The sequence below is a fragment of the Homarus americanus genome, unplaced genomic scaffold, assembly GCF_018991925.1.
Source record: "Homarus americanus isolate GMGI-L3 unplaced genomic scaffold, GMGI_Hamer_2.0 scaffold56333, whole genome shotgun sequence".
Lineage (NCBI taxonomy): Eukaryota > Metazoa > Arthropoda > Malacostraca > Decapoda > Nephropidae > Homarus > Homarus americanus.
In genome coordinates, this window is record NW_024734940.1 from 11,249,273 (window position 1) to 11,390,532 (window position 141,260).

The 141,260-nt window shown below is 42.6% G+C and overlaps 3 protein-coding genes and 1 long non-coding RNA gene across 10 annotated transcripts; 2 read left to right on the plus strand and 2 right to left on the minus strand.

Annotated features, from left to right (window-relative positions):
- The first annotated feature begins 1,938 nt into the window (after positions 1–1,938).
- LOC121870648 (ATP-binding cassette sub-family F member 2-like) lies at positions 1,939–33,390 on the plus strand. 2 transcript variants are annotated; one of them, XM_042372521.1, is made up of 11 exons: positions 1,939–2,022; positions 5,561–5,672; positions 8,111–8,213; positions 16,825–17,002; positions 19,114–19,331; positions 19,786–20,090; positions 21,284–21,445; positions 21,565–21,729; positions 26,517–26,819; positions 29,955–30,203; positions 30,348–33,390. In XM_042372521.1, the coding sequence occupies exons 2-11, from the start codon at positions 5,574–5,576 to the stop codon at positions 30,474–30,476; spliced, it is 1,911 nt and encodes a 636-aa protein (XP_042228455.1). In that variant the 5' UTR covers positions 1,939–2,022; positions 5,561–5,573; the 3' UTR covers positions 30,477–33,390. The 2 variants fall into 2 exon arrangements, with proteins under 2 accessions (XP_042228455.1, XP_042228456.1); XM_042372522.1 differs by lacking the exons at positions 1,939–2,022; positions 5,561–5,672 and adding an exon at positions 11,932–12,032.
- A 9,552-nt stretch (positions 33,391–42,942) lies between these two features.
- On the plus strand, positions 42,943–102,906 carry LOC121870650. 5 transcript variants are annotated; one of them, XR_006089740.1, is made up of 6 exons: positions 42,943–43,128; positions 73,563–73,701; positions 91,071–91,156; positions 98,606–98,761; positions 98,928–99,077; positions 102,172–102,906. It is a non-coding gene; the product is annotated as an uncharacterized LOC121870650 (long non-coding RNA). The 5 variants fall into 5 exon arrangements; XR_006089741.1 differs by lacking the exon at positions 91,071–91,156 and having other exon boundaries at positions 73,563–73,816; XR_006089739.1 differs by lacking the exon at positions 91,071–91,156.
- LOC121870649 lies at positions 68,330–118,240 on the minus strand. 2 transcript variants are annotated; one of them, XM_042372523.1, is made up of 7 exons: positions 82,211–82,647; positions 80,619–80,948; positions 75,643–76,095; positions 74,001–75,323; positions 73,605–73,796; positions 73,261–73,450; positions 68,330–73,009 (listed from the first exon to the last, which is right to left on the minus strand). In XM_042372523.1, the coding sequence occupies exons 2-7, from the start codon at positions 80,799–80,801 to the stop codon at positions 69,258–69,260; spliced, it is 6,093 nt and encodes a 2,030-aa protein (XP_042228457.1). In that variant the 5' UTR covers positions 80,802–80,948; positions 82,211–82,647; the 3' UTR covers positions 68,330–69,257. The 2 variants fall into 2 exon arrangements, with proteins under 2 accessions (XP_042228457.1, XP_042228459.1); XM_042372525.1 differs by lacking the exons at positions 80,619–80,948; positions 82,211–82,647 and adding an exon at positions 118,134–118,240.
- A 9,753-nt stretch (positions 118,241–127,993) lies between these two features.
- Positions 127,994–139,634, minus strand: LOC121870576 (proline-rich protein 36-like). Its single transcript, XM_042372407.1, has 4 exons — positions 139,562–139,634; positions 137,798–137,940; positions 133,336–133,602; positions 127,994–128,341 (listed from the first exon to the last, which is right to left on the minus strand). Exons 1-4 carry the CDS (start codon positions 139,632–139,634, stop codon positions 127,994–127,996), a joined length of 831 nt encoding a protein of 276 aa, XP_042228341.1.
- Between the last annotated feature and the right edge of the window lie 1,626 nt (positions 139,635–141,260).

Consider the following 141,260-nt stretch of genomic DNA (forward strand, 5'->3'; position numbering starts at 1 on the left):
TGTTTGTTTCATAAATGATATGCCTGACGTTGTACACTCCTCCATACAAATGTTTGCCGATGACGCCAAGTTATTTCGGGAAATTAAGAACCAAGCGGACTGTGAAGAGCTGCAGAAGGACCTCTGTGGGCTCCAGGAATGGTCGAAGGAATGGCTGCTGAGATTCAATGTCACGAAGTGTAAGAGGATGCACCTGGGGCGTACCAACGGTAAGGAGGCGTACCATATGTCCCAACGGGATGAAGAAAATGTACTAGTTGAGACTGTGTGTGAGAAGGACCTAGGTGTGTATGTTGACAATGAGCTGAAGTTCTCGGGCCATTGTGAGAAGAAGGTAAATCAGGCAAATAAATTATTGGGTCTTATAAGAAGGTCGTTCAGATATCTAGACGGTCCGTCCCTCGTGACGATCTTCAGGAGTGAAGTGCTTCCCCATCTGGAGTACTGTCACCCCATCTGGTCCCCGAGATATGCTAGGGACTGTCAGTTGGTTGAAAATGTTCAAAGGAGGGCCACCAAGCTGGTGCCTGCACTTCGGCATCTCAGCTACCCTGCGAGATTGGAGCGCCTGAACTTGCCTAGCTTATACTACAGACGGGCAAGGGGGGACCTAGTTGAGGTTTATAAGCATCTCAGGGGGCACTACTCAGTTGAGTGTCCTTACTTGGAGCTGGCGGACGCTCGCCCCACAAGGGGTCACAGCTCAAGATTGAAGAAGCCGCAAGTCCGGAAAACCGTGAGGGCAAACTTTTTCGGAGTGAGGGTTGTAAACTCTTGGAACAATCTACCAGAAAGTGTTGTGACGGCACCGAGTGTGAGCTCTTTCAAGAGAAGACTTGACCAACACTGGAGCGGGTTCAGGTACATTCAGGAGCCGGTGCATGCCCAGTATTTGCCAACAGTGCGTGACAGAGACGTGACCGATCGCCCGGGCGGCTAGCGAGCCGACCTTTTGGTGAAGAATATAAAGGAAAAGAGTCGTGACCGATCGCCCAAGCGGCTAACAAGCCGATCAGTGGCGAAGAGGATAAAAGTAAAAGTAAGGCTATTGCAGTGTAGGTGCCTCGATGTCTGTGGTTGTATTTGTCTTCATACTCTAGGTGGTTTCTTTGTCTATGGTTTATTATTTTTTCTAGGATTTTGCCAGGTGTTTCGAGGAGTGATATGGGTCTGTAGTCTTCTGCCTGAGTTGGGTTCTTTCCTTGTTTTGGAATGAGTCTTATTTTTGCCATTTTAAATTTGGATGGGAATAATCCGCTTAAGATATCTGTAAGGTGTTTGATCATTGCCTCTGAAGATGTCTTGAATAAAGACGAAAGCTAAGGTACTCCGTTGTTTCCATTTTCCCGTGTGATTTTATCAAGATATATATATATATATATATATATATATATATATATATATATATATATGAGTACAGATCTGTACTCACCCCTGAAGATGTGAATTACACGAAAGCACTTGAGAACTTCGTGTTTTCTTCTTTCCTTGTATATTATATATATATATATATATATATATATATATATATATATATATATATATATATATATATATATATATATATATATATATATATTTGTGTTGTGTTGTGTTGTGTGTGTATGGATTCTTGAGGATTACTGTACTGGTATTCTTTACTAAAACAATCAATCATGGTTGAGACCTGTATTATATTATCAAATTTCCCGCGGTTCCCTGATGAATGGTGACAAAATGTAACCACTCAGTGTGCATAATAATTAAATACGTAATAATATGTGAAAGTATGAGATACTTTTCTATATTTCCTTCTGATAGTATAAGTATTGTTTTTAAGATATATATTATGTTTTTCTTAGAATCCTCAGAAAATGCTATATATTAGATATTATTATACAATGAGTGTTCGTAAATGTTATGCGTATTGCGGGGCTCTTGCTCACCTTTGCTGCCATCTGTCGGCCAAGTTGGAAGTGATACTCCCGACGTTAGCAGTGCACGTGAGGAAGGCTCCTTTGTCGTAACTTGGCTTATTTTAATGTAAGTACGACTCTTTTCCTGTGTTATATTATAAGCAAATGTAGCGTAATAGTCAATTAATAATTTGGTTGAAACTCTATATCATATTTTGCTAGGGTACGGTGATTAACTATGAGAGGGTGAAATTAGGCCATGCGTTGCTAAGTGGCCTAGTCACTGCGGATGTCAGAGCCTTATTTAGTCTTTGTGTAAAGGGACTTCAAGGAAGGTAATGCTTCAGTAAACCATTTTACATTAAATCTGAGGCTTGGTGAATATTTTGACTCGGGTATAAACTGAATGCGTGATGCGAGGAGAGAGCCAATGTGTACCTGGGAAGTTCTTGTATTTGGTAGTGTTGCGTCATAATATTGCCACATAACCTAAAATTTTTGTTCTTTAGCACCATATGGAAGTAGCATGTGTTACATAATAGGGTCACTTACGACCATGGACATTGGTCTTAAAAGTTTTAGTTGGTCTGAATAGTTTTTACTGGTTAATTTAATGGTAGTTCCTTACAATAGTGCAGTACGTAATAATGGCATATTATAATGGTAAATAATACTGTAAGGCTTTTAATAATTAGCTTTACAAATATTTAGTTGTATCATGCGGATGTACATGGCACATGACAAAGATCCTTTTCTATGAATTTCTATTTGTTTACTGTACAGTAGTAGACTGTATTCAGAAGACACATGGCGGGTGAGGAAGGCATCGTGGTTCATAAATTTCTTCCTTTGCATGAAAGAGTTAAAGCGTGTGGGGTAAAGATTCGATTTAGGTCGGCTATATGGAGGACTTCACAGCCTTCCTGTAATTTGTTTTGATGTTTTTATTCGTACTATATTTTCACCAGTAATGAAGGAAACTGTTAGCAGTAGAAAATACTCATGGAATTGCTGGAAATCTTATCTGCAAGATACTAAACAAGAAAATGAAAACAACAATGCACAGAACCTGACCTAGCCAACCTAATCCAACTTCCTTACTGGAGGGCTCTGCCCTCCTAGCATATTAAGCAGTTATCTGCCACATTTTAACACATAAGAATGGAGGAAACTGCAGCGGGCCTATTGGCCCATACTGGGCAGTCCCGTTTACACCCAACCCCTATTGCTCATATAAGTATCCAACCTATGTTTGAAGCTATTCAGCGTATTCGAGTTAATGATGATATTTGGTAACTTGTTCCACTCATCCAGTTACTCTGTTTCCAAACCAGTGTTTACCTATTTCACGCCTAAATCTAAATTTATCTAATTTAAAACCATTGTTACGAGTTCGCTCCTGGTTGGATAGTTTGAGTACCTTTGTAATGTCCCCTTTGTTTAGCCCTGCCTTCCACTTATACACCTCTATCAGGTCGCCCCTCGCTCTACGTCTCTCGAGGGAGTGCAAATTAAGATGCTTTAACCTGTCTCTATACTCAAGGTTCCTAATGCCCGGGATTAGTCTTGTCATTCTCCTCTGAATTCTTTCCAAGGATTCTATATCTATTCTGTAATACGGTGACCAGAACTGAACTGTGTAATCCAGGTGTGGTCTCACAAGCGCAAGATACAGACACTTGCACATCCTGCCGACTAGTCCATGTTGACAGATGAACGCTTAGACACGGTCTTCATCCCCCACAAGTGCAGATAACTTGGGATAAGATCAAAAGATAAAGAACACCGCACATAGGCCGCCATAAGTACGTACAGTACTTAAAATTAAAAAATGGCTAACTTGTCTCTCCCCTTGAGGAAGAACAATAAATATACTGTATATGAACATACAGTTTACTTTCAATCCAATTATACTCCAAAGAAATTTTAAATGTTTCCAAACCCATAATATGGGATTTAAATCCAACTTTACATAGAATAAGTTGAATAATTAATTATGCAAAAAGGAAAAATAGAGGATCTATGCAGATATTAAACACGAAAACCAGGAATGTGAAGCCTATAAAATTGAAAGTACCTGTGATGCTCTTTTGTTACTACTTGTAAATATTTACAAAGACCGGATTCAAAAGGTAGACATTACGTGGTGCCGCAAGAGAATTATCGGCCAAATATTTATGGTAAAAAATTTAATTGTGTAAAAAAAATATAAAACCACACAGGAAAAGGGAATTACTGGGACGTATATGATTTTGGATTTTTTTTTCTTATAAATTCAGACAAGACTTTTTTTCTTTTTCATCTATGACACTTTTGATGCATGATTTTCATTATATATTTGGTTAAGGTGTTAAAAGGGGGCCCACCACTGTGTTTCTCATTTTTTTTTGTTATTATTTATTTATTTATTTATTTATTTTTTTTAGGATTCCTACTAATACCGATGTGTTCATTTTAATATGCAAGTATAGTTTTAGAGATGGGAGAAATAAAGTAGGAGTACAGTTGTGTTGGAGACTAGGACTAATCATTTCTTACAGAAGGTGAAAATAACCAGATAACTCAGACTAACCCGAGTCTTAGGTTATTTTGGGGTCACGTTTGATTGCTTTACGTCATTTAGATGTAGAAATGATTTGGACGTCATTATACATTGGATATAGGGCTTCATCATTAGAGTTGTAATTTTACTGCAGATTTGATTGTTATGGAAGGGTGTATTGCTTCATATTTAGCACCAAGCTTAATAATATTTATCGGATATATACAGTACAGTGGTCCCTCGGTTACGAAATTTCGGTTAACGAATTAGCTCCCATAAGGATTTTCAGTTCGATTAACGAACTAAACTTCGATTAAAGAAAGCCTTACGAGAAACACGTTTTGTTGTGCGCATCAGCTGATCGGCTAGTCCGCCAATACAGTAATCGGTTCTATGTTTATATTCGTTTCCAGTGGAGTAAATATCAAGAAGGTTGTGCTCTTTAATATTTTTGCATTTTTTATATTTAAATTATTAGTCATTCTAAAATGTAGTTAACATATTGATAAAATAGACAATACAGGGAACAGTTTTTGTGCGCCCATCAGCTGATCGAATCACCCACCAGTGCCTCTCAGTTTAACTTTGTTTACAGTGGCGTGAACATCGAGTTTGATCTCTTGAATATTTTTGCATTTTTACATTAAAATTATTGGTCATTCTGAAATTTAGTTAACACATTGATACTATGCAGTGTCGAAATTATTATGAAACACGAAGAAGGCATTAGAACCAATGCACTTTTTAAAGAATTGGCATGTCATCATCAACTGCTTCTACAATCAGCTGTTTGATATGTAAACAAAGCTGCCGGGAATACGACATACACACCTCAATGTAAGTTAAAATACAGTATTCTATTGTTTTTTTATTTATTATTGTACAGTATACTGTAATGTACAGTACTGTATTTTGTTTACATTTAATGTTTTGTTAATTCTATTACTGGTATGTATACTTTTTCTCTTGAGTTGGAACCAATTACCCAATATCCCATTGAAATAATCGATTCGGTTAACGAAATTTTCGGTTGACGAACGACTGTGGAACCAATTGTGTTCGTTGATCGAGGGACCACTGTATTTGTCATGCTTCAAAATTCAAGCAAAAATTTCTTCCACAGATCCAACACCACAATGCCATCAGATGCCAAGAAGAAGAGGGAACAGAAGAAGAGAGATGCAGCAAAGGCTAAACAAGCTGGCAAGAAAACCGAGACAAGGGACGAAAAGGAGGTACAGTATGGATGTTATTTTCACTGCAGGAGTACTTCCTGTGTGTACAGTATTGTACTATACCTTGTAATTTACTCAGTCCAAGTTCATGAATTACCAATTTTTGGTAAGCTGAAAGAATATAATGACCATGAATAAAAATTTGCAGCAAATTTTGTTTAGTGAATCAAAAGTTTAGAATGGGCAGTGAAAGATGCATTCTGTAGTTTGAAATTTAAAGTACTGTATTGTACTACAGTTGTACCTCTCTAGTCCGGCATTCTGTGGTCCGGAAACTCCCGTGGTCCGGAACGATTTTAGTTTGTCCAATAGGTAGATAGGCAGCTTTTTTTTTTTTTATCTGAATTATTATTATTATTACAGGAGTATTAAATTTTTGCCCCTCAGGCCCCAATGTGGGTCAGTGACCTATGCCCGGGTGGGCTAATCCCCTTAAAAAAACAAACAACAAAGCCGCGGTAAATTAAGGTTTGTTTACATCCGGCAGTTCGGCTGCTCTCTCTCTCTCTCTCTCTGCTTGTCTATACAGAGTACAACATTTAACCCTTCAATATATATGAGCAGTAAATAAGTGTTGCTTTCATATTCTTATGTAGAGTAATGACGATATGTTTTCACATGTGCGCACTTACATATGCGCAGTCTCACTTTTTTTTACCATTAATGGTTAGCTACTTATATTGTTCCATTTATTAACATTAAATAACATTACAGGTATTTCAAACAAACATATTAATTTTTTTGCATTAATTTTACTACAGCTAAAATCAGGGTCTTATTTTCTTCAGTTTTATATGTAGAACCAATCAGTCACTGGTTTCGTAAGCTTTAAAATAAACAATGCCAGCAGCTGTCTCGTCTCCTCTAATATTCCACGTATTATTAATAAATTGTATTGTTAATTTTGCACACACACACATTAATTCAATAAAAACAAATTCAGAAACATTGATTAAAATATATATGAACAGAAAATAAGTGTTGCTTTCATATTCTTATGTAAAGTAATGATGATATGTTTTCACGTGTGCGCATGCGCACTTACATACGCGATCTCTCTTTTTTCTTTACCATTATCGTTAGCTACTTCTATTGTTCCATTTATTAACATTAAATAACATTACTTAAAATAACCATATTAATTTTACTACAGCTACAACCAAGGTCTTATTTTCTTCAGTTTTATATGTAGAACCAGTCAGTCTCTGGTTTTGTAATCAACGAAAACAATGCTGTCATTTCCTCGTGTGTTTTAATATTCTACATATTATTAATGAATTGTATTGCTCATTTTGCACACATAAACATTAATTCAATAAAAAAGACATTCAGTAATAAACAATAATGAATCTTTTGTACATAAGAGAAATGGCACTGCTTACAGGATTATGCACGTCGTCTGCACGTTGGCGGGCCGTTCAAACCCGTCGAAATTCAAGTTTCCGCCGTCAAAATTTTCATTTATTTTTTTTGGTGTTCCAATAAAATAAGTTAAGAATTAAAAACTCGCGAAGTTTGAGAAGCTACTATACGACATTTAACCCTTCAATATGTCTTCAAAGAGACCATGATGCAGAGAAAGTGGTGCTAGTGCTTCCAAGCATAAGCACAAGTCACTATCTATCCAGGAAAAGGGTGAATTTCCATGGTCCGGCACCGGTCAGGTCCCGAGGTTGCCGGACTAGAGAGGTACAACCTGTATAATAGTATCTGTACAGTACCAGTAGCTACAGTAATTCGTTTGTAATCTGATGAGGGTAGGTCGTCTAAAAATACAAATACAGCCACTCCACAATTGATCACTTATGTAAAGCAAGTGTTTAATGATATTAATAAAGATAGAATTTTATTATATACCATACACTGGTGAATTTTTAAACAAATATATGGATGAGTAACAGGAAAATAATAAAAAAAATTTGATGTTTATAATATTGACAATGCTGTACTGTACACAGTAATTTAAAAAGAATCACATATTACTTTTATAAGGTATTTGTTAACTTGAAATTCTTGGTATGTCTTATACTGTACTTCAGAGGTAAAAATTTCCGTGCATGCACGGAGGTACAGTATTCCAAGTGTTAACTTCAAAGATTCGGGGATTTGTCATATTTTCCTATGAAGATTAAAACACTGCAACAAAAAATAGCCAAGCTTCACAATTATACAACATGCAGCTAATTGTCACCTTGCTTTGAGATGGTGCAATATATGGAGATGTTCCCAAATACTTGGGTCAGTAGTTATTCAATCGTTACCTGGTTGATATAAAAAGGATAATAGGAGCAGAGAAAGAGCTCCCCAGTGTGGTGTATGTGCCAACAGGTGTGGAACACCTTAAAAGTTTGTAGTGGTCCCAGTATGAGTGAAGAAATATTAGTTATTGCAGAGTTTTAGGAAACCTTCTTATATTTAAAAAATCTTTGTTTTTACAGCCTCAGGAAAATGGGAGTTCAAATAACTCCAAGAAGAACTCTCGTGAAACAACACCAATGACTAACGGCAGCACAAATGGCAATGAAAAACTTAGTGCTGAAGGTCAGTTCTTATTTATTATGCAGATAGATTTTTCCAAACCAAATCCCTCTTAATACAGGATGGCTAGAATTAAAAGCATATACACTTTCTTCATTTGTTATCATTCTTTCCTAATTAATCCATATAAGGCTTCGTTTTGTTGCTTCAGATACACTTTCCTCTTACATACATTATCCATGCTTTGTACATGTACATTAATGTAATCTCAACAGTTTCCGTGTGCATTCTCTCTCTCTCTCTCTGTGTATATATATATATATATTTATATATATATATATATATATATATATATATATATATATATATATATATATATATATATATATATATATATATACACAGGGTGTCCCATAAATTTCCATACATAGGAAAAATAAATTTTATATGAAAGTCCATTTTTATTTATATAATATGCTCTACATGACTACCATTATGTTGAAAACACTCTTCAATGCGTGTCCTCCACTGCTGAAGAACACGTTCAAGCACAGCTGGAGTTATGCTTGTAATGGCGTTGGTGATACGTTGTATGGAAACTTATGGGACACCCTGTATGTGTGTATGTGTGTATATATATTATATATACAGGTATATATATATATATATATATATATATATATATATATATATATATATATATATATATATATATATATATATATATATATATATATATATATATATATATATATATATATATATACATATATATATATATATACCTAATACCTGACCATTGTGGACCTGGTCTCACCCTCCTTGGTTTGTATTTCTCTCTCTAGTCTGTACTCACCCCGGAAGATGTGAATTACACGAAAGCGCTTGGGAACTTCGTGTTTTCTTCTTTCCTTGTGGTTATCAGCATATACCTAGATCACGCGCACCTACAGTGATTTACTTGCATATGTATATGTGTATATATATATATATATATATATATATATATATATATATATATATATATATATATATATATATATATATATATATATATATATATATATATATATATATATATATATATATATATATATCTGTACACATACATTTTGTTGAATCTTCTCTTGTTCTTCACTTACTTTCATATATTTTTTTCCAATTTCCCACTAGGGTAATATAATTTGCAAACAGTAGCACACTTGCCCCTTACTTATATCTATCTTTATTTACCAAACCTGCATCATACTCATTCACTGTTTCTTTCACTTGCTATTCCATCTGCAAAAATATTAAACCAGCACTAACATATTACACATCTTTAGCATAGTCCATCTTTAACTGAAACCATTTTGCCTCTTCCTGACTTATTCTTGCACATATTCAAGGTTGTTAAAAAATGACAGAGCCTTTAAATAAAATAGCAGGATATTTTTTCCTCCTTTTTTCTACAGCATAGTGGTAACATCTGGTGCATTTTGTGGTGAGGGTGGGAGTAGCTAGGTTAGGCAAGTGTTTATCAAAAACCTTGGTACAGTATTTCACTTAACCTACGGAAAAACTTTAGACTACATTCATTTCTTAACTACTGTACAATTCCACGTAACGTGACCCTGCTTATATGCATCTGACCCCCTGAACTGCCCTTATGCTTGGGTCTTGCATGAGCCAACCCACCCAGCATCTCTCACTACCTCAGCGTGTTTATCACTTGTCTGCACTCGGTTGAGAAAATTTGAAATAAAATCATTACAATACTCTAATGTAGCTTAGAAATAAAGAAAATATAATGTAAAGCTTTAAATATGAAAAATGAAGAGTGTGGGTGTGTATGTAAGTAGGTAGTAGGCAGCTACGAAACAGGGAGTTATTTCTGCCTGTGAAGATATTGGAAGCATAATGTGTTGTCTAATGGCAGACCCTGCTGCCATATGGCATCACGAAAATTGTGACCAAGTACCGGGTTGCTGATCTGACTTCCTGCCTCATTTACACACAGTTGCAGGGTCTCAATTGTTTCTCTTACCATTGACAACACATCATACATATATCATTTCTCACTATTGATCTTTTTTCATTATTGCATTTATTTTTGGGTTTTTATATTATTATAATTATTATTATTTTATTTTTTAATTTTGTATTTTTATTAAAAATTTTATTTACTTTGAACTAATTATTATTATTACTGCATTAGTATTAAATCCCCCCCCTCCCTGCCTTGATGTGGGTTAGTGACCTGTGCCCGGGTGGGTTAATCCTGTTTAAAAAATAATTGTGTGGGAAGTACAGTAATATGTATTGAGACAGTGAGCTGTGCATCACCGACTTTTCACCCAGCTACACTCTCCTGCCCACCTATGTAATGTCATGGCATACACACAGCACAGAGTGGCATCATTCACACACATCATTGAGTCAGCCGGCTGACTGTCTGACTGAATTGTTACATCATCCAGAGGATGGTGTGAGTGTTTGTACATTTAAAGTGTTCATATTGTACTGTAGGTTTAATGTTTGTGTGTACATTTAAGGTGTTTGTATAGTATCGTAAACATCTCCCAGGCATTTGTGTTTGTAAAAAAAATTTTTACTGGTTAAATTTACTGCAATCTTGGCCCCTGAGAGGAAAATTAGTGGCACTGCTCATGGTGGTGAGAGTGAGAAAAAGAGAAGATTGCTTACAGTACTGTGAAAAACTTTTGAAGAAAAAAGTCAAGATATTGGACTTACTAAAGAGTGGTGTACAGTATTGAATGTCGGTTACCTTGGTATAAGAAAGGGGTAAATGAATATTTACAGGGGGCCTGAATATCTGCAAATTTACACTTACTCGGGATCCCAGAAACGTATCCCTCACATGCTCTGAGATCCTACTCTGCCTCATACTTTTTTGTATTTCCTGCTTCACTTTTTTTATATAATGCATTTTTTAATCTATAAATACACACACAGATTTTCCTTTTGCCAGAATTTTTTGGCCTTGTACTGAATTGAAATAATTTGATCCACACATCTTCCTTTTCTGAATGGAAACTCCTCATGTAATAGCTCAGGTCTGTTCACAACTACCGTACATTTTCCGAGTACAGTACACTATGCTAAGCTCTTATTCCTCTAATTTTAAGTCATTCATTTGTCCTCCATTATAGAAGGTAACTGTACCTGCTTTCTTCCATTGCATTTGTACCCACCCCTCTGTCATATAATTATGGCTTGTACGGTACTGTACACTTAAGTCATCCAATCTGTTTCTTCCATCTCTCATGCTTTGCATTTCAACAGTTATTCCATCTGCCTATGGTGTCTTACCACTTATAAATGTTTTCACCAACATTACTATTCACTTTCATTTTAGCTTTCAGATTGATTGGTTGGTAGCTAGTAGTTACAATAAGAAAATATATTCAGAGAATCTGGTAATATTTATACCTTTTGGGCTTTCTTTTCTGACCTAATGTACTGTATCTTGTAGTAATATTTCAAGAATTACTAAATAACTGATAACAATACAGTATTGTTTTTCCAGGTATTTGTATACATCATCTTGTCATGCTTTTTCTGCCATTGCCCTCATGCATAACTGCTGATGCAACCTTCACATTTTCCATGTTTCTTTTGCATCGAGTCTGGTGTGAGAATTTCATAACAGAATTTAGAGTTCATCTGTGTGGATACAACACTGTATACTAAGGTTGCTCTACACAAGGAGGCAGCTAGGCTGGCACTGCACTCAATTGCCTTCACTTCCCCAACTGTAAAGTTAGGTACCTATTCACAGCTGGGTGAACTGGGGGTGCCCTAGGCGCGAACCAGTGAGCCTTGGGACGGGAGGCAAGCGCTGTATCCACTCGGCCGCCACACCCCCCTTGGCATGTAAAGGTATATAAATTATCATCGGCTAAAGTGTGTCAACATTTTAGTGGGCATATCTTTGCATAATATGATGGTGAGGAGACCAATTTATCAGGTCCTCTGCCAAAACATTCCAGTCTTCCTTCTTTAATCATTCTATTTTTCCCACTTAACATACAGTATCTAATTTTCTTGTAATTTCCTACTTACATTCTTTGTACGTCTTCTTTTATTTGTGTACTGTATGTTCGTAATAATTGTAATCATTTTACTAATTGTGTTTACATACTTTATTCGAGTACAAGTATTTCATATTTTTCCACTTTTGTAAACAGTACAGTAAAACCCAACTTTTACAGGGTGTTGCATCCTTAAAGATATGGAAAACATATTTATTGGTTAGAGTCAGAATTAGAGTTGATTCGTGACATCAAGAGACCATTTACGACAATAATTATTACTTGACATGATAAAAACATACTGTACAGGACATTTCTAGGTATTAAACAATCTACACGTGATCACTATTAATGTGGAAATTCCTCTTGGCAGGATCTCCCATATTTCAGTACAGTAGTAATGTTGGCTTAACAATTCCTCTATACATCCTCAACTTTTTCTCTTTTGACACAGTTTTCACTTAATATTCTTCTTAATTAATCCATTTTTTCTCCCTTTCTTCGTGATTTAATTATTCCCTATTGTTTCATTAATCAACATATTCACTCTTAGATATTTGAAATGCCTCACTTCCTCCATTCTACTGTATGTTTATTTAGATTGACATTTATTTGTCTCCCCTTGTTTTCCTATTTTCATTACCTTTTTTCATTCATTTTGCACTTACATGAATTTTCTTTAAAAGTTCATCATTGTTGGGGGTATCTGTTTTTCCAACATCGCTTAAGTATTTCTTGATTGTACACACGTATACGACTACTATAGTATTTTTTATATTTGTCTTCTTTTATATCCTTATCAGAGCTTGAAAAGTAATTTAAAGCCATTTCGTATAGAGGGCAGTTTGTATAAAACATTTCCTATCCTGCTGGACTTTGTATATGACTGCTTGTATAAATTGTCAAAGATATAGGTTAGGCCTGTTTAATAATGTTACACTGGGGTCTAAGAGCTCTTGTGTAGTAAGGAGATTTAGCTTGTTAGATTTCTAAAACCCCAATCTTGTGACTGTAATATAAAAAATAAAAGAATGTGAAAATTTGAATATCCATCACAACAGATTCTAAAAGGAGACACTTGATTTGAAGGCACTGAAAGGGGAGAAAGAATCACAGGACTCGTTAGATCCAGTCACAATGTCATACAGCACAGACTTAATCAAAATTTTCTCCAATTTTAAGGGGAGTTTTAACATTTCATGTGATTTTAGGCAGCCACGTGGTGTTGACTGTTGCCAGTCCTAGGGGCTGTTATTATGTTGATATTGTGTTAAGGGGTGCAGCAGTTGAGTGGTTACAACACTTGCTTCCTGACCTATGGGTTGCTATTTCACATCCAGGGGACCTAGGTTCACCTGCCTGTGAATGGGTACCTCACTTCACAATGAGGTGAAGACAGTTGAGTGTAGTACAACTCTCACAAGGTGGACAAGTACTTCTTCATAAAGAGAATGAGAAGGTCACTTTTCCTTACCAATGCATCATCATTCATAAGTGTGGAAAAAAATTTTTTACACCGATTCACATGATGTATACGGGTACAATACTCGTATTCCCTGTACTTCCCCTTATGCATTCTTACATGTCTTGTATTTTCCTACCTGTATGTACAGTCCCCTTCACTCGTGCTTTTATTGGGGGGCATCATATAAACATTCCACAAATCATTGTCTTTGAGATAATTGTTTTAGTTTGATTGCATAGTATGTTTACTATTGCGAATTTCCTACTGTCGAATGTAAGCAAACACGGTGCTGTTACACTGCACAAAACCTGACAACCCCTTGTAAATGCACTAGTGAAGGGGACTGCACATGTATTCCTCCTCCACTTCCTCACTTACAAATACAGTACTTATATTCCTTGTACTTTCCCACTTATATAGCCATGTACTAACCCCACTTGTGTATATGGTACTTTTTAATAGCTTTTCCATAATAATAATTTATTTATGAATTTTATATTATTGATTTATATTTTTTATACAAAGTAATTGTTTGGTAAAAATGGGAAAAGTAAAATATGATAAGTTGATAATAGTATAATGCTAGGAAGAGTGCAAGTGTTGAGTGCGTGAAGAGCCTATGTGAAATTGTCTTTGAAACTGTTTTGTTTCAGCAAGACTTTACTTGTAGATGTGGAATTGGTGTTTCAGAGTAGGGATGAGAAACAAGTATTGAATGAAAATATAACAAGAATTTAGTGAGTCAAAGAGTCTAAATTTTAATGGCTGAGTGTGCACCGAGATGGTATGGGCATTTGGTGTCTGCGATGGTGGAAAAATTGGTTACATTTATGAAAGCGCGACAGTGAAAGCAAACAATGAGGTAGATTATATAGGTGAATTAGTAGGGTCTCGTGGAGTCACCAGATTGAGTTTGAAGAATGGTAATGAGTCATTTGCACTGGAATCGTTATACTCATAATGGAGATAATTTGTTATCAAGTGGATCTAACATGGAGTAAATAGGAATAGGATTGAATCCATAGTTATTCCGTATTTTGCATATGGCAAAAATGAACAAAGTCCTATAATAATTTGTTTGAAAATGGTACATAGGTCATCATAAAATAGAATGGCTCATATTTTATGTACAATAAATAGTTCCTTCTGCCTTCAATCATCCTCTGGGTGACATTGGGTCTGAGCTAGCCACCCAGCTGACTTAAATGTGTGTGGCTATTGTGTGCCACATGCCCTGACATCATATAGCTGTCAATGCAAGGCAGGAACAAAGAGAAACTATTTATTTTAAGCGTACTTTAATATTAACCAAATTTAAAAGATAAAGTAAACTTACAGCAGAGGTGCATGTGCTTAAACTGAAATAGGCCTTTTTTTATTTATTATTATTATTTTTGTCCCCAGGTCCTGATGTGGGTCATTGACTTGTGCCCTGGTGAGCTAATCCCATTAAAAAAATATATATAAAATATAAAAAAGCAATGTTACCAGATGCTCTGTTATCAAACCGCTCACTGCCTCCAAACATACGTTCACCTGTCACACAAAACAAACGCTCGTTATCTTAGTTTTTCTTAAAGTTTTATAAAAAAAATCTTTATTTTAAAGTCACATTCTACTGTGGTATTGAAATTATTTTTCTACAACTTTATAGTTTCTTTACATAGGTAGTAGGCAGCTACCAAACAGGGAGATACTACTGCCTGGAAAGATATTGGAAGCATAATGGTAGACTCTGCATCACGAAAATTTTGACCAAGTCCCAAGTTGCTGATCTGACTTTCTGCCTCATTTACACACAATTACAGGGTCTCAATTATTTATCTTACTATTGACCACACAACATATGTATATTGTTTCTCACTTGATTTTTTTCTCATTTTTTAATTTCTTTATTATTATTATTATTACAGTGTTGTTGTTGTTATTATTATCATCATCATCATCATCACTATAAATTTATTATTTTATTTTCAAATTTTTTTTATTATAAATTTTATTTACTATGAATTACAGTATTATTTTTATTATTATTATTACAACATTTTTAACCCCCCAGGCTCCAATGTGGGTCAGTGACCTGTGCCCGTGTGGGCTAATTCCCGTAAAAAAAAAATGGCAATGTGTATAATCATCTCGCACCTGACTGGTGACATGTGTTATGGAAAGTTACTCTACATATTAGATGCTCTTCACACTATTCATACGTCATTTTTGGTTAGGCATTTAGTAGACTGTCACAAACCACTCGTAAAAATACTGGTGAGAGAGTGATGCATTGTTGTTGGAGCAAAATAATAAATTGTTTTAGACTTTCCTTTTGCAAGTTGACTTCCTGTTAGCATTTTGAACATGTTAATAGATGATGATGATAATAAATTTTGGTAAATAACCACAAAAAGTAGAGAGAGACAAGTACAACACACACAGAAGTCAGCTGTTTGAAACTGACGTATGTGCCACTGTGGCAATACCTACTGTATAGGAAAACAATGTGGCCACCCAAACCCGTGGTTGAAAATAGATTTAACCAGGTTCAAAAACAACCGATTTGTTGGTAAATCCAGTTTCATTGACATCAGATGAAAATGGTCTGGTACCTGTAGCACATGTGAACCTTGCAGCTCTAATTTATATTACCAATGAATGGTTATGAAGCATTGTGAAGGTGTGTGCTTGCAAATAAGCTTTTCTTTTTTCTTTTACTGTTCTAGCCTCCTTTCTATACTGTCTTACACTGCAGTCTTATGGGTTTTTGTAGTTTGATCCACTAAATGCAAAATTAGGAAAGGAATCGAGTTGTTACATCATAAGTGAGAAATATACCTGTATATGATTTGATTCTGTAATTATTTGTACTGTGCCGTAGTTGGTGGATGTGATGTCATCGGGTTAGCAAGCAACAATTTGATTTTGGGGGGAGTAGTGTGCTTTATGTTGAAAACTTGTGGTGGGAGTCACTGGTATAAAATAAAGATTAAGAGTTGGAGTTTTAATTTCCATTTTGTGATAAAATTTTGAATTATCAAAATATTTTAACATCATTAGTTTTCTTATCCAGGTATTAAAAAGGATAATGAGGAAACTGGATAAATGATTGTGTTATGAATAGTTGCATAAGTTATGCTCCTTGTTATTATATAAGTCACTAATGGGTTCCTTTAATTCCTTTCAGAAATTCTGTGTCGGAAACTTGAGGAAGATATGAAAATTGCTAGTGAAGCTCGTTCTTGTACTGGTGTCTTAGGCATCCATCCACGTGCTCGGGATATTAAGATTGACAACTTCTCTATCACTTTCCATGGTTCAGAGATGCTTCAGGACACCAAACTAGAGTTGAATTGTGGTCGACGGTTAGTACTTTGGATTGTTTTCATGAATATATTAATGATTAAAGGAATGGCAGAGCCTATAACTAAGTGTAGCTTGATGGTCCAGGCCTAGTAATCTGGTCATTACATACATAATGCATATAGACTTCATAAAAAACTGAAATGACAACATTTGTAAAGACCGCTTGTATCAAGTTATTGCGGGTGTGCTCATACACGTGTTACAGCGTTTTTTAAATGTTCACCCCATAACATGTTAATATAGTGTAATGTAGCTAAATCCTATGGAATTACACATCCCAGTTTTAAATGGTGTTCTTTTTGTAGATTTTTTTTTTTTTTTTTAACGGGTGGTGTTAAACTGATATTTTTCTAGGTTAGAGGGATATGAATTATATGTTGACTTAGGCGAATAAACTACAGTGTTGTTTTGTTTATTGAATTGTGGATATTATTAGTACAGTCTCTCCTCGACTTACGACAGGGTTCCGTCCTGACGACCAGGTCGTAAGTCGAAAATGCGAAAATAATACATAGAAATTCTAAAATTAAATATGGTACAGTAAACGTAATCAATAATGAAAAATGAATAAAGTGTTACTGTGCACTTACCTTTAATGTAGTCTGCTGGATGCACATGGGGCCTCAATAATTTTTTAATTAAACCTGGAGACTACATTAATTGGATGAAGCAGAGGAGGAGACATGGCTGGGTGGGTCCTCAATTTCGCTTTCTTCAGACAGGCTAACATACTTGCTTGTTGAAGGTATTGGATCATCTTTAGGGAGTGAAGAGGCAGCAGTGGTGGGGCGTGAGGAGACAGTAGTGGGGGACTTCTTAAAATATATGTCCAATTTAGACTGCACAGCTTGCCTTTTCTTTTCATTGTAAATCTCCCTGTTGCAAGCAAGTGCATCTTGGATCAGTCTGTCAACTTTTGTAAAATGCTCAACATTTTGATCCATTTCTTCAAACATTTGCATCCCCTTATTAATAGTAGCAAATGCCTCTGCCTTGTCCTTTAAAATTTTTGATATCGTCGAGTGAGAGAAGTCACCGTCGCGTGAAATGGTTGCTTCCGTTTTTCCATTTTCATATTGCATTATTATTTTCATTTTCATCTCAAAAGTAATTGACTGTCCCCTTTTCTTATCGGCACCACGAGAACTCTCACATTTACGCTTGCCTGCCATTTTAAAGGGAATTAGAAACAAAAATTTTGTCAGTACACAGCGCGATCACTAACACCAACGACGGCCAAACACCAACTGAGCAGGCTACGGCATTTATGCTTTACACCACGAGGCGGCCCAGCCCACGGTGTCGTACGGGACAGAAACGTTTTGGTACTAGAAAATACGTAATTTGAAAAATATTTTATACGGCTATGGCGGTCGTATGTCCGAGTTGTCTTAAGTCGAGTAGGTCGTAAGTCGAGGAGTTCCTGTACTGGGCACGCTGTCAGTGATGGCTAAGCAAGTCATTAGCTATACTGTAATTAGGAATGATGTAAATAAAGGAATTTAGTGTTATGTACAGATACATTTTGTTTGTAGCTAGAAATTATATGTTGTGGAGTTGAGATGGGAAGCTTTAGTTGTATGCTGTACCTCATGGGCCATATCATTACTTCTCCAAGGTTTTGTAATTTAAGGTGATTAAGGTATTGGACCTTCACTAGATTGAGACTTCTGATTTTTAATATACAATAGCTTTGGTTTTTCCATCATATACGGATTTGTGGGGGTGGTTCAGAGGGTCGTAGCCAGTAATCTTGGTCTGATGCCTTGCATATCTTGATGTGAGTTATGAACTGGATACGGCCAGTATGGTATTGTGAGGGAGAGTCTTCAACTTTGAATATAATTTTACGGTGCTCTTAGCAATCAAGATAACTTCATTATTTAAGGAGAAACTTTGGCGAGGTAGAATAGATAAAAAAATTAACTCTGAAAAGATTGTTCTTTATACAATTTATCATGTAATCAAGAATTATCAGCTTTGCTTGGATACATAACAGTAGAAAAATGTTTCTTACTGCACCCTATAACTACTACTCCTATTTCGATAGTTCTGTAGGATATCTTAAGTTGTGATTCTGTGAAGCTTTTAATTGTAATTTATATTTCAGTTATGGGTTAATTGGCACCAATGGTTGTGGGAAATCCACCTTGCTAGCATCTTTAGCCAATAGAGAGGTACCTATCCAGAACCATATAGATATCTTCCATCTGGTCCGTGAAATGCCAGCCTCAGACAAGACAGCACTCCAGTGTGTAAAGGAAGTTGATGAAGAGAGAGTTCGTTTAGAAGCTTTAGCTGAGGATTTAGCATCAAGTGATGATGATGGTAAATATTCCATTATTTTATTATTTCTGTAAATTGTGAACAGGGAAGTTACTTCAACAGAAGACTGTGTATATGCCGATAGGAGTTCTATTAGGTCAACTGTTTCATTAGGTCTAGCTTAAGATTCTTTGTCACCAGCCAGTAACCATTATTTAAATAAATTCAGTCTAGATGTCACGCATCTTATAAATAAAACACCAATGACCAATAAATAAGATTCCTATTCTGTGTGCAACTACCATACTAAACCAAATATATACTGTAATGTCACCAGGGAGGCTCTTCAAATATGCAAGAAGTATACTGTATATGGAGTTTTTTACCCTAAAATATCTGATGTTTGAGTTCACTAGAAAGAATTGAACACCCTCTTTGTCTTAATTGCTATGTTTAGCTTACTCCTTAGATCTTGCACATGAAATATCTAATTATATATATTAATTAATATTTACAGAAGCTCAGGAACAACTCCTGGACATTTATGAACGTCTGGAAGAATTGGGTGCTGACACGGCTGAGGCTAAGGCAGCATTTATCCTCCATGGTCTTGGCTTTACTCATTCTATGATGGAGAAGAAATGCAGAGACTTCTCTGGAGGTTGGAGGATGAGAATTGCTCTGGCTAGGGCTCTCTTCGTCAAGCCTCATCTTCTACTCCTCGATGAACCAACAAACCATCTTGATTTGGATGCTTGTGTATGGCTTGAAGAAGAATTGGCTAAGTATAAACGCATCTTGGTCATCATATCTCATTCACAGGTAAGTTTAGGAATAGACAGTTCCAAGTTAAATGATATGGGAATCTATCTCCCCTCTCCTTCCTTTTATTCCTCGTGTAGATATTCTTATCACTACCAATTTTCTTTTGTTCACTTTAGATGCCCAAACTAAACCTTCCTGACAGCATTAAAGTGTTCCTTTCATGTCAAAAAGAAGTCCAAACTTCAAAATCTATTAATGTTTGATTTACACCACCCGTTTCTCGCCAGATCCTTTGAGCTTTCTACTAAGAAGTCGTAGTGATCATGTAGTAATAGAAGAGCAAACATGCAGTGCTTAAGTTCTGAATATGTCCTACTAGGGCTGTGATGAACATGTAGTACTAGAGCTACAGTGTATGTGTCCTGTGGCTGTGTTGAACATGTACTGTGGTACTAATGTGGTGAATACTTGTATGTAGTAAATCTGTTGAAAGGAATAACTAGTGCTTCTGTTAAAATGAACATGTTGTAATGTGTGGTGCTACTGTTGCTGTCATTGTATTGTAGTGAGCATGTGGCTCTTGGTTTCGTTCGAGTAAATTTAGTTGGACAAGTTTTATTGTTTAGACAGATTATTTATTGTCTTTGTAAAATATTAAAGATATTGAAGGTGGATAATCTCTAATTACCTCTTGGAGTTGAGACCCTGCCTTAGTAGCAAATAGGGCACTAGGAAGCTCGACATATACTGCCTAGTTCCCATTCCTTAAAAATTGGTTGTGATATGAAGGGAATATAATTGTAAAACTTGTTTCAAATTTGACTGATGGCAACTAGGACACCATGCTATCCATTAATCATGGCTAACCCGCACTAGTGTGGAAAATGGCCTGAAAACAGTAATGATACCAATTGTATCTCTTCAGCTAATGAAGCTATTGTTTTTTAACTAAAAATAATAATATTTTGCAAGAACTAAAGTTGAATTTTACTCTTGCAATACTGTACATCCTTATTTGTGTAAGTACACAGATTCAGGCTTAATGTCATAATAAGACAGATGGTACTGTATTTGAATTGTCGTAAAATCATTTTACATTTATATTTATTGTACTGTATCCATATTTTATGTTGTTAAAATAAATCAAGTAACTTGAGATTTTCAGTGTAAAATGAACAAGGGTAGCGGAGTTGTAACCCAAAAGTTATATGTAATGACATTTTTATCATTTCACTATTGTTATTTTACAGGACTTCTTAAATGGTGTATGTTCAAATGTGATACATATGGATAAGAAAAAACTTAAGTATTTTGGTGGTAACTATGATGCCTTTGTGAGAACACGCCTTGAACTGTTGGAAAACCAAATGAAGCAGTACCAATGGGAACAGGATCAGATATCTCACATGAAGGTTAGAAGGCTATTTTTATATAATCATGATTTTGCCTCGTGATATATGAAGTGTATAGATGTTACATACTTTGGCTTGCTTTACAAAATATTGACTTTTACTGGTGTCTCTTTCAACAGAATTATATTGCAAGATTTGGTCATGGTTCAGCAAAGCTGGCCCGTCAAGCTCAGTCCAAGGAAAAAACCTTGGCAAAAATGGTTGCTGGAGGTCTTACAGAAAGAGTATCCAAAGACAAAAGTCTCACTTTCAGCTTCCCAGATTGTGGCACGATTCCCCCACCAGTAAGTCGTATGTCTGTTTTTGGTAACGGCTTTTGCAAGATATGTTTAAATTTTATAATAATATTGAATACAGTACAGGTAGTTCGAACTTAAAAGAATAGTTCATTTTAGAACTCACGGTGAAATTTTCAATAAATACCCAGATAGCTATTTTGCATCTTTTAGTGATAATGTCTGGACAGTTTAGATAAATATAATTTACACATATATTACAGATCGAAGATGCAGAACTTTTTCCCTTTGGTCCCCCTGATTTATAAACACTAATATATTTGATGTAGAACCACAAATTTAAATTCTTATAAACATTGTTACTGTTTAAGTAGCATGTGACAATCTCAATTGAATAACATATAAAAAAAGAAATTTGATCCATTCACTGTCTTTACTTTATTTTAGCTTAGGAATATGACTTATCCATGCAGCATGTGGGTTTGAATTGGTCCAGTATTTCATCATATTTTCTACACAAATATGTTAATTTTTTATTTTGTGAGACTTTCGGGTATAGCATTAGTGTCATTTGTCCTCGGAGCTTGAGTACTGTATTTCAGTTTACTTGTCAGGGCTGCTTTGCAGCTAACAACAATCTCAAACTGGTGAACAAGTTATTCAAAGTGCACAGTTGTTTACTCAAAATGGTAATTACACAATTGAACACAAAAAGTGTACAGTACCATATTCCTTCCCCCTGTTCCTTGGACCACAATGCCTTTAATAAAAAAAATCTTCCATTTTCATATCCCAGCACTGTTGCTCTTAGTAACTCTGAATGTCTCGAGGATACATCCCTGTTCTGTAAATGAACCAAGACATAACTCTGCTCAGTGTTAGAGATCATTTATTTTTAAAACCTTTAAAGTTAAACCATGTAAAGGCCTTTAACTGAATATCTTCAGTGAAAGTATAACTAAGTTAAAGAAAATGTGTACAGTAGGGTCGGGATATACTATAGCAACTTTACATAACGATTTTTTTTTTTTTTTACCGTGGCTACCAAAATTATCGACATTTTCCTATATACAGTCAGTTCTGCTGCAACGCGATAGTTGTGTTCTTGTAAAACCTCGCGTTGTAGAAATTCGCGCAATAGAAATAACAGGGCTTATGGAGAAAATAGGGTTAGGTGCAGATTACTCGAAATCGAAAAAAATTTAGTAGTTAGCCTAACACAAAGGATATCACAGTCTAAATAAATGTTACATTCATATCTAATAATGAAATCATACAGTAAATGTATCACAGTTAATACCACAAAATTTGAGAAATAGTCAGCAAAAATCACTGTGTATGCTTCAAAACAACCCACGTGTTTCAACTGATCGTGTGATGGAAACAGAGAGCGCAGGTGTAAAACGCTGTTAGTCCGCACTGCGAAACATTATTTATATTTATTTTTTTCATACAGTATTTATGGGAACAGCTAAATTTGCAAAAAGAATGATGAAATTTAGAGTCCCTATCAAATAACATGAATCAATTGAATGTGTGATGTTGAACGTGAACTGTAAACATTGCATAACCCCGCGCTTAGCGACAGTACACATAAAACGTTCGAGTGGAATCGCATTACAGCCAACACGCATTCGCTTTTTACAAATATCGTCTTCTATTCATCAATCGCGTTATAGCCAATTTGCGTTGACAAAACACGCGTTGTAGCAGAAATGACTGTATAGGGGAAAAAATCGCGAAGGAATCGGGCAGGAAATATTTCAAATTTATCACTACTACCAAAATTATTGAAATTTTCCAATACAGTATATAGCAATAAATTTATTTACAGTAGACTCACAACTTATGTGGGGTTATGTTCCTGGGACCTCTCAAAGCCAAAAAACAGTATAAAGTCAGAAACACTCAAAAAAATCCCCTAAATAGCCCCCCAAAATTTTTTGCTGTCTTGCAAGGATTTCAGCAATGCAATTTATATTCTGCTAACTTTAGTCTGACATTTTATAAGATGAAAACTTTAAGCCTAAAACCACTTTCAATCTTGCCGGAAGTGGAGGGGGAAGGTGATGTATTATGACAGCTGGCGCCAGCCCCCGGGCAAGGTTACCTAATGGTCCATGTATTTATTTATCTCATATAGGGGGAGTTTACTTTTTCTCATCAAATGTCAATGAATTGACTTAAGAGAAAATAATTAACATTGCTGGAATTCTTGTAAGATAGTGATTAAGTTGAAAATAAACATGCTATAGGTGGCCAATAGACAAAAATTTTAGTAATAATTAGTACATTTTAGTACAAAGGACAAAATTTTTTATCTCTTGTGCAAAATATATGATGTATATACAGGTATTCAAATTATTTGCTGTCTTGCAAGGATAACAGCAATGCAGTTTATATTCTGCAAACGTTAGACGTTGACATTTTATGTCAAGTTTAGTCACATTTATTAGCATTCAGAACCTAACCCTATTTCCCCATGGATTACATGTAATTATGTATCGCGATTTAGTATAGTGTGTAGCGAACATCCTTGGACCCTAGCTCGCGATATATCCCGACCCTACTGCAATAGTATTGCTTGGGATAAACACATGGTTTTCTTCAAGGTTTACTGGTTAGATGGTAGCTTCTTCTCATTTTAAGTTATAGGCAGTTTAAGTTTGATCTTGTTACAGTAAAAACCTCATAATGGACGAGTTGACGGTCGGAATTTTTTTTGTAAGATGGCAGGTCAACGGGTAAAAAAAATGCTTAAATTCACTATGGTAATGATATTTTTAAATAAATTGGACCAAAAAGTGTAAAAAATAAGGGTTAAAGTTGCTAAAAAGTCACGTGAAAGCGAAAAGCTCTGTGGTTAGTTGTGGCGAGCTTCCCAGCAGGAGGCAGCCAGCTGTAGTTGTCCAACCTTCTCGGCTGATCGGCTCTGTAAATATTATTAGATAATTAATTGTGCTTTACTGTGCAACACAGTAATACTATTTTGAATATATAAATATCACTAAGCACATAAACTAATTCAATGACTATTAGCTGCCCATACAAATTTCATAGTATAAACATTCCAAACAATATTGATATTATTTTTGTTTTGGTCATCTGAGGAACCTTAAGGTTCTAACTATGGGATTAAGTACTTTGAACAATAAGACACATTATCTCTACAGGATTTCTATCGCATAAGAAAATATATATATGGTAGGTTAGGTTATGATGAGTTATAAGGTTAGCTTAACATACATCGGTAAGGGGGGGTAGTAACTCAAAACTAGTAATTTCCGATTGAAATGAAGGTCTAAATCGTTCATAACACATCGCAAACCATCAGAAAAAAAAATAAGTGTGTCTAAGTACAGGGATGACCAAAGCTTAAAATTTACCCAATACAGTATAGCCCATCTCGAATCTAAACATCCAAATACTTATGGTAGTTAAAGTAAAATTTTACCAATTAATTAATATAAATGATAATATATCCTGGTTCATTAGTGAATCATCAAAACAATAACAGCACTATGTTGTCGTGTTACCTAGCACCAGGCATTATCAAAACAAAGTCCAGGCAATGTCATTACTTCTAAATTTACTCGTGTCTCCATCTAGTACTGATATACTCTGTAAATGCACTGAAAAAAAAAGAGGAAGTCTACCAGGTAAGAGTACATGACAGCTGAGCTGGTGTGAACATGGGAGTTTCTTATGTCCAAAAGAACATAGGAATGGAGGAAACTGCAGCAGGCCTATTGGCCCATACTGGGCAGTCCCATTTACACCCAACCCCTATTGCTCATATATCCATCCAACCTACGTTTGAACCTGCTCTTCACGGCACATTTCTTCACTTATGAAATGTCCATGGCTTAGACCATAAAAAAAAACCTTAAAACTTACCTGAATGTGACATTTGGGGTCTGAAGAGACCAACCTTTCTACTACCTCCGACTGCAGCAATGAGTTTGAAACTAGTGACGTCATTGCAAATGGTGGCCCTGTTTCTAGAGAAATAAACTTATCTCTACTATTATAGCAAGACTTTAAACTTTTAGTACAAATTATATACTGTACGTATACCGTCTCACTCTACGAACATGACAGAGTGTATTACTTGTGGTTACCCAGAACCGTCAACTTGTCCATTCGTACCCCTCAAATGCGAAATCGCTTGTAATTCATAATGTTTTTTCTGTTATGAAATATACTGTACAGGTATATGACAGATTTAGTACTATTTGGTAAAAAAAATTAAAATTTATAATATAGTAAATTTTGTAATATTTCATAAAATTTCAGATTATGAGACATTTACAAATATATATGATGCACATGTGGTCATGGGATGTGACCGCCCATCTCAGTGTAAACAAGTACTACCGGTATACGCGTTTCAGGTATCATTCTCGTTGGTCAGTCATGGAGTGCACATCTACGGTCTACTGTGCATGCTTTTTCCTCTTGTCTTACCATCATTGCCCAGTGCTTGGGCCATTATATCTTTGAAGCCTATATCTGGTACTGTACTTAGAAACGTTTAAATTTTGATTGGGGCAGATAAAGGATTTTTTTTTTTTTTTTTCGTAAAATCTTATCATTCGTAAGGACTAGAGCCCCTATTATTTTGAATTATCAGATTTTACTGGATAGGAGTTCAAGTAGCAGTATTAAAAGTGAATTTTGTCTTTGTAAACATACAAGTATGTGGTGTGTGTATGTACTGTAGCTGTAGTCTTGAGGTATTTACTGGGTTTGAATTTTTCTTTCATATATTTTTTTATTATATGTAGTGAACTGTGTTTTTAAATATTTTCCTGATATTTTCTTTCTCTGTGCAGGTCATCATGGTCCAAAATGTTAGTTTTCGCTATACCGACTCTTCACCGGTGATCTATAAAAACTTAGAATTTGGTATTGACTTGGACACTCGTTTGGCACTGGTAGGCCCAAATGGTGCAGGGAAGTCAACTCTCCTCAAGCTGCTGTATGGAGAGTTGAATCCTACCTCAGGCATGATACGCAAGAACTCTCACCTCAGGATTGCTCGTTATCACCAGCACCTTCATGAACTCCTCGACTTGGATCTGTCGCCTATAGATTATATGATGGCACAATTCCCCGATCTTAAGGAAAGAGATGAGGTGTGTATCTTTGGAAGATCTTGAAAAGTTTTATCAACCAAACAATTTTGACTTATGGCATAGTTTACTTTTTGTGTTCTGCTAATTTATTTACTAATCCCCCTCCCCCACTTTCAGACGGTCTTTTCCACAAGTACAGGGTGGCCATAACTAGTAAAAGATGTGTGCTTCATTTGCTCTCATAAATTGACTCATATCTGTGTCACATTTTGCTGTAGTGTTCCTTTCCTCAACAAAATCTTTCCATATCTTGTCACTTCATGCAACCTATCACACATATCAGCAACCATTTAGTGCCATAGTCTGTGGTCATCCGTGCTCACTGCTGCTCCCTGGATGTATGTCCACTGCACTTCTAATGTGTACCTCTTAATTGTCCTTCCATCTCTGATCTTCTCTTTTGTAACATCCACCTCTCACAAGTCAATAATTTTGTATGTCACGAAGTCTACGTAATTGTTAAGATTTGGCAAGCATTGTTGTGTGTAGTCAGCCGGTCAATGATGTAAAGTAGGAGTATTGGGGCGTGCTTGAGTACATATGGGTGTGTAAAATCCTATATACTGGAATTGATTTTCCACGCATTTTTATCAATGATTGGTTATTATTGTAATTTATCACGGTTTCCGATCTAAAACATTTAATATTTGCGATGGAGACACATATCATACTCAATGTTTTGTAGGTATGACTTCTATTACACTTATTACATTATTTGTTGATTTATCTACATTGTATTCAGCATTCTCCAAAACTACTTTTCTGCTCTTTCAAGTGAAACTTTGTTTTAGTTGATGTATGCAGTAATGAGTTTCAAGTTACACATTCACTTGTACAGTACTGAAAATGCAGTTTTGTTTCTGAACATTTCAACTGATTATTTTTTCTTTATATATATATGCTGAGTGATTCCAGGTCTCCCCCCCCCCCCATTTCTGCCTTGGGTATTATGCTCACATGTAGGGGTGTCATAATTGCAAGCCACGCAGTGTTGCCTGGTGCTCAGCAAATACATATGAAAGCAGTGTGTCACTTAATTTTTTTATTCATGATTTTATATATATATATATATATATATATATATATATATATATATATAATATATATATATATATATATATATATATATATATATATATATATATATATATATAATATATATATATATATATATATATACACACACACAGTCGACCCTCGTTAATTCGGACCCCTTTAATCCGGATTTCGGATAAATCGGACGAAATCTGAACTGATCTGAACTGTCCATATCAAATTTCTGGTTCTGGGATTGTCCCAGTTGCAATTGGGGTTGCAATTTCAAATTCTGTGTCACTACTAAGAAATAACAAAGTCCCTGGTGCACTCTAAGATTAAGAGAAAACGGACGACTCAGGCGTCCTGAAGTGAGAGAAAACGGACTCCTATGACGGGGCACTCAAATAAAGAGACATGGCTACATGTTTTGTGGACTAGCCACTGTACAGTATCCTTTTCATCACTTTGTAATAAACCTCGTTATGCCTATGTGTTTTTTATAATTATCATAACATTATATATTTATATATTTAGCGGTTGTACAAACACAAGGCCTCACACATGCCATTCAGACTGACAGACTTGACAAGTTTTACCAACGATAAAGACAGTTGAAGCTTTAAACATCACTCACAATGGATCTTGAATATTCCAACTGTAATCAGACATACCTAAGTTGCCTCAACAATTGCAACCCCAGTTGCAATATCAAATTCTGTGTCACTACTAAGATATAAGTGTCTCTGGTGCACTCTAAGATTAAGAGAAACAGACGACTCAGGAGTGCTGAAGTGAGAGAAAACGGACTTCTATGACGGGGCACTCAAATAAACATACACATAGCTGTATAATGCAATATTAACCCCTAAATCGGTTAATTCGGACAATCGGCTAAAACGGACACCCTTCCCCCCCTATTAGTCCGTTTTAACGAGGGTCGACTGTATATCGTGTTTCATATAAATATACTCCCAATACACAAAATACAAACACATACATAAACATACAAACACATACACACAAACCAACACATCCATACACACATCCACACTCTAAGTCAGGTGCATACAAAAGGGTGAGCTCATCAGCCTTTTCGGGGGGACAGAAAAGGTCGCCTGCGTGACATGCCGCATGCGTGTGTCGGGTAGTAATTGATGTGTGGCAGCACTGCTGGTCTGACAGTATTTTCAAAACATGGGCCTTGATTTGCTTGAAACTCTTAATAAAAACCAAGCTACTTGTACTGTATATAATGCCTTGAGGTACTTCTAATATTTCATCATAGTTATATCTGTAATCATGACCAGCCGACACTCCATTGTTTATCATGGACATACAGTATCTGTGATTGATACCCAGTGGGTTAAAGGAAGATTTTGGTGTGTTTTGGGGGCTGCAGTCCTGTACCTAGTATTTCCTACTGAAATGCACAGAACAATGCACTTATAATGTGATTTGTTATTGGGAGACTATTCTCATGCTGTACCTTAGGTCTACTGTATAATATACTGTATGTTTAATATTCATATTGAATCCGTATCAAAGTTACAGCACTTTACAGATCTCCATCCATCCTTGAGGAATTTTTGTGTACCTGATTAACTGCATACAAAGTTGTGTGGTGGGGAATATTGGCTTTGTTAGATGTAGTATTATTTTAAATGGAATTGTGTATGGTCAAGTGTTTGCATTGTGTGTATTCGCCCCACTTTGGCCCGAGTCTGTTGGGTGGTCTTATTAAATAAGTTTTACTGTACACAACACAATATTAAGATGCTTACGCCTGGAGTTTGAGACACCCTCTTCCATTGAAGAGGGTTGTCATGTTTTAATCCGAGTTTTAAAAAAAAATGAGTTCTGAAGGACACCGCACTACAGTGCATGACTGGGAGGAGTGGCAATAAAATTAACCAATTCCAGTAAAATTAATTTATGTTATTGGAATTAAGTAATTATACCGCCACACCACCCTGTCAAGTACTGTAGTGCGGTGTCCTTCAGAACTTTTTTATTTATTTAACTCGGGTTAAAACACGACTACCCTTGGTGTTTAAAACTCCGGGAATACGTCCATCTAATTTGATATAATTGTTTCAGATACGCAAAATCATTGGCCGATATGGCTTAACAGGAAAGCAGCAAGTTTCTCCTATTCGTCAGTTGAGTGATGGACAACGGTGTCGTGTTGTATTTGCTTGGCTGGCCCACCAAACACCTCATCTCCTACTCCTTGACGAACCTACCAATCACTTGGACATGGATACAATTGATGCTCTTGGTGATGCTATTAGGGACTTTGAAGGTGGCCTAGTATTGGTTTCTCATGACTTCAGGCTAATATCTCAGGTAAGAAATTTTACCTAACTAGGTCAACCCAAATGGTATACAGAAATAGGTGCTGGTAAGATGTGAACAAAATTTTCAGAGATTTCTCACACAGTAGTCTCTCGTAATTGAATTTCATGTTTGTTCTTGTCTTACATCTTTCAGGTTGCCCAAGAAATTTGGATCTGCGAAAAAGAAACTGTTACCAAGTGGCAGGGAGACATTCTTGCATACAAGGATATGTTGAAGAAGAAAGTTCTGAAGGAGAATGAAAAAAGAAAGAAAATGTTTTAGATTTGGGTAATTTACCATTATTTCCATGGGTTCCGTTCTTGATTATTGATACAACCGAATGGTGATTATATTGAATTTAACTAAATGCCTCTTTTTTTTTTTTTTTTTTACATCATGCAGATACTTCCCCTGATTGCCTGTGGTTTTACTTAACAGAAGGATAAGGTAGATCTGATGTTTTGGAATAAATTCTTGGATAATATTTTTTAGTTAGCATAAAGAAGTTGTTCGCCTGGTCGCATGTCATCCTCAATGTTGAAGAGCACGTTTTCTGGTGATTAGTAAGGAGTCATATAAAGTTATTTCTATAAGCTTAATTTACTTTCTTATGGGTATAAAAACTGGAGTATAAAATGTCCACAAAAATTTAGTATTGTGTTCATATTGCATTCCTTGGAAAATATTAACTTAATTTAACTAAATTGGTGAGTTTTATATCAGTTGTAATGGTTCTTGTAACTGCTGAGGGTTAAGCAAGTGGATTACTTTCTATTTCCTGCTTATTTATAAGCTGAAAGGAAATTTTTTTGCACAAATTATTGCTATAGACATGTCATTTGATTGATTTAATTTTTTACTACATATTTCAGGAATAGGTTAATTTCTCTTAGAACTCTATAACTTGGCTTCATGTAAGAAGCTACGTGTTCTTCCCTTTATCGCTCATCATAGACTATCATTAACGTATGTTCATGAAATACTGAAAAATTTTCTCATTTAATTTTTGTTGGTGCAGATCATAGACTTGTTGGTCTTGGTCTCCTAAAAAAGCAATATCAGATATATTATTTAGAGATTACCCTTTAGCCACATACAGTGTTCACTGGAACAATACTTGATCTGCTATGTTCTTAGTCTATACTATCTTTAAAAGAAAAAAACTTCTATTCTCCATATTATTTAGTCTCGTTTATGCAAAGTAGAGAAAATACTTTACCTCCCTTGGTGTTCATGCCCACACTTAGGTTAAGGTTAGTGTGTGTGGGGCAGCTGCTGTGAAGACAAGCACTGTCTTTGGTGATTGCATTGGGTATTTTCCTGTGTATAGGGCATTCTAGAAACCCTAACATTTTGGGTACAGAATGAATATTCAAACTGCATTCCATGTAGATTTTGCACATAGAAATTTGTGCTGGTATGGATGCAGTAACATTTATGTGAGATTCAAGAACACTCGGCCTGAATTCTCAGTTACACTTTTTGCATGTAACTGAGTCTAGGAATTTTACTAAGCACATTCATCTCAACCTGATGAAAAGAAAACTAATTTGTCTATACAATCAGCCAGTGTGTAAAAAAAAATGGGATACCTTTCAAAGTAAATATTTCTTTCAACACATATGTATCTTTTTAATACAAGGAAATGAAACTCCCTTTGTTGTACTTATAACCAAACTACAATGCAGATTTGTGTTTAGCATTGCTTGAAGATAATATATGGTTAGTAATCATTATTGAACAGTAACATTCTTGTATCACCCTTTTATATGTGCAAGAAAAGGCAGGTTTGATCTGGAGAGAGAACAAAGGTAATTAATATGTTTTGCATCATTTTGTTGGAGGCTTCAATATCAAAGCAAATTTCCCTTAACTCTTTATTCTGTGATGCATGGCTTTTGCAAGTTGATTTTATGACTTGTGCAAGTCATCATTAATAATATCATAAACATCGTGTGGGAAATTTTTGTGGGTTAATAGATTACAACACCAATATTACTGTAATTAAAGTGAATGTACAGTAATTGGGTTTTATTTGTTATGCTTTATTAGGTTTAGCCTGTGATGCCTGAGGCTTTGTTGGTTATACAACAGTTGGGAATTATAAGGTTGATAATGCTTTTTAATCAGCAGGCTATGTATACTGTCATTTTTGTATATGGACTTCATAAACTAAATTGTATTCAGTATTTTAATTTGAAACTGAACAGCAACATATTTGTGTATATTTTTGAATTGCACACTATGTAGTGCTGATGTTGTGTAAAGATTTTTTTGGTCTTGTTTAACACAGTTATACTGTGAAAATTATAACTAAACATCCATAGGATGTGTAACTGTATTAATGTAGAAATTTGCATTATTTAAAAATCTGCAATAAACACTCAAAAAAAGACCAGTGTGATTATCTGTGAAAAATATAATATGGATGTGCAAGTTGTAGATCAGTTGTCCTTTGTCAATACACGGAAACATGATACAGGTATCGTGAAATTGATAATTCTGGAGTAGTGCAATTCTGTTTGAAAAGGGATTTGGTTAAAGTTTGTTATTTGGTTGACTTGTGCTGATGTGCAAAATGAAGGGAAGGTGGTTGAATATACAGGGTTTTAATTCGTTGATTTCATTATATGGAATTGAGGAAAGGGAATGGAAATTGTTTTCATCTGAATTAACCACTTGTTTGAAGGGTTCCCTCTGCTGAGTAAAATCGTCTGGCATTAGCTAAATAAAATATTAAAAGTGGCATCCCCAGAGTGAAAGGGTTAATAGAGGAGTGCCTTGAGTGGAGAGAGTGTTTCAGCTTTGTACTCCATGTTACAAGGAATGGGGATGGATTGTATGATGGGAAATGCACCCCTATGAAGGGATGTGTAAACAAGATCTTGGGGCTGTGTTTTGGGAGGGGAGTCACCCTAACAGAACTCCAATATTGTTGCAGTTAAAGGATAATGGGAGTGTTTGTTTTCCTCATTTTACTGATGAGCAGGAAAAATAGAACATAATTGTTCTGATTCATATTGATAAAAGTTTTTGAAATCACTGAAAATAAGCTTCAAATGGGAGGGGATTTGAATTCTTAACCTGACAACTGCAACATACATTCTCAAATGATAAGCAGGGTAGTGCGGCATACATTCTGGAATTCAGAGCGTTTTGAATGTAACATGCAAAAAATTATATCATGCGGGGTCAAGTATGTTTTCTCTATCCTCCGTTTAAGAAACCTCACGAAATCCCATGTTGATGTATATACTTCATACAGTACAGTACAGGTATACATGTATATATAATAATAATAATAATAATCGGTTTATTGAAAAAGTTCTGCAGCCCAAAGGCTGAAAATATACATTGGACATAAATGACTTATTACATACATTGGTGGTTTAACAAAAGCCTTCGTTAGAGAAAGGTGAAGGAACATACAGATTAATGTTTACAGTGAAGGTCACGTAGATCATATTTGAAATTATGAATGAATTCTTGTATGTTACCGTAAGATATACAGTATATACTGTACCTACTTATGGCTGAAACATTCAAGATCTATTGAGAACTATGTTGAAAGCTTCAATTGTATTTACTGTTATTGAAATTGTCAAATAAGTTGTGTGTTGAGATGGCAATAGAAGTGAGAATCCTTTTTTCCACCCTAAGAGAGACTGGCGGTCAAACTAAGGTACCGTAAGTAATGCGCTCCATTTTAGGTTTCCACATTCTTCTACATTCTATCTTTTAATCCACTAGAGTTGAAATGGTGTTAGGGCAAAATCTTTATTTATTTTTTTGCACTGGGGGGGGTTGGTCGACAAATCTCTACATCACTTATCGGGTTAAGAGCAAATTGAGTAGGTTTGCCGCTTGCATTATAAAAGCTGAGATGTGTTCTTATGGAAAAATATTTTTCACAAAAATGTCTTAAAAGTACTACAAAACCAGTTTTAATGTCCAAGGGAGAATGACACTGGGAGGTAAACACAATTTATAAGGGGAACGTATTTTACTTTTAGCCTGGAGAAAAGATTTTCTCACCTTGGATTTAACAGTAAAAGAAAGGTTTCAAAGATCGACAAATGTGTGTGTACCCCAGATGGGGTGAGAAACCGCCTTCTCTACTCACAGAGGTGTAAAAGTGAGCGGACTACCAATGATACTGATGTTTCAAGAGGAATCCATTCATCTTGTCACTTCTCATCTCGATGTGGCAGACACGCATTGTCACTTTTGCGGCTGCATGTGCCTGCCACATCAAGGTGGGGTGAATGGGTTCCTTGTGAAACTATAGTACTGCTGGTGGCCGACTAACGTTTATACTGTATCTCCCTGCATAGAGCTGGTAGTTTCGCACCCCACCTGTGGTGCATGCACAAGTAAAAGAAAGGGTTACAAGATAAATTAAAACTTGCATAAAGTATTTGTTTCATACGTGCATTCAAACCTTTATTTATTTCAAGAATTCGGACGACCTGTGGCTGAAGAGTGCATGATATGTATTGATGATGACAGAAAAACAGGTGTGGCAACCAATAGTTAACTGATATGATGACAATAATATATATATACTTTTTTCATATGGGTTATCAAATTTTTCCTGCCCACTGGGTAGGAAAAAAATGCATACTGCATACCAAGAGTATTATTCTGTCAAATATAATCCATTCTGCAAGTAACTTAGGTGCTCAGTTAATAGCGGTAATATTATACTTACCTTGCTCGTAAACTACCAATTTGGGTTAATATTGTACTGAAGACAATTTGTTCCCAACCTAGAGAAAATCTCAAGTATGGACGAGGAATTGCCTTTTTTTTTCTCCTCTCCATATTTTGTCTTCCTTTAAATGAATTGCATCATAGTCAAGTTGGATCATTACCTATCGAATAAATCATAATTATGGAACAGTACCTGTGACGAGCAATGTCAACAACAGATTAAACTACAAAATGGCGCTGGGTTGACGTGGCTTAACCCAACCAGTTGCCAGTGAAATAAAACCATTAATTTATTACAAGAGTGCCACAATAACACTCATTATTAGTGCCGTAAAATTTACAGCATACATAATTATTTGACTTGGTGACAAAGTTCACTAAGTAGCCCTTACCTCAAAATAAGTAAAGTTTTATCAATTTAGGCAAGGGCAAGGATTCCGAGATGAGAATACAGTGGTGCCTCGGTTAACGAGTTACCTTCCATAAGATTCTAACTTCGGTTAATGAGCAATCCCTCGATTAACGAGTTTCTTACAAGCCGACCTCCACATGTTTTAGCTTGCATTTTGTGGTCCACCAGCTGTAGTATTAGTCCACCAATACAGTAATCGGTTCTAGGGCTTAAATTCCTTGCCCTTTTAGTAAATATCAAGAAGTTTATACTATTCAATAATTTTAAAAGTTTAATATTAAATTTTTTAGTCATTTTAACAGTTATTGAACATAGTTGAAGGTAGGGTCACTAGTTTGTGGCACGCCATCCAGCCTGCCAACACAGCATACAGGTGTCAGTCTTTGTGTCTTTTCTGTGGAGGTAACATCTTGCTTGAGACTCTTCAACTAAACTCTTTTTTTCTGTGTTTACAAGCAAATTATTGGTCATTTTGAAATTTATTTTACATATTGACAATATATAATGCAGTGCAGTGTTGATTTAAAGAAAATAATCTTGAATTACACCAAGAGAACTAAAATTTTATGGGTGAAATGGCGCCATGAGGTGACTTCTCTTCCACCCCAATGCCTTCTCTTCTCCCTTCTCCACCCCCATTCTAATTCCCATCATCATCCAGGAGCCTTCTACATACACACCTCAAAGTAAGTGTACTTTATTACCTTTGTTGTTGAATTTAGGCTATTTTCGGTGAGCTGGAACCAATTACCCAAAAACCCATTGAAACAATGGTTTCGGTTAACGAGCAACCTTCTAGAACGGATTGTGCTCGTTAACTGAGGGACCACTGTAGCTCACTCCCCTATGTGGTGCTGGAAAGTAAACTAAATGATTATCAGGCAAGGAAGATAGCTCGACAAAATCCTTTTTTTTTCTATTGTTTTCATGTTTTTAGCAGCTGTAATGGGACCCGGTACTGTGCATTTATTAAGTGCTCTACCAATTCTGTAAGGAAAAGAAACTTTTTTTCAATTCCCGGAAGGTGCAGAGGCGAATCGTATACCTACTAATGTCAATGTTGACTTCATTAGTTTGTAAGAGCTTTATTTAGTGCATTTAGTACTGATAACGTTCCACTTCAAAATTGTAAGTTAATATCGAGAGTATCATTAGGATATGTAAAATGAACAGGATACTGTAGGGGAGAGTATCCACTACAACTCCCCTACAATAATACTGTTGAATTGTCAAAAATATAGGCTAGAACTGAAATTATGGGTTCTAATTCATTTTAGGACTACCCACGAACTTTTGGACGAAATTATGTTTTTTCCTGTAAAAACGATGTTTTAAGTGGATATCACATTAATTACTTGGGCAAATTCATGAAAACCTTACCTACCCAACTCAAATTGTGGTAAAAATATGAAGAAAAAAAAAACGAACAAAACCAAATTTAACGAAACCTGACTTAACCTAACCTAACTAACCCTATATCTTTGTCTTGGCAATTTTGTGTAATTTTTTATAAAAAACAGACGGTTAAGAATTTGTAAAGTACAACCATTGGAAATTTTGTAGCCTAAACAAAGGACCCTATATTCTTGCTAAACTATACAGTACCTGAAAAGTTAATGCACAAGTTTCACTGAATAAATATTATTACAGTATTACCATTACTGTGTTTCAACTTGGAATAATGTAGCCTTAAAACCTAGTCTTAAATTTCCAGCATTACATTGGTAGTTGTGTAGTTTTGAAGCTGTACTGTACTATTTTAGTTAAACTGTGGTCAACAATTAACAAGCGAGTACAATATAAAATGGTAAAAAGTGGTCACTCAACTCTTTTACCAATTTAAATACCGTGATGTTCTTTGCCATTGATAAAATAACACACTTAAAAAAACTACATACAGAGCATTGGTTAACTGTGTGCGATATTTTGTATTCGTATTCAATGGTGTAAAGCTGTAGCCACCATCGCACTTACAGAAGAACCGAAGGGAGTATATTCCTTAAGTTGGCAAATTATTACCTTTCCCTGGATATTAAAGTGGAATGTTAATAACCTACTGATTATATATAAATTGTTTTTATTGGATAATCTCGTGTTACCACACGATATCACGTAATGCTTGGGCTTAATTTTTTTTTTACTTTCCGGCTGCTTGGCGACACCACTGTCGCGGGATGATTAAAAAATTAACATTGACCGAGTTATCCTCATATATTATCAGAATCCTTGGTATAGCATATTCCTTACCAGTTCAGGATGTGCGAAGAGGTCAGAAAACGGATTCTTGGGGTTCCCGTCGCCTTTGGGTTGTGAGAGGCTACAAGATAAGGTTGACAAGGCAAGGGGGTGGCCGTATGAGGAGAGGTTGTTGGGTCTATAGTACAGGGTGTCCACATTGAAATTAAACAACTTTTAGCCTTATAATTTTGTTTATTGAGTAATGAAAACAAAGGAATATCCACACAACCTATAGTCAGAATGCATAAGTTTCATTTGATGTATGGGTACGTTAGGGCAAGATAACCCTTGTGTTAGGGAAGACATTAAACATGTGCGCCATTCATAGCACGGATTAAGTCACAACGGTACTCAATTTCCCTCCACACATTTTCTAATGTGATGCTCTCTTTCAGTTGAGCAAAGTCCTGCACGTAATGTGAGACCGGATTATTGCTTTGAAATATTAAAGAAGTAAAGCCAATTCTAAATCTGTCAGTGTTTGCCACGAGGCTGTTGTAGGACACGCGAATGTGGTGAGTTTGCTATTAATCTCGTGACTCGGTGTTAAGGAATGTTAGAGGGGAAATTCTTTAACAATACAGTATTGCAATATTTTCTCTCACCACGGAGAGAACTCAGTTTTCCCGGGCAACAAGAGCTCCAGTTTACCAGGAAAATTTTATCACTTTGAGTACTCCAAGTTACAGAGAAAACAGATATACCGCCAGTATGATTATCATCAGTGACTGGCAGCTTGTAAAAGTACGCCACCAAACACGTCAGTATGCAAGTCTCGCGTGGCAACTCACTCCTTTGTCTAAGGCTAAAAGAGAACATGTTCGTACATGGTCGTCGCCAGAGGTTCCTCCCGGTTCCTCCTCCCATCCCGTGCCAGGCTCTACCAACACCCTCAAAGATGGACCCGCACCAGCACCCACGCGTACTACTGATACACAGTTCACCAGCTCAGTATATACTGCATGTATCAAGTAAGTATTACTAATACTGTATATGCATATATTATGTGTTATGCTGATGGTGAAATGTATTGATCACATAAGAGCCATATAGTACAACACGTAACCTAATGATTTAGTTTCCTAACCTATTACTGTATAATATATATTTATATGTGTGTGTGTGGGGGGGGCGATAATGGTGTTAAACCTTATTGATACAGATTATGATAAGCGGGATATTTCATTTGAATAAAGGTGTTAATTTTCATAAACTTAGACACTCGTACATCGTAATTTTAATTAACCGATTATCTCCTTGCGTTGTGAACCTCTCTGTACCCGATAGTAAGATCGGCACAATTATTTCTTATTCCTTCTTTCATCACAAAGAAAAAAAACGTAGAAAGGCATCTCGCTATTCGCTACACTCATCTGTCCGTAGGTAGGTATTCAGGAAACTCGCCCTACAAGTTCACAGTGGTTCAATACGTCACTACAGATAGGCAAACAATAAGTTAATTCAACAAAGGATAAGCCAAGAAACCCGAGACATTTCTTTGTGATGTCACGTACCACCAATACAAGGGGACTCGCTAAGCTATCATGTACAGTAGAACGAATATAAGGTTTTTTTTTTTTTTTGTACTCAGGGTGGTAGACTTATGGAATGGTCTACCAGCCCAAGCTGTGGCATCAAGAGCAGTACTGGGCTTCAAAATAACCCTCGACAAAATTGTCAAGAACAATGGAGTGATCCAACACAGGCCACTCTGGCTTCCATGAGTCAAGTGGGTGGCCATCAGGTAATTTTTTCTTTTTTTTTGCCACAGGTGGCAAATCATCCTTTATTGTGTTTAATATTTTTTTAAACTATACTTGTGCACCTAAAGTATTTTTTTTTAGATTTTTTTCGTGGAAAAAAGCTGTTCATTACAGCGGGAATAGACCCCAGGGATTGCTGTTTACACTTTTTTTTTAAGACAAAGTGAAAGTGGGTCCTATACTGTAGGTATGACTGCCCGCTCGGGACAGTATGGATATAGCACACTGTATACAAGGAGGCAGCATGGCCGGTACTGCACTCGACCGCCTTCACTTCCCCAAGTTGTAAACTTTGTTACCCGTTTACAGTTGGGTGAATTGGGAGCGCCTCTTTATCCACTTGACCGCCACGCTCACTTAAAAAAATATAGAGTACGCAACCTGTTCTAACCTAGCAATTTAATGAAAAACTACTCAATGCTCGTTAGGTCTGGTTAGGAAAGGGTTATTTGGTTGTCATTATAATAATAAACGTCTCAATGTCGTATTCTGATGGCCGCCAAATAAGTACGTTTAAAAATTACTTGATGTTATATTTTTGGGTAGCAATACAGTATGAAATTACTATTAAATATTTGTTTAGTTAACAAGTCACTTAGATTTTAGTTCTTAATATTGAGAAAAATCGTGATTCCTGGCAACACTACATGAAAAGCAACATGGCGACGGGTGCACCATGGTCTAAGATTCATCAAGAACATCAGAAAAAAGCAAAACACGTATGATACTGCTGATTATCGTATAATGTGCGTAATTATATTTTTTTATGATGCTATTGATTTGTAGATACACTTAATTTTCGTATTTTACTGTTAATTATCGTATATGTTCGTAATTATAGTGTGATATTATTGATTATCGTGCAATAATGACCAAAGTAGTCATACGAAAAGCCATGACATCATGTTTTAAGTGAAAACGAGAACAGAGCCCATATTCTCCCCTCAGATGAGTCAGGCACGAGGCAGTCAATCCCACAGGAAATACCTCAGCACAGTTTTTGTTAGCCCAGAGGATGTATTTATAGATAGATATACCCTCCATGCTATTTATTTCAACCTGGTCAAGTACAAGTATTCATGATAATGATGTAAATTCCTTCGCGCGAAGCTCATTCAGCCCGACTCTGGGGTACTTGATTATGGGAGATGGAATTCGTATCTCATTTGTGAGTCACTTGTTTTGTTAACAAATAACGGAATAAGCAGAATCTACAAAAAAAAACATTGTAAATAAGAAATAAGAATATGGAAATAATAGCAGAATAAATGAAATTATGACATAATTAAGCGTCAGTTGCCTTGAATTTTTTTTTTTTTTTGCGTAGTGCTAGTGTACATCATCGAGACAGACCTTCGTGTATGACCAACAGCAACACATACTCCGCCAGTGTGACCGTGGCTTGTCTCCTAACAATACGTTGATCTTATCGTACGTAAATATCGTTAAACTATCACAGTGTAATATAACTGTCAAACCATGTCATGCTTTCCGTCATATACTGTATATTAATGGAAGTATTTTTATTGCACTGAGTATTGGTGTTATTAGTCGTTCACAAATGTTATTTCCTTCCACTACTGCGAGTGTTTTTTTTTAAGATTTCTCGAATTTATTGGTAATAAATATGTACAGTATGTGTGTAGTAGTAACATTCCTAAAAATCCAGAAAAATTATACGATCAGTTCTGTCTAGGGTCTGTGTGTGAACCTGTCTTTCTCATGAACCAGACGACATGTAAGCCACGTCGCTCAACTGGAAAGGCCAGTGCCAGAACCTGTAACACTGCCAATGCTTATAATTATACAAGACACGTGTAACACACCAGTGAAGTTCTAACAGGGAGAAAACTCTAAACTATATATGAATTAACTTTCCCATTTTTTTTAGTTCAGTGTCATGTGTCCATGCCTCAGGTCGACCGTTTGAGTCGCTTCGTTCAATTTTTTTATATTTTTAAATTGTTGATGATCTATTGTAGTGTAATTACTAACACTTACGTACTTAAATACCTTAGTTGTTGAAGCGCGGTAATAACATTATAACGTCAAGCAGAGGTTCATCAAATTTACGGTGCCGTTGAAGTGTTTACATAATATTTCGGCTCCGGTAACGTACTGTACTGAGTGTTGTGTGGAAGGCTAAGAAGCTTTCACATGGTATCTTATCTCAATAGGTTGACGTGGGAACATGACTGGTCGCAGAAGGTCAGGCTGCGCGACTCTAATATTCGTAGATTATTTCATCTGTTTCACGTTAGTTATAACTCTGGATGCTGTTAAATTGGAGTCAAAATTGCATGAAGAATATACGATAACAAAATACGTTCTTTTATTCTCAGCTAAAGGGAAGAAGTAACTTGGGAATTATTAAGGTCCCGTAGACAAGGGTGTGAAGCGTATCAATTGGCTCCCTCATTTCTCTTCAGTGTAAGTCTGTACCACGTCTTGTACTCTAGTTCTTGTACATATTATATTGGCGGCGTTACTTGTTCATTTTGATGTATCCTGTAACAGCAGTAGGGAGGGAGGTGGTGTACCCTATGATGGCGGCAGTGAACAGACGTTTGGGCCACGAACGTTTGCTGTACCCACGGTTATAGGTTAGGTAAGGCCCAAACGCCCTACATTCGACGGCGGCAGTAGTGATGCAATATGCTCTTACACACAACAGGAGCAGTACGTAACTTCACCTTACCCACCAGCAGGAAGCTCTCACCCCACACATTAAACGGATCGTGTATGTTATTTTCTCCAAGTTCCACGAAGATGTAAGTGACACAAACACACACACACACGGTTAAGTTATTAATGTAATATTCACTCAATTTTGGAAACTTTATGTTGTTTAGGGGAAAAATTTAACGAACGAAATTTTGTGTAACTGGCTTTCAAGTGTGTGTGTGTGTTTTATTTCGTGTTTGTGAGCATCATGCGGCCTCTGCTGTGTTGAGATGGCGACGCAGCGCTAGTACAGTAGAAGTAGTAGTAGTAAAAAAACTGCCCTCTCTCCACATCCACCAAGAGTGATTTTTTGTCTAGATTTCTCGATACCTGTTGGGTTGTACAGGTGAGCGTAAACAGTTGTAATAAACCTCTGTGCACCACGTACAACATTAATATGGCTGTCAGGTTATCTCAGGTGGGTCACAGATCACCTGCCCATACCCCTGCAGTACATAGATTTGAAGTTATGTGTTGGGGGAAAATAATTTGCGAAAAAGATCTCCCCATACTCCCATTTAGTGCATCATCACCCCTAGTTTTGTGATGTAATTTATTTTTATTTTTGTAAAATTTTGTTCAATATAATAGATAACAATTAGAGTTTATATACAATACTATGTACCAGCCTCACAATCAATAATTAGGTGCTGTACAGGGCTGGTGACACGTTTTGACACGTCCAGTACGGGTGGGAGGGCGCCTCATCTCTCTTAATTTTTAAACGGATATAATATTTCCCAATAAATACTAAGTTGACGTTAAGTCTTTTCCATTATATATAGCATAGTGTATATTAAGATGCTTGTGCTAGAAAGAGAACACGTTAACACTCTTAACTAAGCTCCCAAAATAATAGGATATATTGTAGGGTGGCAACACTGTGGCAGACGACGCAGCATAAGTGAGGTGAGGAGAAGGGTTGAGGTTGAGGTACAGTTGTCGAGTATCTGTGTTACTGTGATGTCCGTGGCCGCTTACTTACTGTATTGTGTGTGATGTTTAGTGACTATGAAGATCCAGAATCAGAACACAGCATGTGGAAAGTCCCCAGCACTAGATATTGGCTGCCTACCCCTATGGTGTAAGTACATTTCTCTTGTGGCTGTGAACGTGCCAGCTACGTCGACTGTATTGGGATTTGTTTTAATTAGTAATTCATCTCATTAAGCTCTCTCACCGATAAGTTTACGAATTAAACATCACAGAAGTGTATATATATATATTGATACTTGTTTATAAAGTTGGAAAATCGAGCGTTAGCCTATAGTTAATTTTGCAGTCTTAAAAAGTATACTGTATCATATTTTGCACATAAGTAATGCATAGTTGTACTTTAACCAGACGGCGGCGAGGGAGAGGGCTACAAGCTTCATCTTGCAAGGATAGAAGCCAACCCCTCCCCCCCCCACCCTCCCACTCCAGCCAAACACTTGTTCCAACCTGTTATTCTCTACTTCACTCGCTCACTGCACATTCGCTAATATTATCGTATCTAGGTTTTCATGTATTAAGTAAATTATAGATTTTAATGAAAGTGTGATGAAACATTTGTATCTGTGAAAGGCATAAATTGTTATTGTTTTTGATGTTGCACTTGTTACTAGGGGAGCTTGAGTTGTTGGTGCCGCATTATTTAGTAAAATAAACACTCAACTTTATTTTAGTGTTACTTGTCAACGGTTTATAAACAATAAATAACTTTTAGTTAATACAGTTTTTATTATAACAAAGTGAATTAGAAAAAGGATTACTAACAATTAAGTTTAAGTTTACCTTGTGAGAGCGGCAAAGCTCGTTCTCTGTATTATAATCGTGCGTGATTGTGTGGACATGTGGAGTGCTGGAGACAATGTAACATGTACTGTACTGCACATCTCCAATTTCTGGGTCTTTCTACAGCAAACTTATATTTAGGTATTTTATAATTCTAGTTATTCTCATAGTAGTAGCAGTATCCTGGTGTAGATTATCCCTGTCGGGATTTATTGCCAGGCTCGGCTCACATCTACGCGTTGACTTTTTCGAGGCGGTTCTTGAACTGGTTAACGGCTGTTGCTTGAGCTACATACTGATCCAGATAATTCCATTTGTCCACTGTTCGTTGACTGGAAGCGTGTCTTTTTTCTTTTATTTGTTCTTTGCTTTTGTAATGTGTGTTTATGGCCTCTACTTTCTCAATACTATCAATCTCACCTCTGATACAGCGTCCACCTCTTAGTATTATCATTTAACAAAAAATTCTCTCAAATTCCTTTACAACTGAAAACCTGGAACGTTAATGTGGCATTTAAAAACTCACGCACTGTAAAACAAATGTTAATTAAGAACTCCCCCCAACAACGCAGGCGGCTGCATTTACAAGGTTCTTTGCAAGGAATGTAATATGTTCTACTTAGGCCAGACGGGTAAAGATCTTATAACTAGACTTAAACAGCATAAATATAGTGTTAGGACAGGCCAGGAATCCAATGCTCTGTTCATTCACATGAGAGATAATAAGCATTGCATTGACTGGGATAATGCCTCCTCAATATTACCTTGTAATTCAATTGTCATTAGGAACATTATAGAATCCAGTCTCATTAAACATACCGAATCTGTCAACATGAATTTGAGTAATGGTATGTACAAACTGGATAATTTTGTGATTACGAAGATTTGTAACCAGGTGAGAAGGTTGGGTCATCTTACCCTACGACCTGACTACGGACAGCTGTTGTGCTTAGAGATGGCATGGTCAATTTTTTTTATTAAGAAGATTAGTAAGGGTCACTGCCTTATGACTGGAACATTGTAGGCACCTGCTGTCCCTTAGGGACTTGATCTCACTCTCCTCTACTGTATATATTAGTCTTGTCAAGTATTTCTCCTTAGTCTGTACTCACCCCTGAAGATATGAGTTACACGAAAGCGATTGGGAACTTCGTGTTTTCTTGTTCCCTTGTGGTTATCAGCATATACTTGGATCACGCGTACCTACAGTGATTTACTTGCATATATATATATATATATATATATATATATATATATATATATATATATATATATATATATATATATATATATATATATATATATATATAACGCCATAGTGAGTTTCCCTTCTCACCTCCATCCTTGCTAGATCTCCTTCCTGTACAGGTACGCATGTATGTGAGCCTAACACAACTGGCCACATACACTACGCCACACTATAACTGGAGGCCAAGCTATGATCACCTTTCTTATGCACAGATATAATCAGGACTACTTTCCATACTTTTGGGACTTTTCCACTCAAAAGTGATACTGTGCATTGTATATATGTGTTAATGGACATGCAAGTTGATCAGCTGCCTCTTTCAAAATTCTTGCTTGTGTACCGTCTGGCCCCATTGTTTTATTTGGGTTTAAACTCCATAACATCCTTTTCACTTGCTGTTCTGTCACTTCAATATTATATATACTACAGTTTGAAACAGGACCCTTATACTGGAATGGTTCAATAATTATCACCCACGAAAAACATTTTTGCAAAATCATTAAAATAAAAAAATCTTCATCCTCGTCTACGTTAAAGACCGACTTAAAATAGTCATTTAATATTCATTAGTTTCCTTATCAGATTCTGTGCATTTTGAATTGTTTGTCTGTAATTGTAACACGGGCACTCTTGATTTGTTTTTACTGTTTATATATTTATAAAATGATTTAAGATTTCTCTTTAAACTCTTCTAAAGTTTCTTTTGACTCATTTAATGTCTTTTGCTGCTTGATTTATGTTTTAATATATTCCTTAAAACTATGATCATTCTTATTTGCCAAGTATCTTTTCCATGCACACGCCTTGTTTTTAACTGCTTTGTCAGCCACTTTGTTCCACCACATTGGTTTGTTCTTATTATCATAATTCAAACACTTTTTAGGTATATATTGATTTATAACATTCAATGCACTATTATTTAAAATCTTCCACTTTTCATCAATGAGGTTTATATTTAAATCATACATTTCAGTCCAATCATAAGTCCCTAAAGCGTTCCTGAGCTCTTGACATCTTCCTTTTTTGAAATCATAACTGAATCTCGGGGTGATTTCTGTATGTTTAACTCTCACAACATATTCCCATATCATTACAGCATGGTCATTTCCACCTAGTGGCTCCTGATAGTCAATATTTAATACTTCAACATATACATCCACAATAAGTAGATCTAGTAAACTGGGTTCATTTTCACATCATTTCCTCGTGGGAGTATCAATGATCTGTTTCAATAGTAAGTCCCTTAACAGATCCCAAAATATTCTCGAAAAAGAGTTTTCACTATCATTAACACAATGAGTGTTCCAGTTAATTTTGGGTAATTTAAAATCACATAATATTACGTTTCCTCGTGCAAGGTTAGTTGCTCTTCTTATCATTTGTACTAGTTTATCGTTCATTCCTGCTCCCCGACTATCCTTTCTGTAAATAACTCCAGCCAGAATTTTAACGTCCTCACTTTAATCCAGCACCATAATGCATCCTTCACTCCTCTGTTTATAAAGTTCTTCACATTCTTCCAGTTGTAGCTTATTTTTTAAAATATATGACTACTCACTTCTTTTTTCCTGAGCATTTATGTAAGTTTTACACATATATCGTGGAATTCTATAATTTAGTGGTGATTCACAGTCTTGTATCTAAGTTTTAGATACACAAATTATATCTTGGTTTGTATTACCTACTCTAACCTTCAGCTCATCACATTTACTTACTTACGATTCTGCATTCGTGTACAGTACATACATTTCAAGTTTTCCCTCTATGAAGCTAGGTTTATTTACGTTTAATCTCAAATCTGAGTTAGAATTAAAGTTTTGCTCATTTGTACTTTGCATACACCTCTGAAAACTTTCACTTCTGTGACTATTTACATTATCTTCACACTGACATTTCCTTGCTCCTCTAACATTGTTCATGAAATGTTTGGCTTCCCCCTTCCCTCTTTAATGAAAATTAATTTATATCCTATTAAGGAAGACAATTGATGAATGAAAACTTCATACGATCAAGCAATGGAAAGTAATAGGGGGAATAAAACAAAACATTAATTTATAAGAATTAAGCATTTTTTAAAGCATATTACATTGCATTTTGTTTAGTAATGTGACTTAAAGTAACTGGTATGTATAAGAAACACCCTTTTAAAAATAGTCTGTTGACCTAAATAACACGACTAACAAAGGGGTAAATTTTGTACTGTATTAATTTTGTTGCTAGCAAGTCGGAGGCATTACGTCATGCTTACGTTTTTATTGTATTATCTTTATACATTTATTATTTCGTGACTGTGTTTGCATATCCAACATCTTAATACGACATTTAATTAAACCTACCCGTCGAAACTGATAAACATTAAAGTGGAGTGTTATCGGTGATGTTAACCTAAAATGTAGTTATATCTACTGTATTTACCAGTTACTAACAATGACCAGTGTACCCATGTGTAGGTTGAGTTATATTTCCTATATCTTCAGAATATTTTGACATCACAGTTTAGTGTTAAACAGAGTCAGTTTCTTGTGTGTGATTTTTTCCTCGATTGTAAAACATGAATTACGTTAGTGATTTACGGCAGATAGTTATTTGCTGGTTTTAGTGATGTAAACTTGTAACTTTAATATATTGCAAAATTTACTTTCTTACTGTAACTTACCTTAGTGTAGTGTTATGACTTTACCTTATTGTTATGATTTTACCTTTGTTATAACTTTACCTTTTTGTAGTGCTATATTTAGTTTTATATCTTTACCTTAGTTTTCTATGATCACTGGTGTCATTACCTTCTTCCAACTCGTTGTGTCAGGTTTAATAATCCGATGTTTCAATGTTGGCGACCTTTAGTAAGTATGTATATACAGTATACAGTAATCTGATGTTTCAGTGTTGGCGATCTTTAGTAGGTATGTATATACAGTAATTTGATGTTTTAGTGTTAGCGACCTCTTTGTGTTGCTACACACTAGATGTGATAAGAAAAATTGCTGATTGGTGTTAGATTTTTTCAATCATATTTTATTTTTTGTTAATTGTTAGTGAAAAAAGAAGTTGGCATCTAGTGATATTATGAACTGCGCAAAATGGCGACGCCTTTTTGATTCCGTCAAGGACAAGGTTCAGCGCAAGTTTGCTTATACTGTGAGGACTATACGTACAGCAGTCCGTGGTGAAACATGTTCACTGAATGCTTTCTCCGTTAGTTTTTAATATTATACAACTTTACTTGTGGTAGAGTGTCAGGTGTCATACATGGCTGGCTGTGGGGCCGCCTCCTATTGTACAGTATTGGGAATTCCTGTTGCAAATTATTTATTAAAAAAATCAACAACACAAATGCATAGGTTAGTAACTAACCTATGCCGTTGTTCCCCCACAGTACAGTTTATTCATATAATAGTTTAGCATTAAGCACTGATCAGTTTGGGTGGCTTAATTTTAAGGTGGAATAAGTTGCTAATCAGGTGATTCGAAAAATAAACCAACTTCCTATTTATATAGTGTCCATACATTTATATTAATAAGAAAGTAATAAAGAAATGCATATGTGTAGTGCGATGCGAGAAGGATGGCGTTAGTATAGAAGACATTATGGTTTAATTACACGGAGTGCACAACGGTTTTTGGCATACTCTACGGTGGTCTAGTCGTTGGTATAGCATATGGCGAAATACACCTACTAGCCAGCTTCTGTTTCTTCTGGCAACACTTGTTTAAATATTCCTTACGCTGATATTGAGATTTTCTTGGGATGTTGTTAACTTGAGCGTAAAGTAAGCATGTTATTAGCCTTAGATGAAGTTCAAGAAATTTTCTTTTGAAGACTTGAATACTGACCAGTTTACCATTACGACACAGTACCAAAGACTATATTATATAGTCTTTGACACAGTACAACACACTCCAGGGAAACTTAAATTTTAAAAACGTAAAGACTATTGTGTTCATTCATCAGTAATGGGATATCAGTCCCCCATACTAATATTGTGCTGTACTGCCAGTCAGTGAAACGTGATTTAAATTCTACTACCGTTGATTTTCAAATTCTAATTTATAAAATTTAGTTTTATAGCAGTTTTTTTATAGGTGGAATCAGTCGCATGAACTATATTTTTAATAAATATTTTAATCAGTTTTCACGAGGGAATATCTAAATATGATTACCGAGGTAGCTATTATCTACAGTATGGAGATAATGATGAAAATAAATTGTGTAAACTATTAATGACTGCGAACAATGTTTGCAATCAAACGAGTCGCCAGGTACTGAAGTGATATTAAATGAGTGTAAGGAATAGCATAGTTTATAGGATTACGTGTTATGGTAGTGTAAAGATTTTTTTTTTATACTCGACTGGATTTGTCTTATTTGCAACAGATTCGTCAGATGTAAGGTAAAAGCGATGAATATGTACATTGTAGTAACATTATTTAACGATTAATTTTATCCAGGTGTCGCTTTTGTTTATTTTTACCTAATTGGATAGTTTGCTTCCAGTTTCCGCCATGGGAGGGTGCGGGAGCCGGGAGGTGAAAGTTGGTCTTCAGTGAAGTGGGTGGTGTTGGCGGCTTGGCTCCTCATTTAACATCGCCGGGGAAGGTGTGTCCTGCGGTGTTCACTTGTTGCTTCATGTGAGGCTTTCCTTGCTCAATTCTTTCGGTGCAGTGGCGCTATTGGTGTTGAGGTGGTTGGTGCAAGTCCCGTGCATGTTACGGCAGGTGAGAAGGCGCTGCGCTTGCCACTGTCCACTGCGCCACACTTGCCGCCACGCGTCCTCACATGCGAGGCCCACACACCTGCCCAGTGCCGCTACCACCCGTCACATCCTCACTCAGAAAAGGTGTTCGTGCAGACCGTGATATAATAAGTATAAACTTTTCGCAGTTAGAACAGAATTACGTAAAGATATACATTACTTTGATAGAATAAGGAAATATTTGTACAGTATTTGTCTTCTACCTTCACTGTACATGTAAGTGCATGTTGGTGTGTGTCATCGTGAGTGGCTGACACGTCGTCGCCCACACCACTGCGTCACCCGCACCTCCTACAAGTGGCCCACATGCAGGGCGACTGGGCGTCGGGCGAGTGACGAGTCAGTCGGTGTTAGTGAATGTCCTCCACTCGCTGGGTCGTGCTCGTGCGCCTCCCTCAGCACTCGTAGCAGTAGTCGACCTCAAAGTGTATCTCATCCACAATTTGTTTTCTTTATTGTAAAGTAAATTTGTTTTTAGATGTTTACCCCCTTCATTTTGTTGTAAGATTTCGGGTATATGCATAACTCAGAAAAGACTACAGTACTAAGGCTGAGAAAACATGGCGTGTACTATACTTTGAGTACTATGACATCAGTGTCTGTGATAACACATGTGTGAATACGTTTATATGTCAATTATGATGGTGAAGGCAGTTCGTGGTCGTGTGTACCAGCAGCAGGTGACGACAATGGGCATTCATAGACTCGTGATAAGGTGTGATATAACTACACTCACCAGCGTGGTCACATTTGAAACGTGATGGTTTGTGACGCACGCAAGTACACAAACGCTTGGATGATTACATATTAGAGGCGTAATAGTTCATATTAGAGGCGTAATAGTTCGAAACAGCCACATGTGTAATTGTAACTGGTTTGTGTTAGAGCCACAAGTGACGATGATTTGTATTACACCCACGTGTGACGCATAATGGTGTGTTTTACAGCCACACAAAATGGTGTGTTCTACGGCCACACATCAAACATAACTGGAAGCGTCTTTTCGGCGCCGTGCTAAATGGTCTTAATCGTCATTACACCTCGCTTACGACCATCTAGCACGGGTGTTGCACTGACCTGTGACTTCAGAAGCAGCCTCGACGAGTCAGCAAGGTGCTCCTCCACTCCACCGTCACTACCTTCTCCACTACGGAAAATTCTACTCCAGGAAACCCTTCAAGTAACTCAGTGTGCCTTTTTCATGAGTAGCTATTTTTGCTCTTTTTATACAAATATTAAGTTTAAGCCGAATATGTTATTGTCGGTTGCTAAATAGGGTGGTGTACTGTTAAGGAAAATGTGTTGGTTATATACAGTGATATACCCAATATTATACTTATGCTTGTGGATGGTGTCTTGCCTCTAGTTGGAGTATATATTTTAAGATATTGGAATATGTAAGACAGGTCTCAGTGTGTATGTGTCAGTAGCTGGGATGGTAGTAAATAACCCGCCAAGGAAAAAAAAAGGTTTCTTAAATTTTCAATTATGTAGCGTAAACATTAACTTGTACTTGTTATGGTTGTGTAATATGACAAATTGCAGATTTTAAAAACAAAGTATTTTTTATTTCTGTTTGATGAGAAAATCCATCGATATGTTTGATTATTGAAAGTTATACCATTGTTATCGTAGGCACCTCGTCGAAGGTTAGGGTCATTAATTGGAGCTCTAAATTTGCAAGGTAACGCTGTAGGAGCGACGTTTCATTTGTAGTTTTACCTTCGCTGTAGTAAGAGGGAGTCATATTGATGTTCACTTTTCCATCCAAACGAGCATCTGCATTTGACTCTCATCTGTTTTTATCATCAGGATTACGCAAAAAAGTATTCAGCGTAGATTAATGAATTTTAAGAAGTTTCTTTTAATATGCAGTAACAAGATAAGATGAATGCAGACGACGCAGCAGCTATCCTTGATACTCTTATTAAAAAGGGAAAAAAACATAAATAAAATAAAAAAGATTGTAGACTTGTAAGTGGCTGGCGAGGACTGAAAGTGTTTATTATAGACTGGAGCTTCGTGTCATTAAAATTAATATAGTGTTAGCCGTGTTTTGACTCTGGAATCTTGCTCGAAATCATTCGGAATTAACGATCACGATCGCCCAGTTAAATTGTTCCAAAAACGTGCTAGAATTTCTGGAAAATTGCTCGAAACAACTTTCAGTCCAGGAATTCCTCATAAAAGCGCTCGTATGACAGCGCCATAAAATCAGTCTTGGTGGTGGACAGATATTTGTATCAGTTAAATTTCATCGTCTTGTGTTGAGGTTGGGAGATGTTGATGTTATAATGTATTACTGCACTTCAAGAACAACTTAAGTTGTATTCTAGATTAGTAAGTAATCAAATACACATTCCGTGGTTCAAGAAACGTTAAGGTTGTTAAATTTTAGATAAGCACCATAACGTTCGGTATTTCCTTCCCGTGGTGACGTCAACACAAGCTGACGAACAAAGCAGGGAAAAGTTTTGTAGTGAACTTTGTTACAGCTGATGTATTGTGTAAGGTATTCTACTTAAACGCACGAGTCATCAACAGTTTAAAACGAAGAGAGATGCATGTCCTTGGTTTATTATAACGTGATGTTGATGTTACGACTTACGAGTATAATGTATTAATACGCATCAATAACTGAGGTATTTTAAACACGTTCTAGTTCACTAGCCATCAGGAATTGAAAGTGATGGGCCTTCATCTTTCTGGTTAAGAATGAATGAGCTGTGGAAATTTGTTCGGTTGCTGGTTAGGCAGTTTTTTTAGCCCAACACCAGCAGGAGTTAATAGAATATGATGAAAGTTTGTGGAAACGTTAAATGCACTCTATTAAATAGGTAAATGGAACGAGAATCAATTCAGTATCATTATGTATGTTTTAAAAGGTCTTTCTGACAAGTTAGGGTTTGGTAAGTTACATTAGGTTAGATCAAGTTCTAATAGGTTCTATGCATACTCATTTCCTTTTATCTCTTTAATAGATTGTTAATAATGTTTTCACAGTTTCGTCGGACTGTATCATCTTTTGATGTTATTGTAAAAAAAATAATAAAAAATACCTAACCGATAACCGGACAAATGTTATAAAGTATGGCTGTGTACAGAGTTCAACAGTACAGGTTAGTTAACATATGTCATCCGATTCATATTACGCTCCAGTCAATAAAACATGTAGCTATGATCTTTCTTAAGTTACCCACAAAAAGTGACGTATTTTCTCTGGTAAGGAGACACCATCCATTTTCTTTAGTATTACCTGAAGGGCCAGCTTGATAATTATGTAATGTATGTAAATTGAAAGTACGATGTAACCTGTATGAGTCGTCCTGAGTTAGATATACCTACTGTGAGCTGAAGCATTCAATTTGTATGGAGTAGATATTGAAGGCTTCATTTACCTACAGTATACTTGTACGGTAGTGTAAATAGTGTTAAGATGATGTGTTTTGAGGGCCAAGTAAACAGCTGATCTTTGTGTGGCTTCTCGTGAAGCTATGAGATAACCATTCAAAACTGAAGTAGTATTTCCTTGATTTACAGACCTCAGAGAATCCGATGAGTTTATTGAAATTATTGTCGTTTTTGTATTTTCGAAACTCCTAAATCTTGTTTGAAGAACATGTCGAATGTAGAAAACTTGAAGTGTAACTTTAGGCGGCGGCACACTGGACACTTTCCTCCAAACATGTTGCCCGTTTTTGCTGGCCGTTGACCTAAACATTCAGCAAGCAGCAGGATTTCTGCTGTTTCTAGAAATGGACTACGGTTTGGCCAAAGACTATAAGAAGGAAGACAGGAAAACAAGGCGAAAACCGCGGGCTCAACAGATGGCGTTGATCGGCGCTCAGAGGCTCACGTTTTTTCGGTAAAGATAGACGCTTTCTCGTCTTTCTTATTATAGTCTTTGGGTTTGGCGGGATCTTTACTGGCTGGATTAATGCTCAAATGAGCTTCATATCATTTCAAATAAAATTTGGAATAAATCATGAATCAATAAAAGTTTAAAATATGACACAAACGGTGACATATTTCTATTTATTCGTCACTTTAAAACTTCATTATTATTAGTAGTATTATTAAATCATTATTCAGGGTCTAATTTGACCAGCCAGCTGCCACCACTTTTGAAGAAACTTCACGACCACCCATTTGTCTTTTCTTTAGCTTTTGCAGATGCCTCACTTGCTTAAGCAATTGAAGAACTATAGCACATTCCTGCAAGACCTCAACTACATAGTGCGTTTTTCCCAGCTGAGAAGAGATCCCCCCCCCCTTAAGAGTTACAGCTGATTGGTTGTTGTAAGTCGGTCCGATTTCGTCCTGAGGTAATGATGTATTTCTAAATGAGTTTACAGTATTCATAATCGTTGGGATGACTGTTTCTGACGAGAAAGATATTTTGCTAAATTATATAAGGATACATACATTCATTATTTTAATCATGAGCACGTAGGAAGTTTATCAGAAATCTTATACATGAGTTAATTGTTAAACACAGGTAGCAAATTTACGCTTTCGGAGGACTCATTTAATATATCTTTATTTTTACCCACAATAAAGCATACTAAGACAAATTACGTATCCGTAATACTAAATTACTGCTGATGCGAGAGTAGACAGCATATTGTAGCGTCTGCTAGAAATCATATGCAATCATATTTCCCGCCTCTGCTGACGGCTGTTCGCTCGAACGGCAAAGTCTGTCACACTCATCCACCAACTTTCAGGGGCCGTGTAATATTTGAATGTGATTCTGTTCTTTTAAAATGCCATTTTTTGCATAATGCATTATTATTTATACGTAATTTATCGTAGTATGCCTCAGTATGGGTAAAAATAAGTATATATTAAATGAGTCCTCCGAAATCGTAAATTTGCTACCAGTGTTTAACAGTTAATTCATGTATAAGATTTCTGATAAACTTCCTACGTGCTCATGTTTGAAATAATGAATGTATGTATCTTTATATAATTTAGCGAAGGAAAGTGCCCAGTGTGTCGCCGCCTTTATACTCTTGGGAAGAACGGATGTTGTGGTCTGGAGCTCCAGGCTGCTCTGCCCAGAATGGGACTGCCTACCTGGGAACTTGACATCAATTTAAACTTTGCATTGCAAAGCTCGAACATTGATTAAATTGGGGTCTGCCCATATCGTCACCAACCTGCTTCGTCACCACTATTTTTAACCAGTCTCGTAACCACTGCTTTACCCCTTTCATCACCCCCGTTCATTCACATCATTATATACACTAAAATAACTGCTGCTTGGGATTATAAAAAATAAAAAAACACTTGAGACAATTTTTTAAAGACGGAAAAAAATAATCGCCTGCAATCATCTCATGCGCGGTGTCTTATGCGCTGGTGCCAAATTACCATTTCTGTATTTTGTTTATTTACCAATGTTTTAATAATTATCTTTTAAATAATTAATATTCATGTATAATAATAACAAAATACTTCTCGAGCCATCTGTATACATGTGTAATTTCTATTCGTGTAAAATAATAACTTACAATTTGTCATTAATACCAGTGACTGTTAATGGTGAAACGGATTTGATAGTGGTGACGAAATGGGATGTATCCATTAAATTGTAACTTAATCTTAAAAAGTCGAAATAAGCTCATAGGCTAATTTTCACAGCCCGAGGTGCGAGTTAAATTAAGGTGACCACCAGAAGTTGTTTGTTGATTTTATTGATTTTTGCTATACCTATTGTGTTGTTGATTTTAAGGATATTAAAAGAAACAACAACTTTCTTTTATGATTTTAAGTACTGTATTATATTTGATTTTTTTTATTTTCTCTATCCCGTTTCACAATTCTCCTTCCGGCGCCATTTTTTGTTGTTTATCTCACTGAATCCCTTTTCAAGAGACGTTTCCTAAATGATGGTGAACGCTTCCACGTATTCCTCCTCGCCATTGCTGATTTATATCAACCTTAATATTAAGGTAAGTTGTTTAACACATAAATTAACACGATCATGCAAAGAACCTGATCTAAAATACCCTGCCTGGATCACCTGAAGAATTGTCACCCCAGAGTCCGGCAGGATGACAATTCTTCATTGGGATATCCTGGGGCGACGATTCTTCAGGTGGCAACACCTGGGGTGACAATTCTTCAGGTGGGGTCAGGACCCTCCACGGTTGTTAATCTTCGGATTAGTGGAGTCGGGACCCTCCAGTCAGGTAGGAGGACTATATAATAGTAAGTGGGCTCAAAAAAATTTGAATATAATCATCAGTCGACCATGGCACGCAATACCTTCCCTTCCTATAATACTCAAAGTGGTACAACAAGGATCAGTCATTCACAGTGATGAGTGGAGAGCATACCGCAATATTCAAGGTCTTGGATACACGCACAGAACTGTGAACCACTCAATCAATTTTGTGGATGTGAATACTGGTGTGCACACACAAACGATTGAATCATATTGGAACAAGAGTTACACCAAGACCATGCTTGGCTGCAAACGAAGCTTTTTAAATTCTTGCCTTCAAGAATTCATGTGGCATGATCGTTTTCTGATAATCCTCTGGAAATTTTATGTCAACAAATAGCTGTTCAGTACCCTTTGTAATATGCATCACAATAAAGATGCATAACACAAAGGAATATATTTATGTTATCCTAATTATACAAATTATATTCACTGTGGGCTGGGGTGACGATTCTTCAGGTGGAGCAGGCTGGGGTGAGAATTCTTCAGGTGGGATATCCCGGGGTGACAATTTTTCAGGTGGACATTCTGGGGCGACGATTTTTCAGGTGATCCCCCTGCCTTTGGGTATGTTAGGTCAGGTTCTATGCATTGCCGTTTCCATTTTTTTGTGTTTAATATGATATTAGTGTGCAGAAAAAAATTTCAACCAATTCGGATAATTACTTCTGGTGGTCACCCTCTTCTATACCTTTACTGAAATTAATATTTAGAAAATGCACCATTTTTTTTAATGAACTATCCTACCTAAATTATATTTTTTTTATTCTTTTTGTGAGATTTCAGACGAGTTGTAATTGCATACCAGTGTAATTTTTATTTCATGCATTCCTACATTGATGCCATAGCAATTGTTTTGACCACTTTTTTTTAATGTCATTGATACTTAGACATTGAGTGTGACAAGTGAACATCTGCGTTTTAATGGTGTTGGGGGCAGTGATTCACTGCCGAGTGTTACAGGAAGTGCCATACTGTACAAAGGTTATGTAACCAATGTTTATTTGTCCCAGTATCATTTATTTGTTGTTGTAAACTAGAATAGAAACTGTTAAAGTTCTCAGTTGATGTCAGTTTTTTTACAATTGAATTTATTGATAAAGCACGAGTTCACCCTTCATAGGGTAAGGACGTGTGTAGTCAGCGCTGCCCGCTCACGTGGCTGTGGTCTCTTGACCAAGGAGACATCTGCCAGCCTGGTTTGTCGGGCCCTTCTCCATCTCCTCCCCATCTGGATTTATCAACATCCTCCCACCAACAGTACAGTGCAAAGATTGACGATCAACCCACAACTGATATACAAAAGTGACAATTTCAACTTGAAAGGAAGAAACAACTGTTAGAGAGACGATCAGTACTTAGCTGTCAATGTTGACTTGACGCACCCAGCCTGCGATACACTCGCCACCCCCAACACTGGATGAGAAGCCAAGAAACACAACTACACCAGGAGAGAAATGAGGACTCCCTACCCCACCCAGGTGAGGAATTATGAATTCCTAACTACATCATATGCGGAAAAAGAACCATCTAATAATAATAATAAACGGTTTATTAATAGAGTTGCAGCTGGTGGCTGAAAATAAACAAACTTACATTTGATTTAGAAATTATGATATGCGTTGAATACATTTACAGGGCTGTACAGTACATAAATCAGGAGTTGTTTATTATTTTAACAATAGATAGGAATGTGCTATTCTTATATCTATCAGTGCGGGCTCTTATGGGCTGAATTTTGTTGTAGTGGCTGACTGCGCGAGGTGGGCGGGGGACTGCCGGTGGCAGGAGGTGGCGATGACGAGGATGGTGCAGTAGTCCACTGCCAAACCTTGCTAGTGCTTGGTGGTGGAGGTCACTGAGGGATGGCATTTCCAAGGTGGAGAGAGCGTTAATATAGCCGGAGTAGTCTGCGCCGAGCATGATTATGCAGGCCCTTTCCTGTACCTTCTCTAGCTGACGTTGTTGGGTAGAGTTGTGTGTTATTCACTTTTGAGACCAGATTAACATTTTCTTTGACACATTCTTGTTCAGTATTATCATTTATTTTTGTGATTAATCAATTGAGCATTACTCTGAGTACTTTTTGTGTATTGAAAATGTACATTGTTCATTTTGAAGATTAGAGTTCATTTTTGTTCCAGTCTCCTAGACTATTACTTTTTACTTTTGTACTTTACTTTTATCCTCTTCACTGATCGGCTCGTTAGCCGTTTGGGTATTCGGTCACGTCTCTCTTACGCACTTTTGGCAAGTACTGGGCATGCACCAGCTCCTGAATGTACCTGAACCTGCTCCAGTGTTGGTCAAGTCTTGTCTTGAAGGAGCTTACACTCAGTGCCGTCACAACACTTTCTGGTAAATTGTTCCAAGAGTTCACAATTCTCACTCCAAAAAAGTTTGCCCTCACAGTTTTCTGGACTTGCAGCTTCTTCAATCTTAAGCTGTGACCCCTTGTGGGGCGAGCGTCCGCCAGCTCCAAGTAAGGACACTCGACTGAGTAGTGCCCCCTGAGATGCTTATACACCTCAACTAGGGCCCCCCTTGCCTGTCTGTAGTATAAGCTAGGCAAGTTCAGGCTCTCCAATCTCTCAGGGTAGCTGAGGTGCCGAAGTGCAGGCACCAGTCTGGCAGCCCTCCTTTGAACATTTTCAACCAACTGACAGTCCCTAGCATATCTCGGGGACCAGACGGGGTGACAGTACTCCAAATGGGGAAGCACTTCACTCTTGAAAATCATTACAAGGGATGGACTGTATAGATATCTGAACGACGTTCTTATAAGACCCAATAATTTATTTGCCTGATTTACCTTCTTCTCGCAATGGCCCGAGAACTTCAGCTCATTGTCAACATACACACCTAGATCCTTCTCACATTCAGTCTCAAATAGTGCAGTTTCTTCATCCCGTTGGGACATATATTACGCCTCCTTACCGTTGGTACGCCCCAGGTGCATCCTCTTACACTTCGTGACATTGAATCTCAGCAGCCATTTCTTTGACCATTCTTGGAGTCCACAGAGGCCCTTCTACAGCTCTCCACAGTCCGCCTGGTTCTTATTTTTATGATTTATCATTTAAGCAGTTTTTTATGCATTTTTATGTGTCACTGTTGTGCCCCCTGTGCTATATAAGTGGTGTATGAGAGAAGTGAGATTAATCAAGTGTACAGTACAAAACATTTTTCTTACCAGTTTGTTGTGAAAAATTGGAGTGTATATATTTTTATAGGGTTATTACCTATTGGATGTGTGACTAAGCATTTGGCATTATTATGAATGATTTTTGTACGGGGACTGGATCAAGCGGGTTGGAAAGAAGTGTGATAATCTCAGGTCAGGATGGCTGAAGTCAGAGATAATCAGGAACCGGACACAGGTGACCCTTCCTAGTAGTGCATAATGAAGTCCTGCAAACTCTTCAAGTGCTGCTAGAACAATTTATTTTGGGACAATTAGCACTCACATTTACTGAGGTGACTTCCAATCTCCAGGGTGTGTTGTTCATTCCTTATATAATGCTTCCCCTTAACCCCAGTCACCAAATTCCTCTCATGCAATGGAGAGGTGGGAAGTAAGATGAACTGTGAATGATACCTTTGCAAGTGCAAGATCTTCCAACCTTCAGAGTGTACAAGTTTTGTCATCTCCTAGGTATAGATATCATAGTTTCTCCTTTACTGGGTACTAACGATAATCCGAGCTTGACATTTGATTATTTAGTGGGTTTGAAGGCTGAGGAGACAGTAGCTAACTTTTGTTATCGGGTGGAGTACGTCGTCAAAGATTCGGAGGATCAGTGGGAGGTGGCTACCAGTCGAATGGATAGACAGAGTCTACACCATGGTCAAGGCCAAGATTTGTCAAATTAGTCAAGAGGGTTGGGACAGTCTGAAACAAACATTAAGAACTTTATTTGTGGGTTGCATAACTTTTGAGGATGCCTGGTCTGAGTTCACCAAGTTGAAATATGAAGTGGATGATAATCCCCGCTGGTTTCTGGGAGAACTTAAAGCCAAATTTGCAGTTGTGGAAGGCAGGTTTGGGAGAATGCCAGGGCGAGATAAAGGCCATGAAATAGACAATTTTTGACGTTTTGCCGAGACAATTGCAAGCCGAGATGAAGTACAGTATATATATGAACCCTGTCCTGTAGAGAGTTTTGTGAATGTGTTGGATAGGCAAAGGAGGTTATATCTGGGATCTCGCAACATGGGGTCCCCATCAGTAAGAAAGGTAAATAAGGGAGCATGTCAAGTGAGACCAGTGTATGAGACTGTTGAGAATGAGGGTGTATCTCATCATCTCATGGGGAAGGTAGTGCACGAAAAAGAGTAAACACGCCATGGGGAACGAACGAACAAATTCCAGTTGCAACGCCTCGTAAAACTTTGGTGGCCAGCGATGTGGACCATATTGTTGGTATTGTAGAACACTAACTCACACTCCAGACACTTGTCCATTGCTCGCTTGTAAAGGTTCGTGTTGGGATTATATGAGAGTAGGATCCAGGAGATTCCTGCAAAACTGCCCCGGATGCCAAGGTCGCGCACAATTTTCCTGTTAATGACCGGAAAAGATTCCTTCCAATGATTCCCCTTTCATACATTTGCCTGTGGGAGGACGTAACTGTACAGCTTTAATTGATATGGGAAGTGAAGTAACTTTAATCTCTGAGTTTTGTCAGTACCATAGACATAGGGCCCATTAGGCCTTGTGCACACAGATATAAAGCATGTTACAGGAGATGAGCTGACTGAAAGGTACAGTACTAGATTAGTAAAGATACAAATAAACCCTGAAAATAAAATCAGCCGTCAAGCTATAATCGTGGATGATAGCTACATTGATGCTGATATGCTATTTGGAGTCGATATCCTTGGAAGATTTAGAGTAAAATGGGAACAGAGACAGAGAATTTTCATCTGGGCAGGTCATTCACAGGTCTGTGGGAAATTGTCGTTAAGGGAAAACGTGAGAGGAATTAAACGTATTAATCGATGCAATCAAAGACAACCACAGCATGTCCACCAGTGTTGACGAATATCCACCTTCATAAGAAAACAGTACAGTATTACCTCGCCATAGCTCACAGGTTAGGGCCATTAAAGTTAAGGCAAAAGAAGGTCATATCCTAAGCCTCAGGTTTTTGCATAGAAAATTCGAACAACAACCCGAGTTACGCGTGAGGGTACATTCTGGTTCATGTATCTGTGTTCCTCTTAATGCAACACAGAAGTCAGTTTGTTTGCATTCTTGTGCTATACTTGAGGAGTGTGAAGTAATTCCTGAAAAAGAGATTCCTTATTTGGATAATAAATGGGCTAACCTGGGGAACTTTCCACAAGTATTTGATGAGTTATGTAAAGTCAGTCAATTAAATTAAATTTCCTTGTGTGCACCTCATCACTTAGCAATACAGGCTGAAAAGGAGAATAGGCAGTCTTGTACTTTTGAAAGTACAGTAATTCCAGTTGATTATACTAGTGTACAGTATTACCCCGCCTAACGCGGTTTCACTTAACGCGTTTTCGCATATACGCGGTGCCTTGCCAGAGCTGAACTTTCACTTAACACGGATTTTTTCCACATATACGCGGTGAGTGTCCGGCTCGAGATGCTATTTTTAGATTTTGCCCACGCGCCACCCGCCCGCCTGCCTGCCTGTGCTCCTCGCCTCTCCCTCCTCCTCCCTCCGCTTGGGCAAGCCGCGCGGTAAGGTTGCGCAGTGTGTGTCTTTGTTGCGTTATCACTGACGTCATATGACGTATCGGACTGTGATTGGCCATGCATCCCTACCCCCCTCTGCTGCTAGCTGTAATTGGCTTAAAGTATTATGACGTGACCACCCCGGGGAGGGAGAGAGGGAGGAGAGACGATGCTTGACCTAGCTGCGGCAGTTTGATCCCTCAAGGACACACCGTGTAAACGCGCATCCATTGTTCCGTAAAATGGCTTCCGCCGGACCACCACCGCCCCCAGAGAGAGACCTTTCCTTACCTGGACCCAGCGGCACTAAGCCAAAGAAGATACGACGTTCATTAAGCTACGAGGTGAAGTACCAAATTGTTCAAGATTTGGAGAAAGGAAGACGGCAAGTTGATCTCGCGCGCCAGCATGGCGTCAACGAATCTACGATTCGTACGATCAAGAAGGATGCAGCCAAGATCAAAGAGCACATGAAAATCACAAAGTCTGCAGGTGCTTCATCTATCAGGTGTTGCCAGAACAGGGTGCTGGCAAAAGTGGAAAATTTGCTGGCGAGTTATTTGGTGCGTCAGGCGCGACGCAACATGGCAGTGGACACGCGCTCAGTGCAGGAGTACGCACGTGAGCTATACGCAGCAGTGTCACGTAAACTGGGAATTGCAGAGCCCAAACCCTTCAATGCTTCCTCTGGTTGGCTGCATAGGTTTAAGAAGAGGAACAAGATCACCAACATCAACATTGGTGGTGAGGAAGCGAGTGCTGACCGTGTGGCGGCTAGAGATTTTCCTCCGTTTTTACGTGAGATTATGGAGGAAGGACAGTACAGTGACGACCAGGTGTTTAACATGGACGAATCTGGTCTTTTCTGGAAAAAGTTACCTTCCAAGACCTTCGTTGTCCAGTCTGCCAGCAAGGTAAGGGGTCGGAAGTTGCAGAAGGAACGCATCACCGTCCTGTTTACCACCAATGCCTCCGGTACCTGTAAACCAAAGTTATCGGTGATTCACACAGCCCGCAAGCCGCACGCCTACAAGAATATGGACATGAACAAGCTTAATGTCCACTGGCTAACCGCACGTAAGGCGTGGATGTCCTCTTCTCTGTCCCTCTTCTGGTTTGACAACTGTTTTGTTCCCGACGTGAAGAAATTCTGCGAGCAACAGAATGTTCCATTCAGTATTTTGTTGCTCCTTGACAAGGCACCTGGACACTCGCCCCTACTTATGGATCGTCACCCCAACGTAAAAGTGGTCTTCCTTCCTCCCAACACTACGTCATTAATCCAGCCCATGGACCAGGAGTTGATCTGCAATGTGAAAGCTGCGTACTCTGCAAAGAAGTTCAAGCTCCTGAACGACTCTACCAACACCAAGGATGAGTTGCGTAAGCTGGGTGACACCGACAGCGAGAGCAAAAGCGACGAGGACAAGGAACAAGAGGCGGTGACTCAAGAACTTCTCGTCAAACAATTTTGGAAGAAGTTTAACGTTAAACAAGCTGTAGACTTCTTGGTGGAGGCATGGGATCTGCTGACTATTGCTACGATTCGTCACGCATGGAGACATGTGTTGCATGGCATACCAGGTGAGAGGAGGAGTGAACCTGTGACTGGTGAGGTTCAGACTGTTGCAGTAGCAGTGGACCTTGCCAGAGAAGCTGCGCTCAATATTACAGCTGAAGGCTTCTCCGAGACCACCAACGAAGACATCCTGGAGGTGATCAAAGATCCTGAAGTGACTGCCGACGAGATGTTGGAAGAAGAACACGCCAGTGAAGAGGAGGAAGAAGGTGCGTCATTCTCCGAAGAACCTAGTTTAAGTCATAGTGATATTAAGTGTGCCATAGAGTTTGCAGAAAAAATTAAGTCCGTCCTTTCCCGCGACAATGACGATGAACGCTATGAAGTCTTCCATACCCGACTGGTGCAGGCTATGGAGCCGTACATCACGGTGTATCATGACAACATCAAAGCCAGCCGTCAGCAAAGCATAACCGAGTTCTTCGCCCGCAACCCACCACAGCCAGCCCAAGCCAGTGATAGTGAAAGTGAAGTTGACTTTGAGGGATTTGTCAGGGAAGCCCTGACAACTGTAAGTGACAGTGATGTTGATTCACCTAGTAATGGTGATTCACCTGAGGGCCAGTAATCTGCCCTCTGCCTCGGAACCAGCCTCCATCCCCGTATGCCGACCCATCTCTTCTACTACCGTAAGTGTTCCACCTAACTTTTAGTTTCTCTAAGGTAACCTTCATTTTTCCTATGTTAACCTTTATCTTTCCTAACCTAACCTCTTCTATATTACTTGTTTTTTCATACCATCATAAAGTTAAGATAGAATTTTTACTACAACATAGTTATGTGTCGTCAAAAAGTGGAGTTTGGGGGTCGGGCTGGTTTCTATTGGAATTAATCCCATATGTTCTGTTGTTCACTTAACGCGGATTTCACTTAACGCGGGACCCTCTGGGTTCAATTGACCGCGTTAAGTGGGGTACAACTGTACTGCAAATTACTTGTGTGATCCATACAGTAAGACAGATTCAGGGGATTTCTAACTGTGATACTTTTTACTTACTTTTATCCTCTTCACGACTGATCGGCTCGTTAGCCGCTTCGGCGATCAGTCACAGCTCTGTTGCGCACTGTTGGCAAGTACTGGTTCCTGAATGTACTTGAACCTGCTCCAGTGTTGGTCAAGTCTGGTCTTGAAAGAGCTCACACCCAGTGCCGTCACAACATTCCCTGGCAGATTGTTCCAAGAGTTCACAACTCTTACTCCGAAAAAGTTTGCCCTCACAGTTTTCTGGACCTGCGGCTTCTTCAACCTTGTGCTGTGACCCCTTGTGGGGCGAGCGTCCGCCAGCTCCCGGTAATGACACTCGACTGAGTAGTGCCTCCTGAGATGCTTATAAACCTCAATTAGATCGCCCCCTGCCCGTCTGTAGGCAAGTTCAGGCTCTCCAATCTCTCAGGGTAGCTGAGGTGCCGAGGTGCAGGCACCAGTCTGGCGGCCCTCCTTTGAACATTTTCAACCAACTGGCAGTCCCTAGTATATCTTGGGGACCAGACGGGGGGACAGTACTCCAGATGGGGAAGCACTAAGATCGTTACAACGGATGGACCATCTGAATATCTGAACGACCTTCTTATAAGACCTAATAATTTATTTGTCTGATTTACCTTCTTCTCACAATGGCCTGAGAACTTCAGCTCATTGTCAACATACTCACCTAGGTTCTTCTCACATTCAGTCTCAAATAGTGCAGTTTCTTCATCCTGTTGAAACATGATATGCCTCCTTACTGTTGGTGCGACCCAGGTGCAGCCTCTTACACTCATTGACATTGAATCTCAGCAGCCATTTCTTCGACCATTCTTGGAGCTCACAGAGATCCTTCTGCAGCTCTTCACAGTCCGTTCTTGATATCCTGAAATAATTTGGCATCATCCGCAAACATTTGGATGGAGAAGTGTACAGCTTAAGGCATGTCATTTATGAAACAAACAAACAAACAGGGCCCAATACACTGTCCTGTGGTACCCCGCTTGTGACAGGTACAGATGATGTTTTCGTGCCATTAACCACCACACACTGCTTGCGGTCATGTAGAAAGTCTTCTATCCATGCTAGGACATTTCCTTGAATTCCGTACCCTTCCAGTCTGATTTACAGCCTTTCATGGGGGTACACTGTCGAAAGCCTTGGCAAAATCTAGGTATATATTGTGTATATTACCACCCCGTTCCAGAATATGGGTCCAAATATCCAATACCTTGAGCAGTTGTGTTAAGCAGGAGCGCCCCAGCGTAAAACCGGGCTGGCAATCATTTACAAGGTTGTTTCGTAGTAGGTGTTCCATCGCTGCATCTCCGATAATGCTCTCAAATACTTTACAAACTTGGATTTTTCAAAAACATCCTCTCCCTGTACCCTCACCTGGTTGGCTCTAAGGTCTTGCCTGGCATAGATAACCACAGCCCTCTTGCAAGTTTCTTGAGAAAGGTTTTGTAAATAAGTCATATTCATCAATACAGTACTAAACTCGCATGCCTCTGAGTCGATTCTCCTGTTCTTGTACAACAGTTCTACAACTCCTACTATATCGGGTTGGTGTACCTTCAGTAGTTTTCAAGCTCCTCTCTCTTATCAAGGAACTGGTTATTATTAGTGTACATGAGATTCAAATCGGAATTGGTTCTCGGTAACGTCTCTGTTCTTTTGTACTACGCACATCAATTAAGAGTGGAGTTAAGTTATCCCCTAAGAATTAGTGGCCCCAAAATTGGGCAGTATACTTGGTAGTAAATCCTACCCCCTTCTATTCTCAGCAGCTGCAGCATTTGCTAAATACACTGTATTAAACCATCATAATGTAATATTCTACAGATACCTATGCATCCAAAGAAATCTCCATGATGTACAGTCCCCTTCAGTAATGCATTTACAGAAGCTCATCAGCTTTTGTGCAGTGTGACAGCTCTGTACTTGTATTTGTTTACATTCTACAGAAGGAAACACAAATTAAAATATTAAGACAAATATCTCAAGAATAATGATTTGTGGAATGTTTACATAGGTATCTGTAGAAGATTACATAATGATGATTGTGAGTCTTGGGATATTAAATAAACAGTGTTGATGTATTAATTGTCAGAAGATGCTATAAAAATCTAGTGGATTGAAGATTTTCTCGCCAGAGGTTGGAATGTGTTTGTCTCCTATGAACGGTGCTGTTGCTGGTCTGTGTGGCGTCTTGCAGGCATATACTGTATCCTGATGCGTGAAATCTCAGGAACTCTCTATGTTTAATTTTAATTATCTTATAAACTATAAATTATAATACTTTTTATTCAGTAAGCTTTTTTAAATATGTAGCGAGTTCTTCTCTAATTTAGTATTCATACAAAGTGTAGTTTAGAAGATGAAAATTTCCACTTCCCACCAGTTTTATACTAGGTTCGTAATATTATATACTGTATTACTTAATATTTTAATACTTAGCATAGAGAATTACTGTATTTACATACATTCATGACAAAGACAGATGGTCAATTGTAGGAATCCGACTCCTCATAACACAATACTCTCTGGAGCCAAGCCTTGCAGTGTTTGGTGGCCTTTCTCATGTCATTTCATATATCTACATTTACAGTTGTGCTCGTTGGTACTGTACGTTATCATTACTGAGTTCGTCCTGGGCTTCATCATTTCTTTCCATGGATTCTTCGAGTGGACGAAATGCTTAATTGAACAAATTATGTTCCTCATTCTAGGTTTGAATTTTACAACCCTAACTTGGCCACTTTCATCAGGGTAAGTCTCTAAGATTCTTCCCCGTGGTCATTGATCCCTACTACTGGTATCATGAACTTAGCACACATCACCTAATCTAATGTTCTGCTTGAAGGTCTTAATTTTATCTCCTCGTTTTAGATACCTTTCCCTTAAAGAAGTTAAATACTCAGAATGCTATATATTTTGCCAAAAAACTAGTATTTTATCTAAGAACAGTTGACATTCATTTAGTTGTTGATGAACCTGGGGTTCTGGTAGGTATTCGTCATAGTGAGGATTTGTTGGATAGGTATTCAGTTCAGTATCTTACCGTGGAGCAACTGTGAAGGAGTAAGGGTTCTGGATGGTTTATTCTGCCAGCATGCTAAGTTAAAAGCCTATGATTGACATTGCTTTCAATTTCAGCGAGTAAGGTTAGTAATTCTGGGATAGATACTTGTTTTCTAAACAATGATTTTTTTTTAAGGCAACCTTTGATAATTCCTACCATTCTCTCAAAAAATCCACCATGCCATGGTGCCCTTGCTGGGATGAACTTCCAAGTGATTTTGAAATTTTCGAGTTTTCTTCTTACTTCTGTGGCTTGAGCTAAATTAATTAGGATTTCGGCAACTGCTTTAAAGTTAGTGGCGTTGTCGGAAATAATTACTCTACGGTAGGAATGTCTAGCAATAAATTTGTCTATGATTTGTATGTTGTTGATAGCACTAATGATATGCTTAATGAATACTTTTCTTCAGCCATTTATTTATTAATTAATTTGTAATTCTAAGGGAAGAAAAAAAAAGAAAGAAAGAGCACTATCCCAGTTTAAATAATCTAGTACCATTTTCTGTGACCAGTGGAATACTTTATTCTACCCAAAATGATTTCTGTAATTAGCTACTCACCCTATAGGTGGCACTTGAAGAAACTTTTGACCAGAGCCATGGATAGAGAGAGAGAGAGAGCACTCAACTTGGTGACATGCAGGTGCCATGTTGTTACTCAGCTGAGTAACATGTTTACTCAGTAAAATTGTCATACATGTTTTCATTTGCCTTAACGTGTTTATAAACAGCCCGAGAGAACTTACCACCCACTCACTGAGTAACAACATGGCGGCCGGTTGGCCAAACTCATTCTATCTACGGCTCTGCTTTTGACAACTCGAAAATAGAGGGATCATATGCGAGTGCTACTTCCTTAATAGATATTCCTAGACATGGGTTAAAAAAGCAAATGTTTGGCACAACTGTAGTCACAAGAAGGGGAAGTAAACAAGGAGTAGCGTCATAGAGCTCCGTTTGATACAAAACATACAAAAGCTGCCGATATGTACAGTACATTGTATAGAGTAATAATTTCTTTATACAAGATATTTACACAGTTTGGCACATAACATGGTCAGATTCACAATCGCACGAACAAGTGTGCAGAAAAAAAGCTTTTGACTGTACAATAAATACAAATATAATATAATAACAGCAATAAAGCTTAAAAACAAGCCAATATTGAGATCCATAACATATTATCACAATGAAAGAAGATTCTTAACTTCACGAAAGTGGAGCACCCATCTTGAGAACACAGGCAGTGCTCCATCAAAAAGTGGAGGACTAACCAACTCAGGAGGCCTGGTGCTACACCATATAGTGGAGCACCAGTCAACACAGGAAGCCTTGTGCTACACCATATAGTAGAACACTAGTCAACACAGGAAGCTTGGTGCTACTCCATATAGTGGAGCACTAGTCAACACAGGAAGCCTGGTGCTGCACAATAATGTAACACTAGTACAGAGAATCGAATCGTGACAGTACAGGTACTTGTAGTACATCACGTAGTCAGCATGTGGGAGTGGTACCAATGTCTCTAATCATGTCTAGCAGGTACAGTTCGATATTTCATTAGAATATTAAACATTTAATATAAATTAATGGTAAGAATCACAACACTGGTACCACACGGGTGAGGGGGTGGTGGCGAGTCACTTGATCATCACAGGTCCTTATCCATGACCAGGTGACTCGCTCCTACACCACGTCCCTCTAATGCCGGTCATCACTGATACGCGATGCTCATTAGCCTTTACAACTATTGTCATGTCTTTTGCTTTTGAGAATAATAGGAGTAAATGAGATTTATGACGTATTTGAGAATTATTACATGTGGGATTGTTACGACATACGTGTTTACGACGAAATGATTGAGTATTATACTTTAGGCTTGAACCTGGACATGTAGAAGTCACAGTCATTACAGTAAGTGGAGGACGGGTTAACACACTTTTTTCTGCACAAATTACAGGGCTGTAGAGCCGAGCCTGTGCTGGGTGGTGCTGCAGTTGGCTTCTTGGAAGATTTGTTCACTGTGGAGTAAATAGCAGAAGGGTCCAGGGGGCCACAGAAGTGATTTGGTCCTCCCTTAACACCTCCCCTGCCGACACTTCCATACCCAGACCCATGCTGTTGTGGCTGCGACTGTTGTGAGTGGCTGAGTGTGGTCTGTTGCTGCTGCTGTGCCGGATGGTTGGACTGTTGTTGACGACTAAAGGCCCCAGCAGACGTGTAAGCAGAGTAGCTGTTTGGTTGACCAGTAGTTCCTGGGTGGCTGTGAGGTGGGTGGCCAGAGCGACCTGAGGGGTGCATAGCTTGATGTATTTGAGGGTGCATCTTCTGGTGGTGAGTCTGAGTCTGTGGGTGTGACTGTGAGTGTGTTTGTGGATGAGTCTGTGAGTGGTTTTGTGGATGAGACTGTGTGTGTGCCTGGGATTGTCCTTGTACAGGGCTAGGGTGAGGTACACGCTGATATGGAGGATATGTTCTTTCTGTCTCTGTGTGATGCTGCAACCCTAGACTACTATTCTGGCGGGTCATCATCCCTGGGTAAGGCCCGACTGTTTGTCTTTGCTGGGACTGCTGCTGCTGTTGAGGCTGATAATGTGTAGTCTGCTGCTGTTGTGCTGGTATATGTCTGATATGCTGTGGCTGTTGCTGTCCTGGTCTGGTTGTATGTTGACCAGGGAGAAGATGGGGCATCTGAGAAGGATGCAAACCATTAGTGAGGGTCCAGCTCTGACTCTGTCCATGTGATGCTTGAGGGTGCGACACCTGACTGGATTGTGGGTGAGTCTGGGGGCCGTGAGTACCTACTGTCTTGGCGGTACCCTGGTGATGAGACACACTGGGAGGAGGTTGGTAAGGGGGTGGTAATCTCACCTGAGCACTGTTGTTCTGTGAGGACTGCTGATACTGCTGCCCATGGGTGTGTGTTGGGTGAGTGTGGCCATGATGGGCTTGTGAAGGAGCCGTTACAGGGTGATGCTGTGTAGGCAGGGGCTGGCTAGGATAGCCTTGGGATGGATGAGGCTGTTGGCTAGTGGACTGGGTTGAATAAGACTGTGGTGGATGGGGATGAGATTGGGGATGGTGTGGTGGGTTGTGAGGTGGTTGGGTATGGTAGCCTTGGCCACTGTGAGTTTGGGTTGAAGGGTGTGACTGAATGTAAGAGTGTTGTTGAGGCTGAGCCTGTGAGTTTCCTACAGATGGGTAATGTGGGCTTACCTGTGGTGTGGGCACATTTGCTTTTGTTTGTGATGGCGCACAGTTCGTCCTGGGACTGACAGGTTCCCCACAAGATGAGGTGTCTGTGTCCGACATGGATGATGAAGAAGTCAAGGCTGATTTTAGTACTCTTTCTAAAATTGGATTAGGGATGTATGCATCCTCCTCCTCATCTTCTGCTGTTGCTACTAGAACCACTTGATCACAGAACGTGACACTTTTCTTAGACTTTTTCTTTTTTGCACCATCACTGGAGTTTGTATCTGTACTAGTGTTCAATTCAGAATCTTCTTTGGCACCGTCACTTACACTATCCTTACAACTACCATTAGCACTTTCACTATGTTCATTTCGTGTCCGGTATGAGCAGCTAAGTCTACTCTCGTGTCCACTGTGGGAGGGGAGTTGGAGGGAGTTACACTGAGTATATTCCCTTGTGAACAACTCCTTACTCACTGTTCGTTGTCTCTCGCTGATCTCCTCGCGGGCTGGTTGCTGAGTTACAGCTGGAGGTGGAGCAGTGCTGCTGTCTACCTCATCAGTTCCCACCTCAGTTTTACTTGAGATCATGCTCACATTTTCAAACTTTGAGGCCAAATTTCGCACAGAAGTTGTGCCACTCTCTCGGTTAACACTACAGTCATTATCCTTCACATCATTTTTAGCCCCTGAACCGGGTCCATTCTGGTCCTGCATCTTCTTCCGCATAGCTGCTTGCTTAGCCTGCAGTTCTTGTAGCCAATCACTGCTGCTCTTTGACGTCTTAACCCGATCATCATTGGTTGCGCCCACAGTTTCTTTATTCTCAATTATCTGCTGTCGCTTTTGTTGCAACTGCGCCAGTAGACTTGAGGGTTCTGGGGCATTAAGGGCCTCGGGGTTAGCCCTGGACACCGGTGGGGGTGGGGGCAGAAGTCCCCTGATCTTAAGATCCTCCACGGCCTCCTCCAGTGGAGGAGGGGGAGGAGGAAAGTCCTCACTACTCTGTCGTGAGTGAGCAATACTGGGCCAGGAAGGAGTAGTATTAATTTGAGCCTTAGACTGGTGATTAGTCATCTGGTGATTTTGTTGTTCATATAGTTGTTGATGGTTTAGCTGTGGCTGTTGGTGCATCTGGTGATCTTGATGTACATGGTGAGCCTGTTCTTGTTGGTGACGCAGATGCTCCTCTTGTTCATGAGGCTGTTGTTGTTGCTGATGCATCTGATATGACTGTTGTTGAGGCTCCCTTGGGGTAGCTTCCTGATGGACATCAGCACAGATGGTGATCTGTGTGGGTGTGCCAGGTGGCTGTTGCGGCACCTGCTGTTGTTGATCTGTATACAGAGGTCCACTGTAGGGAAGGGAATTAGTCTGGTACATGTCATACTGCGGCATCTGAGTGTGAAGGTACGACAAGGATTGTGGTTCACTTTTAAGCATGTTGTTATTGTTGTTGACGATCTCTGGTGTATAGCAACGAGGAGGGAGTGCTGGAGGATCTTCAACCTGACGATCACTCGGTGGTAGAGGGTAAGGTGGTCGTTTTTCACGCTTCTTGTCCTCCTTTCTGCTGTTCTTTTCATTCTTGTGAGAAAGTTGGGAAGTGATGCGTTGAGGGATGGGTGGAGGCACTTTAGTAGCAGCTGTGTTCTTGGCAGGTGACAAACCCTTACCAACACTCCCATGGAAACTCTTTCTCATGAGTTTACTACGCTCAAGGTTTGGGTTACTGTACTCCAGATGGCCTTCACTCAGGTACCCAGCCATGGTCTTCTCACCAGAAGGTGTGGTTGGCCGTGAGAAACTACGAACTTCCAGGTCATCTGTAGCAGATTTGGGGTTTTCCCCATCCTGGCCCTCTCGAAGGTCTGGCATGCTGCGGTTCTTACGCCGAATGAGGCCGCCCATGAGCAGCTTCCGGCGAATCTTATGCTGCTTCTTACCAATAGACTTTTCTTCTTTTACTTCAACAATTGCATTAACATCATCTTTGTCAAGGCTTTTCTTAGAGCTCTTTGAACTATGGTCACTGCCATAGTCACTGTCAACTGCGCGGTTCTTACCACTCTTCTTCTCCTTGTGTGACTTGTCCTTCGTTTTGTCGGTATTCTTCTTGTCCTTTGACTTCTCCAGCTGTATCTCAACATCATCTTTCCTGGAGATCTTCTCGGATGATAACTTTTTCCCTTTTTTCTTGGGCAGTGTGGCATAAATTTCTATGTTAGTGTTCTGAAGTTTCTCAGCTGTCTGTGCAAGGGTAACGGCTGTGTCCAGTTGGTCTTGTGACCTGGCCTGTGACCCACTGGAAGCATCACGTGATCCCTGTCTACTGTGGTGGACTGACCCTTCTCTTGATCCTTGGCGGCTGGTCCGTGACCTCTGGGAGTCTCGTGAGCCTTGTCGACTGTGGTGGGGACCATCTGCGGGACATAGCACCAGTTAACTCATTGTTACCGCAGAATTAATTACAGTACAGGTATTCTACCTTTTTTTTACAACAAACTAAATGTGATTTTGTATAAAATATCAAGCTCTTAAAAAGACGATGTTAATCTTTAATGATAAAAAGTTAAGTTAAAATTCTAGGTGCAATCACTACTTAACCATAAGATATCAGCTGTTTCTTGGAAAAACAGCAGCCGAGCTAAGCAAGATTTATGAAACAACTTACCAAGTTTATACTGGCCCTCCCAGGCAGCAGTCTCCTCCTGGATGAGGATGCGGCGGTGAAGGGAGCGGGCACGCATGACGCATGTATTATGTTTCATGCGGGCGAAGGTGAGGGAGTGTGCATTGTTGTAGGGTGCGTCCATAGCTGCTCGGGTCTTGGCTGCTGCTGCATTGCACAGATCCAGGGCACCCTGTGTTTACAATAGAACAAAGTTATTAAACTATTGCTACTAGTACAGTATATGCTTTACTTTCTCTGCTAGATGTCATGTCACAATGTTTGACAACATTTCACAATTACAGAGTGGAATGGACACAAGGGAGTCTCAGTGAGGTGATACTAACCGAAAGATCTCCAGATTCCTCACGGGCGCGGGCCTCTTCAAGCAGGGAATCTGCTGCCAGGCAGAGGGTCTCACAGTTACCGCCAGTCTCACTCTCCGTAAGTGTGCTGACACTGCTACTATCCTGCTGACTCCCTCCAGTGTAGGTGCCAGGGCTGTCACTCGCCTGCACACACTCAGGGATCTGCTGAAGCTGATTTTGAGAAAAACAAAGTTAGACATGCATTGTTTTATTTTTAATAAATTTCCAGTTGTTCTTTCTATTTCCAGTTGTTCTTTCTTTATCCATTCAAGTACAGTATTATTATTATTATTATCATCATTATCATCATTTCCATGTTTAATTATTAATGAATCAACATTACATGTTTATGGTTACAAACAGATAAATGCTCACCTGTAAGTTATGCTTCAGGTTCTGTTGGATAGGATAGGAGTCATTCGAGGAGAGTGAGTAGGAGTCATAGCCAGGGTCATATTGTCCATTGGGGGCCGTGTTAGGAGGTTGTCCCGTGGAGTTAAGGGCGTGGGCATGTTGTGGTGGAACGCCCACGCCAAGGTTTGCATACTCTGGGTGGTCGGTGCGGGAGGGGCTAGGTGGAGCCTTCGTGGTGGGTGAAGGTGGCTGTCGACCTGCCTTCCCCACTATAAACAAGTAAGGATGTTCTAATGATGTGGATGAGGAGGAGGATGCGCTGTTACGGTCACCACTCCAGTTACCAGAGTCTCGACGCCTTGGCACATTACTACCCTCAGGCATTTTTAAGCCATCTTTCTCGAATTGTTCCAGTGAGGAGTTACTGTTACGGTTACCATGCTGGTTGTAGCCATTACAGCTGACTGAGCGCTGTCGTTCCTGTCGCTGTGGATCATTCCGTCTACCAGCGTAGACCGAGTCGTCTGAATCGAGTCGTCCCCGGCCAGGGATGGTCGGCTTGTTGGGGAGGACAGTGCCGCTCTGTTTGATGCTCTCCAGCTGTCGCCGATAGTTGGAAGTGCCAGCCTCAAACACGTCATCATTGTGAGCCTCACTGTTACCATCTTGGTATATGTGGGCAGCAAGGGCATGGATATTTTGATAGTCCCTGTGGGTGTCACGCTGGGCAGCCACCTCTGGGCTGGGCGTGATGGCTCGGCGGGGAGTTGGTCCTGATCCATCCCCACACTTCTCTGGGTTGGGCGTGACTGCACGGCGCGTGGAGGTCTGGGAGTACGGCTCCCCAGTACCATTGGTGGGTTTGAGGGAAGGCTGTGAAGTGCGGGTGTGTGGGCGGTGTCCTGGCACCAGCGTCACTGTCCGTGGGGCACTGTCCACAGGTACAGGTGTCCCGCTAGGGTTGGCATACAACAACAAGAGTGGCTGGAAGTGACCACGTCTGCATTTGTCAACAACTTGCTCCCAATGTGGTCCAATTTCACGAACTGTAGCATCGTCAAAGTAGATCCACACACGCAGTTTTGTGTGGTAGAAAAATGTGGAGTAATGTTTGCCGTAGTAAGTGACAACTCCAACAAGCTGGTGGTGGGTATGTTGTGCCCAGCGGTCGTCCACTACACTCTGGAAGACGTCTCTCAGCCTGAGTGTGGTGCCTACCGTGGCAAACACCGCCATGATGTGTTCCAGCGTGGGCCGCTCAGAGTCCCACACCACACCGATGGACACAATCTCTGGTCGGTTCATCAGTGTGCGGCAGATCTGGATCTTGGCCCCACAAGCGCTCTGTACAGGGTCATAACAATTATTAAACTGTCACCCAGAACTGTTCACACATAAAACCATAATACAACTGCTTGATCTAACTAAACCCTAAAAAGTTGTTTAAAACTGTATTTTAAAGATTTTGAAACTACGATTACTGTGGGTTTATAAATATTACTCGGAAATGAATGAACATAAACAGTAGTGTCTGAATATTTTGTTTTTCGTAAACAGGTATCGATATAATTGTCATTTACTGCTATTAGTGTATTATCCTTATTTACTTCATATAATTCAATAGTTTTATAACCAATAAGTACAGTGGTAAAGGAATACTTACAGGACAGTCACGTATGTCACCCATCCCGCCTGCCTTCTTGAGGAGCTGGCCAAACATATCTAGTGGCTGCTGCTGTGTCTGAGGGCCACCACCGGGGTCATTCATCTGCCGGGCCTGGGCAGTGAGGGCAGAGGCCGACACATAGTGTACCATCTGGGTGAAGGGGAGGGGCTCTGAGGTGGCTCCACAGTCCCCACACACACTTTGTTCCACCAGTGTCATGGCGAACCTCTGATGGGGGATACAATGGCGAGCGCTGCACATGTCCTCCGCCTCACCACTCGCCACGTGGAAATGGATTCGTAGTAAGATATTTTCAAAGCATTCAGCGGCATCGTCCATGAAGCCCAGCTGGAACCGTTGTTGGTTGTAGAAGGTCTGGGCGAGTGCGCGGCGCAGCGCGTCTGGCGGCAACGCAGACTCATGGCTGTACTGCAGCTGAGAGAACAGTTCCTGCGGAAGAACAGACTCACTTAGTCCACCTGATACACACCAATAATTAAATAAAAACACAGGGAACTACACTTCTCCTCCACCTGTGTGGCAGCAACTAGTGAAGCTCTCACTTAACACACAATGTTCTTGCAACTGAAAGTACAGTACAAAGAAAATGGAGTGAAAGACAGATTGGCTTAAACCTGGTCAGCACTATATACAGTTCAGGGAGGGAGTGAGAAATAGAGATATACTGGGGCATATTTTCACCAAGGAAAGATAAACATAAGAACAGTCCCCCAACTTCAGTCCACAATAATTCCTGAAGTTTCGGAACGGATCTTTACGTGGGACCAAACGCAATCTTCATAAAGGTAACATTTAATATGGTAATCCAATATAGCTCTATTTTACCCATTTTGCGTGTGTAGCGTCGTGAGGTGTTGAGTGTAGCCCAGTCTAGTGACGCGGTTTATTGTGTTGACGAGGGTTCCTGCGTCTGACCCACCCCCTGCCCTCGCCTCGCCCCTCACCCCCCTCATACATGGCCTTGGTTGTCCAGGGTTTCTCCCTACCGCACACAACCTGACGCTTGAAACATGCAGCAGCAGCAGTACCTCGGTCAGTAGTAATGAATGTACATTTGAAGTAAATATTAATTCAAAATTATGTATTACAGCATGGCTGACAAGCAAGAATTATGTACAATATATCGAAACCCAACACAAGTGATAGGATTACTTTAGTATACCCTAGTAATATGAGTTGTGTTTCCTAATGTAATATATTTTTAAGGAGTATAACCATTGACGTTTTTAAGAACATAAGAATGGAGGAAACTGCAGCGGGCCTATTGGCCCATACTGGGCAGTACTGTTTACACCCAACCCCTATTGCTCATATAAGCATCCAACCTATGTTTGAAGCTATTCAGTGTATTCGAGTTAATGATGATATTTGGTAACTTGTTCCATTCATCCACTACTCTGTTTCCAAACCAGTGTTTACCTATTTCACGCCTATATCTAAATTTGTCTAATTTAAAACCATTGTTACGAGTTCGCTCCTGGTTGGATAGTTTAAGTACCTTTGTAATGTCCCCTTTGTTTAGCCCTGCCTTCCACTTATACACCTCTATCAGGTCGCCCCTTGCTCTACATCTCTCGAGGGAGTGCAAATTAAGATGCTTTAACCTGTCTCTATACACAAGGTTCCTAATGACCGGGATTAGTCTTGTCATTCTCCTTTGAATTCTTTCCAAGGATTCTATATCCATTCTGTAATACGGTGACCAGAACTGAACTGCGTAATCCAGGTGTGGTCTCACAAGAGCAAGATACAGTAGCGGATAAGTTTGGTAAGATTTCACAAGATGGTTTTGAAATAGTGTATTGGAGTTGGCCTCAGCCGAGTTGGTGCCAGCGTGTGATTACAAGAAAATCTTGCACGCACACTCCACCCAAAGTGCTCTCGTATGTACAGTATAGTGTATTATTTGAATGAAGTCTATATGGCTTTAGTAGATACAAAAATAGGGGCTTTTATCCTATTTTTTTTACTCTAAATAGTTCCCCCCCCCCTACTTTGCACTTTACTTGAGGGGGTTTTGTCTGGACCCCGACCAGTATACCTCTAGAGAACTAGAATGTTGGTGGCGGTGACAGCCACGTTACTCCTCTGCCTCACACTTGCACGCGTATTTGTTGTAGCGGACTTTCTCTCATTAAGTTGTGGCTTTGGGTGTACACCAGCTGCTGAGTGACAGGCGACATTGTCTAGTTGTCTTGCACAGTGCACACACGCACATAAACCCACCCACCCACACACCATTAGCCGGGCTGGATGACACACAGGTACCGGGAAATTGGTCATAATAGAGGAAAAGTAACAACGTGCCTTGAGTCACAAGATGGAGATCAAGGTAAATATCGCTGTGTGAATGACGTGTTCGATATGATATTGCCTGTCATAGTGACAGTAAGAGGTGGTGAAGGGTGGCCAGCCTCTACTCTCATTCTAAGACACTCGTGAGGGCTGTGACAGGATTATATGAGGCTGCTTATGTACTGTCCACCAGAAAAGAGCCAGGCTGTATGTGTGAGCCGCTGTGCACATGTGCAACTTTACTAGATATCAGTGTCTACAGTAGTTCAGAGATTTTCACTAGTTATGATCATTTTGTTTTAAGTGCAAAGTAACAACATACTTTTTTTATTACTTGAAGACTCCACCCCAGCTTATTCCACAGTAACTAACCTCAACCTCTCAAATAGTGTTATCTTTTGGTGAAATAAGCTGGGATAGAGATTCTTCAGGTGATTGGGTTATTTGTTATTATTATTATAAACACACTTATGGCTATATAGGTAATGATACAGGGTGGAGACATGGGCTGTATTAAGATACCTAATTATTTTATCTGCTGCAAGTAATCCTCTGGATGGGAGAAATATATGTCTCCAGTTAAAGAACGCGTGGGCATGACACTGTTGTTATGTACGAGAGCATCTGACCTAACACACAACTGAACCTGTTATGTTATGAGTAATCGTCGAGTTATTTAATCTAGTCCATCAACACTTCAAACATGGCCTTTATCAACTGATTTTTTATTTGTTTGTATATAATGAACAGTTTATTTGTACAATAACTAAAATCCTCCTATATGGTCATGGTGTAGAATAAAACGCATCCAGTCAAATAGAATGACCGACCCTCTCCCTCTACCAAACACCAGTAATTTGGAGAGAGAGAGAGAGAGAGAGAGAGAGAGAGAGAGGGGGGGACCTCCGGCTCGGCTGGGCTAGTAGGCCTAGATTAGCCCCAAACATAGGGCGAGACTGGCGGTGTATCGCACATCAATCAGGAAATTAACCGGCACTGCCAGGGAACACAATAGTTTCATCTTGTATTACCTGAGGTTAACGATAACAAGATTAATAGAAAAGGGATGAAATACTCCAGAGGGCAGAGGCGTCCCTCCCAGCCAGCCACGGAGGACCTGCTGGTCAGGGTTGGTAACATGATATAACGTAAAAACAAAAGTGTATCGGGTGTAGTACGTGGGGTTGCAGGTATGAAGTAGGTGGGGGTAGTATGTGGGAGTAGCAGAGGTGTAGTGTGGGGGTACCAAGGGTGTAGTGTGGGGGTACCAAGGGTGTAGTATGTGGTGTATCAGAGCTGTACTATGTGGTGTACTATGTGGTGTATCAGAGGTGTACTATGTGGTGTATCAGAGGTGTACTATGTGGTGTATCAGAGGTGTACTATGTGGTGTATCAGAGGTGTACTATGTGGTGTATCAGAGGTGTACTATGTGGTGTATCAGAGGTGTACTATGTGGTGTATCAGAGGTGTACTATGTGGTGTATCAGAGGTGTACTATGTGGGGTAACAGGAGTGTAGTATGTGGGGTAGCAGGAGTGTAGTATGTAGGGTAGCAGGAGTGTAATATAGGGGCTAGCAGAGGTGTAGTGTGTGGGAATAGCAGGGGTGTAGTATGTCGTGTATCAGAGGTGTACTATGTGGGGTTACAGAGGTGTAGTATATGGGAGTAGGAGGGGTGTATTATGTGGGAACAGAGCTGGGGTGTATTATGTGGGAACAGAGCTGGGGTGTAGTAGGAAAAACCAAAGATGTAGTATGTGGGAGTAGCAGAGGTGTAGTATGTGGGGTTGCAGAGGTGTAGTATGTGGGGGTAGCAGGAGTGTAGTATGTGGTGATAGGAGTGTAGAATGTGGGGGGTAGCAGGGTTGTAGTATGTGGTGGGAGCAGAGGTGTAGTATGTGGGGGTAGCAGGGGTGTACATAAGAACATAAGGAGTCTGCAATAGGCCGGTTGGCCTGTGCATGGCAGCTCCTGTCGAGAGTACTACCACTCTCTATCATTCATGAATCTATCTAGCCTCCTTTTAAAACTTTCCAGCGGTGTTCCAGCACTTACTACAAAGTTGCTAAGCTTGTTCCATTCGTCCACCACTCTATTTGTGAACCAGTTCTTTCCTATCTCCCTCCTAAACCTAAACTTATCCAACTTAAATCCGTTGCTACGAGTCCTATCCTGCTCGGATATGATAAGAACTTTATTTATATCTCCTTTATTGATTCCTTTTACCCACTTAAATACTTCTATCATATATCCCCGCACTCTTCGTCTTTCTAGGGCAGGGGTTCTCAACCAGGGGGGAATTTCCCCCCTCAGGTTTTCAGGGGGGACTGATACTAATATGGAAAAAATAAAGGATTTTCAGTATTATATGGATATTATTTGGAATGCACTTTTTGAGGCAGACAATCTTGGAAAGGAGGAGGGAATGACATTCTGACATATGGTGAAAGGGGTGCATGGGGCAAACAAGGTTGAGAACCACTGTTCTAGGGAATGCAAGTTTAGTTTCTTTTATCTTACTTGATATTGAAGGTGTAGTATGTGGTGGTGGTGGTAGCAGAGGTGCAGTATGTGGTGGTAGCAGAGGTGTAGTATGTGGTGGTAGCAGAGGTGTAGTATGTGGGGGTAGCAGGGGTGGCGGGGTACAGTCTTACCTTCAGCGCTTGTCGTAAGGAAAATGTCTGGATGTTCATATCGGCCGGTCGAGTGTGGTTGGGCTTACATATCCTGAGGTAGTAAGGTGTTGTTGGGAGGAACACCTGGTGGCTGCTGGGGGTGATCGCTGGTACGTACACTTTCATGGTTCCTTGACCGTGGCCATGACCAAACTGTCTCATCACCAAGGATCACTTTACCTCGCCCTCGTTACATTTACCGTTTATGTACACTTGATAGATCATTATGTTTTTGTTTTTTGAGGACTTGTATTTTGTTCAATATTAGCATATATTCATAACAAAGAACTGTGCTTGTATTGATATGTTCTGTAAAAAAAAATTGTTAAAAAATACCGTAGTTAAGCATATCTCAATCACTTAACACTTTTCAATTTGGCGCCCCACAACCCCTTCCCTCCCTCCTGCACATCACTACCACAACGGGGGGCACACGCCGCACGCCTCCCCGCCGCACGCCTCCCCGCCCCACTCCCTCCTGGCTTTGTACCTTTCACTTGCAGTTTTTCTGTATCTTGCAAGATTCTCCCTTTCTCCGCCTGAGATTGTTGCATCAGCAATAATTCCAACACTGTTATCTTAATTATTTTATTGTAAAATGTTGTTTTAAGGTTCGGTGGAGTGGATCACAAGGTGTGAGCGAGACAGGTAAGCAGTAGTGAGACAACAGCAGCGTGGTGGGCGATGAGTGTTACCACCACCACCGCCGCAGCAGCAGCTTTAAAAAAATCAAGGTCTTCAGTTTACATTCACTTGGTAGCTGTAGCAGCACTCGTGATCACAGTATATTTAAGGATGTTGTTGTCGTGCATTTGTTCTCACTAATTACAGAGATGGTCACAGTCCTGGCCTTGCTGTGCTGGGTCAACACAGCCTTACTGATTAACTCCTCGCTGTGTGAGTCACGAGGCGCTGGTACTGGAGGTAGCCCGGAGCTCCTTCAGGTTAACACTCGCCACCATAACCGGCCTCACACCTCTGGCTATCCACCACCATTCACTTTTCACTCTATAATATATAGTTTCATTAGTTTTCACTGTGACTGTATTTTTACTGAATTTATACCGCAATTGATCCAAATCGTTCACCAAATTTCATATAAATGTATCACCTCTAGAGATTGTCACAGGCACGACTTTTGCCACAGAATCCTTCACGTCACGACAACCACACTATTGAAGTTTTTCTATTTTAATGCACAAATAAAGCACTGAGCAGCGACACGACCTGACACATGTGGGTAATGATCCAGGCTGCTGTTCTCCTAGCCGCCGTGACGGGATACACTACACCCCTGTAGGTGCGCGATGCTCAGTAATCGTCAACACTGACCCACGTCCGTACCAACAATAACTGGTGATGTTCTAAATATTACGAAGTATGTTTCCGTTCAGCTCAAACATTATAATAACACACAATGATGTTTGCTGTACAGTTCCCGCAACAGGTCTCTTTGTGAGTACAGCCTGCAAGGTGCACACTATTATGGGTACGAGGGTCTCTGCACTATCACTCAGTAACATTGTGTAAACAACGAGCTAAAACGTAAACGAGCTTGTATGGTCATTTACAAAACAAGTGTAGGGAAGCGAAGAGTCCGCGGAGAAGGAGCACACCTCCACCTGCCAGCACTGAGGGACACGACTAACTGGACAGCCAGAGAGTGTAGGTGAGTGAGTGGGCGAGTGTGTGCATCGGGGCGACCTGGTGATGATGGCTGGACCCACCTGCCCACACCACCCCGCTATTTCCGTTTTCCTGCCCACGCCTAGCAGGTGCTAGTTCAGTAATTGGTCACACAGAGCAACGGCTGGTGTACCATTGTTCCTCCCTGTGAACTAAATCAATGCTGTGTTGTACAAGAGAGTAGAAGTGAAGTGTAGGAGATGAAGAAGTTGGGAGTTGACTGCAACTGGTTGGGCTGGTGTCCCGCAAGGTTCTCCCTACTGACCACAACGCCCGCCCACAACACTACGCGACGCACACTCTTAAACTGTTTGTATTAATACACAACTAGTTTGCTGGACTGATATTTCACCGAGTAAAGTGAAGGCAATAACAACGACGACTCCAGCATTATGGCTTGTCAACCTGCTCCCAACAAAATCGACTTTTATTGTAAGGGAGGTTGGCAGAACCCAAATAAATGCGTTATCCCTGCCTCAAAGGTTTTGTCAGGTCCAACAAGGTGAGGTTAGGTCTAATAAGGTGAGGTAAATTCCAGGTGGGGTAGAGTGATACAACGGGGTAAGGTACTTTTTGTAAGTCGAATCCACATTACAAGGTGGGAAGTTTTTCCAAGTTAATGTCAACTCCTACGTGCATCTTGTGAGTACAACCAAAAATAACGTAAAGTAGACATCTACACTTGTTTTACTACAATACAATATTTGTGTTCACGTTTACATACAGGTGTGACTTACAAATTGGTGGGCTGATATGAGGTGATCCAGCATGGTGGGGTGAACCATTACGATATCCTGGAGATGTAGGAAGGTGTGGTCAGGTCATATGTGGCAACACTGACCTGGGTGTACTTGCCGGGGTTTAGCAGAAGGTGAGAGTCTAGCTTAGCACAATACATTAAGGTTCACGTCTGTACCATACTGGTCCAGAGAGGTGGGATATGGGCCCTCGGGTCCTTACCCCTGAGGGCAGACGACCCAATGAGTGACTTCCCGGAAACCTGCCACGCGTCCTGCCCCCCTCCTCACAGGTGTACCACGCGTCATGCCCCCGACTTACTACTCTTATCACAAACAACAAGACTGGTGCTAGAGACGTTTAGCTATAGGGAATACAAACCAAGCTTGTGTAGATCAACCCTGAAAACGAAGGTGCCGGAAATTTACAGTGATGTGAGCTGTCGAGTGTAATAGTGACGCCCGGGAACTGTGCTCATCTTCACGTACATTGTTTCTGAGCCAGATTTGATAAAATATTCGATTAACACTGGTGGACTGGAAACAGTGAGCCCGATTGATCGTAACTCGCGTATACCAGAGAAATATTGTAGGGTGAAAAAGTACTTCCAGTCACATTGTAACAATGAAGAGTCTGATGCCCGTATTATTAAACAACATCTTCCCTTGAAGAGGGATGTTGTGTTTCAACCCGAGTTTTAAACTAATTGAGTCCTGAGGGACACCGCAGTACAGTACAGTACTTAACGGGGTGGTGTGGCGGTAAAATTAACTAATGCCAATAACATTCCTTTATAATATTGGAATTAGTTAATCTTACCGCCACACCACCCCGTTAAGTACTGTACTGCGGTGTCCCTCAGGACTCATTTAGTTTAAAACTCGGGTTGAAACACGACGACCCTCTTCAAGGGAAGATGTTGTTTAATAATACAAGCGAGTGTGTCACTCCCGAGAGGCTCTAAAGCTAAAGCTCATTCGGATTCACCCACACATTTACCACTCTACTCCCAGGTGGCAGTCGCGACCCGGGGTGGAAATAATTGAGGCAGGAAACGCACTAACGGTGCCGCTGAATGGCAAGTTTTTTTTGTAATGGCCGGGGGTGTGAGGCGTGTGCTTGGTGCCCGAGTACGTCTACCAACTCGTATACTTAATACAGTACTCCGTTATAACAATCATTATCAAATTGTAAGTTGTGGAAATCTGTCGACATTATTATAAGCAAGTTACTGAAGCTGTCACAACGCGTGACGGACTTGAGTACTGAAGTAATGGAGTCACTTATCATGGTACATAACACATCATTGTTATGTGCAATGAAAATGAAATTCAACACCAGCAAGTGCAGCGTACTTAACATTGGAAGAACAAATACTGTCAATGTATACAGCCTTAACAACATCAACCTAGAAAGGTCGACTTGTGAAAGAGACCTAGGGGTACTTGTAAGCCCGGACCTACGGCCTAGAAAACATTGCGTTAATGTTCGAAATAAGGCAAACAGAGTATTGGGTTTTATATCTAGAAGTGTAAGTAATAAGAGTGCAGAGGTCTTATTGCAACTATATCTTGCGCTAGTCAGGCCGCCCCTCGATTATGCGGTTCAGTTCTGGTGCCCTTATTATAGAATGGATATAAATTCACTGGAGTCGGTGCAGCGAAGAATGACGAAAATGATTCCGGGACTTAGAAACCTTCCATACCAAGATAGGTTAAAGAAACTAAACTTGCATTCCCTAGAAAGACGAAGAGTGCGGGGATATATGATAGAAATATTTAAGTGGGTGAAAGGAATCAATAAAGGCGATACAGATAAAGTTCTTATAATATCGGAGCAGGATAGGACTCGTAGCAACGGATTTAAGTTGGATAAGTTTAGGTTTGGGAGGGAGATAGGAAGGAACTGGTTCACAAATAGGGTGGTGGACGAGTGGAACAAGCTTAGTAACTTTGCAGTAAGTGCTGGAACGCTGGAAAGTTTTAAAAGGAGGCTAGATAGATTCATGGATGATAGAGAGTGGTCGTAACTCGACAGGAGCTGCCATGCACAGGCCAACCGGCCTATTGCAGACTCCTTATTTTCTTATGCTCTTATTGTTGAGTTCACAGCCGGTGACGGAGGAGAGCGTCATGTGGGGCGTAGTGTGGAAGAGCTGGAAGAAGGGATCTGGAGCAGCGGCTATACGGCGCCAGGACCCGCACCTCCCCGCCCACACCCAGTTAAACATTAGGGAACACGCCCATGCTTTCTCAAGGCAAGGTAAACGACAGTTAACTTGTGCTGGAGGGAGTAGACTGTTGCAGTGTATGATAAAACAGAGGTGCCACGGGTGAACACTAGGCGGCCGTATAAGGCTTGGGCAGGTAGGGAGGGGGATAAGTAGTGAAGTATGGAGGGGGAGGGGGGGTATCAGCGTGGAGCACCAGTGTCAGATGGGAGCAAGTCACCCACCCTGACTCCTGGGGGGGTTGATATCCATGGTGCAACTCTTCCAGTATTTCCGCCGGTGCCCCCTGACCCGCCGCACCGACCGAGTGGGTGGGTGGCAGTCCCCGGGTGGCCGCCGCCATTCACCTCACCTGGGAAACCTGCCGATATTCCTTGAGCTCTTGGCGTGCCCCTTATGTATATATTTGTATTACTTGAAGATTAACTACAATGTTACGACCTACAAGACTGTAATGATGGCAAAGTTGATGACAGTACCTTTAGGCCCGCACGGTAAAAACAATGTCCGGACAAGCAATTAACAGCGCCTGGCGTTTCCCTCGCCTTTAAGGTAACATAATTATAGAAACTACGTCAGGTGAACGTCCATCTACTTTCTGCCTGTAGCTACACTTATGGCGCGAATATTAGCTGTAGGGTGTTGGGGCATTGAGCGTTCATTTTTGGGGTTAATGAAGTGGTGAGGGAGGTGGTCGCTGGCTGGTCCTTGAAGGTGTGGGTTATACGCAAGATAGAATTTAGTGATTCAGTGAGCCACCTTCCTGGAGCACCACAACAACCAGATAACCCGTGAATGACTCTGCCGGATGTTGAGGCCAGGCGAGGGGGCAGAGGAGGAAAGGGATAGGAAAAAAATATGGAATGAGACGGGAGACACAGGGAAGAAGGATAGTAAACAGATGGTAGGTGAGGATATGGAGGGGGGGAGGAGGGTTGAAACATGAGGTGAGAGTCTTGGTAGTGTGTAGTGAGGGTATGGGACTTAGCAATGATTATATCCCAGTGGTCACTAACATAAAACTGGACTTAATATACCCTGATGATGGAACTGTGTACTGTAGGTGTTTAAGTCTGTAACAAGGTAAACAACCAGACAGACCTTAATTGTTATGTGTTACTCTGCCATTAGTATTGTGTATAACTCTACAAGATAAAACAATTACCCGCAACACTTGGTGACACACACTAGGCGGGCCTAAGCCGATCCCGACATGACTTCCATCTTATCTGATAAAAGGATTTACTGGATATAAAAAAATAACAAAGGATTTCCACTTTCAGGAATTACCTGTTTATGAACCTTACTGTTGGTCAAAGTCGTTAGTTTGTTTTATATAAATTAATAAACTTTAATGGTGAATGGCAACATATTGATACTAAGTTACGTTATTACTACATGACTCGATCACAGATAGTACGAAATCAAAGTGAGGGGTGGGCCGTGGTCGCCAACCCTCTGAACACCCTGAAAGAGTATCCTAAGAGTCACTTGTACTAAATTATCTCGGTGTCCGTCGGCCCTAAGCAGTGTTTGTTGTTGTTTATGACTTTGTAAACAATGATGATTTAGAAACTATTATAAGAATGTTATTTACTTGCTAAAGGTGTATGTAGCTGGAGAAGGCGGAGACCACACCCGAGACGTGAAACTAACTAAAAGGTGCAGTGCATGACGTCACCTAAGGTACCAAGAAACACCTGCACGTCAGCCACCCAATCATAACATAACCGAACACGAAGTACAACATCCGGACTGATAACACTGTTGAAGGAGGCGGTACGTCTCACCTCCATCTGTGATCTTTTAAAATTGAGTGTGTTCAAATGTTACACAATACAAAGGAAAATATCTTGACGAGAACAACAGTTAGAGCCATCGAGTGGATAGTATACGGTGGCAGTGCCGTAATTTACACGTTATGAAAGATTTCCATATGATGACCATGAAAAGATGGTTGCCAGAGCAATAGATATGAGTGAATAAGTACCCCGCCCCCACATAAACAAATAAACTGCCTACTTAACGCCCGGCGTGTGAGTGTGGCCGCTGGATTATTTTTCTACCGAGGTTGGCGATAAGGAGGCGTCTGGGTGCCCCATACTTGGCCCTCTGTTATTACCACTACCTCCTCACGGTGTTCCGACCTTACCTTACCAGACGTGGCAACACTACTGCTGCTTGTGATGCTGTTTATACCTACTGTGGTGGTGGTAGAAGAGGTGGCTGTAGTAGTGGTGGTTGTAGTAGTGGGGGTAGAGGTGGCTGTGGTGATGGAGGTGACTGTGGTGGGGGTAGAGGTGGCTGTGTTGGTGTGGTGGTAGAGGTGGCTGTAGTAGTGGGGGTAGAGGTGGCTGTGGTGATGGAGGTGACTGTGGTGGGGGTAGAGGTGGCTGTGTTGGTGTGGTGGTAGAGGTGGCTGTGGTAGTGGTGGTGGGGGTAGAGGTAGTAGTGGGGGGTAGAGGTGGCTGTGTTGATGTGGTGGTAGAGGTGGCTGTGTTGGTGGCTGTGGTAGTGGTGGTAGATGTGGCTGAGGTAGGATAAGTGTTCTTGTGTTGTTGATTGAAGTAATTGTAATAAGACTTATATATCCCGTATGGCTCTTGATAGACAGACAGTTTTAGCTGTTTACTAAGAGGTGGCCGGGTACAGAACGTGAGCAGCTGCATCTGTGTGTATACTGCTGGGAATAAACAAGATGATTCATAAATAGCAAGTCAATGAAAAAGTGCGAGTCACTTTACTCTAGCAAAAGGAACAAACCAAGTCGGTGTGAAGGTAACCGAACACCACCCATGATGGAGGCCTCTCGAGTGCCCTGGAAAAGTTGAGAGGTGCGTTTCAAACACTAACCAGGACTCGGGCCTCAGCAACAGACATAGGGACGTATCACACACTCCCACTATCACACAATTAAGGCCACAATTTGAACTAGAAGAAGTGACGATAACGCCTCTCTGATGCTTAATGGTGTCTATCATCGTCAGCCATTCACAGGCGACAAAGAAGAATGACCTTTACGAGTTTATAATATAATGGTGAAGGGGGCGAGAGGGTCATGTTGAAGTGTTTACCTTGTGTCTGAGAGTAGTTAAAAGCTGGTGGAGGGGAGAGGACTGAGGACCGAAGTTACCTCTCACACACACACACCTTCAATTTTGGCTACAGTAAATATATTAATAATTACAACTGATAATTTGAATCACAGTAAAAATGTTAAAACGAGTAGGCCTAACAGTTGAGGTCTGACCCAAATGGATGTTCCAGAGATAACTAGCATACTGGAGACTTGGGTGGCGTAGAGTTATGGGATCACCTGAAGAATCTCCATCCCAGCTTATTTCACCTCAAGACTAACCACCCCAACGCTAACCTAACCTAACCTCATCTCTCATATATTGTTCAGGTGATTCGAGTTCTGAATTGGTGGTGTAGGGGGTTATTGAGGGAGGGGGTGTAGGGAGGTTGTTGTTGAGGGAGGGTGTGGGGGGTTGTTACTGAGGAAGGGGTGTAGGGGGTTGTTACTGAGAAGGGGTGTAGAGGAGGTTGTTATTGAGGGAGGGGGTGTAGGGGGTTGTTACTGAGGAAGGGGGTGTAGGGGAGGTTGTTGTGGGGAGGGGGTGTAGGGGTTGTTACTGAGGAAGGGGGTGTAGGGGGGGGGGGTGTAGGGGAGGTTGTTATTGAGGAGGGTGTGGGGGTTGTTACTGAGGAAGGGGTGTAGGGAGGGGGGGTGTGGGGGTTGTTACTGAGGGGGGTGTAGGGTTGTTATTGAGGAGGAAGGTGGTGGTGGTGTGGGGGGGTTGTTGAGGGAGAGGGTGGTGGTGGTGGTGTGGGGGGTTGTTGAGGGAGGGAGGGAGGGAGGGTGGTGGTGGTGCAGGGGAGCTGTTGAGGGAGGGTGGTGTAGGGGGATGCTGTTGAGGGAGGAGGTGGTGGTGTGGGGGGTTATCACGAGGTCCGGGGAGTGATTGACCACAGGACACGAGGATATGATAACCTACTGAAAGACTCATTCATGGTAGGATAGGGGAGAGGGTGGGCGGGATAGGCGGAGTCCAGCAACAGCAGCGAAATTTAGCACTACATCAACCCCCCCCCCACACACAGGTCACTATACAGTATATGGGTCACGTGTTGCAACTTTGATCACACCTTTGTATTTGTTTGATATATCTGAATCGTATTTAATTATTGCATCTTGTTTACATTTTTTAATTTATTTTTATATTATTTGTTTTACTTTTTACATTATGTTTAGTTTCTGTTTAATCTGTGTGTGTGTGTGTGTGTGTGTGTGTGTGAGAGAGTGAGAGGAGGAGGGGCAGAACACTGAAGGGCTCTGTTTGAGTGTGCCGGATCTCGCCCCACCGCCTCCACCTTCCCCCCGCACGTGCCTCTACACACAACACAAGCTGATTAGTTAAGCCTGTGCCACACGTAATCCTCACCATGGTACCTAGCCCCCATGTAGTCCTCCTCACCATGGTACATATCTCTTGCTTGCAGACCTTATCACCAGCAAGCAACAATCCCCCTTTCCTGCTTTACTCCCCTTCTCTCCCTCCCTCCCTTGCCCTGGTCCTCCCTTAACACACACACTTGTAATCAACCAGTGTATTCACTCCCAGTCAATCTTACTCTTTTGCACTGTCACCATGTTGAAATGCCCTGTAGTTTGAGCTTCTCCCCATCTAGTTATTATATATTATATTTGTATCACTTATGTTACTTGTATATTGTTTGTAAACCAAGTGACCCATTCCCCAATTATGTAACTGTGTATTTTCAGCCTTCCGGCTGCATGCTCTTCAATAAACCGTTAATTATTATTTATTATTACACGTTCAGTCACATGTATCCAACACACCTGTCACTAATACTACCAATATTATTAACATCAGCTTCTACTACCATCTCCACAACCAACAACAACAACCAACCACCACGACGACTCTCCACTACAGCAATCACATCTCCAGTCTCCACACACTTGACAGAAAGGAGCCAACCCCCCCCCCCTCCACTTTCCTCTCACCTCCCCTTTACCCTCACTACTGTAGCAAGATCCAAGGAGGAGGAGGAGAGGGGGGGAGGAAGGATAAGTATGACCATTCTTCCTCCTCACAACACAGCTCACAGTAGCTAAGACTGTTAACATACGTGACACATACGAGTACGTGACACCCCCCCTGGACACAGAAAGAGCACTTGTCGGGGTCAGTGGTGGTGCAAGACCCTGTGGTGAGTAAGAACTGGGGCAACACGGATCAGTAGACCCCGTAATTAGTGTGTGTGTGTGTGTGTCAAGGTTGAGACACTGGCACCTAGGATGTGTATCTTGTTATTAAGGTTTATAAAGGCAGAGGTGTTGTGGGTGTAAGTGTAGCTAGTGGTGGAGACAAGGGTCGCTCCCACACATGGCCTGGGATCTACTCCACCCAAAATACTGGTTATACGAGAGAGGTGGTGGAGGAGGTCGAGACGGTGGTGGAGGATGTTTAAGGTGGAAGGGGGGGGGGGAGGGACCAACACAAGTAACGGGTGGTAACTGGACCTCGTTAACGCACTTTTCGTTTCCTCTTTTCTACTTCCCTTCACCACAACACTTGTCTGCCCCCAACACACACCTTAACAGGTTATTTAATACATTAATATGTACTGATATTTGTAGGGTAGTTTGGTTGTTAATTTGATTTTTTCAAGATTAACTTATGTACGGAGAAATTTTTTCCTGACTCATCACCTGTTTGTTCTTCTATACCTGATTGTATACCCTCCAGGTGTGTGTGTGTGTGTCTCGCCATAAGAGGGGGGCAGGCTATCCTATACAGTAGTTGACTTCACTGAGCCACAGGATCCACCACAGGTATAACGTCAACTGTATTACCTTACATTAAGTAGGCACTGACTGCAGGCCTCGTGTGTTATGTCCGTCTTATTATGAGTCCTGGTGTTGTGTTATTAAGCCATACAGCGTCTGCACTCCGCTCCCATGTGTTTCAGTAAGGCCCTGGGGAGGGTGCAGTAATACATGAGAGGTTTGTTGCGGGTGAAGCCAAACCTGATATTTGTGAGGCATTGTGGAGGCGAGGTGGGTGAGGAGGTGGGCGGGGAGCTTCACGATCCACCTGGCACATGTGTAGCATGACTCACTCCTCAGGTGAACGACCACTGTAATTACCGTCTCTGTTGAGAGTGAAGTTGAATTCAAGTCTTAATTATAATCAAAACACGTAACTTACAAGGCGATACCTGCTGAGAGGCGTAACCTGTAGTATTCTGCTGTAAACTCAACATAAAGTATTGTTAGTTAGGTAAACACGGCGGCTAGCACAAAATTCTCAAGGTGTGCTCCTTCCCACCTGTCTCCTTAGTTCCCACGTTTACCGTCTTTTTCCCGCACACCTCCTGCAGTTTCCCACACCGTCACGAGTCTGGCTGGGAACCACCACCTCCCCTCCCTCCATCTTACCAACAGATGGAGAAAGTGAGAGGTAACCCATCTTATTATCTACACACCAATGCGTCTATCGAGGCGTACTAAAGCATCTAACGCATCTAAAAACTAACAAGTAAACAAAGATGAACATATAAGGAACATGTTTAGGTGTTGAAAAAGATCCCGGTAATGGGTTAGTGTCTGGGAGTAAAATGGTAATTACGTGTTTAATATTCACGATGAGGTAATGAATGGTATGGTTGGGCGTGATCTGTGTCCGGGTGCCGCAGCCGCACACCACACCAGGCCTCTCACTGAAGAAGAACCTGGGCCTCTGGGTCTTCCTTCTACAGGTCAGAGGTTAAATGGTGTGTGGCATGCCATGGGCGTACCGTATTAAAAAGTCGTGACCTGGCGGCGCATCTCCAGGCCCCCGAACTACTTCACGTTGCAACACCCACCTGGTGCTGCCCAACAAAGACAAGTGTAGAGCGGACCGGGTGAGATCTCGGGGCCTCAACAGTGTACATAAGAAAATAAGGAGTCTGCAATAGGCCGGTTGGCCTGCGCATGGCAGCTCCTGTCGAGAGTTACTACCACTCTCTATCATCCATGAATCTATCTAGCCTCCTTTTGAAACTTTCCAGAGTTCCAGCACTTACTACAAAGTTGCTAAGCTTGTTCCACTCGTCCACCACTATTTGTGAACCAGTTTCTTCCTATCTCTCTCCTAAACCTAAACTTATCCAACTTAAATCCGTTGCTCCGAGTCCTATCCTGCTCGGATATTATAAGAACTTTATCTATATCCCCTTTATTGATTCCTTTCACCCACTTAAATACTTCTATCATATCTCCCCGCACTCTTCGTCTTTCTAGGGAATGCAAGATAAGTTTCTTTAACCTATCCTGATATGGAAGGTTTCTAAGTCCCGGAATCATTTTCGTCATTCTTCGCTGCACCGACAGGGGAAGACGACCCCACAACAAACTACGCGCACTTTATCTTTGTAATGAAATAAAGGTTTTGTAGTAGTTAAACATGATAGATAATAAGGCGGTGCCGTGATAATGGGGGACATTAACACTAGGTAGTGATTATGGTGTCGAGGGTGAGGGCAGCAGGTCGTGAGGCAGGGGGGGAATCCATGTACCCGTAGCATCTTGCACTTGTTGCAGGGTCGTGGTCGCCTCACGCTGTGTGCCGTACCGGGCCGGACCGTGGGAACCACTATCTGACCCCAACAACAACCCCCCCCCCCACACACAACTGATTGTTTCGTAGTATATTATAAGACAAAAATAATGTTCGCAAGATAGCACAAGACCATGAGAGGGCGTGTAGTAGTGATGACGTGTGTGAAGGGGTGAGATGTGGAGAGGAGGGCGAGTGTTGGTAAAGAGTATTGAGGGAAAGGTGATGGGGGAGTAACAGAGGTCAACCGGGCGTGCGAAGATGAGCTGACCCGGATGGATGGAGGAAGGATGAAGGAAAGTTGTGGCAATGGCACCCACCGTGTGTGTAAGTGAGCCGTGAAGAACTGTGTACACTCACTTTAGGTACACAGATGTATAATGGAGAGCTATGTGGGTGTACCGTGGAGAACTGGGTGTACAGGGGTGTGTAGCGGACAACTGTGCTGATATACTTGGGTGTGTATGTAAGCCATGGAAATATATAGCTGGCGAGCTTTGTTTGGCAGTTGAGGTTTGGTGTGTAGGTGTAGTGAGAGTGTGTGGTCCCGGGTGCAGCTAGGCTAGGATGTGTAGGTTGATGGGGAGGAGATACCAGGAGGAGGGTGGCGAGATGGCGAGGTGTTAAATCTGAGTGGGGCTGTGTAACCAGTGGGGTTCCCCAGGGGTCAGTACTAGGCCCACTCTTGTTCGTAATCTACATAAACGATCTAGATACTGGGATTAGCAGTGACAAAAGCAAGTTTGCGGATGACACCAAAATAGGGCGGCAGATTAATTCAGGGCAGGATGCAAATGCACTACAGGAGGATTTGAATAAACTGCAGGAGTGGTCAGAAAAGTGGCAAATGAAATTCAACACTAGCAAGTGCAGCGTACTTAATATTGGAAGAACAAATACTGTCATGTATACAGCCTTAACAACATCAACCTAGAGAAGTCGACTTGTGAAAGAGACTTAGGGGTACTTGTAAGCCCGGACCTACGGCCTAGAAAACAGTGTGTTAATGTTCGAAATAAGGCAAACAAAGTATTAGGTTTTATATCTAGAAGTGTAAGTAATAAGAGTGCAGAGGTCTTATTGCAACTATATCTTGTGCTAGTCAGGCCGCACCTCGATTATGCGGTTCAGTTCTGGTGCCCTTATTATAGAATGGATATCAATTCACTAGAGTCGGTGCAGCGAAGAATGACGAAAATGATTCCGGGACTTAAAACCCTTCCATATTAAGTAATTAAGTGGGTGAAAGGAATCAATAAAGGAGATATAGATAAAGTTCTCATAATATCCGTGCACGATTGGACTCGTAGCAACGGATTTAAGTTGGATAAGTTTAGGTTTAGGAGGGAGATAGGAAGGAACTGGTTCACAAATAGGGTGGTGGAGTGGAACAAGCTTAGCAACTTTTTAGTAAGTGCTGGAACGCTGGAAAGTTTTAAAAGGAGGTTAGATAGATTCATGAATGATAGAGAGTAACTCTCGATAGAATCTGCCATGCACAGGCCAACCGGCCTATTGCAGAAATGTATCAAACTAAAACACGAGAAAAGATTGGACCAATACGGTCAGATACCGGCGAGCTCACTGATAACGACGGAGAAATAAGCAATAATTTGAATAAATATTTTTCAACAGTTTTCACCACCGAAAATGTAAACATGATACCCGAGGCACCGACTCTATTCAGAGATGTTGAAGAAAACAACTTAGCGAGATAGTAGTGACTAGTAACGATGTTAGTAAGCAAATAGATAAACTAAAGCCTGATAAGTCACCTGGTCCTGATGAGATATTTGCCAGAGTATTAAAGGAATGTAAGGAAGAGCTTAGTATGCCCTTAGCAAAGTTGTTTAACATGTCCTTAAATACAGGTGTAGTACCAGAATCCTGGAGGATAGCGAATGTAATACCGATTTTCAAGAAGGGGGATAGATCACTATCCTCTAACTACCGCCCAATCAGCCTAACATCAATAGTAGGCAAATTACTTGAATCAATCATTTCAAACTCTATTCGAAACCACCTGGAGAAGGACAAGTTGATCAATGATTCCCAACATGGCTTCACAAGCGGGCGTTCATGTCTAACTAATCTATTAACATTCTTTTCATCAGTTTTCGAATCGGTGGACGAGGGGCACAATTATGATGTGGTATATCTCGACTTTAGCAAAGCCTTCGACAGAGTCCCCCACGAAAGACTAATTAGAAAGGTAGAAGCACATGGCATCAAAAGTAATATCCTTAAATGGATTAGGGCGTGGTTACAGGACAGGAAACAGCGAGTGAGCATTAATGGCACTAAGTCCCATTGGAGCAACGTCACTAGTGCATAGACAGCGACATAAGTAAATTTGCTGATGACACTAAAATAGGACGTGTTATTAAATCTGACGAGGACTCCGCAAAACTACAGGAAGATCTAAACAAATTCTTCGAATGGTCTGAAAAATGGCAGATGAAATTCAACGTGGACAAATGTAAAGTACTCAGTATAGGAGATGTAAACAGGGAAACCAGATACCAGATGAACAACGATGCCATAGAGAAATCCGACTGCGAGAGAGATTTAGGAGTAATGATAAGTAGGAACCTTAAGCCAAGTAAACAATGTGTTTTTGCTCGTAACAAGGCTAATAAAGTACTTGGGTTCATACAAAGGAGTGTTAGTTACAAGACTAGCGAGGTCATCCTAAAACTTGTGAGACCACACCTGGATTACGCAGTTCAGTTCTGGTCACCGTATTACAGAATGGATATAGAATCCTTGGAAAGAATTCAGAGGAGAATGACAAGACTAATCCCGGGCATTAGGAACCTTGAGTATAGAGACAGGTTAAAGCATCTTAATTTGCACTCCCTCGAGAGACGTAGAGCGAGGGGCGACCTGATAGAGGTGTATAAATGGAAGTCAGGGCTAAACAAAGGGGACATTACAAAGGTACTCAAACTTTCCAACCAGGAGCAAACTCGTAACAATGGTTTTAAATTAGACAAATTTAGATTTAGGCGCGAAATAGGTAAACACTGGTTTGGAAACAGAGTAGTGGATGAGTGGAACAAGTTGCCAAATATCATCATTAACTCGAATACGCTGAATAGCTTCAAACATAGGTTGGATGCTTATATGAGCAATGGGGGTTGGGTGTAAACGGGACTGCCCAGTATGGGCCACTAGGCCCGCTGCAGTTTCCTCCATTCTTATGTTCTTATATGTCTATAACACTGCCGCCATGTGCCTCAGTACTCGGGGCATCACAGCTGCTCATGATGTAAGTCACGGCACCACCTATACACAATTCCAGTGCTGCGACAATTTTGTTCGTTGTGGTGGAGCAGTTAACACCATATACGGCACCGTGGCCAGGGGCGGGGAGACTGACCCGCCATCTGCTTCTCTTGTACCATCTTGGCCATATTAATGAATATTTCGTCAAACCAATAATCAAGGTCTTGCCGTAATTGAAGAGGTAGACGCCGTCACAAGATGCTGAGCGATTCACTACCTCCTGAACAGTACCGAGCACCACAAACTCCCCCTGGAAACCATTAGGCCAGAGAGTAGACAGTGAGTCTGTCTCACACCATCGGCGGTTGCTGGGGGCGGCTTGGTGCAACACTGCTGGATGAACACTGTGGGAGACTGCCTGTGGACACGTGCTGCGTCATATCCTAATATAGGAGAGGCGACCAGGACCTGCGGACGCTCACGAGGTGGACCCCGGGTGTACTCCACGCCTCCCCACCCACCTCTAAGGTGTTATGTTTTGCAGCAAGTTTATTGCCTTACTATGGTTTAGTTGGTTCTAAAAATAATTGAATTAACCATGTTGTGCCAGACTCACACCACAGTATACAAGTTCAGAAGAGAGTGTAGTTGTGGTGTCTTTGTGCACCACGCCGTGTGTTTAATTGGAGTTGGATTTAGGGACCTGCCACCTGACCCCAGCTACTTCACCACCCAGACGACGGGGGAAGGGAATGGGGTTGGGGGGGGGGGTCTCCACTCCCATTTCAGTCAGGTTGACCGCGCTTCTTTAAGACACTCAGGTGATGTATCTAACAACTTAGACAAAGAAGGTGAGGAGTATGGTTTAAAGGCTGCTGTACTTTATACCCATCACCTCTGTCTGGCCTGGTACACACTACGGTTATATGGATATAAAGAACCAGTCAGTTCTCATCATTAGAAGTGTGGGAGAATAATAATCTTATCTGGTGTGGTCTCTCTGGTCCATATATAGTGAGAATCTTTTATGGTGTTCCGTGGTCCGCGGTCCACCACCACACTCCCGGCATTAAGTTTAAAAGGTTTATTTACTACCTCCTCATCTCACTTGCATAATCCACTCCGAATATCATTAATTTACGGTATTGTACAAAGATTTCTCCATCATAACTGCGCTAACACTAAACATTATCAAAGTACAAGATTAGGTTAAATCTTGAATATACAGTAATGATCTGGGCGGGGGCTTAATCTTCAGGTGATCCAGCGTAACACATTGAAGTCACTCGTAAAGAAAAGCAGGTCATTAATGCATCAACTATCACGGCGGGAAGACTGTGTGTGTGTGTGTGTGTGTCAGACGGCTGACAATGGGAGTCTCACAGGACAACCACGATACCTTCTCTCCCATACCCTCCTGTCTCACTCTCTCCTACCCTCCTTCTCCGTGCGGTTATCGTGTACTCACCATCATCACACACTTCCTACCGTGTACTCACCGTGACCATAACACTACTAACACACTGGGTCACCATCCTCACCTGTGGAAGAAAAGAACAAATGTAAGTTAATTGCAACCGACCATCAAAAGTTAAACACAAACACAGTAATTCATAGCAAAATACTGTACACTGGTTTGGAAACAGAGTAGTGGATGAGTGGAACAAGTTACCAAATATCATCATTAACTCGAATACGCTGAATAGCTTCAAACATAGGTTGGATGCTTATATGAGCAATAGGGGTTGGGTGTAAACAGTACTGCCCAGTATGGGCCAATAGGCCCGCTGCAGTTTCCTCCATTCTTATGTTATGTTCTTATCCCTAAAACTGTTATTAAGTTATATGTAATGATCTAACGTAACCTAACAGTAATTATATATAACTTACTACAAGTTTTAGGGATTTCATGAATTCACTGATTACACATTGTAAAATATACACAGCTACCCACCCCCCAGCCCACCCCGACCCACTCCCGTACAGGGAGGGGTGGCTGACCACACCTAGTGAAGTAAAGGCGGCCACACCTAGTGAGGTAGATTTGGGTGGGTCACCTCACCTAGTGAGGTATAGGCGGCCACACCTACCCAGAGGGAGGCCAAGGGAGGGAGGGGCAGGAAATATGTAGGTCACCCAGTATGACCATGGGGGGGAGGCAATAATCTCTCTCTCTCTCTCTCTCTCTCTCTCTCTCTCTCTCTCACACACACACACACACACACTGCCGCTGTTAAGAACCGTGGATTTATTCTCCACTAACTTCACCGGGACCCGTGTGTGTGAGGGAGGTGTACTGTACGTGTGAACACTTTTTACAATATAAACTATTATTCTTCTCAGTTAGATATAATACTCAATGGCAGGTTTACTTAAGTTCCCAGTATAAGTTTTTGAAGAAGACATCAACATAAACTGTGTTACCTTTATCAAACTCTCATTCTCTACCACAGGTGAACATCCAAAGAAAACGGGCGACTATGGAGGTGTGAACATCTCAGCGGAGTTATCCTTAGCTCATCCCAGAACTCTTAGAAAACGGCGGGAGTGAGGTGTGGTCTACCCGTGGACTCCAGAAGTCTGGGGATCTCGTGCGAGGCTAGACGCAGGTACCATTTCCGTAAAAACTTCTATATTTTACTTGTCTCATTCAGACATCCATCATATCAGCGAATGGCATAGGTTATGTATTCAGTAATATTCCAGGAAATTTGAACTTTGTTTATATTCTTGATTCAATATTGGGAAAAATGAAATTTTGATAAATTCTTACAGCAACATCGTTCATCCAGCTTTTGTTGTGCGTAACCCCACGGCCTCCTGAGACGCGCCGCCGCCTTATGCACAAGAGACGTTGGAGCTAATATTCCGTGGAGTAGAGGCCAGCCCCATCCCTCCACGGAGCGGGCAACCGACACCCTTACGGTAGGTTGTACTACGTTGGACTGCGTAGATCTTTTCCTGGGCCAAGCCTCGTAAAACTGCCCGAGGGCACTACACCTTACCTGGCCACACTGCTCGTAGGATGACGCTAAGACCTGCAGCCACCCACTCTCCCATTAGACATGCTCGTCTTTCCGGGTGTTCCCCATCACAATAACGCGAGAACAGGCACGTAAGCTCATACGAAAATCTCTGTTCTTAGATCCAAGTTTCTGATTTCTCGTAGATTCATAGTTTCATTTTCCCTTCGCTTTAGACATATTGATTCACGTGCCCGACACAAACACAATACCCTTCTGTAAATAACAACAACTGTCTTTCATGAAAGGGAATAAATTTATCGTAACTTTGAGAATCTCGAGTGTCTGGAGGTTGGTGTAATGGGTGACGTCACAAGGTATATGACCCGAGGCTGATGGGGAAACTCCGCGCCACACCTGTGTTTACCTGGACTCACGGAGCCCTGGGTGTTGCGTCCTGAAATATAAAACTCTCTTATTCACAATAACAGAGTTTGTTTACTCTCTCTCCCTTTCACAACAACCACACATTGTATCTCTGTCCCTTCCACAACAACCACACCTTGTATCCCTGTCCCTTTCACAACAACCACACCTTGTATCCCTGTCCCTTCCACAACAACCACACCTTGTATCCCTGTCCCTTCCACAACAACCACACCTTGTATCCCTGTCCCTTCCACAACAACCACACCTTGTATCCCTGTCCCTTCCACAACAACCACACCTTGTATCCCCGTCCCTTCCACAACAACCACACCGTACGTTCACCTGTTTTCCCCGTTGTCAATTATTTTCTCTTCCTCAAATAACAAATATTTATCACCTGAAGGTTAGCCACCCTAACTAACGCTACCTTACCTCCATATAGCGTTAGGGTGGTTAATTTTCAGGTGTAATAAGCTGGGGTGCTTAAGTTTCAGCTGACCTCAAATGTTTCTTACCTCGCCCCCCTTACGCCTCCCCACACGGCCACGTCACGCTGTGTTCGTCACCGCTGCATTTCCACAACTCACGACCACCGACCGACGTGACCTGACCCAACAGAAACTGCCGACTGACCGATGCACGGATGGCCGGCAGCACGCACGTCACAGCACTAGATCACACGTCTTCACCCGCCCAACACCTTGATAACCACACCTAGGAAACCCATTACCACTGACAGGGGGAACACGCGTTTACTGGTAACATACTGGATGCTTCCCTCGTCTTCCTTCTCTTGGCTCTTCAGCAATAAGGCGCCGCCACTGTGACCGCCATTGATGTTTGATTAAGAAACTGGAGGCCGTCCATGACTCTGTTGCCTCTTGAGCCCTCAAAGAGACTTCCTGTTCACTCTTAATACTCGTCTTTTTAATTTTTCACTCGTTATGACGTGAATGGTCGGCGGTAACATACCCAATGTTAGGCATTCGTGAGGGAGGACCATCGATCTACGAACCTGGGGTAGGGGTCGACGTGAAAGGTAATATTGGGTGGGTAATTCCTTCCTTCTCCTATGTTTGTCTGATAATGGTAGATAACACGAGGTAGAGGAAAGGTAGACATTCTACTCCGGTCACGACACACACACACACATCGGTTTTGGATAACTTTTCAGAGTTAAAATCCCCAGGACCCTAGATCTCCTCCCAGCCTCTGGAGCCTCTGACCCATACGACCACTGACAGCACTTGCCTCCTCCATCTCACCTCACCCTCAACAACTTGGTACTTTACTCTCACATGATCATCTCCCTCCTGTAGTAGATACACCCAGGTCATCTCTGCCTCCTACAGTAGATACACCCAGGTCATCTCTGCCTCCTACAGTAGATACACCCAGGTCATCTCTCCCTCCTGCAGTAGATACACCCAGGTCATCTCTCCCTCCTGCAGTAGATACACCCAGGTCATCTCTCCCTCCTACACTAGATACACCCAGGTCATCTCTCCCTCCTGCAGTAGATACACCCAGGTCATCTCTCCCTCCTGCAGTAGATACACCCAGGTCATCTCCCTCCTACACTAGATACACCCAGGTCATCTCTCCTCACTAGATACACCCAGGTCATCTCCCTCCTACACTAGATACACCCAGGTCATCTCTCCCTCCTACACTAGATACACCCAGGTCATCTCTCCCTCCTGCAGTAGATACACCCAGGTCATCTCTCCCTCCTACACTAGATACACCCAGGTCATCTCTCACTTTAATTTAATTCCCATCTACCCGCCCATCATATCTCTATCCCCCACACCCACTTATAATCTCCGTAGGCCCACCCACTTCCCCGCCCACTCCACATCTCGAGGATCACCGTGCCCGCCCCCCACAACCTAACATCGTAAGCGGCTTTCCCGACAGATTTGCACATTTTAAGACATTTCTCCGGAAAGTGATGAAAGTACAGCCAGGAGAGTATAGGGCGTTACAGAACTTCCACTTAATATCCTTACAGACAAAAATGGAATCACCTGAAGAATCGTCACCCCAGATCACCTGAAGATTCGTCACCCCAGACTTTAACAGTGCTCCAATTCTTCAGGTGACACTCTAGGGGTGACGATACTTCAGGTGAGGTTAGGTTAGCTTATATTGCTTGTGGGCGGGTGATGATTGTTCAGGTGATCTCAATAATGTATATGGTAATTTATATATTTGTATAGAAATGTTTTCGTGTGAGTTAGTAATAGAAATTAAACAGTGACTTATAAAAACAGTGATTTATAAACCAAGAATTATTGTTCATGGCCTCTATATTATGGTAAACCTCACACTGCATAGAGACAGACTCACACAAACAACAGAAGGTGTGGCTCGTGCAAGATGTGGCCAGCTGAGTATTGTAGTTCTGCAGTTAGTGAGTGTTGTGAGGGAGAGGTGATTCAGGGTGAGTTGAGTAGCATGTTAGGTTAGGTTGGGTTGAGTTAGAGTAGATTAGGTTGGGGGGGAGGATAGGTTAGGTTAGTTAGGTTAGAATAGATTAGGACAAATTTCTTCGCAATAACATTGACTATAATATTTTTCCCTGTGAATTCTTTATCAACGTTCACTGTACAGTATATCCACAGGGGTGCTGACGGTGGGCGGGACAAGGTGAGGCGACGCTACAGTAATTGTCACCTGCACGAGACAGACAGAGAGACAGATGGTCGCCGCCCAGCAAACACGACGCCACACCCCCCCATCTGACGACAGCCAAGCCTAAGATGTATGGGCGTGTTGAGACTCGCCCACTCTCTCACTGTTACCAAAACGACACCAGAGGAGACCTAGGCCGTAGTGAGGTGTGTGTGTGTATGTAATAATAATGTGTGGGGGGCTAAGAGGGTCATTGTCAGGGCCTCTTCCCTCTCCACACCAGTGATCCCAGTAACACGCCTCTCATCGTGGCTGGAGGTGATGAACATGTGGGGCAGATAACAGGTCTGGCATCGTGGGAGTGTGGTGGTGGTGCCCAGGGCGGTGTGGCTGGAGGGTGGGAGAGAGCGGGAGTAACATTGTGGTTCTCATATACAAATTGCACAACTCATCCTCCTCATACCAACATTACTACGCCGCCGACAGCAAAACACACACACACACACACTAACTTTCTCACTAATTAAATTGCTCGGTGAGAACGCTACTTGTTATTGCGTCCCAGACCTGCAGCCCTCCTAGCCCATTTCCTTGCTCTGCTTCACTACAAAAACGAAAACTTTGTCAACACTAACTCAGGAACAACACTGCTGTCTGTAGTTTATGTACTGAACGTTATGTATATATATATATACTGTACTCGGATCAAATAAAGTTTTACAATATTTACACCTTTAATCCAACGACAGATCCCTGGGTTAAGTGTAAGTTAGGTGTAAATGATGAAGGTAGATACTGGAAGGTGATGTGGAGGGGGATATGAGATGTGGAGGAAGGTATGGAAGTGGAGAAAGGCATTGGAGTGGAGGAAGGTGTTGACTACTGGTGTAAAGTAGAAGAAGAACTGGGCAGCTGGTGTGGTGGAGGGGCGAGGCAGCCGCAGATAATTGTTCACCCCCTACACTGCATGACGTGACCCCACCCCAAGTACTCGCCAGCGACACACCACATATGAACCTTGCAGCTGTTCACTGTGATACATCACCCTCAGGTCCTCTCAGGCGAGCTACTGGTTAATCCTGTGTGTGGTGTATGGCAGCAGACGCCCGCCACCATACACGGAGGGCCAGGGATGCTGTATATGGCGATGACCTGCCTGGATTTGTGTTAACTAAGGAGGGTCTTCATCCTTTATGGCGAGGGTTTTAGTGCAGCCCATATGCAGGAGGCTTTCACTCCACAACGGCGGCGGGTGACTAACTTAACCAAATTAGCAGAGGGGTGTTGACTGTCGAGCTGAGGCCGTACAAGATAAGTGCAACAGGAAACTGACTTGTTGCAGCTATAATACGAGTGTCACTTGAACTCACCCTGAATGTGAAAGACGTACACATTCACCCAACGTATATAATAACCTAACCTAACCTGCTCTATGTTTGTGTATAATGTAGTACTTACTTCTGCTTGAATAAAGGTGATAACATCCACACGCACAACTACACAAACATTTCGTAGGTGAAACTTTAACACCATCGTACACAATGATCCATCAGTGACGACAAAGACAAAATATGTAAGATATGAATGTATAAGAGATGACCTTTTGCTTGGCACCACCACACACACCGTCACCGCCTCCTGCAGTGTGTTCCTGCCTCTTGAGTCACCACACACACGATACCAACACAATGAAATAAGCTAATTCTTCCCAAACCACAAAATAAAATTACAGTTATTTTTCCTAAACCACTGACACAAATTACTGTTATTGTTTCCACATCCACTTTACATTGATAATGGATAAATGTAATTTGTGAGAACTTGTACAAAAAGATATATATATAACACATTGCAGTACGAATTTTTGGGGGTAATTTTTTTGTGTGTAAAATATGGATGAGAGGCATTGAATTTTGTGAGAGTCTGTTAGGGAGCCGAAGTGAGAGTGCGTTTGAGGAAAGGTATGTGTGTGTGTGGGGGGGGGGGCGTACTGGTGTGGCCTGAGAGATGAGCGAGTTCCCACGGTATGTGCGTCAAGACCTCATCACCGCCTCAACCGTAGAGAAAGATGATGGTGACCCACACACTGGTCACTCCCCATCTCCCCCCTCCCCCCACACTACACCTTCACACTCCAATGACATCCACAGAAAATAAAAAGAAGTTATAGGTTATGAGATGCTGTAGATGCGTGAGAAGACGAGTGAGGTGTGTGTGTGGGAGGCAGAGGTTGAGTGAGGAGCCGCCATCACCACCTCCCTGCTCGTCATTAATTACCCAAGCCACGTCACGCCCAGTAAGAAAACTGCCACCTCGGTTGTATTTATGGCTACCACACAGCCATCTACGGCCACACGACGCCCATTGTCTTCGTTCCGGCGGGTTGTGGTGGTGGTGGCAGGAGGAGAGAGGAAGGGGGTGGTGTCTTTCGTGGCCAGACGGAACTGGACGTGGGACACATTTCATAATTCACCAAATATTTACCTCACTGGTTATGTACGCTTGCTATTACACTGTATATATACCTATTATGTATTTTATACCAGTTATGTATATCTGCTATGTACAGTACACCTGCCGAGTAATATTTAATCATTTTGTGAAGGTTTTACATTTTGGTCCTTGTGATAGTTACCTTATATCGGGAGGTACTGTGTGTGTGTGTGTGTGTGTGTGTCTTATAATGGCAGGTGGGCGTAACTGCTTCACAGGTACCTCATCATCGCCTCACTTCATTAAGACGATGGTGGGCAGGAGAGTGTGGCGGACAGGAAATAAGGACACCCACCTATGGTCACCTCCAGTACTCGACCGCGAAACTCAATTTACCACACAAACAACCACTTCCGTACCTTGTTTTAAGAGAGAGAGTGAGAGAGGTACAGACAGAGAGAGAGAGAGAGAGGGGGGGGGGAGAGGGGCAGACAGAAGGAAAGAGGAGGCAAACAGACAGACATACAAAGAGACCACCACCATCATCATCATCATCATCACCATCATCATCATCATCATCACCATCATCATTATTATCATCATCATCATCCTAGCATTCATAACAGCCCAATCTGCTATAACAAGTGGTGGACTAACTTAACACCTGTGGAAGGGTGAGGGGTTACCTGGCCACCACAACCTGACGGACCACACACGACAACGACTTCCCTTCACCATCTCCCTCCCTTTTCCTCCTGTGTCACTCCGCTCACCACGCCGCCCACACCACACAGGTTGATGATGACGCCTCAAACTCTCTGCCCACCAGGTATACATTTCTTAATTAAGGTAAAAAAAAAAGAAAGCAACTTAGATATCAGGTAAGTTACATCATCCACCTACTAGGCGCTGGGGTGTCGGGTGAGGCACTACAGGCGTCTCCCACCACTGCTATGAACCTGATTTACATAGGAGTCAGTCTTACACACACACAGGAGTCAGTCTTACACATACACAGGAGTCAGTCTTACACACACACAGGAGCCGGTCTTACACACACAGGAGTCAGTCTTACACACACACAGGAGTCAGTCTTACACATACACAGGAGTCAGTCTTACACACACACAGGAGCCAGTCTTACACACACAGGAGTCAGTCTTACACATACACAGGAGTCAGTCTTACACATACACAGGAGTCAGTCTTACACATACACAGGAGTCAGTCTTACACATACACAGGAGTCAGTCTTACACACACAGGAGTCAGTCTTACACACACACACAGGAGCCAGTCTTACACACACAGGAGCCAGTCTTACACACACACAGGAGCCAGTCTTACACACACAGGAGTCAGTCTTACACAGGAGCCAGTCTTACACAGGAGCCAGTCTTACACATACTGTACACAGGAGCCGCCAGTCTTACATAAACTTAACCTAACCTTAACCGCACAAACAAAAGCTATTCTAATTAAATGACGAAGAACGAAAACAAAAAAGTGCCTAAAAAGTGTAAATAGTCGACCAGCCGGTGTTTAGTGTGAGGGACGACACGCTCCCTAAACACACTGCTTTATGCTGCCTTACCTAACGCACTCCTCCACACACTCACTCCAAGGATGATGTGTGTGAGTGGTTATAACTGTCGCTTTAACACTGACTGGTTCATGACAGGGACGCCTTAACACTGACTGGTTCATGACAGGGACGCCTTAACACTGACTGGTTCATGATAGGGATGCCTTAACACTGACTGGTTCATGACAGGGACGCCTTAACACTGACTGGTTCATGACAGGGACGCCTTAACACTGACTGGTTCATGACAGGGACGCCTTAACACTGACTGGTTCATGACAGGGATGCCTTAACACTGACTGGTTCATGACAGGGACGCCTTAACACTGACTGGTTCACGACAGGGACGCCTTAACACTGACTGGTTCATGACAGGAACGCCTTAACACTGACTGGTTCACGACAGGGAGTGTAGGAACATGAAGGTGTATTAACTTGGGTATACAGGAGGTGAATTCAGTGTAGCATCACACCACAACACCCCGTCACAACACACCACAACACCCCGTCAAAACACCCCATCACACCACAACACCCCATCACACCACAACACCCCATCACACCACAACACCCCATCACACCCCGTCACACCACAACACCCCGTCACACCACAACACCCCATCACACCAAACGAATGTAACTTCATCATTAGAAACCCTCCCTTTCTCCCTCTCCCTCCCTCCCTCTCAGCTTCACTCTCCGTTGAAACACGCCCCCCTCCTCTCTCCTTTCCCCAGGTCTTCCCCCAGAAAAGCCTAAACTACAGCAATCATGACTAAATTACCCGGATCTATGTGTGTTGAGGATCCCCCCAGGTAAGTATGTTTCTAAACAGTGGTATGATACAGGACAAAGCCGTCAATAACACCAACAGTAAATAAGGTAGAGCGACACATACACACACACACACACACACACACACACACACACACACACACACACACACAAAAGACCCGGTGAATAAAAGATGTCCCAGACGCGTGTGTATGTTTGTGGATCCCTGTACTGTGCCCCAGCCAATAAAAAAAATTGTATTAGCATATGAAGTAACAAATAAAAGGGACTAAGCTCTCTCTCCTTGGGCTACTGACAGGGTGAGGTGGGGTAGGGTATTGCGGGGTGGGGTAGGGTATTGCGGGGTGGGGTAAGGTAAGGCGGAACAAGTTTGATTGTACTGTATTAATATCATCTGCAGTCATAATGTTAAAAAGAGTAGCCCCACACGCCTTCTAATGAATAGAAAAAATGATTGGAACAGAATGAAGCCATTATACCAAGACAAGACAACAACAAAACAAACACTCTTCAAGAATGAATAGACAAAAAAAGATGTTAACCAACTGTTACACCACCAGTCTTTCCATAAGAAAACTTGGGCTAGCTGAGGCCCGCCTTTACGGTACCTACCACTAGTCTCGCCAATTTATTTCATGTAGTGGAGTGACTTTTCTGTACTGATGAGGGCCGCGTTAAGGAAGCAGTCAGACGGGTTTCCTGCCGGTCGGGTAGTGTTGGGGCAGGATGGACCGGTTCTCTATCTATATCACGGTTCGGGATCTTCATGTCCTGGGGGGGGGTTTCCCTACCTTACTGCCTCATCTATTATATGATGCTGCTAACCTCTGCTAGTAGTGGTGGTCTTAGTAGTGTTTCTAGTGGTGGTCTTAGTAGCGTCTCTAGTGGTGGTCTTAGTAGTGTTTCTAGTGGTGGTCTTAGTAGTGTTTCTAGTGGTGGTCTTAGTAGTGTCTCTAGTGGTGGTCTTAGTAGTGTCTCTAGTGGTGGTCTTAGTAGTGTTTCTAGTGGTGGTCTTAGTAGTGTTTCTAGTGGTGGTCTTAGTAGTGTTTCTAGTGGTGGTCTTAGTAGTGGTGGTCTTAGTAGTGTTTCTAGTGGTGGTCTTAGTAGTGTTTCTAGTGGTGGTCTTAGTAGTGGTGGTTTAGTAGTGTTTCTAGTGGTGGTCTTAGTAGTGTTCTAGTGGTGGTCTTAGTAGTGTTCTAGTGGTGGTCTTAGTAGTGTTTCTAGTGGTGGTCTTAGTAGTGTTTCTAGTGGTGGTCTTAGTAGTGTTTCTAGTGGTGGTCTTAGTAGTGTTTCTAGTGGTGGTCTTAGTAGTGTTTCTAGTGGTGGTCTTAGTAGTGTTTAGTGGTGGTCTTAGTAGTGTCTCTAGTGGTGGTCTTAGTAGTGTTTCTAGTGGTGGTCTTAGTAGTGTTTCTAGTGGTGGTCTTAGTAGTGTTTCTAGTGGTGGTCTTAGTAGTGTTTCTAGTGGTGGTCTTAGTAGTGTTTCTAGTGGTGGTCTTAGTAGTGTTTCTAGTGGTGGTCTTAGTAGTGTCTAGTGGTCTTAGTAGTGTCTCTAGTGGTGGTCTTAGTAGTGTCTCTAGTGGTGGTCTTAGTAGTGTCTCTAGTGGTGGTCTTAGTAGTGTTTCTAGTGGTGGTCTTAGTAGTGTCTCTAGTGGTGGTCTTAGTAGTGTTTCTAGTGGTGGTCTTAGTAGTGTCTCTAGTGGTGGTCTTAGTAGTGTCTCTATAGGTGGTCTTAGTAGTGTCTCTAGTGGTGGTCTTAGTAGTGCCTCAAGTGGTGATCCTAGTAGTGCCTCAAGTGGTGATCCTAGTAGTGCCTCAAGTGGTGATCCTAGTAGTGCCTCAAGTGGTGATCCTAGTAGTGCCTCAAGTGGTGATCCTAGTAGTGCCTCCAGTGGTCCTAGTAGTGCCTCTAGAACTGCTCCTAGTAATTGCCCGGGAGAACTAGCAGAACCAGTATCCCCTTCTCACAGTCTCAGTAAATAAACAAACATCACACACGCTGTGCTACACCTGACCCGGTAACTGGTGAGAGTCTGGACAAGCACTGGGCAGACTGAGAAGATAATCCAAGTGAAAAATCTCTGGGATGTCGTGTTTGGTTTCTTGTGTCACAGTGAAGAAAAGAAGAAATAATAAAAGCGTTAAAGGTGGGATATGATAATGAAATAAACATAAAGAGGAGAGAAAAACTTAAAGAATCTTGTAGATGCTTAAAAAAAGTGTATATAATTAGTAAATGACATGAGGTTACAGCAGGAAGGTAAAACTTAACCCAGTCATAACTGTGTGGCCGAGTTTAAGTGCGGGTCACCACCAACGTTAATCACTGCTACTGATTCATGACACAACACTCTCCACTCCTGACGGCGGCGGTCACCAGGAGGGAGGGAGTGGTGAGTCGACTAGCCACAGGTCCTGAGCTGGCGAGGAACACCCAGGGTGGATATATGGTGGAGGGAAGGAGAGGGGCCGTACCAGGAAGAACATAGCCTAAAGTGGCGTCTCCGGGTAGACTGGACAGTTAATTGTAAAGTAGTGTGATAACTCGTTCTTGTCCCTGGAGTCACCACTAACAGGAGAGAGAAGGAGGAACACGACACTGCAAGGAGACAGTACGTGGCAGAGAGGGGAGGGAGGCGGGAGGGCGTTGAACTTCTGGCCCGTGTTGATAATGCAGCAGCATCCGCGACTCTCCAGGGAACCACCGCCGCTGCTGCCGCTACTACCCCCGGCGCGGTAACAACAACACACTTTCCGGCAAGCTTTTTAACAACAGAGTCGTACCGGTACGCCCACGCTGAGCAACGGGAACGTAACAGATGTCTACATTAAACAACGGAACAAAAAAATGTCCACAATGAGCAACATAACTTAAGACAAGTACAGTGAGTAACGGTGACTTAAACAGTACCTGTTACCAATGTTAAGCAAGGGGACTTAAAACCCACACAGTCATGTTGACAGATGTACAACTTAAATATTGGCGGCAGTAAGCAAACTGTTGCTCCTCCCTTTATGTCATTCATAAATATCCAGAGAGTTAGAGCCTGATGAAAGACCTGAGAGCAGCACTAGTCAGCTTCTTCATCACGGGGAGGACTATTAAGACACGCTTAGGCCAACAGTGTCGAGTATTGAGGCAGTCACGAGGGCTGGCCAGGACAAGGATGGATGACGTGTCCTGGGCATACACCGCCACGACACAGGGCATACACCGTGCATCACACAGTACACACAGGGGAGCCTCTCAGTCAACTGTCAACAACGTCCTCCACTCCAGACACGCGCGTCTCATCACCACCACTGGCCACGTTACCTGTCATCAGCGGACATCTCTACCTCTCTCCATTTTTACTTAAACGTTAACTTGCTCCACAGTTTACCTCTCCATACAATACTGGTGATCCCTGTTAACCCTCCCAGTCACCTCCAGGCGTGTCCGTCATACGTGTTACTAATGAACCGTCGTAGGCGTCCCCGTAACGTGAATCATAAAAGCTGCCATCTAATAACCACGGCAATTGAAATCGCTTATGCATCATAAAGTGATCTAACAATGTAAGTGTGTGGGCAGGTGTGTGTAAGACTCGGGTAGTGGTACCTTAACATACACAGGCACAAGAACAAGCTCTGAGTGGCGCCGGGCCAAGGAACAGGTTGGTGTATAATGTTCTGCAAGGTGCAATGGCCACCGCTCCACGCAACACAGATCAACTCCGCCTTTCCTCTCCCTGTCCATAAGAGCCTCACTACCACACCCCGACCAGCTCTGCTTATGCCAATATTGCTCCAGAGAGGTGTTAGTAAATATCAGTCGCTCAAGACTCGTTTGACTGTTGTAAACGTATTTTGCCGACTGGAAAGGCAGTTTTCCAGTGGGATTTTCACGGATTTCTTGACTTGTATAAAGTTTATACTATGAGAGAACAGAGCAAAGTGGTGTGAGGCAGGATAAGTGCGGTGGGTGAGAAACAGCATCACCATCAGCTCACAATACGGCGGCGGGTGGCCGGCAAAAACTGGTACTACGGGGTTTTGTTGATGTTTGTGTGTGTCCTTCTTGCCTTGACCCCGCCGCCGCCTAAACCTTCACGTAGTTGGCTTTTTTCTGGGCTGACAGAGTAGTTCTTGTGGTGCACAACTATAGTTCCTGTGTACCGTAATTGTATTAGTAGTTAGTTATGTCACAAGTACTCCCAGTTTTCTTGTGACTAGATACTTGTCAACCTGAGTTGTCCCTCATGTCCTCGTACCAGGGAGTAAACAAGTAGCAGAAGAAGCTCGAGTGTCGCCATTATGATCTTCCTGTAGTACCTCAGTCTCCGCTGTCAGCAGCAGCAGCAGCACCCACAACTGCAGTCATTGAGCTGAACGCATCAAGTTAGAGCACTCCACAGTTGTTCCCGCCAAAACTTACTCGCCTCGTTGAGGTGCAGTGGTTTTGGCGGGAAGACTTGACGGGTTGGCACACTGCCAAGGTGCAGGTGTTAAGGGCACGGGCTGACCACTTTGTATTCCTCGCTTGTTGTGTCACTGTTACCCCACCTCCACGTATGGGACACTACTACTACTACTACACACTCATTCATCACACTATGTCATTCTAGTCCACCTGTGCATATGGTTATGAATGAATTCGAAATATGGAAACATCATTTTGGTGTCGTCATTCGACAGTTAACCAAGTACATGCAAGTGTTTTATTAACCATATGTTTACTACACCTACCCGAAACGTGTGTTGTGTTGTGTTAGGTCTATGATACTATTGTCCTGTAATGTTTAGCCAGGCCCTGCCCCACGCCAACCCCTTTCCTGTCTCACGCCACCCCCTGCCCTGCCCCAAGCCCCCCCTTGCCCGACCCCCCTCTGCCTTACTGACAAAACCCTGCGATAGTGAGGAGGAAGGACAGATGAAGGATGAGTGATGATGACACATAAAGACAAAATTTAAGATTAGGATGGGCAAGATGACGGGCAGGTGGATGATGATGCTGTTGGTGATAATCTAACGCACGACCACTGCTGTGACGTCCACGAGTAGAGCGTGAACACTGCTGTGACGTCCACGAGTAGAGCGTGAACACTGCTGTGACGACCACGAGTAGAGCGTGAGCACTGATGTGACGACCACGAGTAGAGCGTGAACACTGATGTGACGACCACAAGTAAGGCGTGACCAGCGATGTGACGACCACTGGTGTGACGTGTGTTTCAACATAACAAGTACAGCCACCAGAAGCCACATTCCAGGTCCAGTGCTGAATGAACACCCTGGCGCAGCCCCCGGCCACCTGCCCAACTTAACCCAGCTACCCCCGCATGCCTCAACCCCCCCTGTCTGTGCCAGCCCCCTACTCCTCCCTCACCCCTCTGTGTACCAGCCCCCTACACTTCCCTCACCCCTCTGTGTACCAGCCCCCTACACTTCCCTCACCCCTCTGTGTACCAGCCCCCTACACTTCCCTCCACCCCTCCCACCCCTCTGTGTACCAGCCCCTACACTCCCTCACCCCTCTGTGTACCAGCCCACTACACTTCCCTCACCCCTCTCTGTGTGCCAGCCCCCCATCCCTCCCTCCACACACTCTTTGCCGGCTCCCCATCTCTCCCTCTTCCCCCCCTTCATTCCTCTCTCCGTGTAAACTTACCTCTTTAATCCCACCCTCTTCCTCCCGCTCCATGCCAATCCCCCTCCTCCCCCATCCCCGCCACCACCTGGAGAACTTGGCCCAGATAACTTCCGCCTACCCGGTGACCCCCCCAACTACCTGTAAATGGTTAAGCTGTCGTGACGCTGTGCAGTTTATTGGTTTCATACTACTGTTATTTCTTCGTCTGCAGCGCCGCGCCGGGGAGGTGGTGGGTACTTATTGTGCTTTAGGGTATGAGTTAACCCTGTTTACTTGCACAGACGGCCAAAGATAGACAGACAAACAATCATACAAACAGACAGACAGAGTTAAAATTATGCAAATTATTTCATGGGTGATCTGTAGTGATCCAGTGATGAAGGCAGGTAGAGAAGGAGGAGGCCGGGTACTAGAGGTGGAGGGGCAGACTGGGCCGCTACTCCAGGCGTCACAGTTAGCCAGGTGAGGGGCACACGTTATGTTTCGTAATAACCAGCACCAGTAATGTGTGCTTAGACGTGGTGCTGCTAGCAGCCACCCCGACAGCACCCTCACCTACGGTACTTTTCGTGGCCAAGTTGACACCTTCATCAGCAGCTGGAGCCTCGCACTCACTCCCTCCGTCTACCTGAGAAGACTTCACAGTTACTATAAACAGTATCTTCAGCTGACGGTGTGCACCAGACGTCCAGTGTACACCATAGTACGCCAGTCTTCCTAAGTTATAGTGGAGGAAACACTATAGAAGGGAGGGGGTTATAGTTCAGACTTTCTTGGCCTGCCTGATTTTGTCCTTTCTTTTAGGACACTACGTGGACATGGTGCTGTGTGACCCCCGACAGTTCAGGCACTTTAGTGGGTCATTACCGTCGGTCCAAATGTGTCCTACAGGAGAATCTGTGGAGCACACCTTGTAGTCTCTTGGTTGGGAACAGTCCACAGTTTGATGCTCCTCATCTGAAACAAGGGAGTATGTAGTGATACTGTTCCCGCTAAACTTTGTCAGGTGTGGCGCTATAGTCCAGCACGACAGCCCCAGTCCTCCTGGGGTAGTGGGGGGCTACACACGCTCCCTCCACTTCGTCGTCTGAGTTGGCACTGATTATTATTCACAGCCTCCACCACTGACACCCCCAGCATGAGCGACGTGCAGCTGTAGCCGAGCGTGAGCTAATACAACCTTACTGGCGGGCAGCGTAAGGCTGGGAGTGGTGGTGGGACGCGTCATGGGTTAAGATAGTGTTGGTGGCATCACCCAGCAGGTTCACCCAAGTCCGCTATACAAGCGTAGTGTCGCTGGTCGGCCCCGTGTTTGTTTACACTGCCGTAATACCTGTTTATACCACTAAGGTCTACACCAAGCCTTCACCTCACAGGCCTACAGGACACAGCGGTAAACTCCCAAGTGCTGGTCAAAAAATATTTAGCGGAGAAATCAACGGTAGAACAAGAAGTGATCCGACGAGATTTTCTCCGGCTGCCTCTGACCGGCTCACATGGAAGGTCGCGCCACGCTACTTCCACCCTTTACAGCTGATGCAAATGAGCCGAATTTTCTCTCAATTTTCTCTGGCGGTTACGCTGTTTACGCTGGTGGCTCAGGACGTTTAGAGGTCACTTGGCATCTAGGAAGTGTGAGCCAAGCGCTTTCTTCTTTCTTACATTTGATTCATATCTGGTGGTGGCTGTAGTGCACCGAGAGACACCTCCACTGGTCTCACCTTCACAGCTTGTCTCTTACTGTAATCAACACAAATTCCTCAAACTCAAACAAATAATCAAAGGAAGACAGAACTCGCTAACTCGTAGTCCATACAAGGCTAAACTCTGGTGGACTCTCGACATAAAAAACATACACATGAGCGATAATTAAGCAGATCTTGGTGTTTAGGGATGTAGGAGGAGGCTGGGGTAGGCATATATGGTGGCAGCAGGTGAGTCATACAAACAACCGCCTGGATGTGCCACTGATCTACCTGTAATCGACAAGTGGAGACACCTGACTCGCCATCCCATCCACATAACCTTAATATTTCTCTTCATAATCACCAAAAACTCCTTAATGGACCTCCCAGTCAGATACAACTCTCCCCGGCTGACGACAACCACACACGCGCACAGCCACTCTACCATACACGATATAATGATGGATTCCTCTCAGCCCTTAGCCACGACCTGGACACCACTCAGAGACATGGTCACCTCATACCTGAATCAACTTCATTAGCGCCACATAAAGTTACATACATCACCAGGTAGTGAGCCTCTCCTCACGTGCCCACACACACACTCCTCACGTGCCTACACACTCCTCACGTGCCCACACATTCTTCACGTTCCCATACACTCTTCACGTGCCCATACACTCTCCTCACGTGCCCACACATTCTTCACGTTCCCATACACTCTTCACGTGCCCATACACTCTCCTCACGTGCCCACACACACACTCCTCACGTGCCTACACACTCCTCACGTGCCCACACATTCTTCACGTTCCCATACACTCTTCACGTGCCCATACACTCTCCTCACGTGTCCATACTCTCTCCTCACGTGCCCACACACTCCTCACGTGCCCACACACTCCTCACTCTAGTCATATAGATCAAATATTGTAACTTATTTACAACATATTTATACTCTGGCATCCACCTGTACACGACGGCCAGCACTGATAACACAGTTTTTTTATGGGACAGAGAGTCATGAGAGGCGGGCAGGACGTGCGGCCCCTCACACTCTACCTTAATATTCCCGCCACGAGCTGAAGGTCCCCACCAGGTGTGCACATGATGAATGGAAACACTGTGATTGGTTATCATTTCTGGTAAACATTACCTTGATAGTGACTTCATTAAGCGGTTCGCCTCATTACTACGCAGGTGAGGAGTGCCGCCAGACACACACTGATGCTGTTAACTTAGGCTGTAATACAATCTCTCCACCATCATCATCACACATGTAACATTATCCATTTATGGAGGTGATCAACAGTGTGTGGTCAGTGATGTCCACATTACCCCGAGGCTTGTGGTGGCGGGTTACCTTCCCTCACCACCTCAATGTCAAGTTCACTACGAGGCAGCGGTCAGTAGTAACCAAGGCAACACCCAGAGTGACATTAATACACACGCGGCCGACGACCACCTCAAGGCTCTCAGCTGGAAATTAATGTGGAATGTACTAACTCTCTCCTTGTTTTTCTCATCATTATTCTTGACACATTGTTCATTTCTCTCCAGTAAACCAGAATTATCAGAACAATGGATTTTTTTTACTTTATATAACTTAAACAATGAAAATGATTTGGTTTAATAATCTGGGAAATACGACACGCCGTCTTGGAGGAGCTTGAGGTCGACTGTCTGTACAAACTCCCGGAAAGTGATTAGTTCCCCCGGCGTGTGGAGGACGACACACATGACCTACACTCACCCGACCTCATACAGTGATTATTATTCTTCTTATGCCTAGATGTTCCCCTCACTGGCCAGCTGTGATACACCAGACAGACAGTGTTAGAGGGAGATGAACACAAGTAACAGTGTGTAGCGTAGGCTGTGCTGTGTAGTGTAGGCTGTGCTGTGTGTAGTGTAGGCTGTGCTGTGTGTAGTGTAGACTGTGCTGTGTATAGTGTAGGCTGTGCTGTATAGTGTAGGCTACAGACACTTCACGACGCTGAGGCTGTGTCGGTCATAAAAGAGCCTTCCTGTTTTCTCTGCATAATGACCCAATCAGTAACTAGCGAGTCAGTCGTGACCTTTGCCCTGGCATCAGCCACGGACCCACCACAACGTTTCCAGAGGTCAGGTCACCCATGGTGCAAATAAATCAAACAATACTGATAGCATCACGGCCCCGAGATGGATTTTGTACACAAGATAACTATCCAGAGACCATGTCGTGGGGGGAGGGGGGGGGCAAGGTAAGGAAGAAAAGAAAAGGGTGCCCGGTGGCGGTGGGGAGGGAGGAACATCCCTCCCCCTCCCCATGACCTAGACCTAACCTGCGGGGCATCCCGGTCTGTGACCCCCCCCCAGGGTCGTGAGGTCGACTCGGGTCAAAGCGTTTCTACATATTTGATCGTGAGCGTGAAGAGTGTTAAACAGATAATACTGGAGCCAAGACAAACACCAGGTACCGGTACAGCCTCGTGGTGGGTCTCGGGGAAATGTTTAGAAAGTTGTCACACACAGGTGAAGGTGTGACTCGGGCCCACCAACACCTCCTGGCCTTGGTACACATGTATCATTTTCACCTGTGATAATCACATTGACAACTTCTCACCATGTTTTTGGTGAGCATCAAGACGCTTGTTGCTCTGTTCACAGCTAAAGTTTTGTTGAAGACTAACATAAAGGTGTAATGTAAGGCCCCGGTGTGAGACAAAAGCTGCTGGGCGTAACCACTGCACGGAGGCGGTGTAGAGAGTGACGCTGGGCACACACACAGGCAGTGGGGACCAGGGACCGACTTTCTCTATACCTGAGCTTGGCCTACCTACTCTTGCCTGGCGTGACCTCCCCTCCTCCCTGGGTGCCGCTCATGGGTGAATAAAGATGATGAATGGTGTGGTTATCAAGACAACGCTACCATCACCTTCTGACTACCTGTGTCACCTCCACCCCCCTTGACCCAGGTACGTGTCCAGAATCTCCCTGTGAGGACGATACCCATTTCACCAAAACACGACACCTCAAACACCTGTACCTGGGCGAGAGGATCCCTAAGCGACGATACCTGAGGCTCAGTACTCCCCTTATAGGTAACCTGGAAAGGGTAAAAGGAAGAGGAAAAGATGAATTGGACGATAATAAAGAAGAGTAGGGGAGGGAGGGAAGGGGAAGTAACAGGAGCTGCAAGAGGTGGTGTAGTAGAGAAGGCACAGCGGGGGAGGACAATAGGAGACAGAAGAGATAAAGGACTCCCACCAGATAACAACAACAACCATACATGGTTTCCAAAAAGCTACGAAATCTCAAAAGGTCCATTACCACCCCTGATCTACACGGCCAGGCAATAGACAACCTCCCTAGACCAGCATCCACCAGTAGGGTTGGCGGAATATGAAATAAGGCCCTTAAAACACCCATAAATGGGACAGGGTAGGCTGTCTAGTGCCTGTACCGGCAGACAATAACTAACCCATGACACAACCCAAACACACTATTAGCTTAGCTAGGCGGTCAGCCCGCCCTCTCTTACCTCCTCCTCAATTTCTTCAATTTCCGAACTATAACTTCCTTCCCCCCACCTCTAATCTTCCTTCATTCCTCCTTTCCCTTATAAAAAAAGGGTAAAAGCATGGCTCGAAAAGAGTAGGAGGAAGAAGAGTAGAAAGGGTAATAGGAGAAGAGACGGAAGTGTAGAAGTGGGCATGACGGAGGAGGAGGAGGCGTGGCAGAAGAGGAAGAAAAATGAGAGAGGGTGTGGCGAATGATGAATAGAAAAGGGTGTGGTGGCGACAGAGGAAGAGGAGGAGACGTAGCAGTAGTGGCAGTACTCACCTTCAGGGCACAGAAGATGCAGGCCTCAGCCATGCAGGCGTGGCCATTCAGCTCCCGGAAACTGCGACGGAAGATGTCCAGATGCCACAACACCTGTCAGGAGAGAGAGAGAGAGAGGACGTATTAGCCACTTGTAAACAAACTCCCAGGAAACAAGGTTTTATACTGTAAGGAACACACACACACACACACACACACACAGTAACAAACATTACATAAACAAAACTATAAACAAAGAAACACATAATAAATCAGAGTCTATTGCCTCCTGTAATTAGATGATTAAAATAACTTGATCTATACTCAGGTAATGGAGAGAGAGAGAGAGAGAGAGAGAGAGAGAGAGAGAGAGAGAGAGAGAGTGTGAATAGGTCAAGGATGATCATTTTATACAAAGACAATGAAACAATGTGAGGTGTGTGTGGTGTGTGTGTGTGTGTGTGAAGGTATACTCACTCACACACACTAGACAATTTTACGCTCAGATTCTCGCGATGATTGTTAAAAAAGAAGAAAAAAAAGGAAATTATAGACACTTGCTGGCAGTCGTCGAACCTTCCACCACGTCACCACACACACACACACACACACACACACACACACACACACACACACACACACACACACACACACACACACACCGCAAGACTCATTTTCAACAGCAATCTTTCCCCCAAACTGAAAGCCAACAAGTAATACTAATTCTGTAGTTCCCGGGTGGAGTTTTTCCTGGGTTCTTCCTGAAGGTGTGGCGGCCAGGGTGGTCACTACATACAGGTACTCGTAACGCAAGTCATCCACGGCAGAGCTAACCACCAAATATTACGACTGTGGTTACCTACAACACCGTCATCACCTCCTTTATCACCATCATTACCGCCTCCAACATCACCACCACATATACCCGGAAGTTTCTAATCTCATAAGTTTTCTCCTCCTCCCGGGTACTTGAGGCAGCAGTTCAGAGTCAAGGTGGAGGTGTGGAGGCTCGTGCCGCCCCCTGAGGCCTGGAGGGAAGAGGTCCACTACTGCTGCTTACGGGTGGGGGTGCAGCGGGCGGGTGGGGTGTAGCGGGCGGGCGGGTGGGGGCGCTGCACTCACAGTATATAAGTAAGTGGTTAGTGTGTGGGTGTGGAGGAACCTAAGACAACTGTGTAGTATGTAAGGGGAGGTACTTAATGGAGCTAATTACGTATATACAGGTGAGGCCAGGTAACACAACAGATATGAGGCTGGGCACTAAAAGGTACACACCTAATAATCTTAAACACCATAACAATCTATAACCTTTAATAAAAATAATAATTCCTTTCCATTCGAGTGTAAACAGACGAACGGACAGACAGACGGACGCGCTAGTTATCAAGAACCAGGAAGAAGAGCGTCACGTACAACACGCCGGCAACCTGACGATCAGTCGCCACCACACTGTTCGCCTCGTGCCATATGCCAACCCTTCCATCCCTCACCATCCCCCAAAAAACAGGAAGTAGCAAGATTTAAGGGATGTGTTTCCGTTTTTTCCCGCCATGTGTGTGTGTGTGTGTGTGTGTGTGTGTGTACGGGGAGCGTGTGAGTCATCAAGGACAACTCAATATCAAAGCTTGAGAATTGTACGACACGAAGAAACCGCATGAAACTGCAGTTGTGAGGTGGCGGGACTCTGCCCCTCCGTGCGGCGGTCATCGACACTGGTGAGTGGAGGGACCAGGCAACCTGAGGGAGGGAGGCAGGGGTCTGACAGGTGCCACGTCGGGCAGAAGGTATCAGTGAGACGCACGGATTGTGGGGGGCGAAAGGGACGGTCATAGAGAGATAGAGTGACAATAAGGATAACTAAGCACTGGGAGAGAAATATATCTTGAAGGACGTAAAGAAAAATAAGTACATAGAGGTACATGAAGTGAAAGTAAAGGTGACACGACGCGAGGAGATAACTGAAAACTTAAAGATGAGAGAAATAAATGAAAACACACGAGAGACCCGGAAGAGGAGAGCGACGGCGTAGTTGTGGCAGGTATGGGTAGCGGGCCGGGAGCTGGCCCATCTCCAGCAAGGTGGAAGGAGAGAGAGCGTGCCCACCTGGCGGCCTCCAGGTACTGGAGGACCAGACTTGGCTCTCTTCACTCTTTCACCGTCTCCTACAGCACGCTCAGGAGACACAAAAAAGAGATGTGTGAATCATAAGCACAATCCTTGAACTTGTTATTACCACCAGTACATGACACTGTACACCACAAGAGGTACTATACCAGTGTGGGTCAGGGTCAGGCAGGCCTCAGGGCTCCAGAGGGGCATCTCACCTCACCTCCGAGGTGCTGGGCCTAACCTTTCCTTTCACCACCTAAATTTAAGCTCAAACGACTTTGTAACTTGATATTTTTCAGGACTTGTGGCCACAAGATCTCCATCAACGATAAGTGTTGGATCTTGTGATGAGGAAATGTGACGAGTGAGATGCGGCACACACACACACACACACACACACACACCTGTAGTTAACACTAACGCGATACACCATGTCGTCGTTGTTGTTGTTAATAAACTGATAAACCTTAAAATTTCCTGCCTGTCTCCCTGCTGTTAGTCTCGTGACTCTCTGAAATACAATAAATCGTCGGCAGGTCGTGAGTCTCCGCTCATTACAGACTGTCTGGTTATGTGGCCGGGGAGGAGAGGCCGAGTTTGGCTGGGCCGAGGCCTCGCCTTAGGGTTGCCAGAACCACAAAGCCTCTCACACAACACTCATTTCCATGAGAAAGAAGACGCCAGGCAAGCACTTAGCTCATGTGTGTTGGAGCATTTATTTACTCTGTCATTATCTGCTGTTCTTCCCCCATGACAGCATCTTCACGATGTTGTGTCCGCCCCAGTCATTGTGAGGCAGTGGTGTGCTTCCCAGTACTGCACCTTACGGCTCTTCTCCACTGTCAGCACCAAGGTCACAATACTAGTGGCCCGACACGTGTAACTTCACAAAACTTGGACAAGACGAATTGTAAGTTAGATAAAGTTTGATTAACTTCAGAAGGTAAGGTCTGGTGGTTTTACTCTGGCCAGGGGGCGTGTCCGCTCGTAGCTCTGACAACAGATTCTGTCACCAGCTTGAGATTCCAAACGCTGGGATACTTTACGTGGCACATCTGCTATACACCTGCCTGTGTCATGTGTTTACTCCCTAAAGTTGTAGGTGTTAAGCTAGTAGTAACGCTACTCTGCACATGTGTAAGTGTGGAGACTGACGAAGTGGAGACATCTCTTGTAAGACAACATGGGAGATGCATTATTATCTGGCCTCAGTCTTGATGGTCAGGTACACACTGGTATTGTGTGTGTTTGCAGAACCACCAAAAACATAATACATTAATATGGCAAAGAAAAGTCAGGGAGTGAGACTGACCTTGTGAATGATAGGAAACACGTATATAAGAGATCTATGGTGAAGGTAGGCGGGGCGGGCGGCGGCCGCTGGGGAACATCACAACACAAAAATAATTGGTAGCGATAATTACAGTCCCGGGAACTTAATGAAGAAAGTGAGGGAGGAGGTAATGAGGACGGTAGCGGCCAGGGGCACCCCCGTCGCTACCTGAACCCCGCTCCTCCTGGGTGGCGTCTCCCCCAGGCGCTCCTCCTGGAGCTACACAGGGTACAAAAGGAATCTAGGTATTCCTAACTCATAAGCTGTTGTACGTTCACAAAACCAGAACACAACGATGAAGTAAGAGTCACAACACAACATGGTGTGTGACACAATACCCGAGAGCCCGCGTGTTGTGTGGGACTTAAGGCGCCGAGTCTTGTGTAACAGCAGTCCGGAGTAAAGTTAAGTCACCACTATCCCGTACCTATAGCTTCACTGTAGGGTAACACGAGGCAATGTGGTGTGGGCGTGTCCAGGGGTGAGGCAGGAGGGATCGGATGATGGTTGGGGCGGGACGGCGCCTCGGGATATCCCTCTGTCGTCCCCCTGGAGGCATACACGGCGAAGGCCCCCACACGTGTCCTCACTTCACTCATGTTGTGTTGATGACTCAAGATAATCACAACACAGGCACCATGTTCCTTGACCAGCTTGGTGGCAGGGGGCCTGTAGCCTACACTTAGGAGGAGGAGCGTCAACAGGTGCGTGCACGGCCCAGCTCTAATCATCCCCACCGGAGGACAGGTGAACCCGGGGAGGGGTGACCTCCTGACCCCGGGACGCTCGCCTCAACACCAGCCAGGGATAAGGCCCACTCTACCCTGCCGCTGTCCCGGGGAAACTGGTCAGTCTGCCCGATTTACATTCGATGATTATTGAGTCAGGAGACAATAGGTCGGACACGTGATGGCCACAGATAGTCTCATCAGTTTTTCCTACCTGACCGCGAAGTGTCAAAGGTAACCCGGTGTTTACCAGTGGTCACAGCATCATTCTACCTGTGTGTCGTGTTGTCCCGCCACCTCGTAATTAAACAGGTGCTCCGAGACGAGTTTTTGCACACCATTTGGGTCTTGTGTGCAGTTCTTTCACAAGTTTACGTTCATTAATCATTAAAAAGTGAATGAGTGTAAAATAAAATAAATTAAAATAAGAGGAGTACAGGTGAGCGAGACACAGGTAACGAGTGTTTGGGCTGTGTGGACCAACGTGTGCAGGGGTGTTTGTCTTACCTTTGTCCAGGGCGTCACAACCAACACCGGCTACCCACCTTGATCACCCCGCCACCCTCACCTCACGCCACCCATCAACACCACCCACCCCTTTATCAGCTGCAATAGACACAAGAGTTATAAGAAAGAGTGATGCTGATAATTCGAGTCAGATTTCAATACTAAAACGACATAGACGAATCGAGTGTAGTTAGACCCTTGTGTCCCCTCTCACTGTCCCCCTCCCTCCTCCCCTCTCACTGTCCCCCTCCCTTCCTCCTCCCTCCTCTCCCACTGTCTCCTCCCTCCTCCCAGTGTCTTTTCCTTTCTCTTCCACTCCTTTCACATTGTCTTAACGACCAAGGCGGATAGAGGACGGAAGGGTGGGTGTGGAAGGGGAGATGGAAGAGACAAAAGATGTTATATGTGGGGAGGGGGAGAAGGGGGGGAGAGGAGGGGAGGGGAGGGACAGTGAAATAAAAGATGATGACTAGGCGGATTAAATTGGAAGGAAGGGGAACTACACGCGGTGGCCTATACAGTGACCACCCACCCACCCACACACCCACCCACCCACACACACACCCACCCACCCACACACACACACACAGACAGACAAAAATCTTGACCGGGAATCGTTCAGGTGGAAATGTCTGTGTCTCTCATGTCACCTACACGGTACCTCGTATCTCCTCCTCACCTGTCACCCCCCACAGAGAACCTCTCCTCACCTCTCACCCCCCCACCCTCCTCACCTCACCCCCCCACCCCTCCCTCCTCCCCCTCTCACCCTCCCCCCCACCTCTCCTCACCTCCCACCCCCTACCCTCTCCCCTCACCTCTCACCCCCACCCTCCTCCCCTCTCACCCCTACCCCTCTCTCCCTCACCCTCTCACCCCTCCACCCCTCTCCTCCTCCTCACCCCCTACCCTCTCCTCACCTCTCACCCCCCACCCTCTCCTCACCAATCACTCGCTAGGCTCACTGTTGTCCCCACTAGTGCACCAATCTACCACCTCATGTTCACCTGTTGTGCCTCCACTGTACAGGTGCCCTTAACCAATGGACTAAAACTGTGCCAATGGAACTATGTCACCAGTGTAAACAAGACAACACCTTCACTAACTTTTTCCCCCCTTCTTCCCTCTCTCTTCCTATCTTTCTCCCTCCCTCTTTCTCTCCCTTCACCAACCCTCCCCTCCCCTCCTCTCACCTCTCCCCACGTGTTGCAGAATCAACTGACAGTGTGAGTGAGCAGGATCGGGGGTGAGTGTACAGGCTGGGGTGAGGGTGTGCAGGATCGGGGGTGAGTGTACAGGCTGGGGTGAGGGTGTGCAGGCTCGGGGGGAGGGTGAGGGTGTGCAGGGTGGGGGTGTGAGTGTAGGTTCGTGGGGTGAGGGTGAGTGTGGAGGGCAAGCAGGACAACCAATTATCACAGCCGGTTGGTCAGTGGGCACTTCACCTCTCCTCCTCCTCTCTCTCCTACTCCTCCTTCCTCTCTTCTGTCTTACTCCTCCCACCTTTCCTCCTCTCTCTCTTATTCTTTCCTCCTCCTCCTTCACTCTCTCCTACTTCTCCCCCTCTCTCCTACTCCTCCTCTCTCCTCCTACTCCTCCCCTCTTTCCTACTCCTCCTTCCTCTCTTCTCTCTCCTATTCTTCTCTTCTCTCTCCCACTCCTCCCTCCTCTCTTTCACTCTCTATATACCTTCCGTGTACACGGTAAATTCCTATACGGTATTCGCCTGTGTGTGTCAGCTCAAGTGATCTAGTTACCCGCGTTCTTACAGCTTCAGTCTGGCAGGAAATTGAAGAACTATTAAGAAATCCTGACCCAAATTTGAGTATCTTGCCACAGTACCGGTGGGGGAGACTGGAGTGGGGTGAGAATCTTGTTATAGTACCGGTAGGGAAGGAGGAATTGAAATCTTGTTATAGTACCCATTAGGAGGCTATAGGTACCGTAGGGGGCTGGAGGGGTGAGAATCTTGTTATAGTACCGGTAGGAGAGCTATAGTACCGGTAGGGGGGGCTGGAGGAGGGGGGGGGGGTGAGAATCTTGCCAAAATACCGGTAGTAGGAGGAGGAGGAGGTAGGAAGGGGATCAAGTACCTAGCTGCCAGAAACCACCAAAAACTACCCAACAATTGCAGCCCATTTGCTTTCCCTATTTAGCTGAGGGTTAAAGGTAACAGCTACTTCGGTAAGTCGTAAATCTACCACCAAAATGTAGATGTTACTTTTCTCTCGTCACAACACGACTGGTAACTGTAGTCATGTTTGGTCTAGTTAGTGGAGAGACCCATTAAGCGCTGTACCGATTATGGTCACCGATTATGACACATCAACACCAATTATGACACAGTAACACCAATTACAACACATTAACACCAATTATGACACATTAACACCAATTATAACACAGTAACACCAATTATGACACATTAACACCAATTATGACACATCAACACCAATTATGACACAGTAACACTAATTATGACACATTAACACCAATTATGACACATTAACACCAATTATGACACAGTAACACCAATTATGACACATTAACACCAATTATGACACATTAACACCAATTATGACACATTAACACCAATTATGACAGTAACACCAATTATGACACATTAACACCAATTATGACACATCAACAGCAATTATGACACATCAACAGCAATTATGACACATCAACACCAATTATGACACATTAACACCAATTATGACACATTAACACCAATTATGACACAGTAACACCAATTATGACACATTAACACCAATTATGACACATTAACACCAATTATGACACATTAACACCAATTATGACAGTAACACCAATTATGACACATTAACACCAATTATGACACATCAACAGCAATTATGACACATCAACAGCAATTATGACACATCAACACCAATTATGACACATTAACACCAATTATGACACATTAACACCAATTATGACACAGTAACACCAATTATGACACATTAACACCAATTATGACACATTAACACCAATTATGACACATTAACACCAATTATGACTAGTAACACCAGTGTAACACCGATTATGACCGCGATAGTTCTACCAATTTCTCCGGGGAATTTTCTACTTAACTGCTGCCTGAGGGTGACGCTGTGTTATTAACGCCTCCTCCCTCAACACCCCCACCACCTAGTGACTGAAACTTCCTTCTAATCTGAAAACACCATCCCCACATAATCGAGGAAACTTCCTCCCTAATCCCCGAAACTTCCCCCTTAATCTGAGAAACTTCACTCCCTTAATCTGAGAAACTGCTCATAATCTGAAACTGCTCCCCTAATCTGAAACTTCCTCATAATCTGGCTTCCCCCCCTTAATCTGAGAAACTTCCCCCCTTAATGCAAGAAACTTCCACTCCCTTAATCGAGAAACTTTCACTCCCTAATCAGAAACTTCCTCCTTAATCTGAGAAACTTCCTCCCTAATCACAAGCTTCCTCCTAATCTGAGAAAACTTCCTCCCTTAATCTGGCTTCCTCCCTAATCTGAAAACTTCCTCCACACAATCTGAAAACTTCCCCCTTAATCTGAAACTTCCTCCCTAATCTGAGAAACTTCCTCCCTTAATCTGAGAAACTTCCTCCCTTAATCTGAGAAACTTCCTCCCCTAATCTGAGAAACTTCCTCCCGTAATCTGAGAAACTTCCTCCCCTAATCTGAGAAACTTCCCCCCCTAATCTGAGAAACTTCCTCCCCTTAATCTGAGAAACTTCCTCCCCTTAATCTGAGAAACTTCCCCCCTTAATTTCTTATCAGTCAAGAGTAAAACAACATCAACAATAAAACTTCTTCATAATACAAATCTAAACATCAGTTCTTCAAGGCTTAGTGACGGGCGTGGGGGTTGCAAGAGGCGTGTGTCTGTGCTGTCATCTCGTCGCACGCCCACAATGTTGTCAGTCAGGCAGGATAGTGACGAGGGCGTGGGTCTCGTCCTCACTCATCGTCACACCATACTGGGTGGTTAGTTGTGAACAGCAGTAACTCTCCCGTACGAGATGTAACTGTCAAGAGCACGTCAACTATATTATTGCCACTGTATGATGGCTGAATTAAGATGCTCAACAACGGTACCTTCCAGCCACCTGTAAACAAGGAAGCGGGAGAGAACTCGGGCACGGACCAGGCGCTAGATGCTCTAATACTGTGCATTAATACTTCACCTCCGAGCCAATAGTCTGGGTGAGTTGAGTGACGGTAAAAATTATCGAGTCATGGATGAAAATAAACATTGAAGAAAAAGTGTGTGTGTGTGTGTGTGTGTGTGTGTGTGTGTGAGAGAGGCGAGTTTCCCGGCGTGTTGGCCAGCGGGCAGGTCTGTCCTACCCAAGGTGAACTGCCTACTTCTCTGCTTGCTGTTGCTCTGCTAGTTCTTCTGCTAGATGCTGTGGGTTTCCCTGAGGTAAGTCTCCCCTGCTAATTAAACTCGTGCTTGCCTCTCCCTCGCCTGACAACCATAATTATTGAAGAGAAAATTCTGCCAGCCCCAGCCAAGGTGTTGATGGTGTCCTGAGTGCTGGTGGTGTTGTGGTGTCCTGTGAGTGCTGATGGTGTCCTGAGAGTGCTGGTGGTGTCCTAAGAGTGCTGATGGTATTGTGGTGTCCTGTGAGTGCTGGTGGTGTTGTGGTGTCCTGTGAGTGCTGATGGTGTTGTGGTGTCCTGTGAGTGCTGATGGTGTCCTGAGTGCTGATGGTGTCCTGTAAGGTGTCTGAGAGTGCTGATGGTGTTGTGGTGTCCTGTGAGTGCTGATGGTGTTGTGGTGTCCTGTGAGTGCTGATGGTGTCCTAAGAGTGCTGATGGTGTCCTGAGAGTAATGATGGTGTCCTGAGAGTGCTGGTAGTGTCCTGAAGTGCTGGTAGTGTCCTGAGAGTGCTGATCGTGTCACAGGAGTGCTGGTGGTGTCCTAAGAGTGCTGGTGGTGTCTTGAGAGTGCGATTGGTGTCCTGAGAGTGCCGGTGGTGTCTGAAGAGTGCTGGTGGTTTCCTGAGAGGACTGGTGGTGTCCTGAGTGCTGGTGATGTCTAAGAGTGCTGGTGGTGTTGTGAAGTGTCCTGTAGTGCTGGTGATGTCCTGAGACTGTTGGCGATGTCCTGGGAGTGCTGGTGATGTCCTGGGAGTGCTGGTGATATCCTGGGAGTGCTGGTGGTGTCCTGAGGGTGCTGGTAGTGTCTTAAGAGTGCTGGTGGTGTCTTAAGAGTGCTGATGGTGTCCTGAGAGTGCTGATGGTGTCCTGAGAGTGCTGGTGATGTCCTGAGAGTGCTGGTGATGTCCTGAGAGTGCTGGTGATGTCCTGAGAGTGCTGGTGATGTCCTGAGAGTGCTGGTGATGTCCTGAGAATCCTGGTGGTGTCCTGAGGTGCTGGTAGTGTCCTGAGAGTGCTGGTGATGTCCTGAGAGTGCTGGTGGTGTCCTGAGAGTGCTGGTGATGTCCTGAGAGTGCTGGTGGTGTCCTGAGAGTGCTGGTGGTGTCCTGAGAGTGCTGGTGATGTCCTGAGAGTGCTGGTGATGTCCTGAGAATCCTGGTGGTGTCCGCTGATTCTACGTCCGTGCAGCTCTCAACATCTCACTAACTACTCAACGGATTCTGTCCAGGTGAGATACTGTTTGGGGGGAATTTTCCTCCCGTGGGGCACGAGAGGGAGAAGCACGTGGTCCAGGTAACCTCCAGGTAACCTCCAGGTAACTCAGGGCCTCCTCCTAGCCTCCCCGACCTTCCGACACACCACCACTCTTACTCCACATTACCACAACAACCATCTGCTCACCCCAGTCCCTCTCAGTTCCTAGGAAGTTATTATCTATACGAGGGACCAGCTGTTGAAGGGTCCCTCCCCCCTCCTCTATTCCCTCCTTATGACAGGGATTACACAGCCTCAACACAGTATAACCCACGGCCATGTGGGTCCTCTGCTACCTGTTGTTGAATAAAAACCTCTTATTACTATCATCTATACCGGGTCCTTCTCCTCCTGTTTACAAGACCTCCATCACATCTGTTACTGAAATGGTGGTCGTAAGAGGATGATCAGCTGTCATATTTCGTGTTTGGAATTAGTTTGATGGTGTGTGTGTGTGTGTGTATGTATGTGTATGTGTGTATGTGTGTGTGTGTGTATGTGTGTGTGTGTGTGTATGTGTGTGTGTGTGTGTGATCGACAAAAACAACACGGCACCTTTGATGGTTACCTCCTCGCCGTGTCAGCTGTTGCCCGGAAATAAAATAACTCCTGAACTCTCCTGGCGAATTTACGATCCAGCCAAGACAGTAAAGGTAACAGCTTCTCTCCCAGTGTGATTACCTGCACGCACAAGCACACACACACACGCACACACACACACACGCACACACACCAGGGACCTAAACACCTTCATTATGTGTAACCGGTACCACTACACATCCAGCACACCCTAGACCAGCGACACACCCTCTCTCACCAGCGCCACCATACACTCCCCCCCCCTACACCCAGCAAACTTAACCTAACCAATCCATTATACCCGAAGGCGACGTACACACACACAGGAGACAGGAGATCCATCCACCTCCTGACGGCAGCGCTGAAGAATCCTTGCGTGAATCGAGGCTACAACTGTACCTCCGCTGCCAAGACAAACACAGTGGAGGGGGGTTGGAGAGGGGGAAGAGTGGGAGATGATGGAGGGGGGGGGAGGTAGGAGGTGGGGAGGCTAGATAAACACAAGAAGAACGCCGTCACCTCCCTCTCTGAGCTGCAGTTGTGGACACAGTGACCCCCCCCCTCCTCTCCCTCTCTCACCTACCTCCCCATCCCCCCTCTCCATCATTCACCCCTCCTTCCTCTCGCTACTGCATTACGGCCCCAACTCAATGTCTCCTGTGTTATATTTTCCCTCCTAACTGGTGGTGGCAGAAGGCATCATTATACAGACTCACTCATTATACTGTCCCATACTGACTGACTCACTCATTATACTGACTCACTCACTCATTATACTGACCCATACTGACTGACTCACTCATTATACTGACTCACTAACTCATTTTACTGACTCACTCACTCATTATACTGACCAATACTGACTGACTCACACCGGCCTCAAGATATCGTCCAGGGTTCACCGCGACTCTCCTCTCCCTTAAGGTGTGATTTCTGTTGAAGGAGCAGAGCCCCGAGGCCACGCCTGGCTCACGGCCAGTTTATATAAGGGAAAGGCAGCCAGCAACGTCAAGCACAACTGAATGACGATGCAGGTAAAACCGAGGTAAAAGCAGAGGAAATTTGGCTCCCCTCCAAGGTGACGGTACAAAGAAAATATAAGGTCTCTCTCTCTCTCTCTCTCTCTCTCTCTCTCTCTCTCTCTCTCTCTCTCTCTAGTGTAACGCCTTGAAGCACAACTCTTGATTACAGCTAACATCTAACACATGATTGGATGTGACACCTGACACGGCTTAGTTTGTTAGTGACACCCGAGCCAGTGGTGAGCACGGGAGCACGCACGCACGCCACCGTAACATCAATGGTATTTATATATGGTGATGCCCTGCCTGTCATCATCATCATCATCATCATCATCATCATCATCATCATCATCATCATCATCATTATCATAATCATCATAACTGCAGAATTATATCCATGTGTATACAAGAAATGAACAATACACCCATCCTCCATGCGCTACACCTACACCAGGACAACACCCACCCTCTCCATGCGCTACACCTACACCAGGACAACACCCACCCTCTCCATGCGCTACACCTACACCAGGACAACACCCACCCTCTCCATGCGCTACACCTACACCAGGACAACACCCACCCTCTCCATGCGCTACACCTACACCAGGACAACACCCACCCTCTCCATGCGCTACACCTACACCAGGACAACACCTCCCCCTCACCCTCCTGTCCTGTCGCTTCACAGTGACAGATGGCGGACACCCAGAGTACACTTATGAGGCTTCCTTAAATCCCCATCACCACCCACTACCACCACCCAACACCAACACCTTCTACCATCCACCACCAACACCCACTACCACTTTCCTCGGATCAGCAGCACCCTCCCTACCACTAATCTACCACCACTCCCCACCTTCTACCACCATCCATCACTTTCTATTAACCATCAACCACAATTCAAACGCAAATTTAACATTATAGATCACATTTCAACACCACCTAACATTTGCCACAACAACCATCACAAATTACCACACCATCACACCTACCACACCATCGTATCTGCCACACCAACCACAAATTACCACACCATCACACCTACCACACCATCGTATCTGCCACACCAACCACAAATTACCACACCATCACACCTATCACACCATCGTACCTGCCACACCATCACACCTTTTACAACCAGCTCAGTTTATTTTTAATCAGTTAATTCATCAAACAGGATTTAAGATATGTATAAATAAAACAGATGCAAGTATACAATTCAGTATGTATACAGATAATACATGTATTCCATATATACACATAGAAGAGTCACACTGTATATGCAACACCCTGACATCTAGTGACAGTCGAGAACACTACGGTAAGACCTCGGGAGGGGGGGGAGGGGACTGACTGTACCTCTCCCTCTCCCCCCTTCCACAATTTCCCTTTCTTCACCCTTCTTCCCTCCCTCCCATCTACCGTTTCCCTCCCTCCCTCCCACCCCCACACGACCTCTCCATCGCCTCCCTCCTACTAAACGCCATCTCAACTTTCTGATTTGACGGTCGACGCGGTTTTAAATCGAGGCAGGAACACCGCGTCCGGGGGTTGAGGGGGGATGGTCACGAAGCAGGATAGTTCAAGACTGGATGAGGTATACCAATCATGTACTCGAGGAATAATAACGTGATATTTTTTCTTGAGGCAGGATGGAGTTCTTTATCGACATTATCACAGGTTACATCATGTTACAGTAAATTCCGGATATTACAAAACAATACATACTAACTACAAAACAACCAATAATAAAGTGCTGTATCATCTTTCGTTTTAATGAAGAAGATAAGAAATGACAACGGTAAAAACGTATGAAAAATTACAATGGTGTTGAAACGTGATGGTGCCTGAGAGTAAGACCTGAGCTGAGTGTCACGTCAATAGTGTGTGTGTGTGTGTGTGTGTGTGTGTGTGTGGGTCACGTCAGGAAGTGGTGACGAAGGGGAGACCTGGTTACTTCGCCCCCCTACTCAGCTCAGACCACAGATTCTTATTACCTGGCCGACGACGATCTGTTTATCCTGTTAATCTATGCACGATGATCACAAGTCAACAGGTAATGATTCTGTTAACAGGAAAGGGGGTGGGGGCGCGCGCGCGCACACACACACACACACACACACACACTTTACTTCAAACTTTCCATTTTAAATTGCACTGTGAACGAGCTCTCAAAAAATTGTTGATGGTGTGTGAATGACAGTGTTCAGTGTGTGAGAGTTGAACGTTGACCTGGGAGGAGTGTATCTCACATCTCTCTCTCTCTCTCTCTCTCACACACACTTTCTCACTCACTCTCTCTCTCTCTCTTTCATTACCATGATCCTTCCTCCCTCACCACACACCACCATCCTCCTCACTCACCATACACCACTCACTACCACCATCCTTCCTCACCACACATTACCACCATCATCCCTCACCACACTACCCCAGCTTAGTCACCAGCTTATGACCACCGTTTAAATCCAGCAATGAAGCAGTCAACTCTGTATCCTGGCGTGGTGGCGGATTTCCTTCCTGCACCACACTTCCTGACCCCCCCCCCTCTACCACCACTCCACAAACGTTACAATTAGTTCACTCACCGGTTATATAACGGACGAACACAGTAAACACCGGATATGATGAAGAATACATTTGGGTGAATACTTTTTTTTCCGGATAAAGAAGAGTTATTATGGAATGAGGTTTGTCTTTCATAATGTTAAAATCCTCTGAGGTTAACTGTGTCCTTAGAGGTTGGGAGGTTCAAGTGGAATGTCCTCCTACTCGACCTCCACCTCTACATGGCCTCTGTACTGTACCTGGTGGAGGGGTGGGACACATCAACCTCCAAGACCCTATAAAGGTATACTTCAAGGATGACCCCCCTCCCCCACTTCAAGGATGACCTCTCCCACACTTCAAGAATGACCTCTCCCACACTTCAAGGATGACCTCTCCCACACTTCAAGGATGACCTCTCCCACACTTCAAGGATGACCTCTCCCCCACTTCAAGGATGACCTCTACCCCACTTCAAGGATGACCTCCCCCTCCCACTGTTCACTCCCCGTCGGAATACTTGGAGTCTCACGCTGTCTGTGTTGGCCCTCACCGCCCCGTGATGGAGTGTGGAGCCCATTGTCCTCCTCCTCCTCCTCCTCTCACAATTGTCACGAAACTATGTGGTGGTGAGAGGCCCAGGTGAGGTATACTTGTGGTGGCCTCCAGTGATCTAAGTAGCCCTACCTATTATGTGTTTTATTATCATATAGTTAATAGTTATGTTTGGTATGTCCTTACGGTACGTGCCGGGGCAAAGGGAGGCTGGGACACGGGGAGGCTGGGACACAGGGAGGCTGGGACACAGGGAGGCTGGGACACAGGAGGCTGGGACATTGGGACACAGGGAGGTTGGGACATTGGGACACAGGGGCTGGGACACAGGGGAGGCTGGGACACGGGAGGCTGGGACACAGGGGCTGGAACATTGAGAGGTTGGGACACAGGGAGGCTGGGACACAGGAGGCTGGGACACAGGCAGGTTTGGGACATTGGGACACAGGGAGGCTGGGAAACAGGGACACAGGAAGATCAGGACACTGGGACACAGAGAGGCTGGGACACCACACCTGGTCATCTCCTGCACCTGGTAATTATCTCCGGAACTGACGGGCGAAAAACTGTGTTTGGCGGAAGAACAACAGCTCAGGGGGGTGAGGGAGGGGAGGAGGAGGGGGTGAGGGAGGAAGAGGGAAAGAGGGAGGGGGGTGAGGGAGGGGGGTGTAATAAGCGTAATGAATGAATCTGCCAGCCATTCATTCATCCCAGCACCACCACCCCATACACTTCCCTCAGCACCGCCTCCTCCCCCAGCCCCCCCACACACACACACACACACACACACACACACACACACACACACACACACACACACACACACACACACACACACACACACACACACACACTGGGAACTACGCATTTTTTCCTCCCTATAATTGTCCTCTTATGACCGTCTTGTCCTCAGTATGCATCCACTACACCTAGGCTAAAACTCGTGCAAAACTGATCTTATTACACGTGGGTTTTTTTAAGACTGAAAATCACCTAAAATCTGGCCACAATATCGCCCTTATAACCTATGAAGGATACGGCAGGGTGAATGAAGGATGGTAGGATGGTATGAAGGATCCTTGAGAAAGTCCCCTTAGCCAAACAGTGATGCAGTCCAGCTATAATAGTCCCCACTCTCCTTAGTCCTACAGTGAGGGGCTGATAGGTGAGAGAAGCGTCATATTACCCTATTGACATAAGGGTGAGAACGGCCTATGGTAAGGGGTGATTTACGGCGGTATGGGAGGGCGAGGATAAAGCCCCTCTGTCCCGTTGCCACTCCTGTCCTACAACTACTTGCACGTGGACCACAATGGCGCCTCGTGAATGAATCGATTCGCTTGTTTGTGATGCAATGGAGGTCGACATTCCAACCCATTGACCACTGAAAGGTCCCGCTGGGTTAAGAGAGAATAAATCGGTCGTTTTAATGTCTATGAACTTTCGTGTTTTTTGCGTGTGGTGAGAAGCGAGGTTGATTAAAATGAAGTTGTGGTGAATTACTGAGAGAGCCACACCACCTCCCCCCTCCTTGCATTACTGAAACCACACCACCTCCCCCCTCGCTTGCATTACTGAAACCACCACCTCCCCTCGCTTGCATTACTGAAGCCACCACCTCCCCTCGCTTGCATTACTGAGAGAGCCACCACCTCCTCGCTTGCATTACTGAAATACACCACCTCCCCTCGCTTGCATTACTAGAGAGCCACACCTCCCCCCTCAGCATTACAAGAGACACACCACCCACTGCTCGTTCAACATAACATCTACCTTTACTTTACACATACCATCGTTTAACAACAACTATGACTACTTCAACTGATAGTGTAATGACAGGAGGAAGAACAGGAGCACAGGAAGGCACGAATGACAGTGAATTGGGATGATTGCCGTCAATGGTGGTGGTGGAGGCGACGATGTTCCTATAACGTATCGAAACAAGGTATTGATGGAGGCAGGGAGGAGACAGGAAGGAGAAGGAGGAGGGGGCAGGAGGAAGAGGAGGAGGGGGCAGGGAGGAGAGAGGCAGGGAGGAGGAGAGAGGCAGGGAGGAGGAGGGGGGCAGGGAGGAGGGAGTGGGCAGGGAGGGAGGGGCAGGGAGGGAGGAGGGGGCAGGGAGGGCAGGGAGGAGGGAGGAGCAGGGAGGAGGGGCAGGGAGGAGGGAGGGGCAGGGAGGAGGAGGGCAGGGAGGAGGGGGCAGGAGGAGGGGGGCAGGGAGGAGGAGGGGGCAAGGGAGGAGGGGGGCAGAGAGGAGGAGGAGGGGGCAGGGAGGAGGAGGAGGGGGGCAGGGAGGAGGAGGGAGGCAGGGAGGGAGGAGGGGGCAGGGAGGAGGAGGGGCAGGGAGGAGGGAGGGGCAGGAGGAGGGGGCAGGGAGGAGGGGGCAGGGGAGGAGGAGGGGCAGGGAGGGAGGAGGGAGGGGGGGCAGGGAGGGAGGGAGGCAGGGAGGAGGAGGGCAGGGAGGGAGGGGGCAGGGAGGAGGGGCAGGGAGGAGGAGGGGGCAGGGAGGAGGGGGCAGGGAGGAGGGGGCAGGGAGGAGGAGGGGCAGGAGGAGGGGCAGGGAGGAGGGAGGGAGGGCAGGGAGGGAGGGGCAAGCATATACCTGTCTGCTGCAGTGGGGAGGCTCAGTTGAGAATCACGTTATTGTGGAATGGAGTGGGGTGTGGTGGAGTGGGATGTGATAGAGTGGAGTGGGATGTGGCGGGGTGGAGTGGGGTGTGTGGTAGAGTGGAGTGGGGTGTGGCGGGGTAGGAACATCGTGTAGGGGGACTAGACTAGAGGAGAGATCATAGATATCCACGCACCACCCTCTCTCCCTCCTGCTAGGTGTGTCTGCTGCGCCTGCTTCCCCTTACACTCACCTGCTTGCTCATGTACCTCACTTACGACCTCCCCATCCTCCTCCTCCTCCTCCTCCTCCTCTATCAGATGAGAGGACAAAGGGAGAAAACAAGATGGAGACAGAAGAGTACAAAGGAGATGGAGGAAAGACAAAATATGCGTCAAGATCAGTGAAAAGGGTTAATATGATAATGACGGGGGAGAGGGGAGGAGGGAGAGGAAGAATGAGGTAGAAAGGGGAGAGTGAAAGAGAGGGTGGAATGAATGGGAGAAGGAGGAAGGGGAGGGTGCAGAGGGAGGAGAGAATGTAAAGATGAAGAGGATGGTGAGAGAAAGGATGGAAGGATTAAATTGGTGAGGAAGAATGGAAAGAGGAGGGAAAGAAAGCGAGGAAGGAGAGGAGGGGAAATAGAGGGGAGACGAGAGGGCAGGGAGAAGGGAGGTGCCCAACACACCCAGGGAGGCTCGTGAGGGCCTGAAGGGAACCTTAACTGGTGACGAAGATGCAGAAGGCGAGGATACACTAAATGCCTGTGAAACCCGGACACTGAACCCTGGCAAAATACTGTGAAACCTTTGCACTGAACCCGAACAAGCACTGTGATTTGTGAGCCCCTACAAACATTTGAACCCTGAACCTTGAATATCATGAACACCTCCCCCTCATTCGGCCCGTCTGTGCTTAGAACAAGAAGGTACTGTCGTGAGGGGCGTGAGCGGGGGGGCCTGAGGGGGCGTGAGGGGGGTCTCCTCTTAACACTTCTTCAACAATACTCTGAAAAATTTCTTTTCTCTCTCTCTTTCTCTATCTCTCTATCTATCTATCTATCTATCTATCTATCACCCACAACCAATAGCTACCCTAACACACACATACGTAAACAAAACAAAACCAAATAAAAACCAAAAAATAAACAAAAAATAAACCAAAAAATAACAAATAAACAAAGAATAAATAAAAGACCCACAAAAAACACGACAAAATAACATACACGACAAAATAACATACACGACAAAATAACAAAATAACTCATTCATACACACACACAGATGACCTCGGCCTTCTCATAGTGTTCCATATATCTTACAGACACAGTTAGAACACCCAGACTTTATTGTGTTGGAGATGACAGACAGTACGTGGTCTGTCATCCTTTCCTCCTGTTTCTATTCTTCCTACGTGTTCTTTCATCTCTCCTCCACCTTCTTCCACGTGCTCTCTCAACCCCCTCACCCCCCCCCACCCCCCTCCCCCTCTCCCTGCCCCCTCATCTTACAACACAGTAGGGTGTATATAATGAACCCCTCGTGACGTAATACAATAACAAATGTAAGTTGTCGTGAGGCGTGAGCTGAGAAAGTAACACAGGAGGGTGAGGGGGAGAGAAGGGGGGAGGTGAGGGGGGTGAGGAGGGGGGGTGAGGGAGGTGAGGAGGGGGGGGTGAGGGATGAAAGGGGAAGGAAACAATGGAGGTGATCATTATTATTACCACAAACTGTTGGTAATCCTCCACACAGACAGACACAGACTACACTAGTACACAGACACAGACGCTACACAGACGCTGCTATTGTGAGAGTCCGCCCCTCAAGGATTACTTCCCTCCGTCGTATTGAAATCTCCTTCACCCCCTCCTCCTCCTCCTCCTCCTTCACCCCCTTCCTTCATCGCCTCCTTAGGGCTGAGTCGACTTCCTACTCCCCCACACTTCATATGACTCGCTTAAATCTTACTTCATCTGAGTCAACTGTCTTACTTCAACTGAGTCAATTGTGTGTTACTTCAACTGAGTCAATTGTGTCTTACTTCATCTGAGTCAATTGTCTTCATCTGAGTCAACTGTCTTGCCTCATCTGAGTCAATTGTGTCTTGCTTCATCTGAGTCAATTGTCTTACTTCATGAGTCAACTGTCTTGCTTCATCTGAGTCAATTGTGCCTGTTCCTACATCTACAATAACATGTAATATTCAACATAGTATATTCTTTTTACCTCACATCAACACAATGGTTAAATAAATAAATTCCTTCGTTAATATAACTTTTTTTTTATTATATATAAGTCACTCTTTATCGTGTATTGTCCTTACGTGTCTTCTTCACTGTAAACAACCCTGTTCTACTGTTTTTGTAGCCTCGTTAATTTTTTTTACCGTTTTTGTAGCCCCGTTAACATTTTTTACTGTTTTTATATTCTTCTGTTTACTTATTTTTTAATTTTTTGTATGTCCTATGCTTTTTTTTTTTTTTGTTTGATTCATTTTTTTTTTGTTTTTATTCTTTATTTTTACTGTTTTTGTATCCCTGTTAACATTTTTATTTTGTAGCATTTTTAAAATTTTTTATTTGGTCTTTATTTTACTGTTTTTTGTAGTCCGTTACTTATTTTTTACTGTTTTTGTATGATTTTTTTTTCTGTTTTTTGTAGCCCGTTAACATTTTTACTGTTTTTGTAGCTGTATTTTATTTTGTAGCCCCGATTCTTATTTTTTGCATTTTTTTATTAGCTCCTATTATTTCCTGTTTTGCCTTCGTTGCTTTTTTGTGTACAAGTTAGACCGCTTGCATATTGCTGTGGCATTTTCATAGTGTTAACAATAAACAACAAACAAAGGGATATTGAAGAGAGAGGGGGAGGAGGGAGGGAGGGAAAGGAATATGAGGGTTTATATATATGCTAATTATACAACTGCTTTTGGGGCCTCAGTCCAAGACATACATTCATCCAAGATTACATATTAATCAATTCAGATAAGGCCCCTCCCTTTCACCTCTACATTCCCCTCACCAAAGCCTCTGTTTATTCTTTTTGATGAAACATTATATATCATCAGCAAAAGAATATGAAGTATACAGGGTTTGGGGGATCGGAAAGAATGAGGAAGAAAAAGCAGATTTAGCTGTAGTATTGTGGGGTGGGGAGTCTTAAAATGAAGGAACTGCCATGTTGATATGTCTTCATGAGTATGTGTGTGTGTGTGTGACATTTTAGTACAGATCATCTTAGTCCACCTCAAGAATTTGAGACTCTTACAAAGATTTTTATACCAGTATAAATTATGACAGCGTTTGATTTTCTGCTTTAATGAATTTCCTGCATCTAGCAGAGAAATTAAACCTGGGACTTTACTCTTATAGCCGCCATGTACTCAGGGCTGGTTGAGGTTTGGAGATTAAATTTAACAGATAATTTGGGTGCCAAAGTTAAAAGACAGACACGTAACAGGATTACAAGGAGAAATGTGGTTAGAAAGTTATGAAAAAATTAGAAGGAAGGCTGAGGAGAGTTAGGGAGGGTGGGGATGGGGGTGAGGCCGTTGGCAGGGTTGGTCGTCGTTCATTGGTGTGTGTGTTCAGTCCACCATGCTGGCCAACCGCTACCTGCTTCCGTCTGTCTCAGCCATGGCAGCAGTACTCACTGGTAACAGCATGGCCCTTCCTCCTCCCAAGCCTCACCTGATCCCGCCTCACACTGCAGGAGGCACCAGGCATGTGAACCTTGCTCTTTACCCGGCCCTTGGTCACGCTAACTCAGGTGCCACACCGTAACAACAGACTTTTTAAAAACTGACCACCTCCGTCAAGGGCCTCAACAGCTGTTGGACCTCTCTGGGAATAACAGAACTGAAGCAGGAAGTGGGTCATTGCTCTGCATGGCTTCTTGGGACACCACACACTTATTAGTACAATGACCGAGGGAGACCTAAATTGTTCCCTTCCGTAAGCACCTTTGGCAGGATGAGTCTCCTCCACGTCAGAAAGATCCAATCCACATGCTCACAGTGTGTTTAATCCCGCCATGTTCTGTCACCCCCAGATTTTATTCTACCATCTAAGATTTCTGAGGGCTGGGATGATTCAGGGCCACCCATAGAAGTAGACAGACTACCTTGGCTTTGGAGCTCTAGCTTAATGTTTGGTCTGATTCTAGGTAATTGTATATAATATTCTTAATCTTTGCATTTCGTTCAAACCTTCATCAAATTTGGCAATTTGAGATCAGGTGTGTACTGAACCTACAGAAAAAAATCAGGGTTCTCAGTTAGTAGAACTGAGGGGTCGTCCTTCAAGTAAATTCTGATTTACATTGCTTGGCAGGAAGAAATGTGGGGTCAAATCACCTCAACCGTGGCCTCCTGTACCACACTCTTCTGTACCGTTTATCTTGATGGATAAAATATAAAATATACTACATATCTTTACTCCAGTCATCTCCCTATACACTGCCTATGACGATCGCATGTATCTCCCTCCCAGCCACACACACACAATAAGCTTGTTCCTTCTCTCTAATCTGTTGAAAAGAATAAAGAGAACCTTAAAGTTTCTCAGGGCTGTTGAGACAGTCTCTCCAGTGCTCTTTTCGCTTCCCCACTTCCTTGAATCCTAATCACCAAGAACGCCCTGACCTCTTCCTTCACAGATTCTTCCTGGGTGTTCTGCCTCTTCCTGAATTACACACAATAATACCTGGGTTTAGTTGCCTTCCTTCGCCTCACCCCAATAGCCAATACCACATGAGAATGATAAAGAAAAGGGTCTCTAACAGGCCACTTGGATTCATCTAAATATAACCCACCGCAGACCATTACATATATGCTTTAGTACCATGAATACTCGTATTGCCCAGCAATTTTATAAACTTAGAAGCCAAGGAAACTGGTAATACATATGAGACATGCTGCTGTGAACGTTATTCTTGAAGGCACATTAAACCTTACAAGTGACTTTCCAATTTCTGAGTTAAAAAATAACGTGTTGTCCTCCTCCTCTCTCTCTACTTCTGGATGTCTCTCATTGAAAAGTCCAAGTGAAGTATTGTTAGGCTGTGAGGAAGAGAGGTTGACATTTTCTGATTACACTGGGAATCAGGACATAGTAGTGGAGATATCCTATTCTGGCAAATTAATAGTTCATAGTTATGAAGCTAGTTCTGTCAGCATGGGGAAAGAGGGAGTGAGTAAGATACATTAACATGACTAACTGAAGAGTCACTATTAGTGGATAGGTGACTGTATAGAGACCCTGAGTGTGTGGAGAGATCGAGGATGTGGGGCCAAATCAAACACACACTGGTCCTCCTTCACCAACTCTCCTCCCTCCCTCCTTACAACGGCCTCCCCCTGTCATTCATACATACGATCAAAGCTGGGCCGTGAGCATTCGCTCTACCTCCTGCAGCATCAACGTTTACCCATACCGTCACCACCACCACCACCGTCTTACCTATACCATCACTTCATGCAAATCACCACCTGCAGCAGCCATGAA

What these genes read in the sequence shown, in the direction of transcription:
- LOC121870648 (XM_042372521.1), top strand. Translation starts at nt 5,574, where the DNA reads ATGCCATCAGATGCCAAGAAGAAGAGGGAACAGAAGAAGAGAGATGCA. An exon ending in AGACAAGGGACGAAAAGGAG is followed by an intron (nt 5,673 to 8,110) that starts GTACAGTATGGA and finishes TTGTTTTTACAG; the next exon opens with CCTCAGGAAAATGGGAGTTC. An exon ending in ATCAGATATCTCACATGAAG is followed by an intron (nt 21,446 to 21,564) that starts GTTAGAAGGCTA and finishes CTCTTTCAACAG; the next exon opens with AATTATATTGCAAGATTTGG.
- LOC121870576 (XM_042372407.1), bottom strand. Translation starts at nt 139,634, where the DNA reads ATGACCCACTTCCTGCTTCAGTTCTGTTATTCCCAGAGAGGTCCAACA. An exon ending in TGAGGCCCTTGACGGAGGTG is followed by an intron (nt 137,941 to 139,561) that starts GTCAGTTTTTAA and finishes ATGTTATTGTAG; the next exon opens with ATGTAGGAACAGGCACAATT. An exon ending in CCTTTGCCCCGGCACGTACC is followed by an intron (nt 128,342 to 133,335) that starts GTAAGGACATAC and finishes GGACACCACCAG; the next exon opens with GATTCTCAGGACATCACCAG.
- LOC121870649 (XM_042372523.1), bottom strand. Translation starts at nt 80,801, where the DNA reads ATGAGACAGTTTGGTCATGGCCACGGTCAAGGAACCATGAAAGTGTAC. An exon ending in ACCTGAAGCATAACTTACAG is followed by an intron (nt 73,797 to 74,000) that starts GTGAGCATTTAT and finishes TCTCAAAATCAG; the next exon opens with CTTCAGCAGATCCCTGAGTG. An exon ending in AGGAATCTGGAGATCTTTCG is followed by an intron (nt 73,451 to 73,604) that starts GTTAGTATCACC and finishes TTGTAAACACAG; the next exon opens with GGTGCCCTGGATCTGTGCAA.